The 144,179-nt window shown below is 32.9% G+C and overlaps 2 protein-coding genes and 1 long non-coding RNA gene across 4 annotated transcripts; 2 read left to right on the plus strand and 1 right to left on the minus strand.

Moving 5' to 3' along the window:
- Window positions 1-21,869: 21,869 nt before the first annotated feature.
- Window positions 21,870-26,623, plus strand: LOC126883857 (uncharacterized). The gene is made up of 2 exons (XR_007697719.1): window positions 21,870-22,295; window positions 22,587-26,623. It is a non-coding gene; the product is annotated as an uncharacterized LOC126883857 (long non-coding RNA).
- A 4,333-nt stretch (window positions 26,624-30,956) lies between these two features.
- Window positions 30,957-74,658, plus strand: LOC114330732 (general odorant-binding protein lush). 2 transcript variants are annotated; one of them, XM_028280147.2, is made up of 7 exons: window positions 30,957-31,123; window positions 36,355-36,430; window positions 53,986-54,038; window positions 63,916-63,951; window positions 65,100-65,211; window positions 74,467-74,507; window positions 74,569-74,658. In XM_028280147.2, exons 1-7 carry the CDS (start codon window positions 31,004-31,006, stop codon window positions 74,584-74,586), a joined length of 456 nt encoding a protein of 151 aa, XP_028135948.1. In that variant the 5' UTR covers window positions 30,957-31,003; the 3' UTR covers window positions 74,587-74,658. The 2 variants fall into 2 exon arrangements, with proteins under 2 accessions (XP_028135948.1, XP_028135946.1); XM_028280145.2 differs by having other exon boundaries at window positions 30,958-31,123; window positions 74,437-74,507.
- A 22,212-nt stretch (window positions 74,659-96,870) lies between these two features.
- LOC114330727 (general odorant-binding protein 19a-like) lies at window positions 96,871-137,791 on the minus strand. Its single transcript, XM_028280143.2, has 7 exons — window positions 137,711-137,791; window positions 137,574-137,649; window positions 130,945-130,997; window positions 127,140-127,175; window positions 124,409-124,520; window positions 97,022-97,092; window positions 96,871-96,961 (listed from the first exon to the last, which is right to left on the minus strand). The coding sequence occupies exons 1-7, from the start codon at window positions 137,768-137,770 to the stop codon at window positions 96,944-96,946; spliced, it is 426 nt and encodes a 141-aa protein (XP_028135944.2). The 5' UTR covers window positions 137,771-137,791; the 3' UTR covers window positions 96,871-96,943.
- Window positions 137,792-144,179: the final 6,388 nt, after the last annotated feature.

Here is a 144,179-nt window from a genome sequence, read left to right on the forward strand (position 1 = left end):
TTGTACCTCTAATAGGACGATATATTTTTTTCGGAAACCCCTTAATTAACTCTCCTGTCCTAAGAGTCCATATAATATGATAGGGGTATATTTATAGGGTACAAGGTTTATACCCATGTGATTTTCTGACGCGCTCGAGTAACTGCAAAATTCTCCGATTGGGCTCCACTACTATAAGTATGTTAAAATTAATTTAAAGTAATAGCTACGGACAAAATTTGGGATTACAATATATTATTTATCGATGTTACACAGGCATATGACTCCATAAACCGAAGGATGCTATATGAGGCCATGGGAACATTAGAAATACCATAAAAGCTTATAAGGCTAGTGGACATGATGCATATTAACACGAGAAATAGGATAGCGATGGTAGAACGGCAGTTCACATTTAATAGAGGTTTAAAACAAAAGGATCAAATAACATAGTATTAAAAAAAATTCTAAGAAGACCCAATATGTACACAAACAGGACTATTTTCAATCGAAAGGAACAGTAAATAGATTACGCTGTTGATATGGCGATAATAGTAGTATGTACATAGATTTATTACACTAGTCCTTTACATTCTCGGAACTATTCACCCAATAAAATCGTTCGCGAATTCTCTGAAGGGTTTTATTTTCACCAAAATGCTCTTCTGATAGAATCTCGTGTAACTGATGAAGTACTTCTGCTATTCTGCTCTTTGGAATCACCAACTGGTTTCTCTTCGCTGAAGCATCATCATTTTTCAGTACTAGTGTAACCCTTAACTACTGACGTGGATGTTTTAGGATGTATACACTGACATGCGGTATGTCTTACCGTTGCCTATTTTCCTTTGTTGTGAATCTGAATTTGTCTTATATAATATCACTGTATTTGTTTTTTACAGCAACTACGGAATGACTCTTCTCCAGTGGCGGTTCGTGGTAATTTAAAAAGGGTGTTCAATTAAGGAATGTAATTATAGAAACGGTGAATAAAAGCCGCGGGCAATTGCGGCACGGGCGAAAAATTTTTGTGGAAAAAAACCCAGCAGGACCTAAGCGGATTAGTGAAGCTATTATACTTTCCTGGTTCTCACCAAATTATATATTCACTTATTGCATAGACTTTCGTTAAAAAATTATCAGTAGTAGTGCTTCGCGTGTTTAAATGTGGAATATTAATCATTTTTTATTATTTATATATGGTAGGTATACATAATATCGGTAACTAATTTCGATTAAATAATGCATTCATTTCCACTCCACCATTGAGATAAAATTCAAGGTGCGTTTTTTCCTATACCCAGAATCTAATAATTGGCGAACATCAATATTGCCAATATCTGAGAGTTGCAATTCATTTTTTAAATGAATTTGGGAAGATCCGTGTTTTTTAATTTTTGTCGATAAATGAGATAAATTCCGAACACCCACTTTTGTCCACTGTGAAGAAATAGTTTCATTCTTTGAAAATACTAAACATGGAAAACAAAACAAAGAATGCAGTTTATCACATCCGCAAAACCACGCAGTTTTTTTATATTGTTCAACTTTAAAGCAACATATAAACTTCTTGTTTTTTATAGCACATTCTTGTACTTATCTCCGGCCGAAGTTGACCATTCGTTTTTATAAGGAGTCAATTTTTAAAACTATTTGTATTTTCTTTTATAAATTCCACTGAATAAGATTCCATCATAAAACTATTAATATTGTATTTAAGAATTAACCGTATTTAACTAAATCCCTCAACAGAAAATTCCAAACTGTGAACCGAAACGCTGCACTGGTCCCTGTGTGCACTGCACAAATCCTCACTGTTTTAGATAGGCGAAATGCTTTTTCACCGATTTTAAGATTTCTCTTTTAACACAGGGGTAATGGTTAGTACTGGCTGGTTCAGTTTGAATTCTGCACCAGAGCATAGTGTCTGTACTTTGCCACGTGCATGCAGCGGTGTAGAGCAAGTAAATGTAATTAACAAATAAAGTTAAATTTTAATGATTCTATGAGATTAACAAAATATTTTAATAATATTATATTATTTATGAGATTTAAAAAAAATTGTATTTTAATGAACTTTTAGTGTTCACTGCACAAGTGAACCAATGGAGAAACCGCCCCTGCTCTTCTCACTGCTGTAGAATAAAATACTGCTCCAAATAAAATAAACATAACTTTTTTAATGAAAATTATGAACGCATGCATAATATTAAAACAGTGAACTTTAGTACTGGTAACTAAAAGATAGCAAAAAAATGTTGACAGCAGTTGAAAATATAACAACTGGATAAACTTTCTGCCATATTAATAGCGAAAGAATACACTGGACACATTTTAGCTATAGAAACGTAAACACTGACAAGCAGTACGAGTACGTGATACCGCAAGATAGCTTTAAGTCAACGTAGCTCAAACACTAAATCATACTACAAATGCAGCAGTTGAGAGCAAGTTTAATTACACTGCAGGTTTTACAACAGAATTTATTTTCGGCGTGGTATGGCATACTGCATGCCAGTGGTTAAGGGTTAAGCAAGCTGTCCTCCATGATAAAGGAGTCCCACTAAGCCCAATACGTCTTAACTTCTGCGCACAGGCTTGATATCTCTTGCCATGATGGTCGACAATTTTTTTCTTTCCATTTTCGAATTTTCTGTAAAACTGGATCTTTTTCTTGTTCTTTCCTGATCTTAGTAGGCGTCAGCTCCTCGTTGATCACCGTTGTTCTTAGCACCGCTGCTTCCTTTGATTCTGTTTTGTTGCAGTGGGAACACTCCGCTGGGCACGATCTTCTAGAAAAAAATCAGCGTTCCGAACTGCGGCCCGATGCTCAATCTTGAAATCGTATTCATGGAGTCGTTCAATCCATCTAGCTATCTGCCACTTTGGATTCTTAAACTGCATAAACCACTTGAGCATGGTCTGTTCGGATTGGAAACTCCCTTCCATAGAGATATTGATAGAAGTTTTCTACTGATTTAACTACTGCTAGAAGCTCTGTTCTCGTGACGATGAATTCGCTGAATGATTTCGCTTAGGCTTTGAAAGCACTTTACTAAAATTTCCAAGGATTCGTTCCTGTCCTCCTTGTAACTTAATGAACCTCTGATAGTGGGTACATAGTCCCAGAAAACTACTGACTTGATGTTTGTCAGTCGGTTCTGGTCATTTCTTAATGGAATCGATTTTTTCTTTATCCACGACCACTCCTTCTTTGCTAACTATATAGCCTAATTAATTGAAAACTTTGAAACAGCTGACACTTCTTGGGGTTTAACATCAACTGGGAAGCTTTAAATCGACTAAAAACGTCTTCTAAATTCTTTTGATGGTCTTCAAAAGTCTCCCCTGGAGTACGTATAATTCAACAAGTGGTGCTGCCAAAACCACACATTAAAAGTGTGTTGCAAATACTTCATAGCAGCCTGTCTGGACGACATTTTGGAGTAAAAAGAACACTGGCCAGAGTTCGAGACAGAATTTACTGGATTAGTTGTCGCCGAGATGTAGAAGAGTGGTGTGAAATAATCAGACTTATGTAACGGTACAAAAGGTCCTAGAACAAGAACTCGTGGTAAAATGGCACAATACCTTTCCGGAGAGCCTTTTGAACGACTTGCAGTGGATATTATCGGTCCATTTAACTTACGACGACAGAGACAGGTAACAAGTACGTAATGGTTGAAATGGATTAATTTTCGAAATGGCCTGAAATTCCACCCCTTCCTAAGAAACGACTACAGTAGCAGAAGCATTTATAACACACGTCGTATCAATACATGGAGACCCTTTAGAGTTGCATTCTAATCAAGGTCTAAATTTTGAATTAGTATTATGGCAATAATTAATGAAAATCTTGGGTATTAAGAAAACTCGAACTACGTCTCTCCATCCACAATCGGACGGAATGATCTAAAGACATAATAGAACCATTTGTTAATATCTTTCAATGTTTGTTGCTGATAATCAAAAAGGTTGGGATACCCTAACTTTTTTATTCCTGTTAGCCTACAGATGTTCCGAACATGGAGCAACCGGTTATTCTCCATCGATGATGATTACCAGAAGAGAAATTAAGCTTCCTCAAGATCTTATTTTCGGAAGATTGCCTCCCTACTAAGAAGAATCCTCATCCTTTACATACGTCGAAAACGTATAAAAACATTGTGTTTAACTAATGGTACCACAATAATAATTTAATTGAAATATACACAAAAGTTTGGGGTGGTTTAAGGGAACAAAACCCCCAAAAATTTTTATGGGGGTGCACAAATTTCACTTTTGCACATTTTTTTAAGATGTTCTTGGCATACTAATGGCACATGTCCATTTAAAAAAAAACTGTCTAATAGTTTTGGATATATTAAAAAAAATCGATTTTTATTTTGTAACTTGCAGATAGTGAATACCCCTTTTGGAAGGCCACGAGAAAAATCAAACACCCGAAACAACAAATACCACCAATATGGAACCAAGACGGAAACTGGTGTAGAAATAATAAGGAAAAAGCCAAAGCATTTGCAAATCACCTCACTAATGTATTCCAGCCACATCCAATGGAAGATGGTGACACAGAGGAAGAAATAAATGACTTCCTGGAATCGCCCTACCAGGTGGGTTTACCTATACAAAAAATCACCACTAAAGAAGTTGGAAATATTATCCAGCATGAAATCAGTCCGAAAAAGCTCCAGAATATGATCTGATCAACGGAAAAGTACTGCAGCAATTGACATGCAAAGATCTAAAAATGATAATGCAAGTATTTAATGCAATATTTAGGCTAGGTTACTACCCGGAACAATGGAAAGTTGCTCAAATTATTCTCATGATTCAAAATAAAACTCTAGTTGGAACGAAATAAGTCGATGGACTACCCAGCTAATTAAAATAATATTCGAAAAGATTACCTCAATCATCCAAGATAGCCATCGCTACAACCTTAGCCTAGCTCAATCTTTCAGGGTGTGTGTGTTCGTCTTGTTCTAATTTTAGAAATGAACTATGAAAATTCTGAATGGAAGCAAACAAAACAATATTTTTAACCAATCATATTTATTGTTTATAAAAATATAACTAACTTATAATTATAATATAAACTTAAGTGACTTCTTAAGTGCATTAACAAATATATTCAAATTCTTGCAAAAAACTAACAATTTCTGGATTCTACTTATGGCTTTTGGTGTTGGTTCGATGGTTACTTCTTGATGTCGAATGGTACTGCTGTTTCTGCAACTGTCGCTGTGGTTCTAAATGCTGTATTCCACCAGGCCTACGGATGTTGGTCGTTGCAGTCTTGGTGATGTGGTTGCAGTTCGAATGACAGGGTCCTCGTTGTTGTATCGCCAGCGATTTGAGGATCCTTGAAGCTCCCGGAGGGAGAAAAGTGGGTTTGTTCCCAAATACTATAAGAAAAAGACACATATAAATCATCAAGAAAAAGAACCAAAAAGAGCCTTTGCCAAATAATCATAAAAAGTAGTTATTGGCAAAGGTAAATTAAATGGAATTAAGATTGATACTACTAGTTAAAATTTGATTTACACGTGCATATATGAAAATTAGAAAGAAATGGGTATTTAAAACTGACCATGTGGTCGTAGACATGGGAGGTTAGGAATATGAAGAAATATTAGAAAAACTGTTAGATGTAAAAATGTAATTAAAATATGATTATATGTATTCTTATCCCAAGAGAGAATATGAAAGTCTGGAAATAAAATGTTTTAATTTTGAAGCTTCTTTGCCTTTTATGACATTACCACCACTATTTTGAGAATTGAAATGACAGCGTGAACTGTTGGAAATTAGGCATGTTCCGTATTAAAACAGATACTCACAGAGTAAGAATATACGGGGTGCGTTCAATATGATGATTAGATTTTAGATGAAAAGAGATATAGTAAATAAAAGATAATAGAAGAGGATAATAAAAGAGGGCGCCAACGAGTTTTTGACGAAGAAAACGGGTAAAACAAATAGAAGAAAATTATTACTAATTAAATATTAAAAAAAATAAAGTAAAATAATTATTTAAAAGTAAAATATCAAAGATGTGACGTTTATAAAGTTACAAGGTGACTTCATACAGTCAGGCCTTCGACAAGGTATGGCATGCTGGTACGCTCTTTGAACTAAAGAAAAACCTTATCCATCCTTTTAATCAAATCCTAAAAAGCTATATTTCTAACTGACATTTCCTAGTCAAGCAGCATAATGAATACACAAGCCTAAGACCAATAAAAGCTGGAGTACCACAAGGAAGTGTCTTGGGACCGATATTGTACTTGATCTACACTGCTGACCTAACCACAAGTAACAGAACAACGTGTGCAACTTTTGCTGATGACACTGCTCTGTACTAGCCTCTCTTCAAGGAATGGAAGATAAAGGCGAATGAGAGTAAATCAACCCATATAACATTCACCATGAAAAGGCAAACATGTCCATCTGTAACAGTAAATGAAACGCAACTCCCACAAACCCATACTGTCAAGTACCTAGCAATCCATCCTGATAGGAGATTAACTTGGCAAAAGCACATTTTTACAAATAGAAAACAACTAGGAATGAAATTCCGAGAAATGTACTGGATCATTGGTCGTAAATCTCAACTATCTCTTAAAATCAAACTGCGATATATAAAACTATATTAAAACCAGTGTGGACCTATAGTATGCAACTTTGGGGGACAGAGATTCCAGAAAAAAGTCCTTAGAACAATGCTGAATGCCCCTTGGTACGTGCCAAATTATGGTATAGAACAATATCTCAATGTGCCATCCATAAAAACAGTAATAACAAAATATTACAAAAAATATTCCCAAGAGACTAGAATCTCATCCAAACGAGTTAGCCAGCAACCTCACTGATGACCACAATGATGTACGACGCCTGAAGAGATTCAAAGTAGTGGACCTAGCAAGAAGATTCGAATAATCTGTGATAACTAAACTTATTTTAATTTAATTTATGTAAAGAGGGTGATCAATGGATCTCCCTCTACGGGTCAAATTTTCAAATTTTGTCAAATAATTTACCTATTGTTCTTAGTTAAGGAAAGTTTGTAAATATTACAACATTAAAAAAAATTTGTAACTTCAATGGACTGTAACTTTTTTTATGTGCACTTTTTTACTAAGGTAAGTTAGGTTCAATCGAACTATTTTTGGTCCCAGAATATGTGATTTAATTTATGACGTGCCGTTTTGTAACATCCTGTATATGTTTATTGCTTAAATTAAGAACCGTGAAATGGGGTGAGATTGATCAATTTTAACTTTATTTGATTTATATTTTAAACGTTTTTGTGTATGTTCTATATTTAAACAATTCACGTGTTATATTAATATCTAAAGAGTAGTGATTTAACACTAGTTTTGTTTTAATTATTAAGAAAATCCACTTATCTTATAAAAAAAAGGGTGATCAATCTTAGACCCGTGACTGGGGTGAGATTGATCATGACGATTTAATAACATGAAACAGTAGTGCTTTTAAATAGAATATGATCAATCTTAACCCTGACTAATTCGGTCAGATCGTTTTTCGAATTTTTACAAAGGGGTGAGATTGATCATGCGGGGTGAGAATGATCACACTATTTTTATTGTACTATTCTTTATTTATAAAAAAAAAACATTTTAATAACTAAAAATGTAATTCTGAACAATTTATAGAAAAAGAAAATTTGATTTAACATTCTTTTACATTAATTTCTCCGCGAAAATGATATTTTTGTATCCTACCAGAAATCGTCTCAAGTGTCGGATCTGGTAGTAAAGGAACTACTTTCTTGAAGGGAACAGTGGATATGCCATTTTCAATTATTTTGAAAACCTTCGTCGATCCTGCTGATTTAAGGCCTTGAACTTCGATTTCTTCTCCTTCTAAAACTCCTTTTACCTGACAGAAATAGCGAAATTCCGTCTTTTTCCGAGAACCAGACAAAAATCTTACTAACAGGAATTTTTCTTTCGTGATGTTTTCTAATGAAGGACAGTATTTAACCTCCTCTTCATCTTGGCTAATATCAACATCACTGTTGCTGTCATTTAATTCCAGGTTTTCATTTGAATCATCGTCACTGGACTCCTCTGATGGTTTAGGTGCTGTAACACTTTGACCAGGTTCAGTTGCTAACAGTTTTCTTTTACGTCTAGGTTTTTCAGAGCCGGAATTGTTTAAGTCTTTCAAAAAGTTAGGAAGAGAGCATCTAAGCTCGACTTGATCAATAGCGTCTTGTGGTAGCTTTTCCAAAACTCGATTGGGGTTGAATGATGCAATGCCACATGCTTCCAAACCAGAAAGTAAGTTTCTTTTTACAGCACTTTTCTCTCCGTCTGGATTTATAGGTGGTACTTTATACATGATTTCAAGTGTTTGCTTTAACAGCTTAGAAAATTCATTATTCGGAATGCCAGAGGTTTTAAAATTTTGCATTTTCCATGCAACAAGCTATTTACCCAGTCAAGTCCAGGAATATTCTCCTTAAATCTAGATACACTTCTACCAGTTTTGTCCAAGAAATTTTGACGAACATTCTCAAATCCATTGCACTTAGAGGATATCCACAATCTGCACATGTTAAAACGCTATTAATAATGGCTACTTCTTCATATGTGAATAAAGATTGTCCACCTGTTTTCTTAATCTTCCTTCCATGGTACTTGTTATGTAAAGTTCCGTAGGACAGTTTGTATTTTTTTGCGGCTTTTCTTAGAGATAATCCATTTTCCAATACATCGTGCAACGCCTGATTAACTTGTTCTTCATTAAAATTGCCATACGTTATATGCCTAATTGTCTTTTGTACGTTCTTCCTATTTTGATTGATGTTCTTAAATCTGTAACAAAAATTATAAATTAATTTCTGCAACGTACGTAACTTGAAGTTAGACTGATCACTTGATCAATGTCACCCCATTCAATATTATCCGCCATCTTAAAAAAGCTAGCGTTAGTTAAAATGCTAGATACTTAAAATTATTATTACAGAACCATAAAAAATAATTTTATAACACTAGAAATAGCGAACTTACCTCCGTTCTTTCTCTACCATCAAAAGTCCACAAACTATAAAAATAGGCCAAAAACTATGGTTAATTTCAAAGCAACAGAACTTCTTCCCAATGCCAATTGCAAACTAACAACGACGTGAACTAATCATAGACAAGATCCAGGAAATGAATTGTGCCACGCCCAGAAACAATTTTACATTGTTGCCGGTTGTATCTACATATATGTGATATAATGACAAATGATCAATGTCACCCCGGGAGATCAATCTCACCCCATTCTACGGAAATTATTTTGTGAAAAAATTTACAAATTTTTCAATCTGTTAAAGTGTTTACAACTTAATAGATCCCCATTTTAGAGGCGAGTTTTATATTACATAATGTGCCACGTATATTTGTGAGAAATATTAGCGAGACGAGAAATTATTCCGTATCCTCAAGTCCCAACAAAATTGTTTTGTGGTTATATCGCTTTTCCTCAAAACAGCGAAATGTCCTCAGAGATTTCATTAAATATTTATCAAAACAAGCTCTGAAGTTCTATCGCAGTTTAGTCAACATCTGCTACATAAACCCGACTCAATATGTGAAATAAATAAAATCCTATAAGAATCTTTACTTGCGGAGTGACATCACATGTTTTTGACGCTAAGAAGCTTTCTGAGGAATATAGCTTTTCTAACGACGCCAGTAATTTACTGTCATATTTCTTTGTCTTGGTTTTTTTTTATTTTTCATTTCGTTGAGTCTGCGTTTTTGTACAAAGATGTACTTTGTAATAAAAAGAATCTTCTGTACATGTATTTAATAATACATGTAATACATGTATTTAATAAGACCAGTGAAATATAGACTATAGACAAGCAATGATTTTCCCAAACAGTGTTTATAATACAGGTATCCAACAACTGTTTTTTGATGGTGATAAGCGTAGGTAATAACAAAATAGTATAAAAAAGATTTTTATTTTCATGTCGGTCTTGACGGTCCAGTTAGCTGGGGCTCAGTCGATCGACAAGTTTAGTGGATTTGCGATTTGCGGTCGCTGGTTCGAGCCTCAGCTAGGTCATGAAATTTATAAAAGGCCAACGCCGTAGTATAAAACTCAATAGAGTCTACGGCTTGGTCTGGAATAAACTGGCGTCTGATCGACCTATGGAGGAGCGGTACGGGAAGGGATAAGGGCTTCCGGCTTGGTGATACTCCTCCATAGATCCCTACCGAAGGGCGTTGACGCCTAAGAACGGTGTATACATACATTTTCATTAACCCTAGAAAGATGGACATTACGTACTGGCAGTTTAGGTGGACTTTCGTCATTTTTACGACTACTTCTTTTTCTAGTGCTGACTCCACTAATGAAAGTTGGCTATAACCAAAGTCCGGTTTATAAGCATTTTGCTTTTTTTTTGCTTTTTTTGCTTTTTTTGCTTATTATTAGGATTTTTAGTAAAAATGCTTATTTTAAAGATATATTGCTTTCTTTATTTATTTTACTTCTTATGATAAACTATAGTTAAATTTCATATATTACTTAATGTCAAATTTCTATAAGTATACAGAGCTATAAAACCCTAATAATTCAATAAACCATAAGCATTTTAATCCCTTAGGCCAGCGATTGTCAACCTGTGGGGCGCGCCTCCCTAGGGGGCACGCTTTTAGTAATGGGGAGGCGTGAGCATATAAAAAACACACCAACATCAAACTAATTTACTAAAATCAAAGAAAAACAAAATTCGGAGATAAACGGAAAAACCCATCGTTATACCTGCCATGTAATAAACTAATATTTGTCTGCAGAAAGCCCAAATTTATTATTTTGTTGTAAAATACTTTTCGGTAGTATCGGTACATTTGTCTAAATTTAAATACGCACCAATCGCATCTGCAAATGTTGAAAGAACTTTTTCTACGTATAAATAATGTATCTACAGATAGAAGACATAGCGTTTTACAACAAAATTTTTAAAAACATATTATTGTTAATTGTTTTTATGCTAATGTCCATGCGTAAAAAATATATTAATATGTTGTTAATTTTTAGATTTTTTTTATTATATTACCAGAGAACGGCAGTTCTCGCCAGTGGCGCACACCAACACCCCCCTAAACGCGACACTATTATATACACGAAATTTTCGATTTTCTAAATCTGACTGAGTTGAAAGATGGGCCTAGTCCCTTCTTAAAGTTCAGGAAAAGACTCACCCATTCATATGTCAGCCATCTATTTTGGTCCAAGGGTGTGGATTTTACGGCCCTTTCTATTTAGGGTCTGTTTTTCGTTCTCGTCCCCAAAACTCCCAAAAACTTAAAAAATTTAAGTCCGACCTTTGCAGCTTCTAATAGTACTGATTAATACCTTTCCAACGCATGTCTAATTTTGAAACTCGGTTATACCATTCAAAAGTTACCGAGCTCAGAAACATGACTCAATATTTATTTAAAAAAGGGAAAATGTTTGTGGATATTATGTATGTATGTGTGTTTAAAAGTTAAACCGATTTGAATTTTTTTTTTCTGCGTTTTAAGAGGGGGTCTGGGCCGATTCAGAACCGGTGTAGTTTGTGACTTTTGACCACCCATAAGCAAGCTAGAGGACTTGGTAGGTACAAAACGGCATATTTTTTGGAAGTACCTATATATCTTCAGATCAAGAAGAGATAGGAGGACCGCGAATACACCAAATCAATAGTGTTGAGTTAAGCTTTCAAATGGTGTCAGGATCAGATATACACACGGCTCAGTATAGCCAAAAAACTGAAAAACTATACTTTGAAAATTTTGATTTTTCGACAATTACTCAAAGTTTCAACCTACGAATTGCGCCAATAACTGAGCGTTTGTAGAAGGACTCTAGACGAATCTAACGGTGTATACGTCATATCCGGGAAAATTCGAATTTTTAAGTTATAGGCTTCATAAATATGATCAAATCTATTTCCTACGGGAAAAACGGTTTCTCAAGCTCAATAATTCCTATAATAGCTTCAGTTATCAAACTTGACCTTAGATCCATCAGATACTACTGGTAAATACGTTTCAAACTCATGTTTACTGATCAAAATCGGTTAAGCCTTTTAGAAGTTATTAATCTACAAATGTATAATTCAATGAACGATTATTCCCGAAATGTTTTATGTAGTTGTAGTGATTACGACGCTAAATTTGATGTAGCAACGGACAATCCGACTTCATTTACCGGTCATCTCAATATTTTTTTTCAATCTATTTCGAATAGAAAAAAATCTAGTGTACATTACACTAGATCATTTGAGAGATAGTGCAACAAAGGTGACCATTTATAAAGCTTAACGAGTAATAGAGGAACATTGCATTCAACTTCATACATTTAATTTATAAATAACTTTGAAAAACTCCTGATACCAGAATAAAAAACCGCTAAACGCCTTAAAAATGAGTGGCGCATACAATATTCCAGCTACAAAAGATCTGATATGAATATTACTTGGCGCGAAAATGTATTTTCATTTTGATGTAAAACAAAATTCTAGTTTTATTTTAAAAGATTTTTCCATAGTATTTGCTAAATTTGAAGTAAACGCGCCACAAGAGTTTAAAAATTCAAACTGTATCAAAGTTACTCTTTTGTGGCGCGTTTACTTCAAATTTAGCAAATACCTACATATGAAAAAATCTTTTAAGATAAAACTAGAATTTAGTTTTACATCAAAATGAAAATACATTTTCGCGCTTCGTAATATTCATATCAGATCTTTTGTAGCTGGAATATTGTAGGCGCCACTCATTTTTAAGGCGTTTAGCGGTTTTTTATTCTGGTTATAGTTTAACACTTTTGTAATTTTTCATTTGTTGTTAATAATACGATAATTAAAAATAAATGTAATTTAATGCCAATGTCCTTTATTTATATTTATATTTTTATATCCATGTTTACTTACAGGTTTTTTTTTCTTGAACCTTGCTTATTTCATTAAAACTGCTTATTTTTGCTACATTTTTTACTTATATAAGTACTTATTTTGACATTTCTGTCATACTTATAATCTGGGCTTTAGCTATAACCATTGCAAATTCATCTCTATCTTCTATTTTTCGGAAAAGCGTCTGTATGTTTAAACCTGTCCAGTCCTGAATGTTATTCAGCCAGGATATTTGTGGTCTACAAGGACCGCTTTTTCCTTCGATTTTACCCTTCTTAATAATCTGTAATAACTCGTACTTATCATTGCCAAGTATTTGCCCCAAATATTATGTTTTTCTCTTTTTAATGGTGGTCAAATTTATCTGTCTCTTCCCATTCTTTGTAACACCATTTCGTTCGTAAGATGATCGGTCCAGGGTATTTTCAAAATTCTCTTAAAAGCCACATCTCAAAAGCTTCCAGTTTTCTGATTAAGTCAATATTAATAGTCCAAGCTTCGACACCATAAAGAAGAATACTGATATAGATAGAAATAAATAGAAAATACAGATGTAGATATAAAATTTTATCATGTGTTTTGTTCATGAATTTTTGTTTACTCAGAAATTTCCACATCATCAAAAATGCCCTTCTCGATTGCTCTATTCTTAATCGAATTATTTCATTTTGTCCACTTGTTCTATAAATTATTTTTTTGTCGGGATCCTTGTTACGAATTGCCCCACTTACTGATCACCATTTTTTTTTATTTACATTAACGTGCTCGGCAACTATGGCCACTCGCATGGGACGACTACAAACAAGATTACAAGAGGTATAATTAAAGAGCATTAACAAGTTATGTCATAAAAAAAATTAAAGTTTATGATACAATAATATTTTTTTTAAAAACTGAAGAACTCTGTCTAACTGGTTGGTATCACTTAGAATGTCACATAGCTGCGGTTTGAGTTTGAGCTGTTGTCTTACTACACTGAACTGATGACATTCGGTAATAATGTGGTTCACGGTAAGTTGGCACTGGCATGTTAGACAGATAGACCGGATATCTGATGACATCACCATTGTTTTTGTTTTCTGTTTGTTTATTGTTAAACCAAATTGTTCCCCAGTATCACAGATTGTGCTTAGTAGCGTCTAGCAAAAGACTTTTTCTTCTTAAAGTGACGTCTCCTCAATGGCGGTTGGCGACTACAATTGCAAACTCTTCTCTGTCTTCAGCTGTTCTTATTAGCTGTTTAAAATTTAGCCTTGTCCATTGTCGGAGTTTCTGAGCCACGATAGTCTTTTCCTCCCTAGTCCTCTCCTTCCTTCGATTTTTCCTTTTACTATAAGTTGAGCATATTAGTACTTATTATTTCTCAGTATGTGGCCTAGGTATGATGTTTTTCTAACTCTCGTTGTGTGATTGGGACCGTGCAAGTTCGGCAAAGCGACACCTATTTCTACGCTCTGCAACTTTATTCGCACTTATAATTATATTGGCCAATTATATTAGTCTGGTTACTAGATAATTGTCAAGTACATAGCCCAAAAAAATAATAAAAAAAAATAAGATTCAGGTTTTCTTATTAAAACGTAAACAATTGTATGCAGTAAATAAAATTAGTTATTAAAATGCAGTACTGCAAGCAAAATACAATGAATTAAATTTACCTTTATATAATAATGGCATATCATATCAATATTGTGGAGCAACATAATTTTTCTTCTTCAATGACAATAGATATGAAATGTACGTCAATTTGACAATTTCAATTGACAATATGAATTATTTAAGAAAGTTTAATATTTCTCCGCTATTCGCGCACGATGGTTTCATGTATCCCTTCCAAGTACTTGCACACCGCGAATAGAATAGAAATATGCTTTATGGTCATGAAAAATTGTACAATTTTTTAGACTTACAAAAATCAAGAAAACAAAACAATAACAATTAAATTTACTAAAATTTCATAAATCGTAAATTTAAATTAAAATAATAATAATAATAATGAAGTTAAACAGTTAATCAATTGCAAAATTTAAAAATTTAAATAAATTGCAAATTGCATAGTCTACCTAGCAATTAAGTTTAAAAGTTAAGCTGCTGCATATGACACCCAAATACAGATGAAAAATAACAATAAAAATACTACTTGTGCAAAGGGTACTCTAATTTCTTAGTTATTGATTAAGTAAATCTTCTACTGCATAATATGGTCTTTCGGATAGGTAGGCTTCTGTCAGTTTACGGAATTTGCGGAAAGATGCTGCAGATTTAAGTTGTAGAGGGAGATGGTTGTAAAGTTTTTTGGGGAATATAATATAGATTTCTTTACTACCTCAGATGACGAGGTCGGTAAATAGACGTTAAAGGTAGAATTTCTCGTGAAGTAGTCATGATTAGGTCTTGGTGGAAAGACATGTAGATGTTTACGAATTAAGCAAACAGTTTCTAAAATATATAAAGGTGGAAGGGTTAAAATTCTGTGATCTTTGAAGTAACTTCTACAATGTGTTGTTCTTCTGAGGCCAAACAGACATCTTATTGCTCTTTTTTGTAATTTGAAAATAACACCGAATTGGGCAGCTGTACCAGAACTCCAAAAAGGAAGACCATACCGAAGGTGTGACTCGAACAAAGAAAAATATATTATTTTGGAAGATGCTAAATTGAGTTCATTCGAAACAGATCTTATAGCATAGCAAGCTGAAGATAGTTTCTTCCTTAACAAATTAATATGGAGGGACCATTTAAGGTTGCTGTCTAAAAAAATACCAAGAAATTTTACAGAATCAACAGTACTGATCTGGCTGTTATTAAGAGGTAAGGGTTGGAGAGCTCTTTTATAAGATAATGCTACTGTTTTATCTACGTTAAACGAGAGTAAATTAGAGTCAGAACAGGTTTTTATTGTAAGTAGATCAGAAGTTATAGTAGCATGAAGAGTTGCAATATTTGATTTGCTCCAAGTGATACTGGTATCATGAACAAAAAGAAAGATTTTTCCATCGATTTTTCAACTAGTGATGTCATTAAGAAAGATAAAGAAAAGTAGAGGAGCCAATACTGATCCTTGAGGTACCCCACATACAATATTTTTGAGACTAGAGTCTGTATCATTTGCTCTAACCAGTTATTTCCTATCATCCGAGTAAGATTGGAACCCATTCAAAGAAATACTTCTAATTCCGTAGAAATTTAGTTTTTTTATCAAAATGTTGTGATTTACACAATTAAAAGCTTTGGCGTAGTCACAAAAAACGGTGGCAGTGTGAAGATTTTCAGTGCTTGATAAACCCCATGTGGTACAGAAAACATGGCATCAGTGGTGCATTTATTATTTAAAAAGCCGAACTGCTTTTGTGATAAAAGGTTGTTTTCAACGAAAAATGACATAAGTCGGGATTTTATGAGTCTCTCAATAATTTTGGAGAGTACCGGTAGTAGTGCAGTAGGTCTATAATTGCAGGTATTAGATATTTGACCACCCTTACGGAGAGGAATAATGATGGCAGTTTTTAGGCACTCTGGAAATTTGTCTTTCTCAAAAGAATCATTAATCAGTGAGATGAGGACTTCCAACACATTTTTTGGGAGATTATAAAAAAATTTTATCGATAGACCATCGTCCAGTACTACAGGAAGATTTACTTTTGATACTATTGATTGTTTGGATCAGCTCAGATTTATCGACTCGTTTTATAAAGAATGAATTTGAGACCTTTCTTGAATTAGGGAGATAGGAAATGGGATCTTTTTGTTGCAAAATAGTTGATGTAATATTTTTACTCACATTAACAAAGTATTCATTTAGATTTTCATGGTCTGGAAGGGAAAATTTTTGAGCAGTGTGGGTTTTATTTCGAAGACCGTTTATTATGGACCAAGTTTCTTTTGCAAACACTTTTAGAGCTTCCCAGACGGATTTGGTAGTAGACTTTTTTAGCTGATTTTATAAGTTTAAGATAGGTTGCCCTGTACTTGGTGATATATTCAGTGATAGAGACGTTGGTAGTAAATTTCTTGATGTAGAGTAGAGAACGCATATTCTTGGAAGATATTCGGATACTTTTAGTAGTCCAGGGTTTGCGATGTTTTGGCTTAATTGGAATTAAAGAAATGCTTTATTGAACATGCAGACAAGCTTATCCAAAAAATCACTGAAATTATTATCCACGTCCATAGCAGGAAAGTGCCACTCAGAAGTTAAGCATAAATTTTGGAAATTACGAAAGTTGCAGGTAGAAAAAAATCCTGCTTAGACGTCGGGTTTTCGAGGAGGGTTTGCTAAAGATATTAAACTTCGTATAAGCTGCATCATGATCAGATAGTCTAGCATTAATAATTGTAGAGTGGACATCAAGGGGTGAGAAATCTGAGAGAGTATAATCAATTTAAAAGTTCTCTGCATATTCTATGCAGCACTTCTTCGTTTGAGGTATGCGATGTCCATGAACTTTTGAGGATTCTCCGGTAGATCCACATTTCAAAGGCCTCCAACTTATTTACGGTTGATGTTTTAAGAGTCCATATCTCAACTACATAGAGAAGAGTCCACCAGACGTAGCATTTGGATGAACGTAGTCGAATTTCGAGATTTATTCGAGAATCACAAAGCAGTTTTTTAATTTTTTCAAAATATTTTCTGGCCTGTTCTATTCTCGATCTTATTTCTACATAAGGATTTAGGCTGCTATCGATTTAACATCCCAAGTACTTAAATCTGTCTATTACGCCAGTCAATGGGGGCAAGAATAGGATATTTTATTACCTCCGAATTCTATCCTACTGCATGGATTTTAATGAATATTGATATGCCGATGTGTGCTTTAATCTTGGTGGTGGTTACCACCCCTTTTCGCGGGTGGAAAATTTGGTTAAAATATTCACGGAAGCGGCTTTAGAACCTAATTATAAGCAAAAACTGTTCTACATTTTTTTAAACTCAATATTTTTGAGTTATTCTTGGTTGAAAATTTGCCATTTTCATTAAAAAATGACACATTTTAAAACGTTTTTAAGACGTTAAAAACTATGTATCTCACTAAAACAACTATATAAAACATTTTGTAGCTTATTATAAGAAAACAACGAGTTTCTTTTTTTTTGGTGCATGCTCAAATCGGTCACAAACCAAGATTCATGAACAAAAAACATGATAAAATTTTATATCTACATCTGTATTTTCTATTTATTTATATCTATATCAGTATTCTTCTTTATGGTGTCGAAGCTTGGCTTATTAATATTGACTTAATGAGAAAGCTGGAAGCTTTTGAAATGTGGCTTTTAGGAGAATTTTGAAAATACCCTGGACCGATCATCTTACGAGCGAAATGGTGTCACAAAGTTTTTATGAAATAAGCAAGGTTCAAGAAAAAAAACCTGTAAGTAAACATGGATATAAAAATATAAATATGAATAAAGGACATTGACATTAAATTACATTTATTTTTAATTATCGTATTATTAACAATAAATGAAAAATTACAAAATTGTTAAACTATAACAAGAATAAAAAACCGCTAAACGCCTTAAAAATGAGTGGCGCCTACAATATTCCAGCTACAAAAGATCTGATATGAATATTACGTAGCGCGAAAATGTATTTTCAGTTTGATGTAAAACCAAATTCTTGAAATCTTAAAAGATTTTTTCATATGTATTTGCTAAATTTGAAGTAAACGCGCCACAAAAGAATAACTTTGATAAAGTTTGAATTTTTAAACTCTGTTGTGGCGCGTTTACTTCAAATTTAGCAAATATTATGGAAAAATCTTTTAAAATAAAACTAGAATTTTGTTTTACATCAAAATGAAAATACATTTTCGCGCCACGTAATATTCATATCAGATCTTCTGTAGCTGGAATATTGTATGCGCCACTCATTTTTAAGGCGTTTAGCGGTTTTTTATTCTGGTATCAGGAGTTTTTCAAAGTTATTTATAAATTAAATGTATGAAGTTGAATGCAATGTTCCTCTATTACTCGTTAAGCTTTATAAATGGTCACTTTTGTTGCATTATCTCCCAAATGATCTAGTGTAATTTTCACTAGATTTTTTTCTATTCGAAATAGATTGAAAAAAATATATTGAGATGACCGGTAAATGAAGTCGGATTGCCCGTTGCTAGATCAAATTTAGCGTCTTAATCACTACAACTACATAAAAGATTTCGGGAATAATCGTTAATTGGATTATACATTTGTAGATTAATAACTTTTAAAAGGCTCAACCGATTTTGATCAGTAAACATGAGTTTGAAACGTATTTACCAGTAGTATCTGATGGATTTAAGGTCAAGTGTGATAACTGAAGCTATTATAGGAATTATTGAGCTTGGGAAACCGTTTTCCCCGTAGGAAATAGATTTGATCATATTTATGAAGCCTATAACTTAAAAATTCGAATTTTCCCGGATATGACGTATACACCGTTTAATTCGTCTAGAGCCCTTCTACAAATGCTCAGTTATTGGCGCAATTCGAAGGTTGAAACTTTGAGCAATTGTCGAAAAATCAAAATTTTCAAAGTATAGTTTTTCAGTTTTTCGGCTATACTGAGCCGTGTGTATATCTGATCCTGACACCATTTGAAAGCTTAACACAACACTATTGATTTGGTGTATTTGCGGTTCTCCTGTCTCCTCTCGATCTGAAGATAATATATACTTCCAAAAAATATGCCGTTTTGTACCTACCAAGTTCTCTAGCTGGCTTATGGGTGGTCAAAAGTTACAAACTACACCGGTTCTGAATCGGTCCAAAACCCCTCTTCAAACGCAGAAAAAAAAATCAAATCGGTTTAGCTTTTGAACACACATACATACATATTATCCACAAACATTTTCCCCTTTTTAAATAAAAATTGACTCATATTTCTGAGCTCGTTAACTTTTGAATGGTATAACTGAGTTTCAAAATTAGACATGCGTTGGAAAGGCAATGATCAGTACTATTAGAAGCCGCAAAGGTCTGACTTAAATTTTTGAAGTTTTTGGGAGTTTTGGGGACGAGAACGAAAAACAGACCCTAAATAGAAAGGGCCATAAAATCCACACCCTTGGACCAAAATAGATGGTTGACATATGAATAGGTGGGTCTTTCCTGAACTTTAAGATTGGACTTGGCCCATCTTTCAAATCAGTCAGATTTAGAAAATCGAAAATTTCATGTATATAATAATGTCGCGTCGGGAGGGGGGTGTTGGTGTGCGCCACTGGCGAGAACTGCCGTTGTCTGGTAATATAATAAAAAAATCGAAAAATTAACAACATATTAATATATTTTTGACGCATACGCATTATAGGTCTGGATCTTGCGTATGAAAAAAAAGTTGATTAATAGCAAGCTGAAAATTTGTTAATACCTTAAGGGTGTCTAGTCGGAAAAACTTTGATATATGGGAACACTGGAACAGGGGCAGTTTTAATTGTGGAACAGTTTAAAAATTTGGATCGGTCAGACCACGAAAACGGCATTTGTGCGACAGAACAGACTTAAACTCTCCGAACAGAGATTAAACTCTCATGCAAAAATCAGACTGCTATTTATCACCAAATGGGCGTTTTAATGAGTCGAACATGTAGAATATGTCAAATGACAGGAATTATGACAGGTGACAAAATAGCAGTCTGATTTTTGCATGAGAGTTGAATCTCTGTTCGGAGAGTTTAAGTCTATTCTGTCGGACAAAATAAATGTGCCGTTTTCGTGGTCTGACCGTTCCAAATTTTTTAACCTGCTCCACAATTAAAACTGCCCCTGTTCCAGTGTTCCCATATATCAAAGTTTATCCGACTAAACACCCTTAAGCTATTAACAAATTTTCAGCTTGCTATTAATTAACTTTTTTTTCATACGCGGGATCCAGACCTATTACGTTTTAAATCCAGAAATTTCCAGTGAAAAGGTCACAAACAAAATTGTTTTGATTGAAGAACTAATATATTTATCATTGGAGCCACAATTAAAAATTGAAGCAAAGTGAATTTAACTGCATTCAAAGTATGCCAATACGGGTACTAGCGGAATCAAAGTTAAAGGGGGCTAAACAAAACATTAAAAAATATATAAATATGGGATATTTTCAAATGTTTTATTGCGATATATTTTTTTTTATCATTTTATTAGGTGCAAATTTACAGTCTACTCTAATAATTACAACACAGAGTGTTTAGCAAATAGTAGCAAACAGTCTTGAATCCTGACATGCTTTGTGCACCATCCATCGATGGTCCTCCAATACACCTAATCAGTTAGGGCCTCTGGCTATGTCCTTTTCAGTCTTCGTCCCACAAGTGGCGGCTGGTAGAGTTGTTGAATAGTTTGACTTTCATGGGCGAAATTTATTTCTTGGGCTTTGTTTGCGTGTAGTTTAATAATATCTTCGATGAATGGTATCCCAAGGTCATTATGGATGGGTATATTGGAAACGTACCATGGTGCATTCGCTATCATGCGCAGCATCTTTGATTGGAAAGTTTGCAGGATGCAAGTGTTGCTCAGTTTGCTGCACCCCATAACTCTATACTTTATACCATAAGTCCATATTGGCTTTAGTATAATTTTCTATATTAATACTTTGTTTTCTAATGATAACTGGGATCTTTTACCTAGCAGCCAATACATTTGTCTAACTTTTAAGTTTAGTTGTGTCTTCTTGGTTATGATATGGTTCTTCCATGTCAGCTTTCGGTCTAAATGGAGTCCCAGGTACTTGACAACTGATTTTAAGGGGATAGGAATGTTATTACTGTGGGCAGTCGATTCTTCTTGTTGTGAACGTAATTTGTGAAGACTTTTCACCTAATCTTCCATTTTGTTAACCAAGTTTGAAGTGAATTTAAATAGTTTTGCAATTTGTTAGAATCTCTATCTGGGTTTTCGTCTAATGTAAGGATTCCTGTATCGTCGGCAAATGTGGCCATAGTAATGTCATCATCAGCAGGTATGTCAGTAGTGTTGTAACGTTACAAACGTCACATCTTTGATATTTTATTTTTAAAGAATTATTTTACCATATTTCCTTTAATATTTCATTAATAATTATCTTCTTCTAATTGGTTTACCCATTTTACCCTTTAAAAATCGGTTGGCGCTCTCTTTTATTACCTTCTTTTATTATCTTCTATTTAATATATCTCTTTCATTTAAATCATCATACTGAACATACCTCGTATATTCATACTCTCCAAATATCTGTATTTTCAATACGGAACATGCCGCTACTTCATAGTACTTGGTTGTCATTTTAAATGTCGTTTTCAATGACAGTGTCACTTCATCGACTTGACCCCCTACTCCCTGACATACACTGGAAGGAAAAAATTAATCCTTAAAAAGGCATGTAATTCGAAAAATAAATCATTTCCATTTCATCAAATCATCTCTTGGGGTAAGGATAACATTATATTGTGATTATATTTCTCCGTCTAACAGTTTTTCTAATTGTTTTTTATCTAACCTAACTTCCAATGTCAGACCATGTGTTCTGATATTTTAGTTTCAAATATAATTATCTTTTAATTTACATGTATGCACGTTTAGTAATCATAATTTTAACTATTCTCATCTAAATTTCATTTGATTTATTCTTGTCATCTGCTACCCTTTCTGACGATTAGAACGGCAGATGGCACACGTTGGTTTTTCTTCTCGATGATTGATATGTGTCTCTATTTTATAGTTTTTTGGAAAGAAACCACTTTTCTCCCTCCGGGAGTTTCAACAACCCTCAAATCGCCGGCGATACAACAACGAGGACCATGTCATCAGGGCTGCAACCACATAACCAAGACTGCAACGACCAACATCCGTAGGCCTGGTGGAATACAACACCTACAACCCCACAGCCCGTTGCAGAACCAGCAGCAGTACCATACGACGTCAAGAGGATACCATCAGCTACCAAAAGCCATAAGTATAATCCAGAATTGTTAGTTTTTGGCAAGAATTTAAATACATTTGTTAAAGCAATTTACTAAGTCATTTTATTTATTATATCTTTATGAACAATAAACATGATTGGTTAAAATATATTGTTTTGTTTGCTTCCATTCCAATTTTGTTAGTTCATATCTGAGGTTAGGACAAGACGAACACACACCTGAGTGACTGAGCTAAGCTAAGGGTGTGACGATGGCTATCTTGGTTAGTTGAGGTAATATTTTCGAATATTATTTCAATTAGCTGGGTAGTCTATCGCTTTTTCGTTACACTGGCGCACCAACGCACTTGTCTTATCCGAAGAATCGAGCTGTGAGTGTGTGGTTTGGTAGCAGACAACAAGCATTAATAAATACTATTTTCTTATATTTCATTTTTATATTCAATTTTTGCAGTAAATCTATATATATTATCTATTTTGGTACTTTTTGACTACCTTTTTGACTAATTTTTATATATTTTCACATGTTATGGGTCAAAAAGTATTACCAGTTTCAATAATTTAATTATATATTTCAGCATAATTGATTTAAAATACATTTACAGTTGCAAATATTGGTATTTTTAACATTTTGATACTTTTTACCTACTTTTTTTGGCTAATTTTTATGTTAGAACCTTGATAGTAATGTCCACATGGCATTTTTTTTCTGTTTTTTCAATTTAACCAGTTTTTTTTGGTAGTTCTTCTTTAATTACTCTTATTTTATTGTAACTTTCCAAAACCCAAGAGAATTTTTCCATTTATCGTCATATTTTCTGTACTTTTTATACGTACTATTTCTTCTGCGTTCTTTTCATAGGTACTTCTGTGTACTCTAAAGTGCATTTAAATCTTGTTTTATTACTTATTTTCAATTACTTTTTACTTATTCTTATATTTCCTAGTTGTTTTCATATATTTATTACCAATTTTGTACAACTACCAAAAATTTTGTTGTTTCCGTCGAACTTTCTGTTCGGATGGTATATACTACTTTACTTGTATAGTAAAGACTAGGACAATTTTCAAGTTCTTTTCTTTCATTAAGGTATTTTATTCTTATTCTTCTTCTTTACGTATTCAGAATATTAATTTAAATCATTCTTCTTCTTCTTCTTGTGTTGGATCTCAAAAAAATTTTTGTTCGTAAAGCATGATATTTTACATTTTTCAATTTTTTGCATTAGTGCACTTATATTAATTATGATAAACATCATATTTAACATCTTTTTTATTTAACAATGCCCTATTTATCTATACATTATTGTTTTATTATTTTATTCTGGGTGTTGTACTGATTTTTGATACAGATTAGCACGAAAGCCTCATCCGGCACTTATAAGTTGTGTATGGCTTATATATAGCTGCATAGACACCTAGTGTTCTTTTTTTTTCCTAGGGTACATATAAGTTATCCATAGGGTTGGGCCAGATCTACTGAGTCTGAGTTCCGTTTTTTTGGTCTTAATGACTGTTGATATACAGTTTAATGCTGTATATTATTTTTAGGATGATGTCTTTTATAAATTTTCTCTTTTGAAGTTAAAATAATTCTATGCATCTCTACTCTTCATGAGCCTCTGGTGTAGAATTATGGCTCTTTGAAGTATGATTGTAGTTTAGCTACTAGCATTTGTTATTTTACATCTTTGCAAATCATATTTATGCATTTTTATACATATATTTTGTTCTCTAGTGTAGATCCCTGGTATGCATTTGATGGAAGTAGCATCTGCATTATGTATCATTATCTCTCTCTCTATTTACTAACTTATTGGTTAAGTCTTTTATGACTAGTTTTATGCAGTTTTTTCAAACCCTTTGGTGTAGAACTTTGTCTTATTTGGCTTTCCATATAGTTAGTACTTATTTTTTTTAATGGTTTATCTATAGTTGCACTTGCATTTCTTTTTATTATATTATATTATCTTTATCTACTTATATGCTTTTACTCACCTTATCATATTGATTATTATATTATTACCTTACTTTAGGTACTTGTTATCCGAGTACTTGTTATTTTGTTCGAGATTCAGTTGTTGTTAGTAGCTCCAATAGCTATTTATTTATTTTATATAGGATGTGATATCCCTTATATTTACTTAAATTTGGTTATATGCTTTTTTTTTATGTAAATACCAGAATATTTGCAATGCAATTCATTTTTAATATGTCTACATTATTTGACTATGGTTACTTACTTACTTTTGGATTTTTAGTTTAATTTGATTAATACTTACACTTTATATTATAAGTCTTTATAATTTTAAATTAATTACATATTTTTTTAAAGTACATTTATTTTTTTCCCAGAGATAGATATTCTCTGATGTCATTTATTTATAATAAATAAATATTTTATAGTGTGATGAATACTACAATTCATTGGGTAATATTTTATTTTTTTTATTTTCCCCAGAGTAACATCTGAAAATAATTTTGGTACTTTAAAAATTTTTATGATTAATAATTTATATTAACTATATACATTGACTTAATGATTACTTTATTATCAGTATTTATTTTTGATTTGTTTTGAACGATTACTACTGCATATATTTATTTCTGGTTAGAACTTTGATTTCTTGTTTTCCTTGAGAAAAATTTCTCACCTGTGTTCGAAATTTTTCTGATGAGTGGAGGGAGTGTGTAACATTCCTGTTTTCTTTGAGAAAAATTTCTCACTTGTTCAAAATTTTTCTGATGGGTGAGAGGAGTGTGTAACGTTACAAACGTCACATCTTTGATATTTTATTTTTAAAGAATTATTTTACCATATTTCCTTTAATATTTCATTAATAATTATCTACTTCTAATTGGTTTACCCATTTTCCCCTTTAAAAATCGGTTGGCGCTCTCTTTTATTACCTTCTTTTATTATCTTCTATTTAATATATCTCTTTCATTTAAATCATCATACTGAACATACCTCGTATATTCATACTCTCCAAATATCTGTATTTTCAATACGGAACATGCCGCTACTTCATAGTACTTGGTTGTCATTTTAAATGTCGTTTTCAATGACAGTGTCACTTCATCGACTTGACCCCCTACTCCCTGACATACACTGGAAGGAAAAAATTAATCCTTAAAAAGGCATGTAATTCGAAAAATAAATCATTTCCATTTCATCAAATCATCTCTTGGGGTAAGGATAACATTATATTGTGATTATATTTCTCCGTCTAACAGTTTTTCTAATTGTTTTTTATCTAACCTAACTTCCAATGTCAGACCATGTGTTCTGATATTTTAGTTTCAAATATAATTATCTTTTAATTTACATGTGTGCACGTTTAGTAATCATAATTTTAACTATTCTCATCTAAATTTCATTTGATTTATTCTTGTCATCTGCTACCCTTTCTGACGATTAGAACGGCAGATGGCACACGTTGGTTTTTCTTCTTGATGATTGATATGTGTCTCTATTTTATAGTTTTTTGGAAAGAAACCACTTTTCTCCCTCCGGGAGTTTCAACAACCCTCAAATCGCCGGCGATACAACAACGAGGACCATGTCATCAGGGCTGCAACTACATAACCAAGACTGCAACGACCAACATCCGTAGGCCTGGTGGAATACAACACCTACAACCCCAGAGCCCGTTGCAGAACCAGCAGCAGTACCATACGACGTCAAGAGGATACCATCAGCTACCAAAAGCCATAAGTATAATCCAGAATTGTTAGTTTTTGGCAAGAATTTAAATACATTTGTTAATGCAATTTACTAAGTCATTTTATTTATTATATCTTTATGAACAATAAACATGATTGGTTAAAATATATTGTTTTGTTTGCTTCCATTCCAATTTTGTTAGTTCATATCTGAGGTTAGGACAAGACGAACACACACCTGAGTGACTGAGCTAAGCTAAGGGTGTGACGATGGCTATCTTGGTTAGTTGAGGTAATATTTTCGAATATTATTTCAATTAGCTGGGTAGTCTATCGCTTTTTCGTTACAGTGTGAGATATTTACTTTGATTTGGAAAAATCGCTCGCTCAGATATGATTTTAATATCAGGTATATTTCATTAGGCATATTCTTTTTCACTTTATACACCAGGCCTTTATGCCACACCTTATCAAATGCCTTTTCCACATCAAGGAATACTGCTGCACACATTTTCTTTCCCTCTAAAGTTTCTTTTATATAATTTAAAATCTGATGGCACTGCTGAATTGTTGAGGAGTTCTGTCGAAAGTAAAGTTGATGGTCAGGTATTATGCTATTTATGTTTATTCTTTAGAAAATTCGGATTAAGAGAAGTCTTTCGAAAATTTTTGACAGTGTTGGTAGAATGCTTATAGGACGATAGGGGGAGGGTCCTGTAGGCGGTTTGCCCGGTTTCGCAATCATAATCATTTGTGCTTATTTCCATTGAATAAGAAAGTGACACAGTCTTATCATGCTGTTATATACAATAGTTAGCAGGACTATCGCTTTCCTAGGCAAATGCTTTAGTACATCACCATTAATTAAGTCATAACCTAGAGCCTTATGAGGGTTTATTTTATTTATCGCCTTCCAGATCTCTGTTGGTGTACATGGATTCAGTGGTAACGATAATTGACATGGAGCGTCGAGAAATTTGTATACTCCTTCATCTTCAGCATTGACTTCTGTATGAAGACTAAATACCTGGGCGAAGTGTTGTGCCAATGTATTTGGTTTTTCTTCATCAGTTTTTTCACAGCTTAGATCCGATTTTTTAATTGGTGGAATAGATGCTATTGGTCTCTTGAATTTTTTGGTCGCTTGCCATAATGAATGGTCATTAGGTGTTAGGTTGGAGATGTAATATTTAAAAGTCTCATTACGGACCTGGATTAAAGCTGTACACAGTTGATGTGTTAACCGATTTAATTGCGTTTGATCCAGGGGATTCCTTGACCGCTGCCATTTGGCCTAACTCTTTTTTTTTTTCATTTAAAATTTCTTTAATTTGTACAGGAATGTTATGATCATGGGTGGTAATTTTTTTATCATCTGGAGTTGACTTCCATGCAGCACCTTGTATTACTTCTGTTAAATGTTGCACTGCTTTTTCTATTTCATGGTTCATGGGGTTCTTTATCGATGTTTTAAGTTTATATTTGTGTTAATTACAGCTTGTAATTGTTCCCAGCTGGTTCTTTAATTGCAGAGTTTTACCATATGTTCCTTCCATATTATAGTTGTACTTATTGTTATGATTATTGCAGTGTGATCTGAACATAAATCAAGACTGGGCTCTATTTTGTAATGTATATTTGAGATACCTTTGATAACAGCAAAGTCTAGCAGGTCAGGAATCCTGTTTACGTTGACTGACCTGTTGAAAGGAAGTTTAAATTATTTCTCTGCGAGCACGCCAATAAATTCCGACCCTTTGGTGTTATAAGCCTCGATGTCCATACGGTGTGTTTGGCATTCCAGTCTCCAGCTGCTATAAATCGGGGTCCTAGTTCTTGAAAGAAGGTCTCGTATTCTTCAATTGATATGGAGTGTCTAGGAGGACAGTAAATTGCTGCAATGGCAATAGGCCATGTACATGTTTCTATTTTTCAACGTGGGATGAAATAAACACTTCTGTTGTATGTAGGCATATACGAATTTATTAAAAAAAAATAAATTCGTATATGCCTACATAAAACAGAAGTGTTTACTTCATCCCACGTTATTATATTGAAGGTATACAGCCAACTACAGGGTTTACTCCCTTTTTAAAGTTTCTATTTTTAGTATGGTTCCTTGTATTTTAGGTGCGGCGTAATTTTGTAAGAAATAGTGTTTAGTAGAAGATTTAATAATAATTGCTGTTCCTGCGTGAGCAGTCCCATCAGGATGATGAGTAAGGTACGTTGTGTATAAAAGGATTTTTACTACTGTGCTTTCGGTTGATTGTGATTCTGAGATAAGAAGAACATCTAATTTATTTATTTTTAAAAATGCTATGATTTCCTCTACATGGTTTGGTAGCCCGTCGGCGTTCCAGGCGGCTATTCTAACCGATGGAGCCATTAATTCGTTATTTTACTAATTACTGTTGTTAGCATGTTCAGGATCATGCTATTTTGGTTCAATAGTTGATTAAATAGATTTTTGAATTTATTTAAGAGACTTGTCATCATGTGTGTTAAATATTCACCATTATTTGGTCTGTTGATGTTTCCTGAGGTTACTTGAGCACAATTGATTCCATTTTGCGCATATTGTTGAGTCATTTGATGCAGTGCTGGATTGGGATTTATGTGTCCTTGTGTGTTTCTAGGTCCAGTTATGTCGTTATTCCTGTTCTTTGCTTTTAATAATCGATAAACAGTGCAGCCTTTATAGTTCGCTGGGTGGTTGCACTTGCAAAGAGTACATGTTGCAGGTGTGTCTTTCGGTTTTGTGCAACTTTTGGTGTCGTGTGGTCCTCCATATTTAACACATTTATAAGGTTTAAAACAGTACGATTTGGAGTGTCCGTATGTCTGACATCTAGTGCATTGCACAATGGTGTTCTTGTGTTTCGGAGTTTCTACTCTAATTCTGGTATTGTATATAAATTCCACATTAAAAACTTTATTATTGTTGTTTTTTGGTTCGAAATCGAAGAAAAATAATGGTAGGGGCTCTATTGTTGCTCTGTGCCGGATGTTTAAATCATTTCTGACTGTGTGGCCTTGCTTTAAGAGCAAACAGTAGTGATCAACAGGTAGCAACAAAAGTGTTCCAAGATTGCGGCTCTAATTTTGATTAATTTGTCGAGATATTGGGCACACATATTCGTAATATAATAAAGAATGGCGGTACAGAGCCCAATTTCAGAAATATGTTAGTATGTGGAAATTCCTCTATAACTAAATATAATATTGAAAAAAGGAGCCTGTACCGCCATTAAGAAAGACAAAAAAATACACTTTCTCCAAATAAACTTGTTTATCCCGTGCCTAGATTTTGTGTCACATTGGAACTACTAAAAATCGATTTTTTTATAACAACAAATGGAACGTCATTGACTTGGCAACATTTCGCGCCTATGTGTATAAACATTATTGTTTTTGATAGTATTAACGTCACTGTCAGTGTCGAATTACCGACGCACTGTGGTCTCACTTTTGAAAGTTCGCAGAACTTTCGCAATCTTGGACCGCGTTTGTTGTTACCTGTTGATCGCTACTGTGTGCTCTTAATAATTCAGCTTTTATTTCCTAAAAGGGTATATAATGGTGTAAACCTCTTAGGACGACCCTATATGCTCTTTCTTGTTTGAGTTGATAGCTATGGTGTACTATTTTTTCTTCTCTTATGTAATTTATTATTTTCCTATAAGAATCATGTGTTTTAGCATTTATTTTAACAACATTTTCAGGAAGAGTGGTAGTATAATAAGTTTCATCTTCAGTAACTTGCGCTATAGAGTCAGTCGTTGCTTTGTAGTCTATTACTCCTTATTGCTATATATAGTATATTTAATAATAAACAGCAATTAAAAATTTGGAAACATCACCTGTTTTTATATTTTTAATCATTAAGAGATCCCGCCGCTTTACTTGCTTTTAAGCTTTATTGTCGTACTTCCTCTTCAACATCTCCGTAACTGGTTATACAGTCCAACCCTCTTATTGGAATAGCCTTCCTGTCGAGCAAAAGTATTCCTATAACCACGATACTCTAATAAACGATTATTTCTGGCTAGTAGAAACGTTTCGGGACCTCAAATTTCTATTCCTTAAACCGGGGTATTCCTATAACCGGTATTCTAATAAGTGGGTTCGACTGTATCTAGTTATAATTCCCAGATATCTAAACCTTGTTTCCTGCTTTATTATTTTCCCTTCAATTTCGATTTTACATCGTAGTGGGTACTTCACTGAGAGTAAATATATAAAACAAAATATTTAATTAGTTTATATTTATCATATCATCAATACATAAACTATTTTTCAAATACGTATTTCAACTGTATCATCTCCTACAAAAAACTGTATTAAAGTGGTCATTATAAACTCGTGATATTAATTAAAATCTGTTAATTTTCGTTGTCAAGCAGTAATTATCAAAATAAGTACCCTCTATTATTGTTTACATTCCTAATAATACCCTTGTCTTCCTTGACAACTTGTTAATTAAATACACAGAAATTAACAATTAATTGTTATTGATGTGTCGTTGGGGCCTCTATCGGGACTGAAAAATGGTAAAAGAAACATCGATTGAAGATATTCATTCATTTGTAACTCGTTCATTGATAAAAATGTGTAAAATGAAATGTGTGTGGGTCATATTAGCGTGCTCTATTATTATGACTACAGGGGTAAGTTGGAAATGTGTATTATAGGGGAGTCAATGCAGATAAAAAATTTGCATTTTTTCGGAAAAAATCAAACAAGTTTATATTTTTCTAAAACAATTTTTGTTAGTTTATACAGGGTGAGTCATGAGGAACTGTACATACTCCTACCTCGTATAGAGGCTCCTATGGGGAATAACAAATGACCATTAAAAAGTGTCTGCTCCCATTGTTTAATAATATACAGGGCGAGTTTCGCATTTTGACAGAAAATTTTATTCGTCATAATTTTTGAACGGTCAGATCGATGTGTCTCTTATTTTGGCCAATCGTTACACTATTACCACCCAATCAACTAATTTATTCAACCTAGAAAAAAATCAGGTCCAACTTTAAAAAAATTAGTTCGTTTGGGTCTTAGAAAAAATTTCACCCTGTATACGCTTTTTGAAAACTCTAATATGAATTTTACAAATTAGACAAATAGGCAGTTAAAATGGCATATTTTTTTTTCCGCACACGATTACTTCATTTTTTATAAAAAAAATTAAATTTCACTCTGAATTAAAAGTTTGGTAAAGTGAACCATAGATTTAAAAAAAATAACTTTTATTATAAAAATTAATTTTTTTTGCACAAATAAGTAATTCATGTTACCATCCAATCAACTGATTTATTCAAACTAGAGAAAAATCAGGTCCGGATTTAAAAATTAGTTCGTTTGGGTCTTAGAAAAAATTTCACCCTGTATACGCTTTTTGAAAACTCTAATAAGAATTTTACAAATTAGACAAATAGGCAATTAAAATGGCATATTTAGTTTTTTTCCGCACACGGTTACTTCATTTTTTATAAAAAAAATCAAATTTCACGATGAATTAAAAGTTTGGTCAAGTGAACCATAGATTAAAAAAAATAACTTTTATTACAAAAATTAATTTTTTTGCACAAACAAGTAATTTATGTTACCATCCAGTCAACTGATTTATTCAAACTAGAGAAAAATCAGGTCCGGATTTAAAAAATTAGTTCGTTTTGGTCTTAGAAAAAATTTCACCCTGTATACGCTTTTTGAAAACTCTAATAAGAATTTTACAAATAAGACAAATACGCAATTAAAATGGCATATTTAATTTTTCCCCACACGATTACTTATTTTTTTATTAAAAAATAAAATTGGTCAAAATCGGAATTTTAACCTAAAAATGAAAAAAAAAATGAACTCACGGTTTAACTCGGTACAACTCTGTTCCATTTTAATATTTTTTTTTCTGAAATTTTTACAGCACATACCTCTTACCATTGTGAAGACTATGAAAATTGTTGTAGACTTTCAGTCTTCTTCTTGTAAAAGTTGCAAACTTGTAAATCGCAAAAATTAGGTGGAAAAATTTAAAATTTATCAATTTGAACACGTCTGTTAAACTATAGAGTCCAAAAGAAGTGTTATGGGAAATTTTAGATCTAGACGTGTTATAGAAAAAAAAATGGTAAAACTTTTAATTTTAAGAAAAACATTGTTTTTGTAAATTAATTTTTGTAAAAAAAGTTAATTTTTTTAAATTATGCAAAAACTTTGCCAAACTTTTTATGCATAGTCAATTTGATTTTTTAATAAAAAAATAAGTAATCGTGTGGGGAAAAAATATATATGCCATTTCAATTGCCTATTTCTCTTATTTGTAAAATTCATATTAGAGTTTTCAAAAAACGTATACAAGGTGAAATTTTTTCTAAGACCCAAACAAACAAATTTTTTTAAATCCGGGCCTGATTTTTTTCTAGTTTGAATAAATCAGTTGATTGGGTGATAACATAAATTAAATATTTGTTCAAAAAAAATTCATTTTTGTAATAAAAGTTATTTTTTTTAATCTATGGTTCACTTTACCAAACTTTTAATTATTCATAGTCAAATTTGGTTTTTTTTTATAAAAAAATAAGTAATCGTGTGGGGAAAAAATAAATATGCCATTTTAATTGCCTATTTATCTAATCTGTAAAAATCATATTAGAGTTTTCAAAAAGCTTATACAAGGTGAAATGTTTTCTAAGAGCCAAACGAATTTATTTTTTAAATCCGGGCCTGATTTTTTTCTTGTTTGAATAAATCAGTTGATTGGTGGTAACATAAATTAAATATTTGTTAAAAAAAATTAATTTTGGTAATAAAAGTTAATTTTGTTAAATCTATGGTTCACTTTACCAAACTTTTAATTCATAATCAACTTTGATTTTTTTATGAAAAATTAAGCAATCGTGTGCGGAGAAAAATAAATATGTTATTTTAATTACCTATTTATCTAATTTGTAAAATTCATATTAGAGTTTTCAAAAAGCTTATACAGGGTGAAATTTTGTCTAAGACCCAAACGAACTAATTTTTTTAAAGCCGGACCTGATTTTTTTCTAGTTTGAATAAATAAGTTGATTAGGTGGCAATAGTGTAACGATTGACCAAAATAAGAGACACATCGATCTGACCGTTCAAAAATTATGACGAATACAAATTTCTGTCAAAATGCGAAACTCGTCCTGTATATTATTAAACAATGGGAGCAGACACTTTTTAATGGTCATTTGTTATTCCCCATAGGGGCCTCTATACGAGGTAGGAGTATGTACAGTTCCTCATGACTCACCCTGTATACATGTTAAAGTAAGAAGTTCTACTCACAGATCTAGCCGCTCATTGTTTATTAATTTTTTAAACAATAACAGTTTTTTTTGTATAAATAATTTTAAAAATATCATTTTACTTCGATCAAATATATTTCTATTTTCTTTTTGATCATGCTGAATCCGAATATACGAGAAGCATTACAATTTAAAAATTCAAACATTTTGAGTTCTTATACAGTATGTCTGTGTAACTAAGAACCATATTATGGGAATTTTTTTATTATCAATTTTACGAAAAAAATGTATTCTTCATAAAATGCTCTTCATAGTCTAAAATCTAAAACACAACCATCAGATATCAAATTTTATCAATTTTATACGAGGTATATCAAAAACATGAATTTCGTTAAAGAGTAAAATACCCTTATATTTCAGAATATCCAAAATTGTTAAGTATTATGAAAAGTTGTTTGGAATAATTAACAAGTGTGTTTTAATATCGTCGGTCTAATAAGCAAATTTCCTAAGTCACAAATTGAAAATTTAACAGGAGAAGCAAAAAACTTTGGAACAAAAGTAAAAAAGAGAAAATTGCCTAACTCCATGCAATACAAAAATTAATTAAACAAAATATTTACAAAAACTTTCTACTTATAATACTATATCCATGTTAATAATAATAATCAAAATATATTTATTTATTTACATTTTCTAACGTTTTCAATCACAACAACTTCATAAACACTGACATAGGCAATATTCGTATGAATAAGAAAGAACGTTTGGACTTCAGCAAAATTCGTTTAGCGAAATTGGGGCGAAATAAAATAATAATGGCGCTTGTCGGAATTGTCAGGCGGTAGCTTTTACCATCTACTACTAGATTACACCAAAAAATAATTTTCGCAAAAAATGGACTTAGTCAATTTGTTTATTAGACCGACGATATGTAATTACATCCTTCTAATTGAAAAATAAATTGCGAATTTTTCTCAAATTACGGATACCCAACATATTTTATTACAATTATGATAACTATTTTATTATCAATTTTATGAAAAAAAGTTATTCTTCATAAAATGCTCTGCCTGGTCTAAAATCTAAGATTTAGCCATCAGATATCATACTTTTTCATTTGTATACGAGGTATATAAAAAAATATGAATTTTGCTTAACTGAATTAAGTACCTTTTAGTTCACAATATTTTAATGAGAAGGATGTAATTGAATACTGAGACAAATTTTTTAATTCCATACAACTTTTCTTAATCACAATTTTCGATATTGTGAAATATAATGATACTTTACACTCTTGAGCGAAATTCATGTTTTTTACATACCTCGTATAAAACTAATAAAATTTGATATTTGATGGTTGTGTCTTAGATTTTATACGATAGAAAGCATTTTGTAAAAAATAGCTGTTTTTCTAAAAAGTGATAATAAAAAAAGTTATCAATATAAGAGCTCAAAATTTTTTTTTAACATTTATTATTTTTTAAGCTTGTTATTAAATGTATTTTAGGTAAGTTGCAAAGAAATAAATTTTGATAACTTTGTCGAAAAATTTTTTTAACTAATATTTTTCTGTTTTTGTATTAAATTTTTTATCTTCCTTAATTTTCTAAAAAAGTAGTTGTTTATTGTATGTATAAAGTAAAAATATATTTAATATAGTACATTTCAAAGATTACATCTTAAGCACTAAACAAAATCTATAAAATTGTAATATATTTGTTTAAATTTGAGTAATACCCTCTTAAAGTAGTAGTAATTCTATAAACTACAAAGTTTTTAAAAATTACATTTTTTGAGACGTCGTATAATTTGAATAAAATTTTTGAAATTCTTTGTGAATGAAACATCATTTAGTAAGATGTGTGAAAGGTATGTTGTACAAATTGGAGAAGTATATAGGTAAAATCGTATTGGTCACACATTTTTAAATCATTTTTAAACAAAATTCATGTAAGTCTCATTTTCCGCCCACACATACTTATGCCCATGTATTTTATTTGCTTTTGTTATAACTATAAGATAGATTAGTTGTTCTTCTTTCACGTCCAATTTGTAAAATTTCATTTAATCCCTTAGTTAAAGAATTATACTAAAATAGCTCAACCGTGCGCTTCGCCGAACTCTAGTATATAGTGCGCCAATGTTTGTGAGAAGGGTGACTTTAGCGTTATAAATAAAACATTATACAGTCGGAAAAATTAAAGAATGCCCATCAGTCACTTATTTTGTATTAATAACAAGCGTTTGTTACAGAAAAAAACAGCAAATAAAAAATAAGTGATTGATGTGATCGTTCATGGGTATTCTTTCATTTTTCCGACTGTAGAAGCTATAAATTAAACTTTATAAAAATCTTTATATAAGGTCTTTCGTGTAAAATTTTCTGAGTTTCTCTATGGTCCAGTCAGTTTTTTTCTAGGACTTATATTTTCATAGGTGTTTAAAAAAACAACTAATCTCGCAGTTCATTTGTTTAATAAAAAAGTTTTGTAATAGAACTTTTCGATAAATATGTTTTTTATTTCTTAACGAAAATATAAAAAGTTCTATCTTGTTTGATTTTTTTCCGTAAGTAAAAACTCAATGGACTCCATGTAAAAACACAATATTTTTAGTTAAACGAGAAACAAATGGAAGCCGCTAAAAAGGTTGTTACAAATGTATGTACCCAAAAAACAAAAGCAACTTTAGGTAAGTATTACAGAAAATTAACACGTAATAAATATGATTTACTGCCATAATTTATCCCCTGTGTTTATATTCTAACAGGACAAAGCGGGTTTTGTAAAGGGTAAGGGTACACGGGAAGGAATTCTGAACCTGAGACAACTCATTGTCACAGTTATTAAAAATCTGTACCAGTCCAATATAGCAACAGTACGACTAGATCAGAAGTTCTCAAACCAATTCAAGACCAAGACACAAGGATGCGTGTTGTCACCTGACTTATTCAACATTTATGGTAAACATGTCGTGAGGATGGCTTTAGAAGGATGGGCCGGTGGAGTAACAATAGCTGGTAGGAAAATCTCCAATTTAAGATTTGCTTATGACACTACACTTATAGCAGCAAATAAGCAAGAAATGTTTGATGTCCTGTGAAGAGTTGAGTACGAAAGCAATAAAGTTGGCCTGAAAATCAATAAATCAAAGAAAAAAATAATGCTGGTCGAGAGATTCCACACTATTCAACTGACTAAGAACATATTACAGAAATACCAGATAGTAAACAGCTTTGTCTATCTCGGCTCTTGTCTAGTATAACTAATAGTCCGTTCTTTAACGGTAAAATATTGCAAAATCTCTAAATTTTAAAGAACCGCTTGGATTGACATGAAATTTGGCATACACATAGCTAACAAGTCAAAGAAAAAAAGTGATATTGTACCGATATGTGCTTTTGCCCTGGGGGTGGTTTTCACCCCCTCTTGTGGGTGAAAAAATATTCGTCCAAAGAAAGTCAGGAAATGGATAAACTGGCTAATTTTAAGTAACTTTTGTTCTATAGAGTTTTTTCACTAAGTCAATACTTTTCGAGTTATTTGGCAGTGAATATGTTCATTTTAGCAACAAAATAACCACGCTTTTAGACGGTTTTTCGCAAATAACTCAAATAGTAAGTATTTTGTCGAAAAAACATTCTTAACAAAAATATAGCCTGTAAAATTTTTTAAAAAATGGTGTATATTTATCACTTTCCTACACCTAGTAGAAGCAGAGTTATAGCTAATAAAATTAGGTTCATATTCGTCAAATTCCAAATGGAATATTTTAACGTGAAATAACCAAAAATGAAGCACATTTCGGGGAAAACTCATTACAACTTTTTTAAAGTGTTTAAAAAAGCTTTATTTTTGTTTTATAAAAAAAATTTCTAGCATCAAAATTAAACAAGTTACGCTCAAAAAAAAGTTAGTCCCTTTTGGTTTTGGTAAAAAAATCGCGAAAATCACCCCCTAACTAGTATCTTAAATGATCTTAATCGTTACGACTTCACAAGTTTCTTGACTCGTGTATATATTGTTTATATGATCTGTAAGTTTCATCGGTACAGAGTCCTTATTATTGAAATGGCTGTTAAAATGGGTTGAACGAGTCACTGATCACGAATGTATGCAAATTTAGAAACACCAAATCTTAATCAATTTTTGTCTAACAGAAAAACAAAAAAATACATGATATTCAGAAAAGCAAATCTGACTTTTTTTGTTTTTCGAGATTTTTGGTATCTCTAACAATTTTTAAGTTATTTTGAAAAAAAGCATATTTTTCAAAATTAAAATTTTTAAAAATTTTATTTTGAAACCAAATTTTTTCAAAAATAAACACTTTGAATCGATGAAACTTACAGACCATATAAACACAACATAAGTAAAATAATTTTTGGAGCAGTAACGAATAATTTCATTTAAGTTGCTAATTAGAGGGTGGTCTTCCCGATTTTTTTTTTGAAAAAACAAAAGGGACCAACTTTATTTTGAGCGTAACTTGCTTAACTTTACTGATAGAAACTTTTTGTAAAAACAGAAATAAAGATTTTTTAAACACTTTAAAAAAGTTATAATGGGTTTTCCCCAAAAAGTGCTTAATTTTTTGGATATTTCACGTCGAAATATTCTATTTGAAATTTGGTAAATATGAATCTATTTTTCATTGGCTATAACTCCGGTTCTACGAGATCCAGAGACCTAACGCGTACACCATTTTTTTTACTTTTTTATAAGCTATATTTTTGCTAAGAAAGTTTTTTCGACAAAATACTTACTTTTTGAGTTATGTGCGAAAAAGCGTCTAAAAATATAGTTATTTTGTTGGAAAATGAACATATTCACTCGCAAATAACTCGAAAAGTGTTGACTTGGCGAAAAAGCTCTATAGAACAAAAGTTACTTAAAATTAGTCAGTTTACCCATTTCCGGACTTATTTTGGAGATATATTTTTTCACCCCCAATAGGGGGTGAAAGTCACCCCCAGGACAAAAGCACACATCGGCACAATATCACTTTTTTTCTTTGACATGTAAGCTATACGTATGCCAAATTTCATGTCAATCCCAGCGGTTCTTTAAAATTTAGAGCAAAAAACCGTGAAAGAATGGACTATAACGATGGTAACTGTGAAGCAGAAGTTCGGAGACGTATTGATATGGCAAAAAATGCGATGAGTCGCCTAACTTAAGTTTGGAAAGACAGATCTATCCCTAAAAATATCAGATGAGACTGGTGAATGTTCTTGTATTCTCAATATTTCTAAACGGGACAGAGACTTTGATACTTCGCGCACGCGAGCGCCAAAGAATTGATGCCTTTGAGATGTGGTGTTGGAGAAGAATGCTGCGCATACCTTAAACAGCTCATATGACAAACGATTCTGCAATTCTTCGGTCACGTGGTTCGCAGAGGTGACGGTAGTTTGGAGAGATTATTTGTTTCTGTAAAAATTCCGGGTAGGAGATCAAGAGGACGATCACCAAATTGATGGTCTGACCAAATTAAGAATTTAGTTGAAAACACATTCTGCGAATCTCTCAGAGCAGCTGAAGCTAGAGACCAATGAAAAAAAAATGTTAGGAATCTTGGAAGATATCAAGATCCTTAGTAATGGGGAAACGACAAGAGAGATAGTTATATTCTACATACTATCCATGTCTGTTTCCAAAATTTTCCTTTAACCCTTAAGTATATAATTTAGCTACTTCGCCCTAGAAGGCCTTGGTTTGGTTTACTATTTTTTTTTCATTCCTTCCTGTTTGATGCTTTATTTGTCCCCTTTTGAAACCTTAGGTCCTCCTACGTCTTTTATACATAATATTTCCAACTTTTTTCCAAATTTTTTTTGTTTATGGTCTAGTTTCCTTTTTATTTTCTCCTAATTCTCCCGTTAGTAGTCTTTTGGGTTGTTTCGTGAGAATCCTTTGTATGTTCCAATGATCTCAGTCTTTGTTATTTTATGCTCACCTACGACATTAGATCCTCAATATAACTTCTCTATTTCTTTATTTGGTATTTCTGTCCACGTTCCATTCGAAACGTTTCCTCCAAATATTTTCCTGAACACTTTTATTCTTCGTCCATGTTTCACTGGCATATTATAATGCTATGAGTCTCATACAGACGAAGAATCCATGTTAGACGAGAAGAACACCGAAATGCCATCAAAAGGAGAGAAACGGCATCTCTTGTACAACATACCACAAATAGAGGACATCCAATAAACCTGAACCAAAGGACGATGCTAGGCTAACAGAAATAAAAAAAAAACGTCAATCAGAGAATCGATATAAATAGAAAAAAAATCCCAACGATCTTAACCAAAAAATAATGCTAAAAGGCTTCTTAAAATATGACCGTATCGGAAAAGTTTCAGTTTACTTCAAACCACAGCGAGGTCTACACGGAGGTTTTTATCAAGAATAACTTTTGTTCGTAAAGTTAATAATAAAAGAATTATCATTTATTATAAAAAAAGATGTTGTTTATCCAAGTATTCATAATTTGAGAAAAATTGCAATTTTTTTTTAATTAGAAGGTTGTAATTGCATATTTATATAGTCCTCTCGCCAGTGGGGGTACAACGGCCTTCTTAATTCAGATGGACTTACCCAAGTTCTTTTTATGTACTTTGACCCGTAGAACACGAATTTTTTGGGTAACAGTTCATCAGGATGTCGAAAAGATGGTTATAAACAAAGAACTTGAGGATTCACATAACAGCGCTTTTTCGCAAAACAAAACATTTTTGTATTTTTTGGGTCATTCTAAGCAAAAAATGTTCTTACAAGTTTTTTCGTAGGATGCATAGTTTTCGACATAAACGCGGTTGAACTTTCAAAAAATCGAAAAATTGCAATTTTTGAACCCGAATAACTTTTGATTGAAGAATAAAATATAGCAATTCTGCTTACCGCATTTGAAAGTTCAAGTCAAATTCTATCGGTTTTGATTATTTTCATTGCTAAAAATTAATCTTTTTATTGTTAGACAAAGCTATAAACACATAGTCCTTGAATGATGTTTTGAATACATTTCTCATTATAAATCGAACGAGTAGGCGCGCATACAGACAATTTCTTCTTAGATTACGTACATTAAAACGCATGCATTGGGCACGGGAAACACTATTGGTAGGGGAGCCCAAGCGGGGATTTTTGCAGTTACTCGAGCGCGTCAGATTATCATATGGGGAGAGACCTGGTACCCTGCAGATGTACCTCTACCATATATTGGCTCTTAATACAGGGGAGTTCGTTAAGGGGGGGCCGAAAAAAAAAAAAATTTTCGGGCTTTTTTTTTCGTCTTTAAAGTCGGGAGACTTTTTTTTCGTCTTTAAAGAGGGGGGTTCTGGAATCTTCAAAAGACACCTCAGTCCAGAACGCCGCCTGACTGACCTTAGTGCAGGATTCATTCTTCGTAGTACCAGCGATAGTTCCCGAGGTGCTTTAAAACGCTCTCTCGTCACCGAGGCTACGCCGAATGCCTACCTGCTAAACCAGACCCTCCTCTGTCATCCAGCGCTCCGAAAGCGGAATGGCCGCTGCAAGGTCGACATCGCTTCCGAAGCACTTTACCTTCATTTATCCACAGACTGTAAGCAAGGAGGCCCTTCATTTTCCCCGTTCCCCCCTTTTTTTGGTCCCAAGATTGGGCTTTTTTTTTATTAGAGCTTCTTTCCCACAGTCTGTCTCATACAATATATCTCACTTATTCGCCTCTCGTCAAAACTTATTCCTTCTGCCTTCTACTCACAATATATTTCCCTCTCACCCCTATCCTTGGTATAGCTGTTTTTCCTCCTCTTCTTTCTTCTTGATCATTACACGGATATAGTTGTGTATGCTAATCCAACCAGTTTTATTTTCAATCATTCTCTCGATCATTTCTCGCACAGTCACAAAATTCACACCTGTCTCTCTTTCCATTCTATTTCTTTCTACTATCCATCTGTTGCACTCTAGCATCGTATGTGTAACATTGTCCGGGTGTCTGCAGTATAGACATTCATCAGTGGTCAGCTTTTCCAAACCTCGAGAGGTAGGCTCTAAAACACCCGTGCCCTGTGAGTACCTGCGTCAGGAAATAGTCCAGTCGCCTCTGACCACAGTCCATCCAATCTTTCAAGTTAGGAAGCAACATCTTTTTCCACTGTGCCACATGCTCCATGTTGTTCCATTCTTGCTGCCATCTTTCAATTGACCTTTCTCTTTCCTGTCTTCTCTCGGCCATAGTAATCTCAAGGTCTCTTCTCTCATACAGTTCTTTTCTTTCTACTACCAACACATGCAGCGGACCACATCCAGTGATGGCCCACAAGGCTGCGGCAGACACAGTCCTATAGGCGCATGCTACTCGCAGCAGACTTGTTCTGTCCACTCGTGTAATGAGCCCCCTGTAGGCCCGTATCCCTACCGCCTCACTCCAAACTGGTGCCACATAGGGGACGATCGACTGCACAACACCGTGCAAAGCCCTCCTCCTTTCGGATTTGGGCCCTCCAATGTTGGGCATCACCTTCCCCAACGCAGCCGCACTGTTTGCAACCTTCCGGGTCACCAGCTGCACGTGCTCCCCCATTTTCCATTCTGGTGCAACGTCACTCCTAGGTACTTTACGTGTTTCTTGGGTGTTAGACACGCTCCTGCACATTGTAGCTCCACACTTTGCCTGTTCCTTTTCCCCTTCACAATGATGGCCTCGGTCTTCTCTGCCGCGATTTTCAGTTCGTGCTGTGTCATCCATTTCTTCACGACGCCTCCTGCTTTCCGTACCCGGTATTTAAGATCTGGCTCGTCCCGCGCCACTACCAGCACAGCGAGATCGTCTGCGAATGCGAAGGGAGACGTAACCTCTCCATATTCACAGTTCAGAATCCCGTCACATGGTAGATTCCATAGCGTCGGGCCCAAGACAGATCCCTGGGGAACATCTGCCGTCACATCCACGATCGTACCTTTCTCCACCATAATTCTTCTTGCAGACAGATATTCCGCTACCACGCTCATCAGGTATCCAGGACATTCTCTCTCCTCCATTGCCTTCTTACATTGTTCCACTGCAGCGTATTGAATGCATTCCTAACATCGAACAACAACAGGGGGGGCCCAACGGTGTTCATCCCCTCTATTGCGCAATGCGTCGAATACACTCACGATTGCATCAATCGTGCTTCTCCCTTTACAGAAACCAGACTGCCTCGGGGACAAACCTCCCGACCTCTCAATCATGCCATCGATACGTCCCCGCAGCATTCTTTCATACAGCTTACCGACGCACGGAACAAAGCAGATGGGTTGATACTTTTCCCCAGCTTTGGGAAGCAGTACCAACTTCGATGTCCTCCAAGGCTCAGGAAAGGTCTGTGCTTCCAGCAGTGCATTCATGTGCTCCAGAAGCCACGCGGGCTCCGCCCGTCCTAGACACCTCACCGCCTCAGGTGATATCTGATCCAAACCGGGGGACCTGCGCGTCCTGAGTGCGCCCAATGCCTCGACAAGTTCATATCCATGGTAAAGGGTACAGCCCGCTCAGCTTCCTCGTCTCTCTGTACACCATGCCACCTGCCCGCGGGAAAGAGCTCTCGTGTTACCTCGAGCTTCTTATCCATAGGCATTTCATACGAGGGGTACGCATGGAACTTTTTCATGGCGATTCTGTATCCCTGACCCCAGACGTCCTTATCCAGTTTTTCACACAGTTCTCTCCAGTGCCTTCTTTTTTCTGTACGAATTTTCCTGTAGAGTTCCATCTTCCGTAGGCGGTACTCCTCCTCGATCTCCTCGATGACATCAGGATCGACTCCTGCTCTGCCCCTTGCTCTCGTTAGCCTTCTTCTCATGACTATACATTCATTTCTTTGTGTCTCGATGTCAGCGTTCCACCAGTAGGGCATCTTGTTTACATCTCGGCGACCCCTCCTGCTTCCCTCCATTGCTTTAATTACCCTCTCCAGGTTTTCGACTGTCGGTGATTGACCCTGCATCATGCTAACTCTCCATTTGATCAGCTCCTCATATACTTTCCAGTCATTTCCATCACCGCATCCGCCTCCCGACGTACCAAACGCGCGGACTGCGTTAGTAGTTCCCGCCCCGACTATCGAGAATCCGATGTACTGATGCTCCGTTCCGGTGTAGTCTGGTAAAACCTTCCAGCCTCTTGCTTTCGCCGCTATCCCTTGTGTCGCCATAGTCGATGTACGTACCAGTACCTCTCCTAACAAATGTAGGCGCCAGACCTGTGTTCAGTACTACCAGATCCAGAGTACCCACCCAGTCGGTCAGTATCCTGCCGCGAGTGTCGGTGATAGGAGATCCCCACTCCGCTGCTTTTGCATTAAAGTGTCCCAGCACTACGCATTCTCCTTCTGTGTGCTTAACTTCCTGCATGATCTCGTCCATCTTCCTCTCATACTCACCCACTGTTATCAGTGATCGTATAAACGTATTTATTTATTTATTAATTACCCATCGTTAAGAAACAAAACAAATAACAATTAATACCTAATACTGTGAAAAAGTTAAACACAATAATCGGTATGACTATTTTAATCAGTGGGGTAACTTAATAAATTAGGTGAATAAATTATTAAACCAAAAATGTATCAAAATACGAATATAGGGGAAATGACACCATATATACAAATGCAACCCATCCCAAACATTTACGGCACGCAAAATGTTCAGTATCCAACTGCATTTGATGCAAATCAATCCATCTCAATGGTACCACAAAATTATGCGGCTCATAATAACTACGAACAGGGGATGTTTCTCACTCAACAACAAATACAATGTACACCATTCACGATGTCAACACAGGCCATTCCCGATCAAAGCCACCAAAATAAAGTTCAGCAGAAGATACATTATTATTATGATGCAGTAAAGCCAACTACAAGTAATCAAAACCAAATAAGAAATGTCTCACTGTCAGAAAACGAAAAAATGGAGCAAGAAAATTCAGATAATGAAGTATTTCATCCAAATGAGTTCCAAAAAATTGAATATAAGGAGCGAAGAAGAAGTAGCAACAGCCCACAAATGAAAAAGAAATCCTTAAAGGTAAGTGAAGTTGAAAATTCTATTAGCACACAAAATCGTTTTTCTTCACTATCAAATGAAGATGATACAGAGCAAAGAAATAATAACAAAAAGGAAATAGATAAAGTTCCTCCTTTTATACTATATGGAGTCTCAAATTTACCAGGTCTTCTAACATTAATTCGCTCATCTACGTCAGATTTTGCTTACAAATTGTTATCAGAAAACAAAATAAAAATCCAGACAACTACTATCGACAATTACAAAACAATCAAAAAACTGCTGGACGACAATAAAATCGTCAGGCATACCTATAAACTACCAGAAGAAAAATCGTACAGAGTAGTTTTACGTAACATACACCACAGCACAGACACAAAAGACATAACAGCAGCATTCGCCGAAGAAGGTCATAAGGTAAAACAAATAATGAATGTCCATGACAAACAAACAAAATCACCCAAAAACTTGTTCTTTATTGACATTGAGAGAAATCGAAATAACGGTGATATCTTTAAAATCTCAAAACTGTTAAATGCAGTTGTTAGATTCGAAACACCCCACAAAAAGCAAACTATAGTGCAATGTAAACGATGCCAAGGTTATGGACACACAAGAAACCAATGCACTCAACAATTTCGCTGCGTGAAATGTGCTGAGTATCACGACTACCGTACCTGCAAAAAGAAAAAAGAGGATGGCAATCCAGCAAAATGTGCATTATGTGGAGGAGCACATCCTGCAAATTATAAAGGTTGTCAGGTATACCTTGAAATTTTAAATAGAAGATATCCCTCCAGTAATGGTGTGGCTGTACAAAATCAAGTGACAAGACCAAAAGTACAAGAAAAAGAATCACAAAACACTATAAGCAGCTCACACGCTCCAGCAGAGGTAAAAACATATGCACAAGCAGCTTCAAATCAAAATCAAGTTCAAAATATAAACAAGGTAGAGTTATTACCGCAGTCAACAAACAATCAATTCACCACGTTTCTTCAACAACAAAATAATTATCTCTTGCAACAAAACGTTCAACTTCAACAACAAATAGAAAAGCAACAGCAAGCAATCCTTGAACTAACCAAGGAAATAAGACATTTGAGAGATCTAGTACAGCAAAACACTAAATCCAACAATTAACGGCTCAAATATTTAAAATAGCTTTATGGAACGCCAATGGGGTCATAAATCGGAAGAATGAAATTGAGGCATTTTTAAAATTTCACAATCTAGATATAGTTCTAATATCTGAATCTCACAACATCAGAAAATAGTTTTAGAATATCCAACTATTTAATGTACAATGCTGCCCATCCAGACGCAGCAAGAAGAGCCAGTGCTGGAGCAGCTATAATCATTAGAAAGGGTATAAAACACCATATTTTACACAAGATTGAACAACCAGATCTACAAGCAGTCTCCATTGAAATAGAAGATTGGATCGGACCAATCTCGATAGCTGCTGTATACTGCCCACCAAATTATAGAGCTAACAAAAATTCTTTAAGTAATCTCTTTAACCAACTTGGTAACCGTTTCCTGGCAGGTGGAGACTATAACGCCAAACATAATAGTTGGGGTTCAAGACTGTGCGCTCCTGGAAGAGGCAGGGTACTACATCAAATCATATCAGAACAACACTTGGACCATTTGTCTACGTATCAACCTACATACTGGCCATCAGACCCGCAGAATGTTCCCGACTGTTTAGATTTCTTTGTTACAAAAGGGTTCTCAAGTGAATATCTAAGTATCGAATCAAATTTTGATATAGAGTCTGATCATACTCCTGTAGTAGCAACTGTACATTCAGGAATTAAAGAAAAAGAGCCTCTGCCCAAGTTGCACAATTACAAAACCAACTGGCAAGCTTTCAGAGAAAAGGTTGAAGCAAATATTGAACTAAACGTATCACTAAAGTCACCAGAAGAACTAGAAAAAGAAATCCAAAATTACACAACAACGATTCAGGAAGCTGCATGGAAATCAACACCTCCACCAACAAAAGCAAAACAAAAAATGAATTGTCCAATAAATGTCAGAGAAAAATAATTGAAAAAAGGTATCTGAGTAGAACTTGGAAGCAAACTAGACATCCAGATGACAAGTTAAGGCTCAATAGAGCAGCACGACAATTAAAGGAACTACTAAAACAACTAAAAAATAACAGCGTTCAAGAATACCTAGAAAATTTAACGCCGTCAGATGCCAGCGATTATGCGCTATGGAAGGCTACAAAAAAATTAAAACAGCAACATCGTCATATCCCACCAATTAGAAAATCCAACGGAACATGGGCCAGAACAAACAATGAAAAGGCAGAAACTTTCGGCGAATACCTAGAAGAAGTTTTCAAACCTATACCAGCTGCTGCAACAAATAACGATCAAGAAATCTTCAACTTCCTACAGAACCAAACCCCGACAGGAGAAAACACACTACACGCTTCACCCAAAAAAGTTCAAAACATAATCAACAATAATCTAATAAAAAAGAAAGCACCTGGCTGACTTAATCACAGGTGAGGTAATTAAAAATCCACCTACCAAAGCAATTAAAATGCTGACTCAATTGTGTAATGCGGTACTAAGGCTAAAACACTTCCCAATGCAATGGAAAATTGCGGAAATTATCCTTATACAAAAATCAGGAAAACCTCCAAATGAGCCCACTTCATATCGACCAATTAGTTTAATGCCAGTTATGTCTAAGATAGTGGAAAAAATAATAGAAAAAAGACTTCTACAAATACTAACAGACAGAAATATGATACCCGACAACCAATTTGGCTTTAGGAAAGAGCATGGCACCGTTGAACAAGTTCACAGAGTGGTCAACGTTATAAATAAAACATTTGAAGAAAAAAGTTACTGTTCAGCAGCATTCCTCGATGTTAGCCAGGCTTTTGATAAAGTTTGGCATCAAGGACTGTTGTATAAACTGAAAAAGAACGTACCAGAGGAACTATATACACTCCTTAAGTCGTATTTATCAGAAAGATACTTTCGAGTGAAGTTTGAGTCAGCCTATACAAAACTATATCCCATCAGATCAGGGATACCGCAAGGAAGTGTTCTGGGACCACAACTGTATCTGATTTACACAGCCGACTTACCCACAAATCGTGATATAACGACCACCACCTTTGCAGGCGATACTGCAATCCTAGCAGTACACAAAAATCCCGTCGAAGCTGCTGCAAAACTCCAGAGAGTATTAAATCAAATAAATACATGGGCACAAAATTGGAGAATTAAATTGAATGAACAAAAATCAAACCATATTGTTTTTACAAAATGTCACGGTGAATCACCTACAGTAACAATAAATAATAAGGTAATTCCCTCAGTTACCTCTGTAAAATATCTGGGCATGCACTTGGACAGGGGATTAACCTGGAGAACCCATATATGGAACAAACGGAAACAACTGGGCATAAAATTTAGTAAGCATTATTGGCTTCTAGGGCGTAAGTCTAAGCTCACGATAAGAAATAAACTGCTAGTCTACAACACAATATTCAAATCAGTCTGGGCATATGGTCTGCAGCTCTGGGGAACAGCATCCAAGTCGAATGTATCCATAATTGAGAGATTCCAGTCCAAGGTGTTACGTTCAATAATCGATGCTCCGTGGTTTGTTACTAACTGGGATATTTACAATGATCTGGAAACCAAAACCGTCAGTGAAGTGATAGTGGAGCTAAGTGCAAAATACATCGTACATCTTGAAAGCCACGCGAATGTGCTTGCAATTAATTTGTTAGACAACAGTCAGGAAACAAAACGGTTAAAGAGACAAACACCATTAGGTTTACCGCACAGACATTAATATTGTTACAGTAGCTAAGTTATTATATGTAATAGAGTAATTTAATATTATCTCTATAGAGATGTGTGGCGTTGGTCACAATCCCTACATGTCATTATTTCTCAGATAAAATGTGCCTATTGTTATATGTTATAACAGATTGCCTAATAAACATTAAAAAAAAAACTGTTATGTTTGGAGTAACATAACAGCAGACCAGCTGCATCTTCTCCATCCGGACGATCACGTATTCTTCTTTCGGTTTAATTTCATACACTCGCAGCTTTCTATTGTAGATTCGTACAGCGGCCCTTCCAGTCGTATCCACGAACCATCCTCTTTTCGTAGCCTCTGTTGGGTTTGGCTCCGCCGTCACCAGCACGTCGATATTCTTTTCTACGGCGACAGCCTCAGCGAGATCATGTGCTAATCTTGCCGTTCCCACGTTCGTTTGAAGTACTCTCAGCTGTCGGATCTTGAAAATGGTTGAAAAATTTTTTAAAGCATTCATTTTCAAGACCTATGAAATACGCATTTTAAGTATTTTTTAAAATTAGAATATAATAAACAATTTCTGAGAAATATTAATTTGTTTATAACAATTTTTTTTAAACATTTAAAGATTATGCAAAAAAATGAAAAATTTATATTTTGTCGACAAAATATTAAATATGCATCACACCTTTATAATCTTTCTAAGTTTGATCAATGTCTCATGATTATTTTGGTTTTTATTGCGACTGTAAATTGTTAATTAACAATTGAATTGTTGCTAAAATATTCATTTCATTTTCACCGGCTTCTGACTTTATAATCTATACTAAGAAAGCTTTTATTTCACCAAGCTATATAATTATTAATAGATAATTACTGGCCCAAAAAATTTATTTGAAAATTCCAGATTTTGTTGGGAAAACCCACATTCTTCAAGGAAAATTTTCGTCGGAGCAAATCGGGAAAAACATGTCTCTATGTAGAATTAAATTGGGGTGAATTTTTATTTGAGTGTTTTTGGTGTAAAGTTAAAATCTTCGGAGTTATAGAGCAATAATTGAAAAAAATACGATTTGTCGGCGCCATTTTGTTTATAAAAAAAGTAGCACACTATCTTCCGACTTTGCATACCTATATTAATAATACATAGGATCTTATAATTCGATTCCAGCAATAAAATTGCTGGTAAATAACTTTTCTTTGTACTTTACTAATTAGACCAACGTATTACAAACATTTTTTTTCAAAATTTAAAGATTATGCAAAAAAAAAGAAAAATTTTTATTTTGTCAATAAAATATTAAATAAGCATCTCATCTTTATAATCTTTATAAGTTTGATGAATGTATCATGATTATTTTGGTTATTATTGCGATCGTAAATTGTTAATTAACAATTGAATTGTTGCTAAAATATTCGTTTAATTTTCACCGGCTTCTAGAATTACAATCTATATCAAGAAAGCTTTGATGTCACTAAGTTATTTAATTATTAATTAATAATTACTTACCTACACTTTATTTGAAAATTAAAGTTTTTGTTAGGAAAACCCGCATTTTCCGAGGAAAATTTTCGTCGGAGCAAATCGTGAAAAACATATCTCTATGCAGAATTTAATTGCGGTGAATTTTTATTTGGATGTTTTTGTTGTAAAGTTAAAATCTTCGGAGTTATAGAGCAATAATTGAAAAAAATACGATTTGTCGGCGCCATTTTGTTTATAAAAAAAGTAGCACACTATCTGCGGACTTTGCATACCTATATTATTAATATACAGGATCTTTTAATTCGATTCCAGCAATAAAATTGCTGGTAAATAACTTTTCCATGAATTTTGCTAATTAGCCCAGAGTATGTGTCCAAAGGCTAGGCATCTCAATCATCTTGGTATTTCTGTCCTTGCTTCTATGACCCGACAGGAGGTATACTCTACCCTAATTCGTCTCATTCTTGGGATCTTTTCGGCCGCGTCTTCGTCCACATCCATCACGGCACTCATCATCCCTCTTTCTCCACCCCGTGTCTCGGTCCAGGTTTTTACTATGTCACATGCCCGCTCTTTACCTGCTGCTTCCTCTGTGGCCTTTTGGATCACATCCTCCGTTGTGTTGGGTGGGATTTCTTGCATCAAGATTCTTCTCTTCTTTTGCCACTGCTCTCGACACACATGTGCTACCAGAGAGGAGTTTCTTTACTTCCTCCGCCATTTCCCTTCCTCCTCCTAGTTCCAGTGATATTCCTTGATTTCTCCTCTGTCTGATCCTTTTTATGTCGATGGATTTTCTTCCCGTGAGGTTACTTTTCACTTCTGTCATAAGGTCCGCAAATGATTTTTCCTTATTTTTGCTGATAAGTACTACTCCACATTGTTCTCTGGGCTTGGTGTTAATGTTTGCCCACCCTCTTCTGGATTTTTTGCCTAGGAGCGTGATCGTCACACCCCTTCCTCTTGCTGCCCACTCGAGGATTCTCCTCGATGTCTCAACTCCTAGTAATGTTGGCGTGTGGATTCCCACTCTTTCTCTTCCTAGCTCCTCCATCTTCTGTACCAGTTTCCTGCATGTCTTGAGGAACTTCACCGTTCTTCCTTCTTGTTTGGGAGAAGTTTGAATCCATATTTCTCCTTGTCAATCCATGTTCCATCTACATGATCAGACATCGTGACTATCACAGTTCCCAGGCCTCCATCCTCATCCACCTCCGCTGGAACACCTGTTAGGTCAGGAAACATACCTTTCACCGTTTCCATGGCTTTTTTGTCCTCGTCGTTGTTGGTAACAAATACTGCCACGTCTGCTGCTATATCAGAGATGTCCCCCTCTTTCACTTCAGTTCTTTGGAAGACTTCCTCCGGCCAGTCCTCATTTAAGAACTCTGTTATTTCCTCGTACTCGCATATTGCCATTTTTTCCGTGATGGCGTCCACCCTCCTTTTAATGGCTTCTGGGTTCTCTAGATCCACTTGAACACCCATTGTCGCCATTTTCTTGACTTTCAAGGGCTCCATGTTCGTCTGCACACCTCTGGATGTCGTGCAAACGGTCTTCCTTGGAACCTCTTCTTTCTTCTTGCTTTCCTCCAGTTCCTCGGTATAATCGAACAACCGGTTTCTCAGGTTGTCGACCTCCTGCTTTATGGCAACCCTTGTATTTGGCACCTCAACCATGAGTTTTTCAAGGGCCGCTACCCTATCCTGGAGACGTTCCAACTTTGTTCTTGCATTACAGTTGGGTGTTTGCTCCTCTTCCTCCGATTAATCATCGGAACTGCTGTCAGAGCTGCTCGCTTCCCCTTCTTTTTCCCTTGCGTTTTCTTTTCTTTGACTCTTCGCTTTATTTTTTTCGTCTCTCTGTCTGTTCTCTTCTCCCTCTTTTTCTCTTCCTATTCTCTTTCTTTCTTCTTCTCTCTTGGTTTGCAGTTCCTCTCTTACTTCCCTTGTTTCCCTCTTATCTTCTCTTTCTTTTCCCTTGCTTCTGTTTGCGCTGGTTCTAGATCCGGGGTCTTCCTTTTCTTCCACTTCTCTTCTCCATCTTTTCTTCCCTTGATTCTCGTCCCTTTCTTTTTCCCCGCCTCTTCTGTTTTCTTTTTCGCCCCCGCTGCTCTCTCTTCCGCCTTTTTTGTTTTTCTTTTTTTGTCCCATCTTCCTTCCCACGAGTTGGGTCGTGTTGATCTGTCCAGTGAGGCAGTGCGCCCTTGCCCCGCCAAGGCTGTTTTCCCCTCGGGTTCGCCATCTCCCTTAGGCATCGCTTGTAGCCCACTATGTTACCCTGGGCCATGCACCCCTTCGGCACGATGGTGTTACACCTTGAGGTTGGGGTGGCGGTATACTAGGATGGTGCATAGCCGCAATCCCTATGCATATCCGTTTGTTTTCAGTGGTTTCCTCCACTGGTGTCAGGACGTGTTTGATGGTAGGGGTGGGTGTCATATGATAGTTGGGGGGTAATAACTATCACACAGGGACAGGTTAGGAGCTGGGTTGAAGGATAGCGGTCAGCTGCTCCAATTTGTCGCCTTTTACGATGAGCAGGGGAAGCTGTGGAAGTATTCTACTTGAGCGGCCCGCCTTCACACGGGGGGACGATTTGAGACTGGCGTAAGGAAATCGGGGAGTCCCAAAATTTCACAAGAAAAAAGCGAATATTTCGCGAAATGAATGACACATCGAAAAACTAAAAAATATGTGCTCAATATTTTTTAAAAATCTATCGGATGATACCAAATATGACTTCCCACGGATACGGGTGGGGGGTAAATTTAATATTTTAAATACGAATCCCGCGATATTTCGCGAAATGAACATCAGATCGAAAAACTGTAAAATACAATTATTCAATATTTTTGAAAATCTATCAAATGGCACTAAACACGACCCCCCACGGAGGTGGGGTGGGGGGTTACTTTAAAATCTTAAATAGGAGCCCCCATTTTTATTGCAGATTTGGATTCCTTACGTAAAAATAAGTAACTTTTATTCGAAACATTTTTTCGAATTATGGATAGATGGCGTTATAATCGGAAAAACGATTGTTGGAAATGGAAAATTATATTAAAAAATGGCAAGCGCCCACTAAAATGGAAAACTTTACTTAAATTTTTTTGGTTTTAGGACCTACTCTTCACAACCCAATAGGTCCCCATAACGCTCGAGTGACTGCACATTTAGCATACTTTGCTCCCCTACCATATGTGTTTATAGCTTTGTTTAAAAATAATAAAAAATAATGTTTAGCAATGTAAATAATCAAAACCGATAGAACTTGACTTGAAATTTTAAATGCATTAAGCAGAATTGCTATTTTTTTTTAATCAAAAGTTATTCGCGTTCAAAAATTGCACTTTTTTGATTTTTTGAAAGTTCAACCGCGTTTATCTCGAAAACTATGAATCCTACGGAAAAACTTGTAAGAACATTTTTTGCTGAGAATCACCCAAAAAATATTAAAAAAAGTTTTGTTTTGAGAAAAATCGCTGTTATGTAATTCCTCAAGTTCTTTGTTTATAACAATCTTATCGACATCCGGATCAACTGTTACCCAAAAAATTCGTGTTCTACGGGTCAAAATACATAAAAAAACTTAGGTACGTCCATCTGAATTAAGGAGGTCGTTGTACCTCCCCCCCCCCGATGGCGACAGGACTATATTGTCATAGTTTTTAATTCAAAATAAAAGTAGTTTACGATTGAGGCAAATTAATAATTTTTGACATATAATTGATAAGATTTGATATCTGGTGGTTGAATCTTTCTTTCGAAAAATTAATAATAAAAAAGTTTTCCATATATATATAACTTAAGTAGCCACGCTGTATATTATATTATGTATATATTATTATGTTATATTATTTTGAAGGTTTTAGGGGTCTGAGAAGATCTGACAAAAAACTGTTTTTTTATTTCAGAGGAAATCGACAAAATGCATCATGGCGATTGGGAGATAGATCATTCTGCCATGGTAAATATCATAATTAAATGTTTTACAAGAATTATATAATAAAAATCCACAAGGAAAAAGTTTTCCTGTAGTTGGCTGTATACCATGTAATACAGAAAACAGTAAAATCGTTTATAAAAGGTATATATTTATTTAAGGTATTTAAATATATACCTTTTATAAAGGATTTTACTGTTTTTATTAATTATATAATACTTTTTTTATATACCCTGCCCAGGTCAACGTATCTTAATGTAGTCGGTTCGATGTTGTTTAGGGCCACTTTGTCACTAATGGTTTCATTTATTTTAGTTTATATTGCGATGCACTCAGTCCATATGTTGTGTCAATCACTAAATACTAAATACTTTAGATTTGATTTCAGATTTCTTCTTCTTATTGCGTAGAAATGACTGTCTGTTTATCAATGTGGCTCCAGTAAGTTGTGATACCACCGTTTTCGGGGTGTTCCCACTAATCGTTTCCCTATTTACACCAGGGAAATAAGGCAAAAATATACCATGTTCGGGACACTTGAGCAGCCAGGTTTCATTCAAATGGGTTTTTTGGGTACTATATACCTAATACATTATAAATACAAAAATGCCCGTCACAGTTTGGACGAGAAATTTAGTTATTAACAAATAAGGGTCAAAATGGGAGTTTTTTCGTTTAAATCGCTACAGGTAAAAATAGGGTGTTTAAATATCTTATTTATAATATTCTTCTTTTAGTAGATGAGCCAAGGTTTAAAATAGCGCTTTTTGAATTTTCGTCCGATCATTTGTTGCTTCGAATATTGCAAAATAAAACTAAAATTTCGAAAAAAAAAATGCTATAACTTTTGTGAAAATAAATTTAAGACTTTTGTATTGCACGAAAAGTTGAGACAAACAGTCCGCACAATGCACAAAAAATTTGAAGACGATTTGTCAATTGTTTAAATTTTATTCAATTTATTTATCGCAAAGAGCTTTTTTTCGCAATGTTATTGTTCAGAAAATGATAATGATATAGCAATTCTGTGAAAACAATATGAAAGAACAATAGTCATATTTTCAAGACATTTAAAAAAATCATTAAAAAGTTATTTTTATCACCCAGAAAATATTTTACTAAAATAGATTCATTTTTGGCTTATAAACAATTTGAATAACTTTGTTAATATTGACCGTAGGCTAAAACTACACTGCGATTTGAAAAACTGGTATTTTTATACGAATTTTCAAAGAAAAATTTTTCGCCTAGGTTAATTAAGGTCAAAGTTAGCCATTTTTTTATTTAATTGACGGCTACTTTGATTATAACAATTAAGCAACCTAACTCGAGCTATTTTGAAGTTGAAGATATATAGTTTATGTGTAAAAGTTTGAGTAAATTTTGATGTGTGTGTGTGTGTGTGTGTGTGTGTGTGTTTAGATTTATGACCTTGGTTTGAACCCATTGGCCAGCTCAAATTTTTTTTATTTTCATAGACACAATTTCCTAATTTTAACTGATATACATTATATTTTAATTACAAACATATATTACATACATTATAATTACATTAAAAATACATACTAATATTAAACACTATTACTTTATTAAATACTTATACTAAACCACTAATTGATATTAAAAAATTTTTTTCTCAGCGCTAAGACCTAAACCCGATTCAACCTCGCGGAGGTTTAGGCCTTCTTTGTGATTTTTTTTTGCTTTTTTTATTTTGATTTTTTTATTGTTTTTTAATATTTATTTCTTTTTTTTATTTTTTTTCTTTTTTTTGTTTTTTTTATATATATATTTTTTTGTGAATTTTTTTTATATATTTTTTTTAAATATCAATTTTCATATTTTTTAAGTGGTTATAAACAATTTTATACAAATTTATATTTCGTGTACATAAAATGGAATTTAAATTGGTGGGGAGAGTAACTCCTACTGTTTGTAGATTCTTATATAACTGTTGATTCATCATCTGGAAGTTTGCGCAATCGAAAATCACATGCTCTAATGTACCCAACTCCCCGCAAGTGCAGTTTTGAGAAGTGGCCAACCCTAGTTTATTTTTGTGAACTGGATATAAACCATGTTTGTTCCTTGCTCTATTTAAGGTTTTAATGAATTGCCGATTTGTAATGTCGTTAAACCACGGTTTTCTATAAATTTTTGGTTGGATATCATGAAATCGTATACCTTTAAGAGAGATATCATATTCCAGTTGCCATTGCTCCATTTGTTTTTTCTTAAACCATTGTCTTAGATCAGTGACTGGCATTAATGGTTCTTCTATCGTTTCCCCTGTTGTAGTAGCATCCTTGGCAAGTCTATCCACTATTTCATTTCCGTTAATTCCATAATGACCCCTAATCCAAACCAAAAAAATTTGTTTACCTGTATTCGTAAGTAACTGGATTGTTTCTAAAATTTTTATAATTACTACTGATGAAGTGCTTGATAATTTAGTTTGTACTATTGTGTCTACCGAACTTTTGCTATCTGTTAATATAATAAACTTATTCTTGTGATGGATATTAATATACCTCAAAGCTTGAAGAAATGCGATGAGCTCAGGCTCATGGTAAAAGGCGCATCCAGTAGACTCAGCGAATTTGGATCCATCTGTATAAATACAATCGGACTCCGGCCATCTTTTCAGAATTGTTTGCTCAACAAACGTATTTATGTTAAATTGATTAACATGTGGTTCAATATTAAGATAATAATAAGGAATTTGTAGTTCTAATAGGTTATAATCACAATTATAAAAGGGAAGGATGTCATTTCTGTAAACCTCGCTATTAAATTGGATTAATAGCTGATAACTGCTTATTACTTTGGGATGATTTTTACGTCGCCAGAAGGGACTATCTATTTTTGAATTGAGGTTTTGTATTTTCTCAGATCTATTCTGTGCTAGGAGTTTTGATATAAAAACATCAGACAAAAATTGCCGTCTAAGATGCAAAGGAGGCTCTGCTGCTTCGATTTCTAAAATATGTGTTGGTGTGCTTTGTATACATACAAGACAAAGTCGTAAACACTTATTTTTTATTTTTTCCAATATCGCCAATTGAGTTAAATTTGCATTTCCATATAAAATACAAACATAGTCAATCACTGAACGTATTAGTGCTCTATAGAAGAATAATGATATATTTGGATCGGCTCCCCACTTTGTGTGGCTAAAAGCGCTTAGTACATTTATTGCGTTTTCACATTTTTTTGACAAATGATGAATATGTCCTTTCCAAGAGAGCTTTTGATTTAAAATTATGCCAAGGTATTTAACAGATGTTTTATATGGGAATGTGAAAGGTCCTATATTAATTTGGTTTGGTGCTTGATAACGTCTTCTCGTAAATGAACACATGACTGATTTATCTTCAGAGATGCTGAATCCATTTCTTTGTGACCATTCGGCAATTCTTTCTGTGGCGTTTTCTAATGAATTGATTGAAGCTTCGATCGACTTCTTTTCCGTATAAATGCAAAAGTCGTCTGCGTACTGAAGTATTCTAGTTTCTTCGGTAATAGAACTAGTAACATCAGCAGTGTACAGAATAAATAATAATGGACTTGAAATACTTCCTTGAGGCAATCCAATTGGTGTTGATTTGGGCGTACCTATCACTCCATTTATATTTAAATACACTTTTCTATCACGGTATAACTTCATTAAGTTCGCAATAACCCCTTCTGGAATTCCTATAGCGTATAATTTATCTGTCAATATGTCTAGATTAACTACATCGTATGCTCTCTTGATGTGTAAAAATAGGCAGGAGATTGAGTTGTTACGAGTAAATGCTAATTGTACATCAGTAACAAATGATGTTGTAACTTCTTGAGTTGAACGTCCTCTTCTAAATGCGTATTGGACTGCTGATAATAACTGATTTTTCTCCAGCCAGTGTTCTAACGTGTTTTTAATAAGTCGTTCGTACGTTTTCATTATACAAGACCCCAATGCAATAGGTCTGTAGGAGTCTGCATAATCTCTAGGTTTATTAGGTTTAAGAATAGGTACTATTAAATATTTTTTCCAATCGTCTGGTATGTTCGACTTGTTTGTATATATATACTGTTAAAAATGCCTAATAAGCGCTGCTTAGTTATAACTGGAATCTCAGCAATCATTGGGTAATGGATGTTGTCTATTCCGGGAGACGTATTATTTCTTTTCTTACAAGCTTGTTGTAATTTGTTCATTGTGAAAGGTTTATTTAGCATGTGATCATTTTTGTATAATAATTTTTGAACTCTCTTGGTTTTTCGTTAACCCAATTCGGACAGATTTTACTATGAAAATATTCTGTCCAGTCTCCCCACTCTATTTGATGTCTATTTGCTTGTTTCCTGTTTTTGAATCTGTTTAATTTAGCCCAAACATCTTTCATTGGAGTATTTTTGTTCAAACTTTCACAATTTGATTTTTGCTTCATTTGTAATTCAAACTAGCTCTTTTTGCTTCATTTGTAATTCCTTTAAGGATCGCATCTTGATTTTAATACTTATTAAGATTATCCAAATTTGGATTCTCTTTATATTTATTAAATAACTGCTTGCGTTTCGGTACTGCATCTTGGCAGTCATTATTCCACCATGGTTTGCATTTTTCCCAAGTATTTCGTTTATTTGCACTCTTTTTGGTATAGCTACGGTAGCTGCTTCGTTCATATCTTCTAATAATTTGTCATAACTATCGTCAATAACATTCAATGATTTTTCATATAACAAAGTGCTAAATTTTCTCCAGTCTGCCTTGTTAATTTTCCATATTTTATGACTTTTTGTTGGTGGTGGCGTTCCTCTAAGTTGACATCTCATGAGTATTGGCAAATGGTTAGGGCCATGGGGATCTTGAAGTACCTCCCACTGAAATAATTGACTGATATTTTGAGAGCATATAGTAATATCAATAGCACATTTTCTTTGGCCTGGTCTAGTAACAAGGGTTCGTTCCCCTGTGTTTAAAAATACAAGATTTAATGAGTTTATTGCTTCTAACAAGTTTCTTCCTTCAAAATTTTCTAGATCTGATCCAAAAGCCGAATGATGGGAAATAAAATCCCCACCAATTATACATGGTTTTGGTATGCTATTAAAAAAATTAAGAAATTGTTTCAGTGAAACTCTACTCAACGGTTTTATGTAAACTGAAACAAGATAAACTTCCATTGACCAATCAGAACACATACACACCTAGCCATAATCTTTTCCATTTGAGGTAAATCTATTTCAGAAAAACTAATTTCATCCTTAATTAAAATTGCTACACCAGCTTTTCCATCTTCTCTATCTAAACGCGAACAATTATAACCTACGAAATTATAATAAATATTTGGTTTAAATCAAGTCTCCGAAAGAAGACCTATATTGATTTTATATTCATGAAGTAAATACTCCAAATTACATTTATTTGAAACTGCCTATCGGCAGTTCCATTGTGTAATAGAAAACGTTTTGTTCATGTCTGCGAGCTTAATCCCTCTTTATTGAGTCTGTCCTTAATAATATTAACACTTCAAACTGTTGAACATTTAAAATATTATCCCTATTTAAAGACTTTAATATATCCATAACTAATTCAAATACTAATGTTATCGTTTCTGTTTCTGACATTTCATTCGTTTTAATAATATTCTCTCGGTAAGATTCTTGACTTAAAATACCCCCTTGTAACCTAGCGATTTCAATGGTTTAGTTATTTTGATTGCTTCATTAATACAAGGATCAGGTGTTTGAGGCCTGGCCCTTTTCGTGTTTGAGGCCTGGCCCTTTTCGTTGGATTTCTATATAGTGTATTTATGGGAATTTATGGGGCTAGACTACCAAAAACCTGAAGAATATGGAAGAGCAGCTTGATTGGAAAGGATTGGAAAAGCTTTTTGAGACGCTAATTCTATGGGAAATTGAGGATTTAATGTTTTATTATCACTAGTAGTTGCATTTGCATATGTTCTATTGGGGATTAATTTAATTGCGTCATTGTATGTTAAATTTTTTTGAGACATAATATCTTTAATAGTTTTTTGCCTGAGATACTCAGGACACAGCTGAAAATTTGTAATTAAATGATCTCCTTTGCACTGAAGGCATTTATTGTTTGGGTTTTCCGTGCATTTGGAGGATAAATGTTCACCGTGCCATTTGAAACATCTAGACTTACCACGACACTGTCCACCTACGTGTCCGTAATGATGGCAATTAAAACACAAAATTACTTTCTGTACAAATAGTTCGACCGTAATTAATACCTTATTAATAACTACATACTTAGGTAAACTTTGTGCCCTAAAAGTCACAATAATACTTTTAGTTGGAACATATACCGTAGTATTATTCTCAACAATTTTCCTTTTTAATCTTTTGACTTCTACTACTGTAAATTTACAGTGGTAGTCATAGGCTTTAATTTTATTTTTTAACTCCTCATCTGAAATGTCTTTATCAATATCCCTTAAAATACCCTGACGATGAATCATAAATTTAGGTACATAAGCCTCAAGTTTATTTTCAGTAAAATTTTTTGATTTATTTTGATCTACTAAAAAATTGGCCCATTTTGACTCTCCAAAATCTACTTTTACTCGATGTTTTGCTGCCAAATCAATTCTTTTTATTTTATTATCCAGTTCCGGCCAATTTTTTAATATTATGTCACCAACCCTAATCGCATTTAAACGTAAATCACTTTTATTTTCAATTATTACTTCAAAAGGACCTGTGTCAGTTTGTAAATATTTATAGGTAGTTCTAATGTCATTTGTATTTAATTGGGACGAGTTTGACGAAATATGAAGTTGATTTTTACTTACGTTTGAGCTGCTATTGACATTTTTATTAATAGTATCGATACCTGAAACCGCTGTTATTTCCATATTATTATTCTGTTTTCTTCTCTAAACTTGTAAAATTCGTCCTCTCCGGGATCGGGAGGGTCACCGTCACCGTGTCCGCTCATGAAGATTTAATCGCTTCGAACGCTAAAACTGACTTATATTTATATAAAACTTAAACTATAACTAAATTAACGAAACTAAAAAAGAAAATTTAACGGATTTAACTAATAAAAACTGCTAATAAATTTAAATTTTCGAGAGGAACTTTGAAATGCGTCTTTACACTTTGACAGTAGTTTGACGTTTTTGAGTAAATTTTGAACCTCAACAGAGTGGTTAATAAAGTTTTAAAAATGGCTCCGAACGGAATTAATTCGTGGTCGTTGGAGGGGAATTAATAAAATCCGTGCACTCAAAAATTAAACTGATTATGCAAACATATGCTGCGATTAATATCGCCGGAGCTTGTTGATAAATTTTGATCATAATTTTTTTAATTTGTATGTACTCGTAGAGAACAATAAAAATCGTAAATAGAACAGTATTTGAGAACCAGAGTTTAAGATCAGTGTATCCTCCCTATACTTACGTATGGTTCACAGACGTGGACACTCACCCAGGCTAATATGGATAAAATAGTAAAGGCACAGATAGCGATTGAAAGATCAATGCTCGGTGTGAGGCTCATAGACAAAAAAACAAATACATGGATTAGAAGCAAAACCAAAGTAAAAGACGCAGGAGAACATGCTGCCAAATTAAAATGGAGCTTCGCAGGACACAATGCCCGACTGAAGGATAGAAGGTGGAATCACGAAATACAACAATGGAGAGCGTGGTTAGGAAGAAGAAGTAGAGGAAGGCCACAAATGAGATGGGCCGATGACATAAAGAAGTTCAAAGGACACAACTGGAAACAGGTGGCGCAAAATAGTCAACACTGGATTGAATTGGGGGAGGCCTATGTCCAAAGTTGGATTACTGAAGGCTGAAGAAGAAGAAGGAGATGTACTCGTAGTCTTATAGGGTACGTTATGTACACACATCCCCACCTAACATTACAAAATGTTAGGGGAACTCCCCTTATCACTCAGCGATATGAAAAATAGATTACGACCGATTCTAAGACATACCGAATATACATATATAATTTCATAAAAATCAGTCAAGCGGTCTCGGAGTAGTATGGAAACTAACACTGTGACAGGAGAATTTTATAGATATAAATATATAGATGGCTATTAACAAATATGTGTTGGTGATAAAAGAGTGAAAATTAAGGATTGAATGTATGTTTTAATTCTACATCATATAAAATTAAGGTCAATAATTTTGTCCAAAAAAATAAAAAAAAAATGTCAGGGGCAGCCGCCCTTATAACTTGCGGGTATAAAAAATAGGTTAAAACCTCTTCTCCTTCCTATAGGATATACGTGTAAAATTTCATAAAAATCGGCCAAGCCGTTTCGGAGTAGTATGGTAACTAACACTATTACAGGATAATTTGATGTATATAGAAGTAACTGCGAATTAAATAATAAAAGTGGCTAACCTTGAGCCTAGTTAACCTAGGCAAAAAGTTTTTTCTGAAAATTCGTGTAAAAATACCAGCTTTTGAAATCCTAAAGTAGATTTACTCTATAGTGAATATTAACAAAGCTATTCAAATTACTTATAAGCCAAAAATGACTCTATTTTCCTAAACTTTTTTCGGAGTGATAATAACGAATTATTAATGATTTTTTTCAAAACTTTGAAAACATAACTATTTTTCTTGCATGTGGTTTCCACAGAATTGCTTTGTCATTATTATTTTTTGAACAATAATATTGCAAAAAAAGCTCTTTGCTAAACAAATTGAATAAAATTTAAACGAATTGACGAATCGTCTTAAAATTTTTTGTGAATTATATGGAATGTCTGACTCAACTTTTCGTGCAATATGAAAGTCTTAAGATCATTTTTGCAAAAGTTATAGAACATTTTTTATTATTGAAATTTAAGTTTTATATTGCAATTTCCGAAGCAAAAAATGATCGGACCAAAATTCAAAAAGTACCATTTTAAACCTTGGCTGATCTACTAAAATACAAATACTCTAAATAATATACATAATTACCCTGTTTGTACCTGTAGCGATTTAAACGAAAAAACTACCATTTTTGACCCTTATTTGTTAATAACTAAGTTTCTCGCCCGAACTGTGACGGGCATTTTTGTATTTATAATGTATTAGGTATATAGTACCCAAAAAATCCATTTGCAACCTGGCTGCGCAAGTGTCCCGACAAAAAACTTATTTCTCTGGACTAATTGGGAATCGTCTCTCGTCGTTTTTAGTACTCTATTTGTTGCCACTAATAGTTCTGATCGTTCGATTCTACTCTTCTCTCCTGGATGTTCGCCACCTTGCACCTACGGCATATCATCATCATAATCATCATCAACTGCTATTCCATCCATCGTAGGATGTAAGCCTCCCTTAGGTGTGTCCATTCATATCTGTTGTTCCCACGGCATATATCTCTACTTATAGCTCTGTCCCATAGTCTTACCATTATTCTTTTCTAGTGATTTTCATCTCTGCTGTTTCTAGCATTCTTTTTGCTCTGTCTGTGTCAGGTCGTTCTTCTGCCGAGTATGTCATTATAATAGTTCTGATAACTGTTTTGAATATTATGCCTTTCATTTCTTTCACGATATATTTATTTCTTCGTACTGATTTAGGCAACCTGCCGGCTCTGTTTGCTCTATTCACTTGATCTTCCACTTCTGACGCGAGCTTCCCGTAGGTAGATAGTCTGATGCCTAGATGTTTAAACTCCATCCTGCATATAATGTGATGTTTTATAATTTTAACTTTTTTATTTTTTATTTAACTTTTTTGGTGTGTCAATATTTATTAATTTTTCTATCTTTTATATATGTTTTAAATTATTTTTTTGAACTTAACTAGAATTTTGGTAGTTATGAACATATTTTATTGCTAAAATAAAAAATATAGTGTTATTTTTATGTAGAAATACAAAATAATTTTAATTTTGTCTCATTTTTATTTTCCTTTTTAGTGCTACATGTGGTGTGCTTTTAATATGTACAAATTGGTAAGTATTTTACGATTTTTCTCAATTTATTTTTATATATACAGGGTGTAACAAAACGCAGGTCATAAATTAAACCACATATTCTGAGACCAAAAATAGTTCGACTGAACCCAACTTACCTTAGTACAAATATGTACACAAAAAAAGTTACAGCCCTATGAAGTTACAAAATGAAAATCAATTTTTTCCAATATATCGAAAACTATTAGAGATTTAAAGATTAGAGATTTAAAGATTAGAGATTAAAAAAATAATAACAGTGAAATTTGTACACCCTATAAAAATTTTATGGGGTTTTTTTCCCTGAAACCCCCCCAGACTTTTGTGTACGTTTCAATTAAATTATTACTGCGGTACCGTTAGTTAAACACAATGGTTTTAAATCTGTTCTGCCTCTTACTATTTTTTCGATAAAGCAGTTTTTATCGAGATGCAGCTTCTTTTTAATATGTTTACATACAAATTTTATGAGGGTTTTGTTCCCTTAAACGCCTCAAATGTTTGTGTACGTTCCAATTAAATTATTATTGTGGTACCATTAGTTAAACACTACGTGTTTAAAACTTTTTTGCCTCTTAGTACTTTTTCGATAAACGATTTTTTATCGAGATATTAATATACCTAAATATACCTAAAAAATTTAAATTCACAGTAAGTTTGTAAATCTGGTAATACAATGTTCCAAATATCTCGATAAAAACTGACTTATCGAAAAATTACAAAGAGATAAAAAAATTTTAAAAACATTTTGTTTAACTAATGGTACCACAATCATAATTTAACTGGAACGTCCACAAATATTTGTGAGGGGTTTTAAGGGAACAAAATCCCCATAAAATTTTAATGGGTGCACAAATCTCACTTTTATTTATTTTTTTAAAGATGTTTCTGCGATAATAATGCCACATGTCCATATTCAACAAAAATATCTAATAGTTTTCAATACATTGGAAAAAATCGATTTTTATTTTCTAACTTCAAGGGGCTATAACTTTTTTATGTGCATATTTGTACTAATTTGTATTAGGTTCAATCGAACTATTTTTGGTCCCAGCATATGTGATTGAATTTATGACCTGTATTTTTGTTACACCCTGTATATGTATGATATATAAAAAATCAGGACATTTAAACTTTACATGTTTTAGATGCACAAAAACAACACACTTAACTATGCTTCAGCTACGACTCAACTGAATCAGTTACCAGAATCTTTTTACGAATCTGCAAAAATGTCTATAGAAAAATGCAAAGACGAAGGTAAATATTACCTAATAATTTGATCGTTACTTCATGGCAATTCATTTTATCTAATAACAAAATACTAAACAATTTTGCTATCAATAACTCCACAATATTTGTTATAAATTAAGGTCACTGCAGCTGTTTCGACAGTCTTTCTGAAGGGATGTGTTCTTACTATGCGTCTACAGTTTAAAGTCTCTAACTGAATAGGTTGAGGAGTGGTGAAATGTTTGTCACTAGTTGATCATTCAGAATTATATCTGTATATTTTTTAAAGTATTAATTTCCATAGATTTTAATAAAGATATATTAAGGCTTTTATTTTGTATATGAAGAATTTGACACTTATGTTCTAGAAGGTGAAGTGTCCTTCTTTTGTGTTCTGCTATGTGTTTGTCAACGGTTCTGCTAGTTTGACCGATGTAAGTTTTTGGACAGTCACATATCAGTTTGTACACACCACTCTGTACTTGATTTTGCGTTTAGCCCTTATTTTTGTTAATGTATTTGCCTAATTTTTTAGTTCTGAAAGCTGATGTTATTCCTTTCTTTTGCATGTGCTTGGTAATTTTTGTTGATATCTTGTTTGTATTAGTCTTCCCACTACCTTCTACTATCTTGTCTGTATTAGTTACACTTAATTGTAATCAATTTCATTCAAACCAATGATAATACAATAATAATTAAACTCAATGACAACATTAAACTTCAAAATCTGAATTACAACTGTTATGTTAAAATGTCAAACATATATGTTTATATAGATTTTGCACTTACTTCATCACTGTCAATTAGTACAGACGTTTGAAAGTAGCTCAGTGTTATATTTCAATTTTAGTTTTGTATGAACTGCCTTTTGAACTTAAAGTGTGATATTAGTGTAAATTACAGTATAAAGTGAAAATAAGAATCAAAAATTACAAGCGGAAGAGGCTGTAAGTAAAAAATTTTGAAAATTAAATTATATTAAAAACTGACAACCTATAATATTTAACAACTGTCAAATAAAAACATTTGGCTAGAGATAGGAGTAAACATTTTGGAACTGTATAGGTGGGCGTTAGTCCTTACGGTATAATAATAAAATAATAGCTGATAAAACTAAAATGCAAGTCAATATTCCGCCAGAACCACCTTACAGGGGAAAAGATTCTATGATGTCAACAAATGAAAATGATAAGGTCATAAAAATCTGTACACAAATAATGATAACGGACCTTTTTACGTATATATCAAAAATAAAAACGGTAATTGTGGAAAATTGCACCGAATCGGGACAGCCAGAATAACATTAAATACAGTACCGGAGGTACAAAATAATATTACATTAATAACAGTAAATGGTAGGAATAAAGTAAAAGTCGAACTTAATTTTTTTAATGTGCAAATAAATTAATAATTTCCGAAAAGTTAGCAGCAAAGGAGTATAATGTTTACTTACCAACATTCCTTATACAAAAAAGGTGAGTAATTAAGTTAGTTGATAAAGAACTGGATGAGAAATAATTAATTAATATAATTCAACCTAGATATGGATATAAATTTGAGGTAGTTAATGTAAAAAGAATTAATAGAAGAGTTGAGAATTCAGATGGAAATATAAAGTATATCCCTACATCTACCATAATAGTATCTTTTAAGGATCAAACGATACCTCAGCAGGTAATTATAGAAAAAATGATATATGAAGTCGAAGCATATATCCCCAGATTAGTTCAGTGTTTGAAATGTTTGAGATTTGGACATGTAAGTTCCCAGTGTAGAGGAAAAGATAGATGCAAATATTGTAGTGAAGAACATGAGAGTAATAATTGTACCGACAAAAAAGATATAAAATGTGCACTTTGTAGCGGTAATCATATGGCAACAGATATGACGGCACGTTCTCCAGAGAGGGAAAAGCAAAAAGATATTAAAAATATAATGAACTCAGAAAAACTATCTTACTATGAAGCCAACGTCAAATACAAAAAAACTTTTCTACAGTGGTTAAAAACAATCCAGCAACTACCTCGAGTTATTATACAATAGCAAAACGGAAGAGGACTGGAAGTATTAGTTCAAATACGAAAGATACGGCAACAATGGAGCAACGTAAACAAATATTACGTTATCCTAACGTACAGTCACAACCGGTTTTATCAAACTACCATAATATACCTGATTATCACAATAGTGATAATTTACAAATGGACAGTAAAAATGTTTGTGAAAATATATTAGATTTTATAAAAACTAAATTATATCAAGTTATACTATGGACGTAGAAACATTAGCAGCTTTAAAAAATAATATAGAGAAAGTAATAAATAACACTAATGGCTAATATTAATATGTTGCAATGGAACGGTAGGTCTGTTTTAGCAAATAAAGGTAGTTTAGAAAGGTATCTTTTTGATAAAAATATTTCTATTTGTTTTTTATCGGAAACTTGGTTTAAAAGAAATATGAATATTCACTTTTCAGGATATAATATATATAGAGAAGACAGACATGATGGATATGGAGGAGTGGCCTTGCTGCTTCAAAGCAGTTTGGCTGTTTCTCCAACTCCATTATATCATAAAATAAATAATGTAATGACTATAAGCATAGCTGTCCGATTACCTTCAGGAAAAACAATAAACTTATAATCAATATATGTTAAACCTGGATTAAGTATTTCACAGAATGATTGGAAAAATTTTTTTGGTAGTTTGAAAAAACCACTTTTGGTAGGTGGTGATTTTAATTGTCATAACGTTGCTTGGGGTTGTAGTACTACGGATCGTTTGGGGAAAAATTTATTAGAGATCATTGATGAATGTAATTTAATATATTTAAATAATGGTAAAGGAACTATTTTGTCTAGACTGGGAAGTATTAGTAAGTCGGCAATAGATATTACTATTTCTACAGCCGATGTTGCTCATTTATTTGACTGGGACGTGGATGATACGACATTAGGTTCAAATCATTATGTAATTTTAATGAAGATAAATTTGAATTATAGCGTTAATAATATTAATTATACTAGAAAAAAATGGAATATAGAGAATGCAGATTGGACGCTTTTTTCTTCTCTTATGGTTCAATATGCTGAAATTAATCAAAATAATAATGACTACTATACCGTTATTGAAGAATTTAAAAAATGTATTAAAATTACTGTTCCAGAGAAGAAAAAACCGTTTCACGCAAAATTTAATAAGAATTGGTGGAATCCAGAGTGTAGTAGGGCAATAAAGCAACAACAGTTAGCACTTAAACAGTATAAAAAACAAGGAACGATTGAAAATTACATTAACTACAACAAATGCACAGCTATTACTAAAAAAATAATAAAACAAAGTAAAAGAAAAGCATGGAGATAATTTTGTGTCTCTTTAAATAGAAACACAAATATTAAAACCATTTGGAGTCAAATACGAATGTTAAATAATGCCTATAAACCACCCATAAGTTCAGTTATGGAAGGAGATTGGCTGACAAATTTTTATAAAATTTGTCAACCGGGTCCTGCTCAAAATATCATATATTCGACTAATGTAGAAGAACATTATTTAGTAAAATCATTTACTATGAATGAATTAGAAGCGGGTATAAAAATAAACAAAAACACAGCTACAGGACTTGATGATGTTCAATATATCATGATAAGTAAATTGGGAGAAGAGGCTAAGAATATGCTACTTGCAATTTACAATAAAATATGGAATACCGAATGTTATCCATCAAGTTGGAGAGAGTTTATAGTTTTACCCTTCCTAAAACCATACAAAAATCCAGAAATGCAAGAATCATATCGAGAAATCTCGTTAGGATCTTGTATTAATAAAAAATTTGAAAGAATGGTAAAGTGGAGATTGGAGAAATGGTTAAAATCTAATGAAAAAATACCGGCTTCACAATTCGGATTTAGAAGAGTATATTCTACCACAAAAAACATAGGTCATCTAGTAACAGATATTAATCTTAGTTTTATGGAAAATAAGTCTGTTACAGCTTTATTTATGGACATAGAAGGAGCATACGATAATGTCAATCTTAGTATTCTATATAACAAATGTCACTAATTGGTCTTCCGGAAAGTTTTAATAAAAAAATAATTAAGATGTATTCCAATAGAAAAATATCCCTAAACATTAACAATAACCTGTTAGGACCTCAAATTGCTAGAGATGGATTACCACAAGGAAGCATATTAAGTCCAGTATTGTACCTTATATATACACATAATTTAGAAAAAACAGCAAAATTTTCAAAAATTATACAATTTGCAGACCATGTGGTAATTTATCAAGATCAAACTAATATTAATCAAGGAATCAAAAATATCAATGATAACTACATAAAAATTAGTAACTGGGCATTTAAAAATGGACTTACATTATCTAAAGATAAAACTCAAGCCTGTATACTTACTAGACAAAGGAAAAATGTCCCAGTAGAAATAAAATTAAATAATATAAATTTTCCGGTACAAAAATCTGTAAAACACCTCGGTGTCATTTTGGATCAAAAACTTCTATGGAAAGAACAAATAGAAAATATAATTAGGAAAACAGAAAAAGGAGTAAATATCTTACGAGTAGTTTCACATTTCACATGGGGAGCAGATCCCAATCTCTCTCTTTTGATCTATAGAGCTTATATAAAAGCAATAATAGATTATGGATCAGTATTTTATGCGGACGCAGCCAACTGTTATCTACAAAAAATTGAAGTCGTTGTGAACAAATGTTTAAGACTGTGTTTAGGCGCTCTAAAGTCTACTCCAATAAATAATTTATTTATAGTGTTCTGAAATGCCTATGACAACAAAAAGATGCAAACTAGGCAGTCAATTTTTAATTAAATTACTTTATAAAGAATAAAATATAATTGAGAAAATTCTTCGATTGTCAATACAAGATTTAATGAATAAATACTGGGAAAAAAAGAAATCACCTTGTATTGCAGAATGCTATAGACAATTGGCTAAGTACAAGGAAAATATTCACACTACATCAATAAACCTAAGCTATACCTATAGATTCGAAGAAACGATGAAAATAGATATAAATTTCCTTCGAGATTATTCGATATATCCAAATCAAATAAGAAATCTAATGTTTGAAAGAGATATAAAAGAATGAGTACCAAATTCATATCAAATTTACACCGACACATCAATAAACAAGGAGGGAACAGCCTGTGCAATATATGATCCACAAGTTAAGTATAAAAAAATGGTAAAATTAAATATAAACACAAAGATATATTCGGCGGAGTTAATAGGTATACTAGAAGCCTTGAAGTATTGCCAACATATTATCACAAATTCAGAAATTGTTATAAGTGACAGTAAAAGCGCTTTGTCAAAAATAAAGCACCTGAAGATAACTTCCAAAGCAAATTATATTATTTTGAAACTAATCAAAAATATTAACAAATTAAATACAGATTTAAAAAACATACGGTTATTGTGGGTCAAAGGACACAGCGGAATTATGGGTAATGAACTCGTGGATGTCTTAGCTAAGCAGGCTCTAAAAGAAGGACATATATTGACTATAAATGAACACCTGAAGAAATTAAAAATATTAGCACTAATATATATTATATAATAATCTGGAGCAAAGAATTTGAGGAAATTAAAAAAGGTATGTACTATAAAGAAATTCAATGTACAATACCATCAAGACCATGGTTTGCAATGTCAACTCTTCCAAAATACGCAGTGAGACAAATATGACGTTTAAGATTTAATCATGCATTGATTCCAACATATCTACATAAAATTCATTTAAGAGACAATTGTCAATATGGAGAAATAGGTGATGCTGAACATATGCTTTTAAATTGCCCTCAAATACAAATAAATATAAATATGTTTATAAGTAAATTATACAGTTGTAAAAATATAACACACCCAATAAATTTAAGATATATATTATCACAAATTAATAATACAAAATTAATGCAATTATTTATAAAACATATTAAAAATATAAAAATCAAATTATAAACTAACTAACGTAAAGACCGAAATAAAAATCTATTATAATATATAAGTAAACCTGTGTTTTTGCCTGATGTGGTAATCCCACTGACCAGTGGTCATTCCTTATAAAGTATGTAGAATAAGTAGGATAGAAAATGTTAAGTAGATAGGTATAGGTATAGGAAAATATATTGTAAAATAAATGAGCAAAATTGGTGAATCGGCGAATGAGCCTTGAAGGGCCCGTAGTCATACAACTCCAAAGAAAAAAAAAATAAATAGATTTTCTGACGTTATAGACGTTATAGACAAGTATGTTTGAATCTGGAAAGATTCACAATACGATCAAGGAAATGCGAAGGTTAAATATAAATATCTTAGGTATAAGCGAGATGACGTGGCCGGGTTCTGGCCATATGACGATAGATAATTATGAAATTTACTACTCTGGTGAAGAAGGTCCGCAACATAGAAATGGTGTGGCATTTATTTTAGAACAAAATGTCGCAAAATCAGTAAAAAATATCGTGCTATACTCAGATAGATTAATAATGTTACAATAAAAACAAATCGTACAGATTTAAACGTCATTCAGGTATATGCACCTACACAACAATATGACGATGAAGTTATCGAGAGCTTTTATTCAGATCTAGACTATTTATTACCACTCACAAGAAGCACAGATATAAACATTTTATTGGGGATTTCAATGTCAAGGTTGGAAGAGTTAGTGAAGAAGATGTCGTTGGCAAGTTTGATTTAGGAACGAGAAACGACCGTGGAGATAGAATGATTATATTTTGCGTAGAAAAACAATTAGTAATATCCAACACTTTTTTTGACTTGCCTAAGCGACGACTTTACACCTGGAAATCTCCTATGGACACTTGTGGAAGAATAGTAAGAAATCAAATTGATTATATCTGTATATCAAATGATATAGAAATGCTATCTCATCCTCCAAAACATATCCAGGAGCGGATGTACCCTCCAACCACAACTTACTAGCAGCTAAAGTATTACTTAAGTTTAAAAAGATTAAAAAACCCAAAATATTTCCTAGGATCAGCAAAGATAAACTTTCAAATGCGGAAGTGAAAGAAGTAGTAACCGATAAATTAGAAGATCAGTTTCAGAAATTTGGAAATAAAAATTCAGAACAACAATTATGGGAGTCATGCAAAGAAATATTGGAAAAAGTCCAAGAAGACAATCTAATGGAAAATCAGCGTAGCAATAAGCAACAGTGGATGACAAAAGAGATATTGAATTTAATGGATGCAAGAAGAAAATATAAGAATGCTAATCTGACAGAATACAAAAAGCTCAACAGTATGATTCTAAGAAAAATAAGATCAGCTAAATCAGAGTGGTATAAATAACAATGTAAAAAAATTGAGAACTACGAGCGTATCTATGACGCATTCAATATGCACAAAAAACTGAAAGAAGTTGCAGGACTGAATATAAAATGTAATCCTCCACTAAGAGAAGATAAAAACGAAAAAATTATAATCGATATCGAAGGTCAATTAATACGATGGACTGAATATATAAAGGAATTATTCGATGATGAAAGAAGCGAACTAGAAACGCTAAATGACATAAGCGCTCCTCCAATAACTAAGGAAGAAGTGCAATACGCTATAAAGATAAAGAACGCAAAAAATGGCAAGGCGATCGGACCAGTTAGGATTTACGTAGAAACACTAAAGCTCTTAGGTACCGAGGGCATTAAGATACTTACGAAATTATTCAACTTAATCTACGAAAGCGGAAAAATTCCTAAAGATTTGCTTAAATCATCATTTGTTGTACTACCAAAAAAACACAGAGCCACAAAATGCAGCGACTATCGCACCATCAGCCTAGTGAGTCATGTATTGAAAACTTTTCTCAGAATAATTCATCAAAGAACATATAGAAAAAATGAGGAAAGAATCTCAAGTACTCAATTCGGTTTTCGCTGTGGCCTTGGAACGCGTGATGCACTATTCGCAACCCAAGTTTTAATTCAAAGATGCAGAGATGTAATGCTGTTTAATCTTTACGCTGAAACAATCTTAAATGAAGTGTTGGAAAACGCAAAAGAAAAATACTCATTAATGGTATGCTTATGAACAATATCAGATACATAGATGACACCTTGTTAGTGACAGGAACAATTGAACATCTTCAAGCGTTATTGAACCGAATGGTGGCATTCCGCGCGATATATGAACTCAAACTCAACACAAGAAAAACAAAGTTTATGGTTATTAGTAAACAGACAGCCGTAAATAATAATAACTATAACGTAACAATCGTAATAACTCAATTGAACGAGTAAATAATCTTGTATATCTGGGTACTCATATTAATGAAAGCTGGAACCATAGTACAGAAATAAAAAGTAGAATTGCCAAAGCAAGAACAAGTTTTATGAAATTTAAGAAAATCCTCTGCAGTCATGATCTAAATTTGGAACTTCGCGTAAGAATGGTTCGATGTTATATATTCCCAGTACTACTTTACGGGGTTAAAGCCTTGACCCAGACAGAATCGCTTTTAAAAAACCTAGAAGCATTTGAGATGTGGGTCTACCGCTGTATTCTGAAGATCAGTTGGGTAGAAAGAGTCACAAACGAAAGGGTTTTGCAACGTTTGAATAAAAGTTGCGAAGTAGTCAGCACGGTCAAAAGGCGCAAACTGGAATACTTTGGTCATATAATGCGTCACCCAGAAAAATATGACATACTTCACCTTGTCATGCAAGGTAAAATAATGGGAAAAAGAAGTGTGGGCCACCGTACAACTTCTTGGCTTAAAAACCTACGCCAATGGTTTGGGAAAACTAGCACAGCTGTAAATAAGACAGTGATTGTTAATATGCTGGGAAACATAAGAGCCAACGATCGACAAGCGGTCTCGGCACCTTAAGAAGAAGATTTAAACGGGCCTGTCCAAAGTGCACCTGCGCGCTCTTAAATATTAGGATTATTCGGACACGGACTCGCCTTTCTGACTCGGAAGCCAACCTGCACTATGAACGCGTCCTTAGATTGGTTGTTACACTATTCCAATGGAGTTGAAATGGGCGAGATAGAATGTAAAATAGACCGTCATTCCAGTCAGTTGGACTGGATTGACATTGGAATTCTTCATATCATTCCAGAGCAGGTTCACATTATTCTAGTGTCATTCCACCACTCCACTGGAAAGCTAGACTGAAATATTGTGAACCGGACATTAATATTACATTCACGTTCATAATATATGATTATTTCTTTTAGCCAAGACCTTAAACGATAAATGTGTTGCAGCTTACGAGATTGCCAAATGTATGTACTTTGCTAATCCTGATGTAAGTTTTTAAAATGCTACAAAACTTATACTGTTTTAACTATTTATTATTTTTGTTGCAGAAGTATTTCCTTCCCTAAAGTTTACTGCATACGTGGTCACAGTGTTTAGTATAAATTTAGAACAAAAAAATAAATAGTCTGTAACAATTACCCAAGTGTTTCATTAATCACAGGAATTCATTAATCCTAGATATTAATCTAGGAATCATATACAAGGGATCTACCAGAAAATCACATTTGAATAGAGTTGCAAACAATCCGAAATGCTGCTGTAAGGATAACCTTAGGAGCTTACTACTATCCGATAAGAGAGTGATGATGGGTTGCGCGTAGAGCAAATTGAGAAGTGGGACTGATCATTTTTATTGCTGTCAGCTAGAAGTTCACATCGTAGTGAATAATATCTACTAATGTAATTCTCAGATCCCAACTAAATTTTTGATACGGCAACCACGCATTTGTCACACCCGCTATTAAGATCACCCGCCAGCTCTCGCTTGTCGGATTGTACGTTTAACAGGAGAAACCCTTCTGGAATTAAAAATACTATATTTTAGCCTAGCATACGCCACAAAGGCTATAGCGGGATAAGATGGTCAAAAATGCCCCCGCACCGATCAGCCCCGCTACTTATGTTTTTGATAAAGGATATAAACAGGATTATGCCCTCATGCAAATTTTTAGCTTCCCAGAGGTCCTAAAACGTCTCAAATCGAGAAAACAAGAATTTTTATTTTTTTGTGAGCGCAATTTTACTTTCAAAAATCTGAAAAAATTCAAGAGATTGTATCCTTTGAATACAAAACAACCTAATTTTTTTCAGATTTTTGCAATGAAAAATGAGCCCAGGAAAAATTATTGAAATTTTTAAAGAATTTTTAGGTTATGATAATATGATTTGGCCAACTTTTAAATAGTATTTTTTTGTGTACTTTTTGCCGTTCTTTTAAATAGCAGAGGCGAAATTTTTAATATCTGAGCGGAAAGAACGAAAAAATCGAGAAAACCGTTTTTGGCTGTTTCGAGATGCATCTCGGGACAGCCAATTTTAGGATTTAGGATCCTGACTACAACAACTGAAAAAAAAAACTAAAATTGTGAATTTTACCATAAAATTTGGTATGTGGGGTTATAATAATATTTGGAACAACTTTTCCAAATAACTTTTATCGATATCGGTAGCGCGAAGCAAATCGAATCGCATATCGAAAATTCACCCTGTTTGTGGATTCGCAGTAGGCCGCGTTTAAAATTTAAAGTTCAGTGGACTATTTTAAAAATTGTGAACCATCAACCTGTATGACTGTGCAAAATTTCAAATCTGTATATATTTTCACAGCCGAAACTTAGGGGTGTCTTCATCTTAAATGCGACACACTGTATCTTATCAATTCGATAATTTATTACAACTAATATAGTCGTATTTTTTATAGATTCAAAATATACAATGAGAATACTGACTAATTCACTAATTTTATCATAAAAAGTTCAAATTGATTGCATTGAAATATTGAACCAATTAATACGTATTAATATAATATTATTATAATAATTATTATATTTATAATAGCGTGAGTTTTATGTATAAAAACCCTCAAGTATCTCGGAAACGACTTGCACGTTTTTCGTAGGTTTTGGTGGGTAGGGGTTTTTTAATGCAGCCGATATTACAGTGATAATTACATTGTTGTCAGATTTTCGGTTTTTCTGGAAATCTAATGAAATTTCTTATTTCAAATAGAGCACCCTGTATATTTTTTGCGTTTCAAAGTCCTTAAGATATACTGATTATTTTTTATGTTATATTCTCTATACCTAAATGCCATAGTTTCGGAGTTATTGCTACATTTATTAAAAAAAAATAAAAGAAATTATAAAAATCAATTTTTTTGACCCGTGTACACATTATTTTACGTTCTTTGGATCTTTGGGAACAAAAAAAGGTCTTTTGTAATTTTTCTCTAAAGTTATCGTTTTCGAGTTACAAACAATTTAAAACTGAAAAAAATCGAATAATGACGATTTTCAAGTTTTAAAAACAAAAATAAAAAAACATTATTTTTGAAACTGCGGAGTACCTAAAACCCTTCTTCCAGGGGCTCGCTATAAAATTTTTTGGCACGTTTTATTCTAAAACATTGATTTTTAAATGTTAATGAAGCGCATATGAGAAGACGGACGGCATTAACAAATAAAAAACAATATTTTAGAATAAAACTAGCTCAAATAATTACTTATTGGTAACTGATAAAATAAGGCTTTAGCTTAAATTTCTATACTTGGCAGTTTCAAAAATAATATTTTTGATTTGTGTTATTTAACCTTGAAAATCGTAATTATTCGATTTCTTTTCAGTTTTAAATTATTTATAACTCGAAAACGATTAACTTTATCGAAAAATTACAAGAGAACTTTTTTGTTCCCAATGGTCCAAAGAACGTAAAGTAATGTCTACGCAGGCCGAAAAGATTGATTTTTATAGTTTGTTTAAAAAGTTTTTTTAAATAAATGTAGCAATAACTCCGAAATTATGGCCTTTAGGTATAGGGAATGTAACATGGAAAATAATCAGTATTTCTTAAGGACTTCAAAACGCAAAAAATATACAGGGTGTTCTATTTGAAATAAGAAAGTTAATTAGATTTTCAGAAAAACGGAAGATCTGACAACAATGTAAGCATTACTATAATATCGGCCACATTAGAAAACCCCAACCCACCAAAATCCATAAAAATCGTGCAAGCCATTTCCGAGATAATTGAGGGTTTTCATACATAAAACTCACTCAGTATATTATATTATACTGCCGTCCGTTAGCTAAAACATCACTAAGCCACAGAGACCGATTTTGAGATATGAGCAAAAAAGAGGGGGAAATTTTCAAGACATTGCTACTTTAAAACTATTTATCGTAGAAGTATGTATGTTACTTCGAAAGGAACGTGTTTTAATTCTCTTCCAATTAAATAGAGTTTCAAACAAAATTTACTCATTTTATGGTATAAAAAACAATAGAAGTGGTTTTAGCTGTGTCATTTATTATTTATTACATATGAAAACCTTTACTAAAACATCGCTAACCGTACTTTAATGACGTTATAGTTTAGTATTTTGGAACAAATGTTTGATACAATTTTTACATAACTAAATTATTAATAATTCCGACACTATAATATCGCTACGGTATTTAATGACGTTATAGTTAAGGTTTTGATTTAATTTTTAAAACAAAACCTTGTCTAAAACATCACTAAAGGTGTTTAATTGTTTATTGGCTAAAATAGTTTACTCCAGTAGCCATTTTTTATATTATATGATTAACTAAAACATCACTTATTTGATAACCTTTCCTTAATAGCGATGTTTTAGCTTAGTAATAATGCCTTAGATTTGAAGCAGTACAGCAAAATGTCGTTAACCAACAAAATAAAACGGCAAACTTTGGACAAGAAACATTTATTATTATTAAAGAAATGAAAAAGGTATAAAAACAAAGTAGCACTCATAGGCCAAATAAAAAATCGAACAAAAAATAAAACTTATCAAATTTTTAGACGAAAAGAATGTAATTATTTATGTACTTAATTTCGTAGACTGGTCTAAGAAAAATAACAAAACACATAAGGGACGGGCGCGCAGGATATATTGAGTGGATATGATGGATAAGATTTTGATGAGACATACAGTAGGAAAAATGAAAGAATACGCATGAACAAACATATAAAACACGCTGTATTTTCCTGTCACCGTGTCACACAAAAAAAAATTTGTGTGACACGGTGACAGGAAAATACAGCGTGTTTTATATGTTCGTTCATGGGTATTCTTTCATTTTTCCTACTGTATTTCGCGTGAATCCGAAAGCACTAATAATAGTACTAATATGGCGAATGGATTTAGTGTCCGCAGTCATATAAACCCAAATAAACAACAAATAGTACTAATACTTGTTTCATGAATCAGGAACAAGGTTTAATTTTTAATGTCGTATTTTAAAACATTGTTATCCGTCCTGTCCGCCCGTCTTCCAATCATAGAAATTGTTTCTCTTTTAATATTGTAATTAACAATATTTAAAAGTTATCAACGTTAACATAAATCTAGTTTCATTCCCCTCCTCGTCATCAGTTTTTGTTGGTAATGTTTTCCAAAATGTCAATTTATGTGGCGGTACTATAGGCGTTAATTTGTCAATTGACGTAGTTTTTCGGTTAAGTTCAACGCTTTTTGGAGAAGTGCGAAATGTGAGAATCATACAACTTGGATTTTTTAAATATCTGTCAGTCATAAATTGCAGATATATAAAATCTTCATTAAAATTATTTGTATATAGTAACCCAAATGAATTTCGTTTAAAACAAACATGTTTCATATTTTATAAGTAACCTCCTGGGTTACTTTTTTGTATACGCCTCTCACTTATCAAATTTGGAACATTAACAAAATTTTGTGGTGAAATAGATTTGACTATCACTTTTTAGTTATTTATCGAAGCAACTGCGTCTTCGAAATCGGTAAAGTCATACAGATTACCCTTCTTCTTCATTGCAAGTTCTACCTGATGGTGAACTTGATAAGCGCTCATAGCGCACTTGAGCACTTGAGCACTTGAGCACTTGAGCGCTCATAAACGTATGATCAGGTTAAAAATAAAATAAGAAAATTTTTTCTGTAGATATTAAGTCACTGTTTACCATATGAACTTATTTAGATAAAAGTAGCCAATTCTTATTTTGCGCTGTACAATTATCTAACCATATATTAATGTTCTGGATATCACGATTTTGCATTAAACATACATAGAAGGCGCTCATTATATCTTCTTGTTTCCGTCCAGCTATGCCATCATGCCACAAAACGGTTAACGGTTTTTGATTAGATGTTATTGTTCCCAGTGGAGCAAAAGTTTGATTGTAAATAATTAAACGTGGGCAAAAGATTATACTTTTAAAGGTTTCTAATCTTGGTAGCATTATGATCTTTTCTAAATCTGAAGATATATAAATTACATTGTCACTTTGAGCCAGATTTTTATGCTTAGTATACAACTCCCTGGCTTGTGTATACTTAAGGCGATGTTTTCGAAATTCGACACAAGGATTGCAATCTACTACAGTATTACAATCATGTGATGTTTGCTGTTTATGTAAATTAAAAGACTCACACATTTCGCACTCCTCGTTACCAAGTCGAATTAATGAAATATTCAAAGTTTTGAGTTGTTTGCGATAAACCTCATAGGACATATTTTATTTTCTTCTGGATATTTTGAACAGAAATCTTTGTACATAGAAGTTATATTGATATCGCTCGGTAAATATCGTCTCAATGACGCGTGCTCGCGTCTGTAGTGCGCTATGCAGGATTGAATGATTGTATGTGGTTCTTAATTAACTGGCGATCTATACGAAGCGTTTTCTGGTGTTTTCCACGCATGTCGGAATGAATGGGATTTGTAGCATCAAGTGACCTCAATATCGCGTCGTTATTTTTTTTATAACCCAAGGTAGTCAAAAAAAATATTTTACACACGTCAATAACAGATCCACTTCTTTTCTTCTTAAACGCAAAACATCTTTTCGGCTTTCTTTTAGGTTCACTTGTGTATTTTCTTTTCGGAACTGCTACAGCCACTTGAGACATAACAAAAACTCTTCGCTGTTCAAAAGACAAACTCCAAAAATCAGAGTTTAACTGTGGTCTATCTTGCTCAGTAAATTGCTCAGTATTCTAGTTGCTTTTTAGCTCTCTTCTCTTTAATCCTTTCACCTAGGCCAGTGTCATACTTCTTTCGTTTATGTGGTTGGACATCACTTCTCCCCGTACCAGTGCTTTTCGTTTGCATAGTGTTACTATTTTTATTTTTATTAGACCAATCTACAGTGTGTCTTCTTGGCTCTTTTTTTTTCCCATTTTCAATGAAGCTTAGTTCTCGAAAATCTGTCGTAACACGCCTTTTTTTATGTTTATTTGACGACAGTGAATTACGGAATGTATGAGATGGTGAAGATTTGGTGAGTGTAGCTGCATAAGTAGAAGGCTCGGTTAAATTTGTAGGAAAAGTTCGTAATTGACTATTCTTTGGCAATTTTCGGTGCGAAGGAATGTTTTCTGGCAAATTTAAATCGTCTGAATCTTCGCTTGAATCCGGAATATAATCTTCGTCAAGAACTGAGTCGTCTGAATTAAAATCTAATAGATTAGGGCATAATGATGGTGTTGTATTATTATCAGGGAGAAAAGAATTATGTTGAATAGAATCAGGTACATTATCAGAAGAAAAATCATCTGCTGGCATTTCTTCATTACAAAACATATCAGTGTTTTCTAATGATACGCTGGGAGAGGCTTTGTTTAGCATAGTAATTTCATTTATCAAATTTCGGGATTGGTAAGATTTTAAACTATTTTGAGTCTCACTAAATTTGTTGAAAACTGCCGACGTCATGGAATATGGTCGAGCATACAAATTGTTTACAAATTCTGTTTCCTGTTCGCATCTTAAAGTAATCCGAACTTGGTATTTTTGACGTTACCATATCTAATATGTGTTGAGATCTCCGGGAAATTTTAGAACTGCAAAAAAACGAAAAATTACATTTACTAGGAATAATAATAGGTATTATTGGAACAGGATTAGAAAACAAGTAAATATTTCTTAAACAACATAAACTGTCATACATACAAATACACTATCATGGAAACATACAAAATATACAATCTTTCGTCTTGTACAGTACAAGTCGTAATTAAGATTCCATTAACTTTTAAGCGCATTTGTTAAAAATTTTAGTTATAATAACAAGGAGGAACTTACCAAGAAATTTCCTTAGCAATATTAATGATTTGGCGTGAAATATCCTGTTCACCAAAAGCGCGTGACGTACTTCCTCCGACCAACAATAGAACAATACTGACAGACTGACACTGACCATATACGATATGACATATGACCGCAGTGTAGGACAGGTGAGACAGTGAGTGGGAGGTCGCCTAGTGATGTTTTAGCGTAGTTAAAGGTGTTTTAAAGGCGTTACTTAAAGGTGTTTTAGTTATGGAACTTCTAGGAGATGATTTATCGCAAAACACGCTAAGGGCGGTTAGTGATGTTTAAGTTTAACATCGTACAGCAATATTTTAAATGTTACTTGCTTTAATATCGTTAAGAAATTTTATCGATATTTTAGTGTAGTAGTTGTGTATAACGGGTTTTTAGTTAAGTATTGTTTCGCGATGTAGTGAAATAAACCTAGACTAAAAAAAAGTTAAAGTATGTTAACGGTCTTATAGTTGTATAACTTTGGGCAACGTGGTTTTAGTTAGAAACAAAGTTAAATGAAAATTTAAACAAAATACTATTATTGAAGGCGGTTCCTGAATTCCTGATGTTTTAGTTGAGTAATGTGGATAAACGTAGTTTAAGCTGTGTAAAGTTAAAATTTTGTTGTAGATAACGATGTTTTTGCTTATGCTATCTTTGAAACTAGAAAACTTAGAAATACGAATCCAGGACAGCTCGATAGAGAATTTTTTTTATATAGTGTGGCATCTATAACTCAAAATCGGCCTATGGTGGCTTAGCGATGTTTTAGCTAACGGACGGCAGTATATTATTACACATAATTTTATAAACATTATTTTTTATTAATACACATTAATAATTGGTTCAATACTTCAATGCAATCAATTTGAATTTTTTATGATAAAATTAGTGAATTAGTCAGTACCTTGATTGTATATTTTGAATATATAAATAATACGACTATATTAGTTGCAATAAATTATCAAATTGATAAGATACAGTGTGTCGCATTTAAGATGAAGACACCTCTATGTTTCGGCTATAAAAATATATACAGATTTGAAATTTTGCGCAGTCATACAGGGTGATGGTTCACAATTTTTAAAATAGTCAACTGAACTTTAAATTTTAAACGCGACCTACTACAAACAGGGTGAATTTTCGATATGCGATTAGATTTGCTTCGCGTTACAGATATCGATAAAAGTTATTTGGAAAAGTTATTCCAAATATTATTATAACCCCACATACCAAATTTTATGACAAAATTCACAATTTTAGTTTTTTTTCAGTTGTTGTGGTTAAAAGTTGGCCAAATCATATTATCATAACCTAAAAATTATTTGAAAATTTCAAAAAATTTTTCTGGGCACATTTTTCATTAGAAAAATCTGAAAAAGATTAGCTTGTTTTGTATTCGAAAGAGACAACTTCTTGAATTTTTTCAGATTTTTTAAGGTAAAATTGCGCTCACAAAAAAATAAAAACTAAAAATTCTTCTTTTCTTGATTTAAGACGTTTTAGGACCTCTGGGAAGCTAAAAATTTGCATGAGGGCATAATTTTATATCCTTTATCGAAAAAATAAGTAGCGAAGCTGATCGGTGCGGGGGCATTTTTGACCATCTTATCCCGCTATTAGCCTTTCACCAAGTCAGTAGTGAAAATTTAATCAAGCACAATACTTTTGCTTCTCGCTTTCAAGCATATCTTCAAAAGAAAATATCTGAACCCGGTTTCTATGAGAGGATATAGATACAGGACCAATAATAATATTGTCTTTCCTAAATTATATTAAACCAACCTTTTAATAACATAATAGCAGACAACCTTAAATACCCTAACAACCTTAACGACCTCCAAAAGCTAATGAACAAGATAGTTGAGTATGGAGAAGAATATGGATTATCAATAAACATCAAGAAAACTAAATTTATGAGGATATCAAAAACCCAAAATAATGATGAAAGCCTGACAAGTAAAGGTAAAACTTTAGAACAAGTAGAAAACTACAACTCTCTTGGCACGATAATTAATCACACAAACGATTACTCCAAAGAAATCAAACTTCGAATAGAGAAAGCAAGAACAAACTTCAATAAAATGAGAAAGGTACTTTGTGCAAGAGAACTGAAATTAGACTTGAGAGTTAGGCTGTCAAGGTGTTACATTTTCTCGACTCTGCTTTACGGAATAGAAGCATGGACTCTTAACGCATCGACTACTAAAAAGTTGGAAGCATTCGAACTGTGAGTGTATAGAAAAATCCTGAAGATATCATGGACCGAGCATATAACAAACAACGAAGTCATGAGAAGAGTCAACAAAAGACTGAAAATATTGAAAACCCTCAAGACACGAAAGCTGCAGTACCTGGGGCATGTTATGCGTAATGAGAGATACAATATACTTCAGTTGTTGATTATACAGGGGAAAATCCAGGGCAAGAGGAGTGTAGGAAGGAGACGAATCTCGTGGTTGCGTAACTTGAGGGAATGGTACGGATGCACATCAACCGAACTATTTAGAGCAGCAGCATCTAAGATCAGAATAGCCATGATGATTGCCAACCTCCGTCGCGGAGATGGCACGTGAAGAAGAAGAACCTCTTAACAACCTAATAACACACTCTGAGGTAATAAAAGCCATAAAATCATCAAAATTCTTTTAAATAATAAAAGCTCTAACTTCGTTTTTAAATACCATTAACAAGTATACTAGCGGAAACTTACCTAATATTTGGTTCAATTCATTCTTCATAGCTCTACCTAAGAAGACAACAGCAAAAACCTGTGCTGATTATAGAACCATCAGTTTGTTAAATCATTTATTGAACATTTTCTGAAGGTAATACATGGCCGTATATTAGGGATGGCGCTTGTTGATAAAAGACCGGTTTTGGGTATACCGGTTTTTTTACTTACGGTTTAATCAGGCGGTTATAACCGGTTATTCCACAAACCGGTTTTTGGTTTTTTAATCAATATCAGATACCACCGGATAATAGGTTACAACGTTACAGTCGATATAATATAAACGGCATCGAACTGGAAGTTCGAACTAGAAAATTGGGATCGAAAATAGAAATCAGTCATCAGTGCTGTCAAAACGGTTTCGGTTTTGGTCAGCTTAAAATTTCTATTTACACTAGGCCGAAAAATTTTCCCATTTTTTCTAGTGATGGGGTTTTCGAATACCGAGAATCGACTAGTACTAGTATCTACTCGATTCTTGAAAATTCTCGAGATGTCTCGAGAAATTGAAACCGAAGTATTCGAATACCAGCTGGCGAAGCCTCTAGTTTATATAAGGTTTAGCTAATAAAAACAAAATCCGTAACAAAATAAAAAATGAGAGATATCTCGACCCAAGTAGCCAAACTTAAATGGAAGTTCTCAGGATATACCCTGGCAAAAGGATGAAAGATTAACTAAAATAGATGGATTATATATTGGAGACCGTGGAACCACAAATCAAAGAGGGGAAGGTCACAAATGCGATGGTCAGATGACATGAAGAAACAAGCCGGTTCAAAATGGATGCAAAATGTCCAAGATAGAGAGGCATGAAAGAAGGAAGAGGAGGCCTATTATATCCAAGGATGGGTGTTTAGAGCTGACTAGATAGTTAGAGACTAGCTAAGGTACTTGGTCTCGGTACTCGGATGTCAGCAGCAATTTTTTAAAGCGGATGCCGGATTCCAATATAAGCGGAGAAGTTAGTTTTATAAACAAATATTTTTAGAGGTCAAGGAATATCATAAAATACATACATATATGTTTATACAAAATCTTAAATTTTAGCACGGTATACACAGGAGAACTATTCGCAATCTACAAAGCATTAGAATTTGCCCTAAATTTTAACTTACACAGAGTCCTAATAATAACAGATCCCTTAAGTTCTATGAGTAGTTTACGTACCATTAATTCAACTCACCCTTTGTTGGAATTGAAAAAGAACCATTTGTACCAACTTCAGCAAAATAATATCATAGTAAAATTTATGTCGATATCGTAAGATTCTGCTAAAGTCGATCTTGCTGCAAAATCTTCAGTTAACAACGAAGAGTTTTATATGTCAAAATAATAATATTTACACAAATTAATAAGAAATGAAAGAGTAAAAGAAACTAATGAAATAATTGAAATAAATCTTAATTTTTAGCATTTATAGGACAAAGTATTCTGGGTAAAGGAGTTGTGCATTGTAATAATAATTTATCTATCAACTTTACTATGTTCACGATATGAGATATATATAAAAAGCAAAAAATAAAATTACCATACTCCGCTTACCGTATCTTTAGTGTTACCGATACGAGTCAATTACTCTTCGTTCATTTAAAAAGTCCCCCATTTTCAGGATTGCATTTCCGCTCAAAGATCGGAATGATAAAACGCCTTAAAAGAAGCCAAACAGAATTACGACTGTAAAACCAACGTCTAACTTATTCTAGTCTGTTAAGGACACATCACGCTAAATCCTTAACTGTCTCAACGCGTTTCAGGACGCTGTTACGCTTTAAGAAGAAGGACAAGGATTACAGACGTCAAGCAACGAGATAGGCCTCGCCTCTAACGACCCTTATGAACTCTCGAGATATTACGGGCTCTTAAAGTATATGCATGAATTAATGTTTGTAGTTTCCAAAGACAAACAACGTTGCCTTTAGGTTGTATATGGGTAAACAACAAAATTCAGGCAACAACTTATGATCTTGTGTCACTTTAGAGATAAAAGTTGTATCGCTAGCTAGAAATACAAAGTAAAATCACAAGTAATATTATACAGGGTGTAACAACAAATAGGTTATAAATTAAATTGCTTATTCTGGGACCAAAAATAGTTCGATTTAGTCTACTTACGTACAAATGTGCACATATAAAAAGTTAAAGCTCTTTGACGTTACATCATGAAAATTAATTTTTTAACAAAATAAACTGTTTTATATTATAACTGTTATGTAAAATAAAACTGATATATAAACTGACGAAATAAAGAACGCATTGAGGAAAATGAAAAGAAATAAAGCTCCGGGAGAAGACAGTATCGTTATAGAAGCCGTAGAGATTGGGGGAGACAGACTTTTAAAGAACATAAAAGAACTGTTCAATTTATTTCGTCTGTTCCAAAGTGAAACACCTACAAAATGGTACAGTGCACTTACCATCTTATTACACAAAAAGGGAGATCCAACAGACTTCGAAAATTACCAACCCATAAGCCGATTAAAGCACCTCTACAAGTTATTCACAAGAATAATAACAAATAGACTGGAAACAAAATTAGATTTTTACCAACCTAGAGAACAGGCAGGTTTTTGGGAGGAACTTTGGCACTAACGACCACCTCCACTGAATAAAAGGGATTATAGAAAAATCCATTAAACACAACTGACCATTGGTTCTGGCTTTCGTAGACTTTCGCAAAGAATTTGTTGTGATAGAAATTAACAGCATAATGAGAGCGTTGGAGGAAAGCCGTATAGATTATCTTCTTTTTCCTTTTGTAGTGCCTATCCGTTTCGGATGTTGGCGACCGTCATGGCAACCTGTACTTTACACACTGCTGCTCTAAAAAGACTTGTGGTTGTTGTGTTGAACCATGTGCGTAGATTCTTCAACCAGGTAATCCTTCGCCTTCCTGGTCCTCGTTTTCCCCCCACTTTTCCTTGCAAGATTAGTTGCAGTAATCCATATCTTTCGCTTTTCTCATGATGTGACCGAGGTATTCCATTTTGGCTGCTTTTATTGTGGTTAACAGCTCTTTTTCTTTTTGAATTCTCAGCAAAAGACCCTCATTAGTAACGTGGTCGGTATAGGATACCTTCAGGATTCGACGATAAAGCCACATCTCAAAAGCCTCAATTTTCTTGCAGGTGGCTTCTGTGAGAGTCCACTTCTCAACTCCGTACAACAGTATAGGAAAGATATAATATCGCAGTAACCTGACTTTTATGGACAATGATAAATCATGACATTTGAATAACTTAGCCATTTTTTGAAATTCAGATCTTGCTTTCTCTATACTCTATTTAATTTCTAAGGAATGGTCCCAGTTTTCATTGACGTTCGTACCAAGGTAGGTGTATGTTTTTACTCTTTCTATTTGTTGACTGTTCACACTGATTTGCACAAATTGCTTTTCCTTCTTAGAGATCACCATACCTTTTGTTTTCTTAGTGTTTAGTGAAAGTCCGTATCTCTGGCTGACTTCTGTGATTCTGTTCATTAACTCCTGGAGGGCTTCATAACTGTCAGCAAATACCACCATATCGTCTGCGTACCTTATATTATTGATATATTCTCTGTTAATTCTAATTCCGGCTTCAACATCATCCACTGCTTCTTGAAATATTTGCTCAGAGTAGATGTTAAACAGCAGTGGTGATAATATACATCCCGGACGAGCCCCACGTTTGATTTTGATATCGTCTGATTCTCCTGCCTCTGTCCGGATAGTTGATGTTTGATTCCAGTACAGATTGCCATAACAGGTGTTTATTTCAATATTGGTTAGTATCTCCATCAGCTTGTCGTGCTTTACTGTATCGAACGTTTTATGGTAATCAATAAGGCATGCATAAATATCGCAATTTACATCTCTACATCGTTAAAATAGCACTTGTATACTAAAGAGAGCCTCTCTCGTACCCAATGCATACCGAAAACTAAACTGTGTACGGCTGATTATCTCTTCGCACAGTCTATATATCCTTTGATGTATAATTTTTAGAAGTAATTTTAAAATATGGCTAATTAAGCTGATGGTTCGCAAATCACTGCAGGATATGGATTTTGTTTTCTTTGGTAAAGCAATAAACGTCGATTTCAGCCATGTACTTATTACTCCGCTTATATTTATATGTCATCAAATATTTTTGTTAGGCGTTGAGTACCGTCGGTATTAAATAGTTTTATGAGTTCAGCATATGCATTGTCAGGTCCAGGAGCTCTGCCATCTTTCAGTTGTAATATTGCTTTTTCCATTTTATCTGATGTGATTGGTAAGTGGTCATCACATAATATGTAGGATGGAGGTTGTTCGGATCTAGTATCATCAAAAGAGTTCTTGTATGTATTTTGTACATTCTCCTTTGGAGTCGTCCAAAGAAAAATGGAACGGTCTCGGTCCTCGGTTAGAAACGAGGAAGATAGAAGAAGGACAGGCGGCACAGATGTTATAGAGCGAATAACAAGGCTGAAATGGAATTGGGCTAGCGATGTAGCCAGAATGAAGTAGGGGAGTGGATATTATAACGCAATTATAATCTTTAAGTTGTCTACTGTCTAATGAACACATATCAAGTCTTCTCCAAATATTCGTATTGATTTCATATTTTTCTGTATCAAAGTGTTGTAAGGTAGTTCACCCTTAATTATTACACACAAAAATACTTACAATAGATTAGAAATAATTTATATTTAATATAAATGTTTATTTATTATAGTCGGAGAGATAGAAGCGGATTTTGTGCGTGATAAGTAATATCGAAAAACTATACGGGGATATGTTGAATTAGTTGTGTACATGACTTTCACCAACGGCCGGAAACCAGAGTTGGGGCCGAGGGTAGTTATAAGGGGTCAAAATCGCGGATTTTATTATTTTTTATGACGCTCATGATCGAGATAGTGCACCAAAATTTGGGAATAAGTAGGTCATGACGTAACTAAGTAAAATCTCTAGGGGCGAAACGCTGCGTGGCCGACAAAGGGGTGGGGGTAGGGGTGAATATAAAAAATATAAAGTGTTTTTTGCGACGTTCGTGATTGAGATAGTGGACCAAAATTTGGGAATAAGTAGGTCATGACGTAACTAAGTAAAATCTCCAGGGGTGGCACTCTGCGTGGCCGACAACGGGGTGGGGCAGGGGTGAATACAAAAAATATAAGGGGTTTTTTGCGACGTTCGTGATTGACAGAGTGCACCAAAATTTGGGAATAAGTAGACCATGACATAACTAAGTAAAATCCTAGTTGGGCATGAGGGTAGTTATAAGGGGTCAAAATCGCCGTCTTTATTATTTTTTTTGTGACGCTCATGATCGAGATAGTGCACCAAAATTTGGGAATAAGTAGGTCATGAGGTAACTAAGTACAATCTCCAGGGGTGGAACGCTGCGTGGCCGATAAAGAGGTGGGGGTAGGTGTGAATATAAAAAATATAAGGGGCTTTTTGCGACGTGCTAGATTGAGTGCACCAAAATTTGGGAATAAGTAGACTATGACTTAGCTAAGTAAAATCCCCAGAGCCGGAAACCAGAGTTGGGGATAAGGGTAGTTTTAAGGGGTCAAAGTCGCAGTGTGTATTATATTTTTTTTGACCCGGCACAACATTTGTCCCCCACGCAGCGTTCCGCCCCTGGAGATTTTACTTAGTAATGTCATGATCTACTCATTCCCAAGTTTTGGTGCACTATCTCGATCACGAACGGCAAAAAACCCCCATATATTTTTATACTCACCCCTGCCTACCACCCCTTTGTACCCCAAGCAGCGTTCCGCCCCTGAAGATTTTACTTAGTTACATCATAACCTACTTACTCCCAAATTTTGGTGCACTATCTCCTTCATGAGCGCCACAAAAAAAATAATAAAAACCGCGACTTTTACCCCTTATAACTACCCTCGTCCGCCACTCTGGTTTCCGCCTCTGGGGATATAACTTAGTTATGTCATGGTCTACTTACTTCCAAATTTTGGTGCACTATCTCAATCACGAACGTCGCAAAAAACCCCTTATATTTTTTTATATTCACCCCTGACCCACCCCTTTGTCGACCACGCAGCGTTCCACTCCTGGATAAATTACTTAGTTACGTCATGACCTACTTATTCCCAAATTTTGGCGCACTATCTCGATCATGATCGTCACAAAAAAAATAATAAAAAACGGAATTTGACCCTTTATAACTACCTTCCTTCCCCACTCTGGTTTGCGGCTCTGGGGATTTTAATTATCTATATCATGGTCTACTTATACCCAAATTTTGGTGCACTATCTCAATCACGAACGTCGCAAAAAACCCGTTATATTTTTTATATTCACCCCTACCCCCACCCCTTTGTGGGCCACGCAGCGTTGAGCCCCTAGAGATTTTACTTAGGTACGTGATGACCTACTTATTCCCAAATTTTGGTACACTATCTCGATCATGAGCGTCATAAAAAAATAATAAAATCCGCGACTTTGACCCCTTATATCTACCCTCGGCCCCAACTCTGGTTTCCGGCCGTTGGTGAAAGTCATGTACACAACTAATTCAACATATCCCCGTATAGTTTTTCCATATTACTTATCACGCACAAAATCCGCTCCCAGCTCTTAGACTATTCTTCTTCTTTAAGTACCGTGCCCAAATTTTTAGGCGTGGGTAGCTTCCATAACAATTTGCCGATATCGTTCTCCATCTTGTGCGGCATGTAACAATTGATCTGCTGATAAGCCAGTCCATTGACGAAGGTTTCGGAGCCATGAATATTTCTTTCGACCAATTCCTCTTTTTCCGTCGATCTTTCCATTGAGTATTAACTGCAGCATCCTGTATCTGCTACCTCTCATTATATGCCCCAGATATTCAAGTTTTCTCTTTTTTATCATCTTCATTAAGTCACCTTCGCCTTGACCTACTCTGTTTAAGACTTCTCTGTTTGAAATGCGTTGAACCCAAGATATTCTGAGCATTCTACGATACGACCACATCTCAATGGCTTCTAATTTGTTCATCATGTTAACCTTCATGATCCAGGTTTCACATCCATATAGTAATACAGGATACACATAACATTTTAGGAACTTGATTCTTAGTTGTAAGTTCAGCTGAGAGTTGCTCAGAATAGATCTAAGTTTCATAAATGCTCCTCTTGCAATTACTATACGAGTTTTAATTTCTTCATCCGGATTTAGTGTCTCGCTTATCCAACATCCCAGGTATTTAAAATGGTTAACTTTTGTTATTGATTCATCATTGACAATTAGTTGCATAGGGCCGACGTCTTGTTTACTAACCACAAGTAACTTTGTCTTTGTTGCATTTATGTTAAGTCCGTTATTGGAGCATTCTCTAGTGACTCGATCTATAAGGAATTGAAGATCTTCGATATTTTCAGCCATGATCGCGGTGTCGTCTGCATATCTGATGTTGTTAATAGTTTCTCCCCCGATTCGAACTCCACATTGTCCTTCCAAGGCTTCATTAAAAATTATTTCTGAGTATACGTGAAACAAAGTTGGGGATAACACACAACCCTGTTTGACACCTCTTTGAATGCAAATTTTGTCTGTTTCTTTGCCTTCTACCAGAATAGAAGCTTCTTGATACCAATATAGATGTTGTAAAAGTCTCAGATCTTTATCGTCTATTCCAATCATTTCTAGATATTCAAACAACCTATTATGTTGAACTCTATCAAACGCCTTCTCAAAATCTATAAAGCAGACGTAAATTGGTTTCTGTACTTGAAATGATCGTTGAAGTAATGTTAACATTGAGAACAAAGCTTCCCTTGTTCCCAATCCTTCTCTGAAACCGAATTGTTTGTTTCCTATTGTCTCTTCACATTTCTGCTTGATTCTATTAAGAATTATCTTAAGAAGTAGCTTGAGTGAGTGGCTCATGAGACTAATTAGTCTAAAGTCTTTACATGATGATGTATTAGGCTTTTTTGGGAGTTAAATAAATGTAGACTCTAACCATATCTGTGGCATCATGCCAGTCTCGTATATATGGTTATAAATGTTTGTTAGTTGTGAGACATTGTCGTCATCAAGAAGTTTGAGCCAGTCTGATGGTATTTGGTCAGGGCCTGGAGATTTCCCATTTTTGCTCTGTTTGATGGCTTTCTCTACTTCCGCTTTTAAAATACTAGGACCAGTATTCGTATACTTTGTGGTGTTAAGTGGTGGCCTCGTATCCAGGAAGAGCTCTTTTATATAGTTAGTCCATTCTTCCTTTTTTTCATCCAAGTCGAGAATTATATTACCTTTGGAGTTTCTCATAAAGTGAGGAGTTCTTTTTCTCTGAGTGTAGGTAATTTCTTTAAGCTTTTTATGTATATTAAACTCGTCATGTTTTCTTTGTAGTTCTTCCATTTCACGACATCTTTGCTCCATCCAGTCCTCTTTTGCTCGCTTAACCTGGTATCTTATTTGTCGATATATCTGTCTATACCGAATCTCGTCTTTGTTTTTCCAATTTCTTCTTTGTTGAATAAGGTCTAGTATTTTATCGGTCATCCAATCCTTTTTCTTTATTAGGTCTTTTTCTGGTTTCAAAACTTCGTTTGCCATGGTGACCATGGCGGAATTCATGATATCTAGATTTTAACCGATATTTTCTTGTCCAGATCTTTCTAACTGTTTTTAATCTCACGATTTATCTTATTTCCGAACTCATCTGATATTACGGCATTTCTTAGGAGTCGAGTATTAGGTTTCTTCTGCGTTGTGGGGGCTTTTATTCTTTTTAGTTTTAGTTTGAATCCAGCACAGAGCAGATTATGGTTAGTTGCTGCGTCTGCACTTGGGTATGTTTTGCAGATGTAATACTGTTTCTAAACCTTCTATTAATGATAATGTAGTCAATTTGATTTCTGACTATTATAAATATTATATTAATGTTTAACCATGAATAAGATCTACTCAGTTAAACTTCTATCGCCGTGTAGACAGTGAAACAGCAAATTTAACATGATATTTTAAGGTTTATTTAAATCGACACGTTTAACCCGGAAAATTTACAAAGTATAAATAGGATAGTAACAAGCTCTTACTGTTAATAATAATAAAGAATGATCAATTAGTTACAATAGAAACATACTGCAGATATCATAGAACTTATCCAGAAATACAAAACTGAAAATATACAGAGTTGCAATCAGACCAGTAGTTACGTACGCGCTGAGATAATGTGCCTTACGGAAAAAGATGAAAAAAAATTGAGAATATTCGAAAGGAAAATTCTCAGACGGATTATGGGCCGATAAGAATGGACAACGGAGAAATGAGAAGAATGAACCATGAGCTAAAAGGCATATTGAAGAGAGTAGATATACAGTTGAGTCCGCGAGTCTTTACCTGTGCGTCATCATTTAAAGCATACGAAATAAGTCGATGATCAGTCGGAAATTGAAATTTACTAAACGCAACAGCAAGTGACTTACTGTCACTTTTAGTAAATGTTGCGTTTAGTAAATTTCAATTTACGACTTATCATCGACTTATTTCGTATGCTGTAAATGATGACGCACGGGTAAAGACTCGCAGACTCAACTCTAGTTAGACTTATTAAAGCACAGAGGCTGCGATGGCTGGGATACATAGAGAGAAGGAAAATGACCTACTGATTAAGAAGACCACCAGATGGAAACCTGAAACTTAAAGACCAAGGGGAAACCCAGAGAGAGATGGGATATCAAGATTTTGGAAGTGAGAAACTGGAGGGAACTATACACATATCGAAATGAGAGGAAGAAAATTGTAACGAAAGCCAAGTCATACCACAAACTTTGACAACATACAAGTCGAATGCGGAGAGATTTACCGCAATAACTGCATCAGAGAGCTCTTAGACCGGCAAAGCCGCTTTTCATTCCATCCGGAATGAAAAGCCCTGATGATAATGATGATAATAAATGTTTAGCTGCTGTAATGTAATTTAGTTGTAATATACATAAGTGAGACCCTTGGACAGTGGCTGTTGTACATAAATACAAAACATAAGCTGACATTAGGAGGTCACGAGTATTTGATAATGAATAAATATAAACACCAGTACCTTAATAGGAGGGGAATCATTGTAGTATTATTGTACGTCTAAGTGAGCTATGAATGACATTTTGAGGTCTCAGTTAATGGATCCAATGAGAGAAGCATAGTAGTCAATAAAAGAATCCTGGTCCTAGTAGAAAACAGAACATATTGGAAATACAAGAACTTTCTCACAGATGGTCTGCCCTTGACTGCCCCTTGGTTTATCTCAAATCAGGTCATTTACAGTGATTTAATAATTCCTACAGAGAATCAAGTGATGGCGAAGTGTAAGACAAATATCTAAGGTGTCTTAAAGTGCACTCCAAAAATCTTGTAATCGGTCTCCTAGGTCCTAGATAACAGTTTACCAAATGATAGACTAAAAATTCGTAGTCTTGGGTTTACCCTATAGACAATAGATAACATTTAGAATAACTTTAGATTAGTAGTGAAGTAAATAGATATAAAAAAATGAATAACTATTTTCAATTTCGTTGCAAAACGAAAACACAGCCGAACCATATTCTAGCCCAATCAGAGAGTGCTGCAAGCACCCCTACCGGTTTCGAAACTTATTAGTCTCTCATCAGGAGGCACATATGCTGCTCTCCCCGATCCAACCAAAACAAACCCCAGCGTGCAGTCCCGGATTGCAACGAACGAAATGGCATAGATGCCCTAGCGGCAACTGCTAGCAAAAAGACTAATTTTTCACTCTAATGGCATATAAAACAACATAATGCTATTCTACATCCCACCAGAATGAAAACAATGGGAACCTTCTCTGGTTACACCTCCGAGGCTTCTACAATTTGCAAGCCATACGGATGCTGAGACTAAGGAAGACGAGGGAATTCTACAATTTACAATTCACGTCCGATCTGCTCAGCGCGGTAAAGTTCCAACGAGAATGGTTCCCTTCATACTCCACACAGAGTAAATGTAAATCAAAAATGAATAACCATTTTCAATTTCGTTGCAAAACGAAAACACAGCCGAACCATATTCTAGTCCAATCAGAGAGTGCTGCAAGCACCCCTACCGGTTTCAAAACTTATTAGTCTCTCATCAGGAGGCACATATGCTGCTCTCCCCGATCCAACCAAAACAAACCCCAGCGTGCAGTCCCGGATTGCAACGAACGAAATGGCATAGATGCCCTAGCGGCAACTGCTAGCAAAAAGACTAAGTTTTCACTCTAATGGCATATAAAACAACATAATGCTGTTCTACATCCCACCAGAATGAAAACAATGGGAACCTTCTCTGGTTACACCTCCGAGGCTTCTACAATTTGCAAGCCATACGGATGCTGAGACTAAGGAAGATGAGGGAATTCTACAGTTTACAATTCACGTCCCATTTCGTTCGTTGCAATCCGGGACTGCACGCTGGGGTTTGTTTTGGTTGGATCGGGGAGAGCAGCATATGTGCCTCCTGATGAGAGACTAATAAGTTTCGAAACCGGTAGGGGTGCTTGCAGCACTCTGTGATTGGACTAGAATATGGTTCGGCTGTGTTTTCGTTTTGCAACGAAATTGAAAATGGTTATTCATTTTTGATTTACATTTACTCTGTGTGGAGTATGAATGGAACCATTCTCGTTGGAACTTTACCGCGCTGAGCAGATGGGACGTGAATTGTAAATTGTAGAATTCCCTCATCTTCCTTAGTCTCAGCATCCGTATGGCTTGCAAATTGTAAAAGCCTCGGAGGTGTAACCAGAGAAGGTTCCCATTGTTTTCATTCTGGTGGTATGTAGAATAGCATTAAGTTGTTTTATATGCCATTAGAGTGAAAACTTAGTATTTTTGCTAGCAGTTGACGCTAGGGCATCTATGCCATTTCGTTCGTTGCAATCCGGGACTGCACGCTGGGGTTTATTTTGGTTGGATCGGAGAGAGCAGCATATGTGCCTCCTGATGAGAGACTAATAAGTTTCGAAACCGGTAGGGGTGCTTGCAGCACTCTCTGATTGGACTAGAATATGGTTCGGCTGTGTTTTCGTTTTGCAACGAAATTGAAAATGGTTATTCATTTTTATTTACATTTACTCTGTCTGGAGTATGAAGGGAACCATTCTCGTTGGAACTTTACCGTGCTGAGCAGATGGGACGTGAATTGTAAATTGTAGAATTCCCTCATCTTCCTTAGTCTCAGCATCCGTATGGCTTGCAAATTGTAGAAGCCTCGGAGGTGTAACCAGAGAAGGTTCCCATTGTTTTCATTCTGGTGGGATGTAGAATAGCATTATTTTGTTTTATATGCCATTAGAGTGAACACTTAGTCTTTTTTTAAATAGATATAAGTCGTACCAGGGTTCACCCCGTTCGAAAACTAAACAACTAATAGAGTTATAGCCATTGGGCGATCACTCGATGTTAAAATTCTGTTCAACAAAAATGATTACTGAATAAACAAATGGCGTTTGAAAAAAAAAATAAAAAAAGTCGCACCGTTCTGAATACCTAACGGTAGAAGAAGAAAATGGTATCCTAAGCCCAAGAGATAAATATGTATGTGTAAATCCATCAGTTTTCTCGTTGTTCGGGATGTTGTCAATATAGTAAATTTATTTTCAATTCAAAAATAGTTTTGTGTAAATTTATAGATTTTTTAATAATTTATCATAGGTTGTTTTTATTCAGTGATGATTTTATAGCAGTCGAAATTTTGTGCACACTGTTTCAAAATAGGTACATACTTATTTTCTTATTAGAACAGTAAATTAGTAGCTGAATAATAATTTTAATATTGGTAAAATTTGTTATAAAAAAATTGTGCAATAGAGGATCAATTAAACACTTTTTGGTTACAGACTATTTATTTTTTCGTTCTAAATTTATACTAAACACTGTGACCACGTATCCAGTAAATTTTAGGGAAGGAAATACTTCTGCAACAAAAATGATAAATTATTAAAAAGTACAAGATTTGTAGCATTTTCAAAACTTACCTCAGGATTGCAGAAGTACATACATTTGGAAAGTTCAAAAGTGGCAACGCATTTATCGTTTAAGGTCTTAGCTAGAAAAATAAATAAAATAACATATTCGTCCATTTAAACGGGTTTATAAATGTGATGAAAAAGTATTAGGTAGCAGAGGATCAGATCTACACCGATCTATTTAACCCTTATCCGGGCAAGATGGGTCCAACGGGCCCGAAACACCAATAATTGTATCATAAACTGATAAAAAAAAATATTGAATTTTATGCATCACTTATGCATCACATTTTTGAAATTATTGCGTCGAAAGAATTTTGTCACGTAAAGGGCAACACGGGCCCGCCGGACCCTGTTTGTATTTATTCCTAAAGTCTAAATCTTTGTTACAGAAGTTACTCTGGCAGTCAGGTAATGTTTTTGTTGATTATATAAACGACTTTTATGATTCCGGAAATCCAATAATAAAGTCTAAACTTGTCGCAAACAATGTAAACATCTCTTTGATATGAACATCAAAGAGATGCTTACAATAGGTGTTATATCTATTTTAAATGAATTTTAAAAACTGATAATCATTGTAAGAATGCAATAATATTGTTAGGTAGGTACCTGTACATATTTTGAAATAAATAATGCATCTGCTATCAGTCGTTTGATATGGATGTTGGTGTCGACAACTAAGCTCCTAAAATTATATTGAATTACAGTGAAAGTAGATAGTGCGAATAAAATGTCCCGAAAGCAAATCCATGGTTTTTTTATTTTTATTGTTTTTTAACCTAATACTTAATAATAATTTAATTTGTCATATCAATTTGCTATTCTACTTGGGAATAAGCTAATCTTGTGGCTTGGTTCCAACTAAAATAGTAAATTGATATGACAAAGTATTAATTTGTAAAAGTAAAATAATAATATTTTTCTGACTTATCCGTTTTATTCATTTTGTAAAGATTGTTTTGTCGGTACTTTATACATGAGCTGCTAATTACCATAATATTTTCTCAGAAGGGTTTTCACACAATAATAGAGAGTTATCAAGTAACCCTACGAGAATACGGTAACGCTATTTTACTGTATACTTTACATGTTATTTATAACGTTACCGTATTCTCATAGAGTTACTTGATAACTCTCGAATGAAAGGCAACAACACCGTAATCTTTGTTCAGGGTATGCGTAAACATCAACCCCTCTTTTCGAATAAAATGGCCTGGTAGATTTAGAAAAGTTTTTATTTATTAATTGTCTTTATCTGGCTTCAAATGTTTATTACTTGTGAATAAATATTTTTTCTACAAAAGTTTTCTTGCATTTCATTATTTTGTGCAAATCCTTCAGTTAGATCGCACCCTCAAGGTAGACCGAATACTATAATAGCACCTTCTTTAATCTAGACAATTTAAATTTAACTTTAATAAAAAATCAAAAAAAAATATTAGAAATATATGGGTAAATATGAATAGTACATTCAAGAACAGTGGTGGGCCCAACGGACCCGAGTTGCCCGGTTACGTAAGTAAAATGTGTTGCCCGGATAAGGGTTAATGGATAAAAATTATTGAATATATGTAATTTCGTATGCTAACAATTTTAAATAGACTTAAACAAATCTGCAAATTGCATATTTTACATATTATGCATAAAATATGCAAACATGTAAAATTTTGCATATTTTTTATAAAAGTGTGCATAATAAAGTGCTGATAATTTAAAATTTAGGTTGTAACTATTTATATTTTTGTAACAAATAGCTTGGAAATCCCAATATTTTGTTTTATAATCTCATGGTATTCAAATTTTTGGTATCGAAAGTAGTAACTAATAAAAGATAGCGGCTTCTAGTTTTGTCCTTGAGTGTAAGGGTTCCAAAATCTGCCAGATTATATCTCTAGCTAAAAATTTTTATTTAACGGCCAATTTTACTTTTGTTGTTGAAGTCGAAAGCCCCGTAAACACGTGTCTTTGTAATTGTGAACAATTTTACTTTGAAAATGCCGAAAATAAACTGTGATAAAATTTGAAAGTGCTTCAGCTATTATAAAACCTCACTAAGAAATATCTATGAATATTTGTGGATATTTATGGATATGGGTATTTATGGATAAAGTATATTGCTCATTTTGTGGCAAAACCGTAAGTTTCTACGTATTATTTGTTATTTTATTTTAAATATTTACACGGTGGTACAAGCAAACATTTTAAAAACTGAGAATATTTTTAATAAGTCCGAAAACAAGGCTGGTTCGCAAGAAATCGATGTATTTTTTCTTTTTTCAAGCATTTTGTACATTTCTTTAGATGAAAAAATATTCAAAATACAAATAATTCAATAGTCTACTAAAAGGTCGCTATTACTTATTTCTTCAACAACTTTTATTGGCTACTGCACCAATTTTTTTCGATATTTTTAATTTAAATTTATATTTAATATTGTATTTATATTTATGATAAATATTGTAGTTGTTATGCAACTAAAAGTTACAATATTTTGATAATCCCTATATTTCTACATCGATTTTTATTTAATATTTTTAAAAGAATTTGCTGCAAAACGAAAATGAGAGACATCTTACATTTCAGTTCAGAGAGGACCATAAACGCCCTTAGGTACGTTTCACCCTTATTAAGGATCGTCGGAGGGGTACATATGGTTCCCTGTGTAAGGTATGTAGCCCTCAAAAAAAGCATTTAATAATTTGTTGTTACGACAATTCGAAATATTATAAATATATATTTATAATATATTTATTTGTTAAAATAATTAGACTTAAATATTTAATTACATAAACTTAGTTTGTAAGATACATAGGTAAATGTTAATTAATATTTTATTACATGCATATTTTATAGATAAACATGCGTATTTTTGAGTAAAGTACTGCAAATTTATGCGCAGATTTCATACCTTTTTATTTGAATATTTGCTAAGTCTAATTATAAAAAACAATCTATCAATCTAATTTTATTCTGACCAGAATTAATTAATAAACCAGCAGATATTATTTTAGATATCTGGATCATTCTAAACAAAAAAGGTCTTGGGTAATTTTTCTCTTAAGCTGATCGTTTTAGAGATATAAATAATTTAAAACTAAAAAAATATAGATGACGATTTTCAAAGTTCACAAACACAAGTAAAAAATATTATTTCTATAATCATCAAAAACCAAAATTCAAGCTCAAACCTTCTTATATCAGGTCCCGCGTGGCCCGTTAAAATGGCCCGGTCAAAACAGCCCCGTCAAAAAAGCTCCGTCAAAATAGCACAGATTCAAAATAGCCTGGTCAAAATAGCCCGTTAACAAATTAGCCCCGACAAAATAGATCGCACACAAAATAGCCCCGGCCAAGACAGCCTCGGCGAAAATACCCCCAATAAAATATTTTACCTTTTAACGAAGTACCATTTATTTTATCATCAGAATTTAATACATTCTCGACAAAAAAATGATTACAAAATATTCCAAAAATGGTAAAACTAAATAATAATTAAATAATAATAAACTACTTTTAATGGGAAAGAAGCCACAATTTTATTAAAAAATTGATTTTATTAACGTTCCGATGCCCAAGTCGTGTGTCGTTGTCAAAATACCAAATAATACTAACAAACAAAAATGTTGTTGCTTAGTAAAAAATTCTTCTAATAATTTATTTAATCTGACACATTTATATTGGCAATTCAGACATGTAATATACATTTTAAAGTAGAATACTTTAAAATGATATTGCCAATATTGATGAGTTGCGTTCCTGTAACGACTTTACTAAAAGATAGTTCATTTGATTACATGAAATCAACTCAACTCAAGAATATCCGCCGACAAAGAATCATAGGATGTGATTTGTCTTTAAAAAGACAATCAAATGCAACGGTGTGCAATTTTTCCACTTATTGTCAAAATTTTCATAAATTATTGATATTTCTGATTTTCTTTATATTGAATACAGGGTGAGTCAAAACGCAAGTACATTATTTTCTCAGTAATTTTAAATGAAACACTTTGTACTTTATATCATTATCGAAAAGAACTTTTTTTTTTTTTATTTTACAAAATAGTCGCATCAACCTCGGAGGTTATTAGCGACATATACATATACATAAGGTAATTTATTTACAAATGTTAGATTTTCTTAAATACATTGATATCTTTAAGGAATTTTACCAAGTGTTCAATTTTACAATTTTCTCCTAAGATTTCACTTGTTGATCCGATGATGTGGTTGTTCTGTCTCTGCAACTGGTATTTTGGACACTCTGCAAGTACATGCTTAACACTTAGTGGGATATTACAGTTTTCACATAAAGTGGGATTAGTGTGACCAATTATGTGTCCGTGGGTAAGTCGGGTATGTCCTAGACGAAGGCGAGTAACAATGACATGGTGAGTTCTGTTGTGAATTTGAGATTTCCACGGTTTTACAAACGTTTTCACTTCGCGAAGTTTTGAAGTTGAACTGTCCCACTGGTTTTGCCACAGATTTTTGACTTTCACTTTAATAAATGATTTTAAATCATTAAGAACTACATCTCTCACTTCACTCGCGGTTTCACTGTCTCTGGCTTGTTGGGCTGTCCGATCCGCCGCTTCATTTCCTTGGAGGCCAATGTGTGAAGGAACCCATAGGAATTGTACAATATGGTTGTTGTTTTGAATGGTAGCTAGTTCTTTTTTAATTAGGAGAGCAATTGGATGCTTCGTGTACAGTTGTTTAATGGTATGGATGGAACTGAGGGAATCGGTAATTATAAGAGCATTGGATATATTACTGGAGTTAATATGAACGAGAGATTGATAGATGGCGTATAGCTCGCCAGTATGTATACAGCTTAAGGATGGTAGTTTATACTCAAGTGTACTATTTGGAGTAATGACAGCTGCCCCAACTCCAGTAGATGTTTTAGAAGCGTCTGTATATATATGATAGGATTTAGAAAATTTTGTTAGTTTGTTGATGAAAGTATTTTTTATTAAAGAGTGTGGAGTATCGTTCTTTCTAAAGATATTTAAGGATGTATCGGATTGAGGAATGCTTAATGTCCAAGGAGGAGGAATTTCTATGAAGTTGGAATAGGTATTTGGTATCGGAATTTGTAAAGTCCTAAGGGTTTGCCTAACTCTTTCGTAGAATGGCGGTCTCATGTTCTTATTTTCAGTATATAGGTTTTTAAAACGATCAGTGAATATGTTATTTCTAGATGGATTGTTTGGATTAGAATTAGCAGCAAATGCGTATGTAAGAGTTAAGTGCATCCTTCTATATTCAAGTGATGGCTCTCCAGTTTCTGCTCGTAAACTTTCTATTGGGCTGGTCCGAAATGCTCCTGTAGCTATTCTTAATGCCGTATTTTGGATTACGTCAAGGTGGTGTAATAAGGATTCTTTCGCAGATGCATATACTATGGAACCGTAATCTATTTTAGATCTAATTAGGGTTTTATAAATATGGATTAGGCAGTTATAGTCAGCTCCATAGTTTTTATTAGAGAGAGTTTTCATAAGATTAATTCCATTTTGGCATGTTTTTTTTATTTGTAGAATGTGTTTTTTCCATGTGAGTTTCGTATCAAATATCATCCCTAAAAACCTAATGTCATCGGCATAATTCAGGATTTGGTTACATAATTTTAGTTGCGGTTTATTCGGATCACGTTTCTTTGAAAATAACAAACACTTCGATTTGCTGAGTGAAAACTGAAATCCTGTTTTCTTCGACCAGTTTTCGAGTTCATGAAGTGAGGTTTGTAAGTGACGCTGTACTGATGAGATGTTTTTTCCTGAAGATACTAATACCAGATCATCCGCATATAATCTGCCATGAACTAAGCTGGAGTTTGATGCTATAATATTATTAATGGCACTTAAAAATAACGTTGCGCTTATTACAGACCCCTGAGGGGTGCCATTTGCTTGAAGTCTTATTGAAGATGTGCAGTGATTGACTCTTACTTGAAAATTGCGTTGTTTAAGGAAATTTGAAATGAAATTAATGATATTACCTCTAATATTCCAAGTGTGTAATGATCTGATAATATCGTAACGCCATGCTGTGTCAAATGCTTTTGTAATGTCTATGAATACTGCAATAGTTTCCTGTTTGTTTGCGAAAGATTCAAGAATTTCAGATTCTAAATCAATGAGGTTATCAGTAGTAGTTCGATTTTGTCGAAATCCACTTTGCTCGTTAACCAGGAGGTGATTTTCTTCTAATATCCATAGCAATCTTTTATTAACTATTTTTTCCATGACTTTGCACATTACATTGGTGAGAGAGATGGGTCTATATGAGGAAATTTTAGTTCGTGCATTGTTAGGTTTGAGAATAGGTATAATTATTGAATCACTCCAGGAGGTTGGAAAGACATTATTTAACCATATTCGATTGAAAATTTTTAGAAGAGTACACTTTGCATTGTCTGGCAGTTTTTCCAAGAATACTAAAGGTATATTATCGGGTCCAGGAGCAGAGTTTTTTGTAGTATTAAGGGCAAAGTTAAGTTCATCTAAGGTTAAAGGGATATTGAAGGAACTGTTATCTCTATCTTCACAATCGAGCTGTTGTTTTTCTGTGATGATTTTGTGTTGTATAAACTCTTCGGAATAGTTGCTATTGCTGGAGTTTTTTTCGAAGTATGTAGCAAAAGCATCAGCTATTTCATTAGGTTTTGTTATTATGTTAGTATTATGAGTAATAAAAGGCACTTGGTAAAATTTGTTTTTTCCTGATATTTTACGAATATTGGCCCAGACTGTAGATAAAGGTGTTGTACTGTTTATATTTGAGACAAATTTCCTCCAGTTGGTTTTTCGAGCATTTTTTGTTATATATCGAGCATGTGCTCTCTGTTTTTTGTATTCAGTTGTGTTAGTTGTGTTACTATGTTTTTTCATTCTATTAAAAGATGCTTTATATTGCTTGATTGCATTTTGACATTCCGTATTCCACCATGGTAGAGGTCTGTGTTTCCTTAATATTTTAGTTTTTCCTATATGTGTTTCTGCCGCGTATGTAATAATATTCGTAAAAATGTTGAGAGTTTCATTTATATCAGTGTTTTCAAAACTAGATTCTTGTGATTCTATGCCTGTTTCTATGGCATCAGCATACTTGTACCAATTAGCGTTTTTCAGGTTCCATTTTCGGACTGGTTGGTATTCAGAGATATTGTCATCAGAAAATACAGACATTTTTATTGGGTAATGGTCGCTCCCATACAAAAAGGGTAGGGGATCCCAATTAAGAGCAGTTGAAAGAGTTGGGTCACAAATCGATAGATCGATTGCCGATGTTGTACCAGTATGTACATTAAATCTGGTTGGTCTTCCATCATTGAGAATGTTTAAATTTTCTTCAGTTAACAAGTCTTCGATTAGTCTGCCTTTGATATTAAAATTTGTTGAGCCCCACATTGGGTTGTGACTATTGAAATCTCCTACTATTAGTCTGGGCATAGGTATTTGTGAAATGAGTGCTTTTAAGTCGGTTAAGGTGATAAGTGTGTTTGGGGGAGTATAGATGCAACATATATTAATGCATTGGGAAGCTTTAACTGAGACGGCTACAGCTTCGATGTCTGTTTTTAGTGGAATCGTTTGTGCTTCAAGAGTATTTTTAACATAAATGGCCACTCCACCACTTGCTTTTTCCTGGTTGTTTCTATTTTTATAAAATGTTGAAAAATTTTTAAATGTGTGGCAATATTGGTCTTTGAAATTTGTTTCTTGGAGACAAATGATAGCGGGGGTAATATCATTAATTAAAAGTTTTAGCATTTCATAATGGGTATAAAACCCATTTATATTCCATTGTAATAAATTGAATGTTATAGTTATAATTATTGAATGTTCAGCTCCTGGGATAATTCAGTCGATGTATCCGTGTCAGGTTCTTCATCCTCGTAGTTGTCTTTTGTGAGCTGTCTCGTAATTTTTTTGTTAAGCTTTGTACATTTCAATTTTAATGAGCGTTCGGATGTATATGAATGAATTTTGGTTATGAGTTTTTTAAATCCTAGAATGTCTACTGTATATTTATTTATAACGCTGATAACATCTTTTGTTCCATGAGCGTTTTCAAATAAATCAACTGTTTCCTCAAAAGTTAATATTTGCTTTTCGGAATTGAATAATTCTTTAATTGGTTGCATTAGCGTTTCTAATGGTATTGTTGATATTTTTGTTTTTATTCTTTTTTGTTTCTGAGTTGGCTTTGAAAATACATCGTCACTAGCTGATGTCTCAATCGGGGGTGATATTGCTTCAGATACAGTTCGTTTGGAGGATGATTTAGATGTGTTTTCTTCGTTGGATACGCTAAAATCTTTTGGTGCTGGATTCTCTTTATTTTCATTAACCGAGCAAGAATTATTGCTTAGACTGGAAGATGAAGGCTGGTTAGTTATGACTATGTGAGGTGAGGGGGCTGATGAGGTGGATATATTTGGTTTGGATATCACTGGCATTGTATTATCTGTAGTTGATGTATCAAGAGGTGTTAGGTTGGTTGTAGATAATATTGTTGTTAGTGGCGTTGAATTATTTGATATGTTTGTAGAAGTGCATGTTGTTGAAGGTGTAATAGCAGTCGTTTCTGTTGAAGTTACTGTACTAGGTTCGTTTCTGTTTGAAAGTGTAGCAGTTGGGACAGCTGTTTCTGAGTGATTTACATTTACTGAGCAACTACTGGAAATATGGCCATGTTGTTTGCAAATGAAACATAAGTTGTCTAATGTCAAAAAAATTCGATTTGTAGTATCTTCATGAGTTATTAAAATGGTATCGGGAATTGGACCTGTGGGTGGAGATACGTAAATATGTCGACGGAAACTGAGTACATGTTTGTATTCAGGATTGTTGGTTCCTATTCGCAAAAATGACATTGATGAAGTTGGTTTTAGCCCTAAGAGCAGTAGTTCGTTTTCTATTACCTTATGCGGGATAGTGGGAGAAACATTGGATATTAGGAGTCTTTCACTTGGAGTAATTAGTCTACGGACTTGAATTTGTGTATTGTTTACAGTGATGAAACCTCTACTGATTGAAAAAAATTCATCTACGACTTGTTTGGTTGAGAAATAGATACAGATACGATTGTTGGTGATTCTTGATGAAAAAATAATGTGTTTTGGACTAACTAAAGCTCCTACCGCTAACAAGTATTCTTCTAATTTAACATCGTTGAGAGAATTAAAAACTACTGCTTGTAGCTTTGATGGATAGATTGTTTCTTTTTGTCTACTAGCTGCAGCAGAGTAAGATAAAGGTTTTTGTGATGTGGATTGCGATAATGATTCATCGCTATTATTAGTGACGTCGAATTCCATTTCTCAACACCATTTGATTTTCCTAAGTACGGACCTGTTCCGCTTCGGATTTTGGTAATTGTCTTTAAAGACAAAAAATTGGTATCGATCAATGACTGGCGTTGTTTATTGACGGTTTTATGAAATTCTTTGGTTATGAAATACTTATTAATAGAAAAATATGTACTCACAGAAAATGTTTTTCTATACACACTTAACTAACACTATTATACTTGATGTTAACGTAGTGTAAGAATACTATGATTGGTTTTTGTAAGTTAAATTTACTATTTGTCAGGATCGATCAAAAAGCATGTGTGCTTATTCGATATCAGTGCCGGACTCCTCGAAAAGAACTATTACCGTAGCTTAATAATTTATATATAACATTCCCTATGTCTACATTTATTAGTTTTTGAGATATTTTCATTTTTCAGAGCAAATTATTAATCTAAAATTAGTCTAAATTATTAGACTTTATTAGTCTAAATCTTTCCAAGTTTTAGGTAAACCATGACTGAATTATCTAAAACTGACAATTTACGATTACTGATTATCAATCTCTAATCAAAGTTGGCTACAATCTTTGTCATTAACTTTTATTGCTATCTATTACTATAACGGATCTACGAAGCTTTTTACCACTAATCAATCACCCTGAATGGATAAATCAATTTTTTTTTTTTTTTTTTTGACTGATATCGAATAAGCACACATGCTTTTTGATCGATCCTGACAAATAGTAAATTTAACTTACAAAAACCAATCATAGTATTCTTACACTACGTTAACATAAAGTATAATAGTGTTAGTTAAGTGTGTATAGAAAAACATTTTCTGTGAGTACATATTTTTCTATTAATAAGTATTTCATAACCAAAGAATTTTATAAAACCGTCAATAAACAACACCAGTCATTAATCGACACCAATTTTTTGTCTTTAAAGACAATTACCAAAATCCGAAGCGGAACAGGTCCGTACTTAGGAAAATCAAATGTTGTTGAGAAATGGAATTCGACGTCACTAATAATAGCGATGAATCATTATCGCAATCCACATCACAAAAACCTTTATCTTACTCTGCTGCAGCTAGTAGACAAAAAGAAACAATCTATCCATCCAAGCTACAAGCAGTAGTTTTTAATTCTCTCAACGATGTTAAATTAGAGGAATACTTGTTAGCGGTAGGAGCTTTAGTTAGTCCAAAACACATTATTTTTTCGTCAAGAATCACCAACAATCGTATCTGTATCTATTTCTCAACCAAACAAGTCGTAGATGAATTTTTTTCAAACAGTAGAGGTTTCATCACTGTAAACAATACACAAATTCAAGTCCGTAGACTAATTACTCCAAGTGAAAGACTCCTAATATCCAATGTTTCTCCCACTATCCCGCATAAGGTAACAGAAAACGAACTACTGCTCTTAGGGCTAAAACCAACTTCATCAATGTCATTTTTGCGAATAGGAACCAACAATCCTAAATACAAACATGTACTCAGTTTCCGTCGACATATTTACGTATCTCCACCCACAGGTCCAATTCCCGATACCATTTTAATAACTCATGAAGATACTACAAATCGAATTTTTTTGACATTAGACAACTTATGTTTCATTTGCAAACAACATGGCCATATTTCCAGTAGTTGCTCAGTAAATGTAAATCACTCAGAAACAGCTGTCCCAACTGCTACACTTTCAAACAGAAACGAACCTAGTACAGTAACTTCAACAGAAACGACTGCTTTTACACCTTCAACAACATGCACTTCTACAAACATATCAAATAATTCAACGCCACTAACAAAAATATTATCTACAACCAACCTAACACCTCTTGATACATCAACTACAGATAATACAATGCCAGTGATATCTAAACCAAATATATCCACCTCATCAGCCCCCTCACCTCACATAGTCATAACTAACCAGCCTTCATCTTCCAGTCTAAGCAATAATTCTTGCTCGGTTAATGAAAATAAAGAGAATCCAGCACTAAAAGAATTTAGCGTATCCAACGAAGAAAATACATCTAAATCATCCTCCAAACGAACTGTATCTGAAGCAATATCACCCCCGATTGAGACATCAGCTAGTGACGATGTATTTTCAAAGCCAACTCAGAAACAAAAAAGAATAAAAACAAAAATATCAACAATACCATTAGAAACGCTAATGCAACCAATTAAAGAATTATTCAATTCCGAAAAGCAAATATTAACTTTTGAGGAAACAGTTGATTTATTTGAAAACGCTCATGGAACAAAAGATGTTATCAGCGTTGTAAATAAATATACAGTAGACATTCTAGGATTTAAAAAACTCATAACCAAAATTCATTCATATACATCCGAACGCTCATTAAAATTGAAATGTACAAAGCTTAACAAAAAAATTACGAGACAGCTCACAAAAGACAACTACGAGGATGAAGAACCTGACACGGATACATCGACTGAATTATCCCAGGAGCTGAACATTCAATAATTATAACTATAACATTCAACAAACTAACAAATTTTCTAAATCCTATCATATATATACAGACGCTTCTAAAACATCTACTGGAGTTGGGGCAGCTGTCATTACTCCAAATAGTACACTTGAGTATAAACTACCATCCTTAAGCTGTATACATACTGGCGAGCTATACGCCATCTATCAATCTCTCGTTCATATTAACTCCAGTAATATATCCAATGTTCTTATAATTACCGATTCCCTCAGTTCCATCCATACCATTAACCAACTGTACACGAAGCATCCAATTGCTTTCCTAATTAAAAAAGAACTAGCTACCATTCAAAACAACAACCATATTGTACAATTCCTATGGGTTCCTTCACACATTGGCCTCCAAGGAAATGAAGCGGCGGATCGGACAGCCCAACAAGCCAGGGACAGTGAAACCGCGAGTGAAGTGAGAGATGTAGTTCTTAATGATTTAAAATCATTTATTAAAGTGAAAGTCAAAAATCTGTGGCAAAACCAGTGGGACAGTTCAACTTCAAAACTTCGCGAAGTGAAAACGTTTGAAAAACCGTGGAAATCTCAAATTCACAACAGAACTCACCATGACATTGTTACTCGCCTTCGTTTAGGACATACCCGACTTACCCACGGATACATAATTGATCACACTAATCCCACTTTATGTGAAAACTGTAATATCCCACTAAGTGTTAAGCATGTACTTGCAGAGTGTCCAAAATACCAGTTGCAGAGACAGAACAACCACATCATCGGATCAACAAGTGAAATCTTAGGAGAAAATTGTAAAATTGAACACTTGGTAAAATTCCTTAAAGATATCAATGTATTTAACAAAATCTAACATCTGTAAATAAATTACCTTATGTATATGTATATGTCGCTAATAACCTCCGAGGTTGATGCGACTATTTTGTAAAATAAAAAAAAAAAAATTTTTTTTTTTTTATTTCAAACTATTCTAAAAATGTGGTTAATGCAATGATATTTTAAAGTACGTTAATAAATCGATATCTACAAATTGATGGTGGGTCAGTGGCATTAGACTGCAGACCGAGAGTTCCCTACTTCGAACACGGCTGTTGCGTATCTTTCTTTAATTTTTTTTTTAATAAATAATTAAATGTTGATTTACTTAAAATTCGTATTTTATAAGTTAATTATTATACAGGGTGTTTCATTGGGAAACGGAAATACTTTAATGGTGAATAGAGGTCACCGAGCCGGTTCTAGATTTAGTAAATTTTTTGCCCTACCGACTTTTATAACCGAGTTACAGGGTGTTTTATCGATTTTGCCCATTTGCTTCCTAAGCCATAACTTTAGAACCACCCTGTATATTTTTTTTTGATATTTGGTACACATATGTCCCATTCAAAACCCAAACGACCGACATACTAACCATAAGAAAAATCCAGGTCCGGATTAACAAAAAATTATAAAGTAATTGTGACCTTAAAACAACACCCTGTATATTGAAATTTTGAAAATCTTTTTGCCTATTTGAAAAGAGCACAAAAAATAAAGTTTGATAGTTCGCTTCAATTTTTCGGCCAGACAATTTTATGACTTTCATTTTGAAATTATATTGAATTTTTTAAGAACTTTGACATTAAAAAGCAGATATTATTAACTTTTAGTTATAAATTATTAAAGTTAATGAGTAAATACTCATTCTAAAAATAATCAATACTTATTTACCACACTGGAACGACCAAATTACTAATGACAAGAAAAATCCAGGTCCGGATTAAGAAAAAAATACAAAGTAATTTTGACCTTGAGCCAACACCCTGTATATTGGAATTTTAAAAACTTGTCTGCGCATTTTAAAAGAGCATGAAAAACTGTGATTAAAGGCTTATTTTAATTTTTCGCCGTTGATTTAATTACATCAATTTTGAAATTATATTGAAATTTTAAAGAACTGAGATTAAAAACCAGGTATTGTTACCTTTTAATAATAATTTAATGTTAATGAATCAATATTTATTTTAAAAATGCTTAATACTTATTTACTACGCTGGCTTCATAGATTCTCTGGATTTGTAGCTATATGCACATCATTAAAAATTAGAATTGCGAGAATTGGGATATTTTAATGATTTAGTAAAGAATTAAAAAAATTGCTATATCTAATAAAACAAAGATTCGTTTAAACCATTCAACAATTTAACATAAATTAAAAATATTTGAACTATAACAGTTGCTCAAAATGTCCGCCATTTTGATCAATGCATTGCTTTGCTCGTTTTAAAATATTTCGAATCGATTTTCTAAGTACATTGGGATTGTTCTTCATTTTTCTGGTAGCTTCTTGTGACCTTAACAGAATTAATCAATATGATTTCAAAATTGCCGTAATTAAATTATTTGCGCAAAAATTTGACATGCACCTTTTAACGCAGTTTTTTATGCTCTTTTAAAATACACAAACAAATTTTCAAAATTTCAATATACAGGGTGTTGTTTCAAGGTCACAATTACTTTATATTTTTTTCTTAATCCGAACCTGGATTTTTCTTGTCATTAGTAATTGGGTCGTTCCAATGTGGTAAATAAGTATTGATTATTATTAAAATTAGTATTTATTCATTAACTTTAATAATTTATAACTAAAAGTTAATAATATCTAAAAAAACTCTAACAAGAAGTAAAACCACTTCTATGTAAATTGGTATATTTATTAAAACTTAAAAATCCCAATGGATTGAATAAAATATGTCCAATTCAGAACGTTTTCAGACCTACCGGTCCATCATCAGTGAATCTACAATAAAATAAGTAATCCCACCATTAGAATCGAAAGATCGTTGAAATTTTTAAAAAGCTAAAAATGTGGTTAGATTACTTACGTGCATACTTGCTAAATAGCCCCAGAACCAAACAATGGTTGAATTTAAAATTCGATTTACATTATTTAAAAATAATATTCAACAGGCTAAACGCCGATGTTACAGGATATTGCCTATGGGAACATGGTGAAACCCTACCAAAACCTCAATCAGCCATCTTAGGCCAACTTTGACTATAAAGTGACACTAGTGTGTATGGAACTGTTTGAAGTGACATTGACAGTAGAGAAAAAGGTAGTTGATTTTAAAGTTAATTAACCAATAGGTCATGACCCACAACAAATGATAAAAATTTTAATATCTGAAAATGTCTAACATTTCAAATCTATTGGTTATTGAAAAGAACTTGTGATATACAAAATTAATTTAGAATATAAGATTATTTATATTGACTGTATACCATAACATTAGATTGATCAAATTGATAGAAAGAAAGTTGAGCTGCTGTCAATAATGATAAAAAGATAAAAATAGATGAAGGTGAGAGAAGAGAAAGAATCAGTATTAGTTGGATTGTTATTGTACAAAATGAATAAATTGGTAGGCAATTTAATCTAGTCTATATTGTATTGGTGGTTGTATATGTAAAAGGAAAATATTGTTATTTAAAAAATAAATGTAAATTTTTGTAAATAATGGATTTGAGTTAGGAAACAGTCAAATAATTAAAAGTGTGTAATATGTGAATGAAAAAGAATTGTAATTATTATGAGATGTTTAATTTTTAATTTTATTTCAAAAGTTTTGAGAGAATTCTTGTGACAAAGTGAGGGTATGTGAAGTTAGAGATAAAGAAAAGTATGATTATAGCTGTTAAGTCCAGTTGATACACGAATGAAATTAAAATGAAAATAATATTGAAAGTGTACTGAATAAAATAAAACCAAAGTAAGAAAAAGAATATTGATATAATTTAATTGTAATGATAATGGATCTGAATGTCAGAACTGAAATTAAGTGATGTGATGTTAGTTGGAGAGGTAAAAATTTTCTTGGAAAAGTCAAAGACAAAAAGTAGAGGGCTGTGGTGTAGGGTATAAAGACAAGAATTTTAAGGGAAAGAGAGGGATAAAGAAAAGATAAGGTGTGGAATTAAACTGAACGAAGTAATGAAATGAAAAAGAAGTAAAAAGATAGTAGGGTGAATTAATGAGGTGATGGTTAATAGGGTTCAGTAGTTAATAATGTTAGTCGGGTAAAGGAGTTTGAAACAGTGAAGGATAGAGGAAATTTTGAAAAAGAAGGGAGAGAAAGTTGAAAGAGAAAGAATAGGATAAAAAGAGGAAGTTGAAAAATAGGAATTATGAGAATAATTGGCGGTGAATGGGGACAAAGTTGCGGTTAAGGGATGTTTGTCTATTGACACAGTTGGGACTCTTCTTCATGTCCTTGCCAATCTCCAAATCTTCGTATAATTCTAAACGGAGTGTATTGTTTTGTTGAATATTGTGTATCAACTGGACACCTTCAGGAATCTTAAGTTCATGTTTATTGACTTTTAAATGGTGTGAAAAGGCAGAAGTGGTATCTCTCTTGCTGTGTTCAGCAGATCGGGTAGAAAGGGATCTGTAAGTTCTGCCGATGTAGGTGGCATCACAATCTGAACAAGAGAGTCTGTATACCCCACTCCGGTTCATATAATGGATAGGATCTTTGGTATTAGTTAAACTTTTGCTGAGAGTGTTATTAACTTTGAAAGATATTTTTATGTTGTCACAAGAATTGGAAATGATATGTTTGACTCTTTCAGATAATTTGGAGTTATTGAATGGTAAGGAGGCATAGATGGGAGTAGTTGTGGATGATGTAGAGAAAGCGGATTGTTGTAGTAATTTGAGTTCTCTTTTTTGTTGAAGTTTAGTGATGATGTCTGGGTCATAACCATTGTTGACTGCAATCTGTTTGATAATATTCAACTCATTGTTGAATTCAGTTACGGATAAAGCAATAGAGTTTAATCTATGTATAAAACTGCGAAAAGCTGAGAGTTTATATGATAAAGGGTGATTAGAAGTAGAATGGATAACATGATCTGTCTGTGCTGGTTTACGGTAGATACCAAAGTTGAAGTGGTCATGTAGTCTAGTAATAGATAAATCCAGAAAGTTAATGGAGTTAGAAGATTCTAGTTCCATGGTAAAGGTGATATTAGGATGGATTTGATTAATTTTGTGAAGTAAGTTGTGAGCTGAACCAGAGTTACCACAAATGAGGACTAAAATGTCATCAACATAACGGAACCAGTGTAAGATCTCTGGATTTTTTATGATATAGTTGGATTCTAAGTGATCCATAAAAACATCAGCTAAGAAAGGGGATAAGCAACTACCCATTGCTAAACCGTCAGGTTGTTGATAAAAGTTGTTATTAAAAACAAAGTAATCTTGAGATAGACAAATTTTGAGAATGTTTATAATAGACGAAGTGGTGGTGGAAGTGACAGAATTATTTAAGAGGAGTGAATTAACCAGACTAATCGATTCATTTTTTGGTACTGAAGTAAATAAATTGCTAACATCAAAAGAAAACATAACAATATTTGGATTAAGATTGACAAGTTGAAGTTTTTCAACTAATTGGCGAGAATTCAAAACAGTAAACTGTGGGGTAAAATTGATAAAGTTTTTAATGGTGTTAAGAATGAATTTAGATAAAATAGAAACTGGAGTGTTAATGAAGCTGACAACGGGACGAATAGGAATGTCAACTTTGTGTATCTTTGGTAAACCGTATAACCTGGGGGTGAGTGGATTTGATGGAATTTTAGTATATGGTGCTTTAAATTCAGAAAAGAATTCAGTAAATTGCTTTAAGTTGGTTTTCATCTTCGAAACAAAAGATTTAGAGGGATCAACGGGAAGAGAAGTAAATTTATTGTTGTCTAGGAAAGAGATGACTTTGTCAATGTATAATTGTTGGTCTAAAATAACAAGGCAGTTACCCTTATCTGCTTTGCTGAAGATGAGATGGTGGTTTTGGATCTTATTTTTGATAGATTTGAGTGTGGAGAGAAGGGATTTGGACTTATTATATGAGAAATTGGGAAAAGAGAGAGATGAAGAAGTTTGTGTAGAAGTAGAAGGGAAACTGATGTTGGTAAGAGAAGAGTTATTGTTGGAAAGAAGTTTCGTTTTGACAACGTTTCTTACCAACATCAGTTCCCCTTCTACTTCTACACAAACTTCTTCATCTCTCTCTTTTCCCAATTTCTCATATAATAAATCTAAATCCCTTCTCTCCACACTCAAATCTATCAAAAATAAGATCCAAAACCACCACCTCATCTTCAGCAAAGCAGATAAGGGTAACTGCCTTGTTATTTTAGACCAACAATTATACATTGACAAAGTCACCTCTTTCCTAGACAACAATAACTTTACTTCTCTTCCCGTTGATCCCTCTAAATCTTTTGTTTCGAAGATGAAAACCAACTTAAAGCAATTTACTGAATTCTTTTCTGAATTTGAAACACCATATACTAAAATTCCATCAAATCCACTCACCCCCAGGTTATACGGTTTACCAAAGATACACAAAGTTGACATTCCTAGTCGTCCCGTTGTCAGCTTCATTAACACTCCAGTCTCTATTTTATCTAAATTCATTCTTAACACCATTAAAAACTTTATCAACTTTACCCCACAGTTTACTGTTTTGAATTCTCGCCAATTAGTTGAAAAACTTCAACTTGTCAATCTTAATCCAAATATTGTTATGCTTTCTTTTGATGTTAGCAATTTATTTACTTCAGTACCAAAAAATGAATCGATTAGTCTGGTTAATTCACTCCTCTTAAATAATTCTGTCACTTCCACCACCACTTCGTCTATTATAAACATTCTCAAAATTTGTCTATCTCAAGATTACTTTGTTTTTAATAACAACTTTTATCAACAACCTGACGGTTTAGCAATGGGTAGTTGCTTATCCCCTTTCTTAGCTGATGTTTTTATGGATCACTTAGAATCCAACTATATCATAAAAAATCCAGAGATCTTACACTGGTTCCGTTATGTTGATGATATTTTAGTCCCCATTTGTGGTAACTCTGATTCAGCTCACAACTTACTTCACAAAATTAATCAAATCCATCCTAATATCACCTTTACCATGGAACTAGAATCTTCTAACTCCATTAACTTTCTGGATTTATCTATTACCAGACTACATGACCACTTCAACTTTGGTATCTACCGTAAACCAACACAGACAGATCATGTTATCCATTCTACTTCTAATCACCCTTTATCATATAAACTCTCAGCTTTTCGCAATTTTATACATAGATTAAACTCTATTCCTTTATCCGTAACTGAATTCAACAATGAGTTGAATATTATCAAACAGATTGCAGTCAACAATGGTTATGACCCAGACATCATCACTAAACTTCAACAAAAAAGAGAACTCAAATTACTACAACAATCCGCTTTCTCTACATCATCCACAACTACTCCCATCTATGCCTCCTTACCATTCAATAACTCCAAATTATCTGAAAGAGTCAAACATATCATTTCCAATTCTTGTGACAACATAAAAATATCTTTCAAAGTTAATAACACTCTCAGCAAAAGTTTAACTAATACCAAAGATCCTATCCATTATATGAACCGGAGTGGGGTATACAGACTCTCTTGTTCAGATTGTGATGCCACCTACATCGGCAGAACTTACAGATCCCTTTCTTCCCGATCTGCTGAACACAGCAAGAGAGATACCACTTCTGCCTTTTCACACCATTTAAAAGTCAATAAACATGAACTTAAGATTCCTGAAGGTGTCCAGTTGATACACAATATTCAACAAAACAATACACTCCGTTTAGACTTATACGAAGATTTGGAGATTGGCAAGGACATGAAGAAGAGTCCCAACTGTGTCAATAGACAAACATCCCTTAACCGCAACTTTGTCCCCATTCACCGCCAATTATTCTCATAATTCCTATTTTTCAACTTCCTCTTTTTATCCTATTCTTTCTCTTTCAACTTTCTCTCCCTTCTTTTTCAAAATTTCCTCTATCCTTCACTGTTTCAAACTCCTTTACCCGACTAACATTATTAACAACTGAACCCTATTAACCATCACCTCATTAATTCACCCTACTATCTTTTTACTTCTTTCTCATTTCATTACTTCGTTCAGTTTAATTCCACACCTTATCTTTTCTTTTTCCCTCTGTTTCCCTTAAAATTCTTTTCTTTATACCCTACACCACAGCCCTCTACTTTTTGTCTTTGACTTTTCCAAGAAAATTTTTACCTCTCCAACTAACATCACATCACTTAATTTCAGTTCTGACATTCAGATCCATTATAATTACAATTAAATTATATCAATATTCTTTTTCTTACTTTGGTTTTATTTTATTCAGTACACTTTCAATATTATTTTCATTTTAATTTCATTCGTGTATCAACTGGACTTAACAGCTATAATCATACTTTTCTTTATCTCTAACTTCACATACCCTCACTTTGTCACAAGAATTCTCTCAAAACTTTTGAAATAAAATTAAAAATAAAACATCTCATAATAATTACAATTCTTTTTCATTCACATATTACACACTTTTAATTATTTGACTGTTTCCTAACTCAAATCCATTATTTACAAAAATTTACATTTATTTTTTAAATAACAATATTTTCCTTTTACATATACAACCACCAATACAATATAGACTAGATTAAATTGCCTACCAATTTATTCATTTTGTACAATAACAATCCAACTAATACTGATTCTTTCTCTTCTCTCACCTTCATCTATTTTTACCTTTTTATCATTATTGACAGCAGCTCAACTTTCTTTCTATCAATTTGATCAATCTAATGTTATGGTATACAGTCAATATAAATAATCTTATATTCTAAATTAATTTTGTATATCACAAGTTCTTTTCAATAACCAATAGATTTGAAATGTTAGACATTTTCAGATATTAAAATTTTTATCATTTGTTGTGGGTCATGACCTATTGGTTAATTAACTTTAAAATCAACTACCTTTTTCTCTACTGTCAATGTCACTTCAAACAGTTCCATACACACTAGTGTCACTTTATAGTCAAAGTTGGCCTAAGATGGTTGATTGAGGTTTTGGTAGGGTTTCACCATGTTCCCATAGGCAATATCCTGTAACATCGGCGTTTAGCCTGTTGAATATTATTTTTAAATAATGTAAATCGAATTTTAAATTCAACCATTGTTTGGTTCTGGGGCTATTTAGCAAGTATGCACGTAAGTAATCTAACCACATTTTTAGCTTTTTAAAAATTTCAACCATCTTTCAATTCTAATGGTGGGATTACTTATTTTATTGTAGATTCACTGATGATGGACCGATAGGTCTTAAAACGTTCTGAATTGGATATATTTTATTCAATCCATTGGGATTTTTAAGTTTTAATAAATATACCAATTTACATAGAAGTGGTTTTACTTCTTGTTAGAGTTTTTTAACTATATGGTATACAGCCAACCTAGGGAACTTCCCTTTTAGTTAATAATATCTGCTTTTTAATGTCAAAGTTCTTAAAAAATTCAATATAATTTCAAAATGAAAGTCATAAAATTGTCTGGCCGAAAAATTGAAGCAAACCATTAAACTTACTTTTTTGTGCTCTTTTCAAATATGCAAACAGATTTTCAAAATTTCAATATACAGGGTGTTGTTTTAAGGTCACAATTACTTTATAATTTTTTGTTAATCCGGACCTGGATTTTTCTTATGGTTAGTATGTCGGTCGTTTGGGTTTTGAATGAGACATATGTGTACCAAATATCAAAAAAATATACAGGGTCGTCATAAAGTTATGGCTTAGGAAAGAAATGGGCAAAATAGATAAAACACCCTGTAACTCGGTTATAAAATTCCGTAGGGCAAAAAATGTACTATATCTAGAACCGGCTCGGTGACCTCTATTCACCATTAAAGTATTTACGTTTCCCAATGAAACACCCTGTATATAAATATTATATTTACCATTTTAAACAACCGTGGTTTTATAAAAAGTACTTTTTATACTGGTGTAATTTTTGGAATTACAATTTTAACAGTTAATACACCTACTAAAAATTCATATTTTATTCTTTCGAAACATGTTGTGTCCTATATATTATAACAAAACCGTGTTTTTATAAAAAGTACTTTTTTATTAAAGTGTAATTTTTGGTAAGCATTTTATATCGTCAAATTATTGTATATTCTCTCCTATAAATAATAAAAACGTTTTATTATAAAAAAGTTCTTTTTTTATAGAAGCGTAATTCTTTAATTTAATTTTCCATTTCCAACATTGGTTTTTTCCGATTATAGCGCCATCTGTCCATAATTCGAAAATATGTTTCGAATAAAATTTCCTTATTTTTATGCAAAGAATCCAAATCAGCAATATAAAATGTGGGCTCCTATTTAATATTTTAGAGTAACCCGCCACCCCACCACCGTGGAGAGTCGTGTTTCATACCATTCGATAAATTTTTCAAAAATATTATTGCAGTTTTTCGATCGGATGTTTATTTCGCGAAATATCGCGGGTTTGGAATAAATTTTAAATTTACCACCCACCCTTTTCTTTGGGGGTCATGTTTGGTATCTTTCGATAGATTTTTGAAAAATATTGAACACGTAGATTTTAGTTTTTCGATCTGACGTTCATTTCGCGAAATATTCGCCTTTTTTGTGAAATTTTTGATTCACCCATTTCCGTACGGCCCGCTCAAATCTTCAGATTTTTGAAATATACACTCTTCTGCATGTACTTAACTTACCTTATCTTAATCTGACAATTTCGAGTATTTTTAAGGATAGATTTTCTTTCGGGTCCCCCTAACGAACTCCCCTGTGTTAAAAGCCAATATATGGTAGAGGTACATCTGCAGGGTACCACGTTTTTCCCCATATGATAATCTGACGCGCTCGAGTAACTGCAAAAATCCCCGCTTGGGCTCCCCTACCATAAATTAAATATCCAATAATTTTTATCCATTAAACAGATCGGTGCAGATCGGCCTTATATCGTACCTTATAGGGGAGTGCATTTAGATTTTCACTTCGGAAAAAATCAAACAAGATAAAACTTTTTGTAATTTCATTAAGAAATGTTTAATAAACAACATATCAAAAAGTTCTACTCGAGAAGTGGGTGCTTCATTTTTTATTAAACAAATGAACAGCGAAGTAAGATGTTTTTTATAACTCCGAAAATATAATTTTTAGAAAAAAACTGACTTGACCATTAAAAAATTCAGAAAATTTTACAAAAAAAACTTATATAAAGATTTTTCTAAAATTAAATCTCTAGCTTCTGTAATTTTTTATTTATAACGCTAAAGTCACCCTTCTCACACACATTGGCGCAATGTAAACTAGCATTAGAAGAAGTGCACGGTTGAGTTTTTTTTGTGTAATTCTTTAACTAATGGATCAAAAGAAATTTTACAAATTGGACATGAAAGAAGATAAAATAAGCTACCTTATGGTTGTAATAAAAAGAAACAAAATTTATGAACATAAGTACGGTGTGGGCGGAAAGTGAGACTTACATGAATTTTGTTTAAAAATGATTTAAAAATGTGTAACTAATACAATTTTACTTACAAAGCTCTCAAATTTGCGCAACTTACCTCTCAATCATCTTACTAAACGATGTTTTATTCAAAAAAAAAATCTCAAAAATTTAATTCAAATAATACGCTGTCTCAAAAAATGTAATTTTTGAAAACTTCGTAGTTCCACAGAATTCCCACCAATTCAAGACGGTATTACTCATGTTTGAATAAATCTAATACAATTTTTTTAATATTTTTTTAAAGCCTAGGATGCAATCTTTAAAAAACACTGAATTATTTTAGATTAAATATGAAATAAACAATTTCTTTGTGAGAAAACTTAGAAAGATAACAAAAATGTAATACAAAAACCGAAAATTACCAGCTGAAAAAATGTATATACAGAGTGATCAAAACTTTTTTTCTGTAAAACTTACCTAAAATTAATTTAATAATAAGCGTAAAAAATAATAAATGTTCAACAAAAAAATTTTTTTTAGCTCTTATACAGTATGTCTGCGTAACTTGGAACCTATTGATAACTTTTTTAATATCAGTTTTACGAAAAAAAGTTATTCTTTATAAAATACTCTGCATCGTATATAACATAAGATGCAACCATCAAATATCAAATTTTGTTAATTTTGTACGAGGTATGTCAAAAAATATGAATTTCACTCAAGAGTAAAGTACCTTTATATTTCACAATATCGAAAATTTTTATAAAGAAAAGTTGTTTGGAATTAAAAGCTATGTTCCAATATGTAATTATATCCTTCTAATCGAAAATTTGTTTTTTTTTTAATATTGTTTCAAATTAATTATACCAAACATCATTAAATTTTCACTTATTATTTATGATAACTGATTAATTATTAATTTTATGAAGAAAGTTATCCGTCATAAATAGCTGTGCATGGTCTAACACTTAATATGCAAATATAAAATATTATATTTTATCAATATTATACCAGGTATTATGTAAAAAAATTGCATAAAAGTGTAATTGCACATTGACACATCGTTTTTAATTCTGAACAACTTTCAATAATAACAATTTTCAGTATTATGAAAAATATAGGTATTTTACTCCTAATTGAAATTTTTATTTATTGACATATCTTGTACAAAATTGATAAAAATTGATATTTTATGATTGCATTTAAAGTTTTAGAATATGCAGAGCTTTTTACTAAGAATAACTTTTTATTTATGATTCCATTGCAACAATTTTTTGAATATTGAATATTTTTGTGAAAATTATTTGTTTATCTTTTTTTTTAAGAATGAAATTCCATATTTGTTTGATTGGATTCTACTTGTTTTTCATTTAAATATCCGCCATTTTGGATCCGCCATTTTGAAATTTAAATTTTTAATCTTTAATTCAGATTCAACAACCTGTTAAAATAAAGACAATAAATGTTTTAGAAAAATGTTCTTTTTTATGTTCTTTTTAGAAAATCCGCATTTTGGATCTGCCATTTTATAATTTATAATGTTAACATTTAAGTTAGGTTTATCAAAGCTCTCAAAAATAAATATATGTAGACATAAATACATTTTGTAAAGAAATTATGATTTTACAACTATTTTTTAAGTTATCCGCCATTTTGGATCTGCCATTTTATAATTTAAATTATCAAAATTTGATTCAGGTTCAGCAACCTCTCAAAAATATCCACATATATGTAAACAAACACGTTTTTTAAAAAAATTCGGATTTCACAACTGCTTTTTAAGGAATTTTAGGAAAAAATCCGCCATTTTGAATCCGCCATTTTGAATTTGTAAATTGTGATGTCAGATTCGGGTTCAGCATAATCAAAACTAAAATAAAAACATTTTTTATCAAAATAAAATGTTGAATTCACCCATATTCTTAACATCATTGATACAAAAAAATTGTTATTGTTTAAAATTAATAAACAATTAGCGGCGAAATTTGTAAGTAGAACTTTTTATTTTAACATATTTATAAACTAATAAAAAAGTTTTAGGAAAATATAACCTTGTTCGATTTTTTCCGAAACATTGTATCTTCTCATTCTAATTGCACTCCCCTATTAGACTATAAATAGTTATAAGTAATGTTAAATTTTTTATATAAGGGATATTTATGGATTTAGCGAGTACTTTTAGAAATTAATGTTCAGCAATAAAATAAAAAAGATCAAAGCTAAGAAACATCACTATACACGTTAATAATAAGACCATAGAACGAGTTCAGAATTATAACTATTTAGGGACAAACATTAATGAAACAAACGATTATACCAAAGAAACTTCAGAGTTAGAATAGAAAAGGTTAGAACTGCATTCAATAATAAGAAATATATATTATGTAGTAGAGACCTCAGCCCAAATCTTAGAAAACAAGTACTACATTGTTTTGTATTTTCTGTTCTTTTTTATGGTGTGAAGACATGGATCCCTAAGAAACAATGTCTCAATAGATTGGAAGCATTTTAAATGTGGACATATTGAAGAATGCTGAGAATCTCCTGGACAGGGAGAACAACCAATTAAGAAGTACTAAGAAGAAAAGAGATTAGCAGGAAGATACTGGATTCCATCAAAATAACAATAATCAAAATAACAATAATAATAACAAAAATTACAATATTTGGGTCATATTATAACACGTGGTAGGGATAGCGGTTTTTGACAAAACACCGGTTTTAGGTTATACTGGTTTTTTGCTTACGGTTTAACCTGGCGGTTGTAACCGGCCAAAAAACCGGTTTTTGGAAAAACTGGTTTTCGGTTTTTTTAATCCAATAGGTTAAAAAGTTACATTTATAATACACTTTAGTTTGCGGTACTCCATTCGACTCGATATCAATATGATCAAAATTAGTACTATCGAAAGATTACTTTTAAGACGTTTGTGTATTTGTAGAATATTTAAAATTTATTTTAAAAAAATTTTAAATTAGAAATTTACATTTTAACTCATTTAATACTTCCTGTATGAGTGTATCGTTTTGAAAACGTGGCGAAATTCTTGGAGATTCGTATTCGTAATCAGTAATTTGATATTCATAGTCAGAGCATCATTTTTGGTAATAAGAAAAAGTCCTTCACCCACTTTCAATGTCAAGAGTTAAGTGTGAAAAATAGATAATGTTTGCGCAGATCACTTCCTATGTAAATATTATGATTACAAATATCTTTTCAATGAAATATTATAATAAAACTTAATAATTGTTTCTGGCTGATGTGAGATATACACTTTCAGTTTGCTTCTATATTTTATAAAATAAAATAAAATTTGAATTATTGTTTTGTTTGGAGTAATTACTTGAGAATAATAATTATGATTGGGATCCAAAATAATACCTAACCTAATCCTAATCACCGTAAAAACCTAATAACCGGTTTTTACTTTAAAAAGAAAAAACCGGTTATAACCGGGACAAAAAAACAACCGGTAAAACCGGTTATTGCGAAGTAAAAAAACCGGTTTTAGATTTAAACCGGTAGGTTTTTCCCATCACTAACACGTGGTGACAGATATGATCTCCTAAAATTAATAATGCAGGTAAATATTCAAGGAAGGCGCAGCAAAGGTAAAAGAAAAATATGGTGGTTGAGAAACATCAGAGAATGGTTTGGATGCAGCTCAACTGAACTCTTTCAGTCTGTAGTATCAAAAGTTAGAATAGGAATAATGATGGGCAACCTTCGTCGTGGAGATAGCACGTAAAAGAGCAGAAGAATAAAATACGCCACACAAATACAAAGCAACTAAATAAAATTGCTAAGAAAAAATTATTCTAAAAGAAAATAAGAGAAGAAAATAGATTCTTAACGATGGCTATGGTTTTAATCCAGATAGTCATGCTGCTGAACGGAGTATTATTCAACACAATTTCTAAAAGGTTAAGTCCATACGTGATCGTATAAATAAAAAACTAAAAGCAAGAATAGATGATAGTTTGGGTATAGAAACGGACTAAGAACCAGAGATGAGTTATTTGCTTTTATTGTCAGAGTTCAAAGGTGCATGGGTATGAATGTACATAGATCTGCATGTTTATTACGCTGATTTTAAAAAAAGCATTTGACAAAGTAAGATTAGAAAGACATAAAAAATTAGTCCAAAGTATAAAGAATGTAGACCAAAGAACTTTTAACTGCTTTATTAATAATTAAATTTTTAATATTTACCTTCATCTTTGCATTTTTCCGTACACAATACTGCAGATGGGTAATAACTGTCTGGTAACTGAGTCAGTTGTTGCACAGCTGAAGCATAGTTAAGTGTGTTGTTTTTGTGCATCTGAAATATATACAAAGTTTAAATGTGATTTTGTGTGAAAACTATAAAAGAAGATTAAATATTATACCGTAAGATGATTTTTTAAAATGTTGGTGTTCATATAATATAGTATATAGGATGATGAATCGTAAAACGGGCCAAAGGAAATTCAATGGGAAATTTTAAACTGTTGAATTTCTGCTTCCCGTCAAAAGTTATGATGTATTTTTTTGCAGACGACTGAAATCTGCATTGAAAATAAATTTGTTTACGAATTTAAGACATTCCAAAATTTTCCAACAGTACCACACGTATTGCAGAATGTGTATAAAGTGTTGCATTTGCTCAAAATAAAGTTAGGTATTAAAAATATTTGATCTGTCAATATTGTTGTTTTATAATTTACAGTTAAAAACAATAGAGTTGATACTCAGTAGGTACTCAGATACATGTACATACCTATCCAGTTGAGAAAAAAGTAGCCATAACAAAATTGTTTTATTCAGGCAAAAGTGAATTCACTGTTAGTTCTTTATTTGGCAAATATTATTTCAATAAACTAATTGCAAGTTCTTAAACAATAATTTAAGTTTAATCAGTTTTATGAGTCATACACACACTTAAAATACTTTTACGTGTTATACAAAACCGAGTATTAATTATGTGCGAAAATAGAATGGGTAATAAGCAATTTGGATTTAGAAATAATGGTCTAGGAACTAGAGAGGCACTATTTGTATGCGCGTTCTCTTACAAAAAAGTTGTAAGTCCTGAAAGAACGTTTATGTTTGTTTCATTGACTTCGAGCAGGCATTCGACCGAGTACAACATGATACTTACACTTTTAGATTGCCTGCAGGCGTCAGGACTTGACCACTACGATATAAGACTGCTGAAAAACTTATATTACAATCAAGTAGCCTCTATCCAAATTGAAGACAGTCGTACTAAAAACTACCCATTAAACGTGGAGTACGACAAGGTTGTGTTTTATCACCCACCCTTTTTAATCTGAACTCTGAAGAAATTTTAGGGAGGTTTTGGATGACAGACAAGAGGGAGTAAGGCTAGGCGGAGAAGTAATCAACACTATTGGATCCGCTGACGATACAGCCATACTTGCAGAAAATTTGCAAGATCTTCAAACACTACTAAATCTAGTCAGTGAAGCAAGTTATCGAATAGGCCTTAAAATTAACATTTCAAAGACGGATTAACATCCAAAGTGGATGGAAGTTGGAAGGATCAATATAGATCAAGGTCTGCTTCCTCTTGATGGGGGAGAGATAGCACGGGTAAATCATTTCAAGTACCTTGGCAGCTGGTTAAATGTAAATTGTGACTCTGATGAAGAGATAATAACTAGAAATGAAATATCACGGAAGGCTTTTATGACCTGGAAACTATTTTTATGTAACAGAAACCTGTCGATGAATATTCGATAGCAGGTCCTGAAATGTTATGTGTGGTCTATTCTATTGTATGGTTGTGAGACATGGACGTTAAAAACCACAATGCTAAACAAATTAGAAGCATTCGAATTGTGGTGCTATCAAATCCTAAAGATATCGTGGGTTTCGCACACTTCCAATGAAGATGTTATTCAAATGATGAATTCAGAACGTCTGCTCATAAGCATCATAAACAAGAGAAAAGCAGAATATTTCGGCCATATAATTTGAGGACCTAAATACCATCTGCTTCGCCGTATAATACAAGGAAAAGTGGAGGGAAAGAGATGGATTGAAAGCCATTATTACATTATTGAAAGCCAGGATTACGCAGCCATGAAAGAAACTTTCATAGCTGCGTAATATTAGACAATGGTGTGGCTGCACAGTAGAAAAATTATTTTGCGCAGCAGCCGACAGAGAGAGGTTTCAGGAAAATTGTAAACATGATGACGGCCAACGTCTGAATAGAGGCACGGCACCTAAGGAAGAAGAAACAATAACTAAAAAGATTTTAAAAAAGTTTGAAAATATCATGATTCCCAATTCTACCTGTAGAAAAAAATATTGCTAAGGTAACAAGAATTTTTATTGAAAAAACGAATAGTATTTACAACAATAGTTGAAAATCCTATGATGAGTTCACCGAGCAATTTTCATTCATAATTTTATATTTTAATGTTGTAAAATGAGTGAAAACAATTTCGTTTAGAAATATTATACAGTAACCGTCACGCTACTAGACACACGTGAACATTGAGCTATTACAATCCTGGACCCTTCTTATTACAAAATTTATTTTTATGTCTAGTGACGTTTAGAACGTCACAAAATGTATAGAAACCGAAAACTGTAAATATTAATATAGGAAGTTGACAATTAATAGAACAGCTGTATTTGAAGTTTATAGTTGTTATTTTGTTAAAGTTGTAAAAGTTTTAAAGTATTGTATTGTTTTTGGTGTTAAAGTTATTGCAGAGTAACAATACTACTATTAATTAATGTATTTTTTGTATGCAAAAACAATTATTTTGAATAGTTTCTTGACAGTAATATGACAGAGATGAAAGTCACATCTGAGAACGGACCGGATTAGCTCATAAGCATAGCAATTAGGTACCTACCCACATGTCTAGTAGCGTGGCGCTTACTGTATAGTTAAAATAATAAAAAATTGTAAAATACTTACCAATTTGTACATGTTAAAAGCACACCACATGTAGCACTAAAAATAAAAATAGAAATAAGACAAAATTAAAATTATTAAAATTTTGATTTCTACTTTAAATATATAGGATTCACAGTATCTAGCTAGGGAAAGTCTGAAACAGAAGTAAAAGATCAAGCGAATAGAGCAAACAGAGCCACAGGTTGCGTAAATGAAACAATATTAATATATGGAGAAATAAATCTGACCAATAATAACATGCTCGGAATAAACACGACCTGACATAGAGAGGACAAAGATAATGATATAAATAGCATTGAAAATTCTTAGAAACATCGATGGTAAGACACTGTGAGAGAGAACTAGAAGTACAAAAATATTTGACATAGGTGCAAGGTGAAGAATATCAAGGACTGTGTAAGAAGTAGAAGAGTAGGATGAAACGATCATATAAGGCAAGTGACAACAAATAGAGTAGCAAAGACGATGAGCTGCGGTTTCCCAATAGGAAAACAATCAGTGGAAGGACCATAAAAACAGTGAATAGACAACTTACTGGGGGCACATTGAAAAACAGACAGTCATGGCTACACAAAAAAAAGAAGAAGAAGACGAAGAATAAGAATAAATCTGAAATAAAATTTCTAATTATAAAGTATTTAGTGCGGGTCAAAATATGTGTAATGCATCACAACATAAAGTATGGTTTAATTTCTGATCTCACAAACTCCTCAAAGTGAATGGAGTATTTATCAACAACATAATTACGATATGCTGATGATGGTGCCTTAATTTGTGACAATCACTCTTCATTAGACGATCCTAAACAACTTGTCCCTATAATCATACAATACAGTAAACGAATGGGATTAAAGATTGAATCATAAAGACCAAATTTAGGATCACCTCCAAATACTTGGATGCACTTTAAAACTCTGAACACTGAATACCAAGTCCATTGAAAGAGTGAGCAAATTTAAATACCTGGGAACGTGGCTTTTTGAAGACTGGGCATCTGACAAGTAAATCAAATGTCGCGCTGAGCAAGCTGGACGAGCTTTCGTAAAATTCAGGAAGCTACTGACCCGTTTAGAGTTCGATCTTCAACTGAAACTAAGGGTACGAACATGCCGAAGATACATGGATGTGCGCGGTGTAGGTCGCGATCTCGGTCGCTACATCGATGTCAAAACAAACCTTCATTTTCTTATGAGATAGCAGATACCAAGGATGTGTCACCTGTTCACACTCGCGACCTATCATCGCGGTTTAGAGCGATGTCGATGCCAAAACAAGATAGTTTGTTTTACATCACGATAGAGCTGCTGATCGCGTGGTAAATTAAAGTTTATTGGTGGTTTTGAAACCACGTGATATTCGGCGGAGATACGGCTAGTGTACTTATTTATTTCTTGTTGTAATCACGTTGCGACAAGTTTTGGTTATATGGAAACCGCAAAGAACACTGAAAGGAAGGTATCTTCGGTATTTTCTGCCCGTCATCGATGTAAACCTTGACCGCGATCGCGACCAACACCACGCTCATCCATGTATCTTCGACATATTCGTTCCCCAAGGGTTTAATAAGTGCTACGTGTGGTCAGTGCTGCTATATGGCGTAGAGGGTGGACACTCAAAACTAGGGATATAAACAGATTAGAAGCCTTCGAAACGTGGTTTTATCGCCGTATCCTAAAGATTGCGGCTGTGACAGTTACTTAATCCGTAAACCATTAAGCAAAAATTGTCAAACAACTCTTACCATGAAGCATATAAAATAAAATCAGTGTAAACTATATTAAGCTGTAAAAAAAGAAACATCATATCATTTAAGTGAATATAATAAGAAGAACTAAGAGAAAACATGTATGTTAAAAATACAATCGGTTATTAGTCCAGGGCGCATCTGTTTTGAGATGGACGTTGAGAGGTGGCTCAAATTTTTTTGCAGAAATTGCTTGAAAATAATTTAAATTATAATATTTCAGTTATCCTCCCTCTCAAAAGGCCCGGAACATTGTTTAAATAATCAAAATGGCAAAAAATGAAGGAAAAATTCGATTTTATTCTTCGTTTTTTGATTATAACTTTAAAAGTATTCTCTTCCGACAAAAGTTGTACTAACATAAAAGTTGCGTAATTAAATTTACTACAATATTGAATTGGTTAAAAATTCAAAAAAATTGTCACCCTAGTTGCAAAATAGCAATAATTGCGAAAAAAACATACAAAATCAAGTATTGGCATTTTACGTTTTTCAACCATTTATGCTACACTTCGGACTATTCATGTTTCACCCAGAAAAACTTTATGATACACTAAAACAATACTGTAAATTTCATTAAGATCGGTTTAATAGATTTTGCAAAATAAATTTCGCAATCCAGCTTTCGCAAAAAAAAATCATTTTTTCAAAATGTTACAGGACCGAAAATAAAGCAGATAGCAAATTGAAATTTGTTTTGCTTATAAAAGTGTACTGTACCTTTCATTTGCAATTTGCAAAATTAAAATCGATTAATTACCACGGCGTCAGGAAATTTTTTAAATAAACATTAATTTTTGGTGCTACGCGTAGGACAGCGGTGTTCGATTCACACAAGTTGATTTCCGCCAAAATTTCTTCCAATCTTTATCTAATATATTATTTTCTTACTTTATATTTTGTTGTATTTTAATATTTTAATTCCACAAAAATCAAACTAATTTTATTATTGTTTGTGAAATATTGTTATAAAATTCCATATATTTAAAAATATTAAACTTTTATTCTCTAAGTTAAAATATATGAACAAAGAAAGTTTTTGCTAATAAAAGTGTTATTTCAAAGGATAGAGTATGTGTTTTTATTTTGCAATAAACAAATTTATTTATTTACATCGAAATGTAATAAAAATTAAAATGTATCAATAATTATCAAAGGTCATTGGAATGACCAATCAGAGCAAACTATCCGCTGTCCTGCGCGTAGCACCAATAATTAATGTTTATTTAAAAAAATTTCTGACGCCGAGGTGTTAATCGATTTTAATTCTGCAAAATTGCAAATGAAAGGTACAGTACATTTCTATAAGCAAAAAAAATTCAACTTGCTATCTGCTTTATTTTCAGCCCTGTAACATTTTTAAAAAATGAATTTTTTTTGCGAAAGCTGGATTGCGAAATTTATTTTGCAAAATCTATTGAACCGATCTTAATGAAATTTACCGTATTATTTTACTGTATCATAAAGTTTTTCTGGGTGAAATATGCAGGTCCTAAGTGTAGCATAAATGGTTTAAAAACGTAAAATCCGAATACTTGTTTTTGTATGGTTTTTTTCGCAATTATTGCTATTTTGTAACAAGGGTGACTATTTTTTAAATTTTTAACCAATTCTATATTGTAGGAAATTTATATACGCAACTTTTATGTCAGTGCAACTTTTCTCGGAAATGAATACTTTTAAAGTTATAATCAAAAAACGAAGAAAAAAATCGAATTTTTCCTTAATTTTTTGACATTTTGATTATTTAAACAATGTTCCGGACTTTTTGAGAGGGAGGATAACTCAAATATTATTATTATTTGATTTATTTTCAAGCAATTTCTGCAAAAAAATTTGAGTCACCTCTCAACGTCCAAATGTACTAATATTTTTACAGATGCGCCCTGGTCTATATCTAAAATACGTTTTTGATAAGTTATGGTAACATTACTTGTATTATATTTTATGCACCCCTGTGGTTGCAGCGAAAAGATCAATAAATAAAAAAATATGTTAAGCTACGTCTACCTAGCTAACAGTATTCTAAAAGCTTATAAAATATGTAATTTTGATATTTACCATGGCAGAATGATCCACTTCCCAATCTCCATGGTGCATTTTCTCGATTTCCTCTAAAATAAAAAAGCTATTTTTTGTCAGACCTTCTCAAATACTTTCAAAATAATATAATATTTATCTACACGTGTTTTTCGAGTTTTTCCATTCCTATCGGGAACACTTGAGGTTAATTAGAACTGATAAAGAAATATTAAGCAGCTCATACCAGTTTTCAGAAAACAACGAAAAAAGTACAAAGCAACTAAACGTATTAGACTACCGGCAGAAGAAGAACAAATTAAATATGAAAGAATAGTCACTAGAAAACTAGATAGTATTGCAGTAAAATTAAATATTAAACAAACGTGAAAGCAAATAAAAGTATTAGGCGTGAATCCCGCGTACCAAAAACGGTATCTAGTCGGACAAACTTTGATGTACGGGAACACTGGAACAGGGGAGGTTTTAATTATTGTGGAACAATTTAAAAATGTGGAACGTCAGATTACGAAAACGTCTCATGTATTTTGTCGGAGAGAACTTCCAGTTATTGATTTGTTACCCTTTCATTAAACTCTCATTCAAAAATCAGACTGCTATTACTAACCAACACGATTTCTGTCATTTGACATATTCTTCGTGTTCTAATCATTAAAATGCCCAGTTGGTGGTAAACACCAGTCTGGTTTTTGCATGAGAGAGCAACGAAATGGTAGCAAATCAATTGGAACTTCTGTCGAACAGAATACATGAGACGTTTTCGTAGTATGACGTTCCAAATTTTTAACCTGTTCCACTATTAAAACTACTATGTTCCAGTGTTTCCATGCATCAAAGTTTGTCCAACTAGACAACGTTAAGCTATAACAAATTTTCAGCTTGCTATTAATCAACTTTTTTTTGTACGCGGGATCCAGGTCTATATGTATGACCAACGCAGCACAAGTCAGCACTAGAAATATAACAGATGAATACAAAGAATGGTTCGATGAGGAATGATAAAAAGAACTAAATGAACAATATAAATTAATATTATATTCAAAATAATGCAAGAAAAAAAACCAAAGATAGAGAGAATATACAACGAACATAATTGTGGTGAGACCGCTCCCGTCTGAAAAAATTTCTGATTCGGTTTCTTTGTGGATTCCTATTCAAAAATGTCCCCTTTAAAGAAATCTGAAGGGTGCCGGGCGGAATTTTTGGGCAGAAATTGTTTAAACAAATTTTTTTAACAAATACAAAAGATCACGTGTCATTCTAAACAACAAAGGTATCCTGTAAATTTTCTCAAAAATTAATAGTTTTCGAGTTATAGGCGATTAAAAATCTAAGAAATGCGAAAATACGCATTTTCAAGGCCTAAAAACTAATATTTAAATTAGTATTTTTGAGGTTGACAGATACTTAAATTGAAGTTTGAACATTCAGCTTCAAGATTCTGAAGAGTGATTGCGTCTAACCTTAATTTAAACCGCTGTTTTTTAATTGTTAAATATGCATGTCCATCCCATTTTTTTGCCGGTGCGGCGCGCTCTATTTCAAAAATCTCCAATTTTCCGCCAAAGAATATTTTTTTTAGATTCTTTGGGATATTCTAAATAAAATAAGTTTCAAGACATTTTTCTCAAAAGTTAACAGTTTTAAAGTTATAAGCGATTTAAAATCCAAAAATGCGTTTTTTGTCATTTTTCTGATTTTAATCGCTTATAACTTTAAAAATAATAACTTTTGAGAAAAATTTCAAGAAAGTTACTTTATTTATAATATCCCAAAGAATCAAAAAAAATATTTTTCGGAGGAAAATAGGAGATTTTTGAAATAGAACGCGCTGCACCGGCAAAAAAATCGGATAAACATGCATATTTAACAATTAAAAAACAACGGTATAAATTTAGCTTAGACGCGATCAATCTTCAGAATCTTGAAGTCGAATGTTTAATCTTCAATTTAAGTATCTGAGAACCTCAAAAATACTAATTTAAATATGAGTTTTTATCCTCGAAAATGCGTATTTTCGCATTTTTCAGATGTTAAATCAAGATACCTTTCTGGTTTAGAATGATCCAAAAAACCTAAAAATATATGCTCCAAAGGAAAAAGCGTGATCGTTTGTATTTGTTTAAACAATTTCTGCCCAAAAATTCCGCCCGGTACCCTTCAGATTTGTTTAAAGCAGACATTTTTGAATAGGAATCCACAAAGAAACCGAATCAGAATTTTTTCAGACGGGAGCGGTCTCACCACATGTACTAATAGAAAACGAGTAAAAAATAATCATAAGATCAGATAAAGAACATACAGTGGCTTTAAAAATAAAGATATTAGAAACATATGGGGGGCAAATAATGAGAAAAGGGGTTACTCAGAAAAACATGTACACTAGAAAAGCAAAAATAGAAGGAATTTATTAATTTTTATGAGAGTTCCAGTTCTTACAAATTTCGAAATAATTTCAAAATTGAAGTCATTAAATTTTCTGTCCAAAAAGTTGAAGTGAATTTATAAACTTAGTATTTTGTACTCTTTTCAAATATGCAAACGGATATCGAAAATTTCAATATCCGTTTCAAGTTGTGTCAAGGTCATAATTACTTTATATTGTTTTGTTAATCTGGGTCTAAATTTTTCTTGTGATTAGTGAATGGGTCGTTCCAATGTAGTAAATAAGTATTGATTATTTTTAAAATTAGTATTTATTAATTAACATAATTAATTGGTTATTAAAAGTTAATAATACCTACTTTTTAATACTCACAGTTCTTAATAATTTCAAAATATGTATGTATCTAATTTCAAAATTAAAGTCATTAAATAATATTCTGCGCCAAAAATTGAAGCGCTTTTGAAAATTTCAATATACAGGTTGTAGTTTCAAGGTCACCATTACTTTATATTTTTTTTTTGTTAATCCGGACCTGGATTTTTCTTGTGATTACTAAATGAGTCATTCAAATGTAGTAAATATGTATTAATTATTTTTAAACTGAGTATTTATTAAATAACTTGAATAATTTATTATCAAAAGGTCAATTATACATGTAGGCCAGGGTAATAAGACAAAAATATACCCTGTTCGTGACACTCGAGCAGCCAGGGTACTGAAGCGTTTTTTCGAAAAGTAATACCTATAGGAACAAATTTTAACTATTTCCTGCGTAGGATCTGGCGGCCATTTTTATTTATAAACAATTAACTGTCAAAAAATGGCATTTTTCCCTTTTTTTTTCAAATCAATGGAAAACAGTGAAATTTATGGTTTTTTTTAGTACAAATATCTTTGACATTATGGAGCAAGCTTTAAAATGACATATTACAGAGTTTGATATACTCATTTATTGTTAATATAATTGCGAAAAAAGGTCGGAATTGCAAAAAAAAATATTTTCGCAATAACTGCTGTAAAAATTAGTGTAAAGGTTTGAAATTTTTGTCAAATGAGGGTTCTTTGTTGCTTAATATGTGATAAAAATTTCAAAGCGATTCATTCAATTGTTTAAATTTTATTCGAATTGTTTACCTCAGTGAGCATTTTTTTTGCACTAACATAAGTCAGAAAAAATGACGTTAGAACCATTCCACAGGTGTCAAATGGAAAAGCATGAACTATATTTTCAACTTGGTTTAAAAAAAGCGAATAAAAAATGCATTTATTAGCAATAAATAATTATGCAAAAGTATCGTAAATCTTTCCTTATAAACTTTTTGAATAACTTTTTCCAAAAAAATTAACTTTTGTACCCTGTTTTAAGTGCACAACTACCAAGTAATGTTATTTATATCATAATTGATAAAAAATTGTAATAAATATATATAATTTCTTATATAACAAAATAAAAAGTTTATAAGGAAATATTTACGATACTTTTGCATGATTATTTATTACTACTAAATGCATTTTTTATTCGCTTTTTTTAAACCAAGTTGAAAATATGGCTCATGCTCTTTCATTTGACACCTGTGGAATGGTTCTAACTTCATTTTTTTCTGACTTATGTTATTGTAAAAAAAATGCTCTCTGGGATAAACAATTTGAATAAAATTTAAACAATTGAATGAATCGCTTTGAAATTTTTATCACGTATTAAGCACCAAGGAACCCTTATATGACAAAAATTTCAAAGCTATACACTAATTTTTACAATAGATATTGCGAAATTAATTTTTTTTTGCAATTCCGACCTTTTTTCGCAATTATATTAACAATAAATGAGTATATCAAACTTTTTAATACGTCATTATAAAGCTTTTTAGATAACCTCAAAGATATTTGTACTAAAAAAAAACCATAAGTTTCACTGTTTTTCATTGATTTGAAAAAAAGGGAAAAATGCCATTTTTTGACACTTAATTGTTTATAAATAAAAATGGCCGCCAGATCCGACGCAGGAAATAGTTAATTTGCTCTTACAGGTATTACCTGTCGATAAAACGCTTCAGTACCCTGGCTGCTCGAGTGTCATGGAAAAAACCTTATTACCCTGGACTAATGCTTTATAATCACACAGTTCTTAAAAATTTGAATATGTAACTTCAAAATAAAGGCATTAAATTGTCTGGCAAAAAAATTGAAGCGAAATATTAAATTTAATTTTTAGTGCCCTTTTTAAATATGCAAACGGATTTCGAAAATTTCAATATACAGGGTGTTGTTTCAAGGTCACCCTGACTTTATAGTTTATTGGTAATCCGCACCTAGATTTTGTTTGTGATTAGTAGTTGGACGGTTTGGGTTCTAAATGGGTCATATGTGTCAAATATCAAAGAAATATACAAGGCGGCTCTTAAGTTATGGATTCAGAAACAAATGGAGAAAATCAATAAAACACCCTATAATTCGGTTATACAAATCGGTGGGGCAATAAATGTAGTATAACCAGAACCGGCTTAGTAACCTCTTTTCACCATTCATGTATTTCCGTTTTCCAATGAAACACCCTGTAAGATGGTGATAAGTGATAAGACGTGCCAGTGGAACATGGACAATTAATTTATCCGAAAAAGTCATGCCCCAAGTGTGGGAAAAAAAGAAGTCAGGAAAATATTTGGAGGAAACCTTTCGAACAAAATGTGGATAAATGTACAAAATAATGAAAAAGGAGAACCGAATATCGTAGCTTATCATAAAATTATAAATACTGAGATAGTTGGGACATATCTAAGAGACTACCCAAAATAATTCTAACGGGAGAAATAGGAGGAAAAAAGAAGAAGCGTAGCTTAAAACCAGTTGGAAGAAGGATGTTCAAAAATAACTTAAAATTCCAAATGGGAAAAAGGAAAGCAGCAAACAGGAAATAATGGAAAAACTTCGTAATCCAAGCCATCGGCCTTCTAGGTCGGAAGAGCTAAGTTATATACTTTAAAAAGTTATAGGAAAAAAAAAGGTTAAAAATTTAATACAGACAAGGAAAATTTTGAAAAATAGACATAAATAGTAATTATAATATAAACACAAAGAACAAAATCATACCTAATAGAAATAAAATATTTTTAGTTATTATTAGAGAGCGGAATATATGCAACACAACATTACCAAAATATGCGCATATATATGCATTACTTTTACTACAAATATGCAGGTATTTTTTCTAAATTTGTCTAAATATGCAAATGCTTATTAAAAATACTCAAAAATAAAACAATATATTAAGTCGTAAGATCTTCAGAAAAGTTGCATTCAAAACTACGTACAACTTTCCTCAAACAATCGAAACCCTCATTTTTTTCCAAAAGATTTTTTAATTTATTTCTACAATGAGCAGAAAAAGTGTTAACAAGAGTAACCGAATCACTTAATTGTATATTCCTTTGTTCTAATGACTTCATTAGATCTGGTAAAAAACTAAAATGAACTTTTATGAACATAAGTTCTTTAGCAATTTGTACGTTACTTAAAGAACAAAGTACGTTACTTAAGCTGAAGAACCAAAGCGGAATTGTCTAAAATTTGATGGATTTTTGTATTTTATGCTTCTCTCCATGTCCGTCTTTATAGAAGTAAAAGCGAATTTGTCGAATAAAAACACTCTTTCCAGAAACATTTCTTTTGTGGGACATGATGCTTTTGTTTGTCAGTTCCTCATTTAAAAAATGAAATATGAATATGAATGTAACTTACGATTTTGGAACAGGCATTCGAAAATACTTTGTCTCCACTTAGCTTTAACTCGGGAAAACACTTTATCCAAGCACTTTTTTGAATGGTAGACATATTTAAATTTAATATATACCAATCACTTCAAAAACACTAAATACGATACAACGTTTACTTTAAACAAATGTTGGCCGGAAACTGACAAAATAATTATTAGACCCTTAAAAGCAGGTAGGTACCTACGACTTGCTACGCTACTAAAATAGTATTTTTCTGGGAACACCCATAATTGTTAAATTCAGGTAGTAATGGGAAAGTTCAGGTGAGCGATAGATAGATAAATAACGAGCTCGTTCATATCAAAGTTATAAAATTCCAACTAAGAGAGGAAAATATAACTTTTATATAATTTATTTTTAAAATATGCAAAATAAATCGTGTTTAGCTTAAATATGCAATGTTGTGTTTGTTGTCTGAAAATATGCAATATATGCATCTATATGCACTTTGCATATATTCCGCTCTCTGGTTATTATTTTTGTTTATCACTTACCTAAAGTTGCTTTTGCTTTTTGGGAACATACATTTGTAACAACTTTTATAGCAGCTTGCATTTGTTTTTCATTTAACTAAAAATATTGAATTTTTTTATATTGAACCTATTACACGCAATATACGTTTCCAACTTACCCCTGTAGTCATAATAATAGAGCACGCTAGTATGACCCACATGCATTTCATTTTACACATTTTGATTAATGAATGAGTTACAAAAAATGAATGAATATCTTCAATCGACGTGTCTTTTATGATTTTTCTGTCACGGTAAACGCCCCAAAGACGCATAGATAACTATTAGTTGTTAATGTGTGTGTCTTTAATTAACAAGTTGTAAAGGAAGATAAGCGTATCATTAGGCATGTAAACAATAATTGAGGGTCCTTATTTTGAGAATTACTGCTTAACAAAGGAAATTAAGAGATTTTAATTAGTATCGAGAGTTTGTAATTACAGTTCTAGTATAAGTTTTTGTAGAAGATGGTACATTTGAAATAAGTATCTGAAAAACATTGTATGTATTAATGATATGGTACTTCATTCATTCATTAATTCATTCATTCGTTAAACACTACAATCCCTAGTGATTATAGTTAACGCAATGGTGGATTACTCATCTGTCCTTTATAGCTTGCTGTGTGTATTTGCTGTTCTCGTGACTCTTTTCCATTTCTTCCTGTCCTTGCACTGAACTTTCCAATCTTTCACATTCATTGATCTTATATCTCCTTCTAAATTTAATCATCGAGCCATCGTCTTCTAGGTCTTTCTCTACACTTAGGCTATAGTGGTGTCCAGTTTGTTATCCTTCTCAACATAATATCTGAATGTGGGCGTCTGTGTATATGTCCTATCCAATCTAAGCGAAGAGATTTTATGTATCTGACTCTAGACATAAACATAGAGTCTGTTTATATTTGTGCCCTAGTATTGTTCTCATTATTTTTCATTCAAATTGTAGAAGGCTATCTTCCTCTTTCTAGATAATTCCATATGACGTTGTTCCGTCCGTCGTTGTATCCATCCCATATGTAACAACAGGTCTGATTAGGGCCTTATATAGGTTCATCCCATATTACAGTATAGAGTATAAATATATACAGTATGTCCCTGTAAGTTGGAACCATATGAAAAACTTTTTTATTGTTAATTTTACGAAAAAAATTTATTCTTCATAAAAAGCTCTGCATAGTCTAAAACCTATTCAACCATCAGATATCAAATTTTATGAATATTATACAAGGTATTTAAAAAAATTTGAATTTCATCAAAAGTAACGTAGGTTTTTTTTGCAATATTGAAAATTGTTATTATGAAAAGTTGTTTGGAATTAAAAACAATATTCTAATATGCAATTTCATCCTTCCAATTGAAAACAAAAATTTTGAAAATTTTGGATAACCAACATTATTTTCATTTATTTCAATTATGTTAACTCTTTTATTATTAATTTTACGAAAAAAAAAAATTATTTTTAATTAAAAGTTCTGCACGGTCTAAAACTTTAAAAAACAACCATCTTGTATCAAATTTGATTAAATTTATACGAGGTATGTCAAAAAAGATTAAGTTCGATCAAGAATGAAGTACCTTTATAGTTCAAAATATTTCAATAAAAAGGATGTAATTACATATTGGAACATGGTTTTTAGTTCTAAACAACTTTACATAATCACAGTTTTCGATATTCTCGTTCAAACGATAAAATTCTCGTCCGAACGATAAAATTTTCGTCCGAACTCTGACGGGCATTTTTGTATTTATAATGTATTATATAGATAGTACCCAAAAAACCCATTTGCAACCTGGCTGCTCAAGTGTCCCGACAAAAACCTTATTTTTCTGGACTATAGTTAATTGAAGTACTATTTCAATTTTCTGTGGTAGTTTATCGCTACAAGAATAGCACCCAACGTCTTTACAGGTGAGACGCTATTCGTCACAAGTATTATAGCCCAGGAACCCGAAGCTTTCACCTCGCAATTTTTAGAGAATGAATCGATTTGCTTGAAAATTTGAAAATAAGTAGTGGATACTCCAAGGATCTATATAATGCCGAAAGGCGCTTTTACCATGGGGGGGATGGTTGCCACCCCATCTCGGGGTGGAATTTTTTTATTTTATTTTGGCTACAAACTTGATAAAAAAGTTCATTCTAAGCAAAAAATGTTCTATACATTTTTTTGATAAAATTAATAGTTTTCGATCGCTATCGAAAGTGTTAGTTTTATACAGTGATCCAGTGATGAGCGCGCTAATAACCGGCAAAATAGTGCAAAAAATGGAAAACATAATAAATTGTGAGATAAAACGAGATGAACCTAGTGGAGGTGTTAAATTTAGCGATAATAACTTATATATTGACATTATATTGATTGTTTTCCACCTTTAGCCGAATCAGAGGAGTATGTCAACTAAAACTGTCACTGTGACAGTGGCATTTCTCAAACTCGTCCGATACGTCTAAAGGTGGGGAACAATCAATATAATGTAATTTACTATCGCTAAATTTAACACCTTCACTAGTTTCGTCTTGTTTATCTCACAACTTAATATGTTTTCCATCTTTTACGCTGTTTTGCCGGTTATTAGTGCGCTCATCACTGAATAGAAAAAATCAATGTTATACCAATTGTAAACATTTTCGATTCACTCAATTTTTGCAGTAGAAAAAATTTTTTCAAATCAAGTTCTTGGGAATTAAACAACCTACAATTTCATATTTAAACATTTTTTCGTATCTCTGATGCTCATCTTACTATTCTGAAGAAAATGGCATTTTCTACCAAAATACAAAAATTCGTTATTCGCTTTTAACTCTAGTTTTTTAAAAACTGATCATTTTAGCCACTCAAATTTCTACAATCTATTAATAATACATAAATAAATAAGAATAAATAAGACTCAATCACTAAAAACACCGCTAACTTACATTATTAAATTATTATGCTTCCAATTGGATTTCTCCTTTTTTTTTTTCAAAAAAATATATTGATTTTTTAACCGTAACCTTTTTATTTTATATATTAGAAAGTTAGGTGAAAAAATTTTTGTAGGTTTTGATAATATCTATAAGCGTATTATTATTAAATCTTTTAAAACTCCTCAGTCGCAAAAACAGGTGACTTTGAAAGGGTTGGTAAAGATGGTTTTGCATGTTATTACAAGTTTTAATTGTCAATAGTTCACTGAATTTTAACCGTAAAAAATTTTTGCAAACTAGCATCTTGGAAATTAAATTATTAAAGCTACAATTTTATTATTAAACATTTTTTGTATCTCTGATGCTAATCTATCTATTCTGAAGAAAAGCCATTTTTTCCAAACCACAAATTTCGTTATTCGCTTTTAACTCCATTTTTTTAAAAACCAATCCCTCTAGGCCGGTCAAACGTCTAGAACCTATTAACAATACATAAATAAAAAAGACCAAATAAGGTTAATGACTAATTTGAATTAGGTCGGTGATTAGGGCGGTTGCTTCCGATCAGTTTTTCGCTGAAAAAAAGAGGAACTGACATGCTTTTCATTATGTCACTTAATTTTTGAACTAAAGACTTTTTTCTATTTCTTTAGATAGATATTTTTAAATGCTTTAAATTATTTTGAACAAGTTGCCCTTGAAGAATGCATAGATTTCCCATCTTTTGACTTTGAAACTAAAATATTTAGCATTTGACGAAGAAGAGCTAACATATATAATAAAGTATAGCTCGATTACTATTGGTCTTAGAAAATAAAAAAAAACGATTTTGTTTATTTTTTCCAAATGTATATTTTTGTTAAGTAAAGTAGTTTTGATAAAACGAACACTTTTTTAGTTATTAACAGAAAACTTATTAAAAACATTGATTTTTTCGATATGAAACTAACACTTTCGATAGCGAATAAATCGAAAACTATTAATTTAATCACAAAAATATATAGAACGTTTTTTGCTTAGAATGTTTTTGCCAATGAATGTTTTTACCAACTTTTGTGGTCAAAATATAATAAAAAATTTCCAACCCCCCAGATGGGGTAGCAACCACCCCCACGGTAAAAGCGCCTTTCGGCATCATATAGATTTTGGTCCTTGGACTATCCACTACTTATTCTCAAGTTTTCAAACAAATCGATCCATTCTGTAAAAATTGCGAGGTTTTGTCCTATTTTAAGCTTCATTATTTGGACTATTAAAAAAATTAGAGTTTAGTAATACTAATCAAAACTGAAAAATAGTAACTTGCTCCACATTGTGCATCATTAAATTGAAGCTTAGCTTGAAGCTTAAAATCAATAAGTTACCGTAATGCACTATCGAACTATTGACGGAACATGTAGAGAAAATACTGCCCTTAGGCACGAAGTGGCAATTGCCCTTACTCCTACCCGCACACATATTCCGAAAACGGCGTTATAATTCTCTCCCGCAAATCGTCCAATAGCACTAGCCATTGTCCGGGGAAATGTCCCGTTATCTATTATGTATTAGAGTCACGGTGCTTTCAAGATGTTTTACATCCCTATGTAGCACGGTCAACACCCTGGAGTACGTATTTGTCAAAGTCAATAATAGACTCTCCAAGTCTTGTTATCTCTTGTGTAATGGAACCGATATTGGAATTTTCATTATTAACATATAAACGAACATTTTGCTTACGGGATCTGAATACCAAAGGGATGAAACGCGGACTTGAAACAAGTTTGCAACAAAGTAAATAATGGTTGTAATTATGACTAATAGCTTTAGTTGAAATTCTTATGATTATTAGGTATATAGAATGAAATGAATTATCAGACAATTCCTTTATATCAAAATAAGTCAGTTCATAATTAGTCCAGAGAAATAAGGTTTTTGTCGGGACACTTAAGCAGCCAGGTTGCAAATAAGTTAGTTTGGGTACTATATACCTAATATATTATAAATATAAAAATACCCGTTACAGTTCGGACGAGAAATTTAGTTATTAACAAATAAGGGTCAAAAATAGCAGTTTTTTCGTTTAAATCGCTACAGGTAAAAATAGGGTGATTAAATTACTTATTTAGAGTATTCCTCTTTTAGTAGATGAGCAAAGGTGTAAAATGGCACTTTTTGAATTTTGGCCGATCATTTGTTGCTTCGCTTATTGCAAAAAAAAGACTAAAATTTCGAAAATAAAAAATTTGCTATAACTTTTGCGAAAATGAACTTAAGACCTCGATACTGCACGAAAAGTTGAGTCAACTAGAACATATAAATGCCCTAAAATTTCAAGATTATTCGGCGATTAGTTTAAATTTTATTCAATTTGTTTATAACAAAGAGTTTTTTTTTGCAATGTTATTGTTCAGAAAATATTAACGATACAGCAATTACGTTGAAACCTCTTGAAATAAGAATACCTATATTTTCAAAGTGTTTAAAAAAATCAATAAAAAGTCATTTTTATCATTCCGAAAACATTTTACTGAAGTAGAATCATTTTTAGCTTCTAAACAATTTGAATAGCTTTGTTAATATATACTGTAGAGTAAATCTGCTTTGTGATTTCAAAAGCTAGTATTTTTACACGAATTTAAAAAAAAATTTGCGTAGGTTAATTACGGTCACAGTTAGCCATTTTTATTATTTAATCCACAGTTACTTTTGTGTACATAAAATTCTCCTGTAACAGTGGTAGTTACCATACTCCTCCGAAACGGCTTGACCGATTTTTATGAAATTTTACACATATATCCTGTAGGACTAAGAATAGGTTTTAACCTATTTTTCATACCCATAAGTTGTAAGGGAGGTTGCCTAACCCCGAGATTTTTTTTATTTTTTTGGACAAAATTGTCTATCGTAATTTTATATTATGTAGTATTAAAAAATGCATACAAGCCTCAATTTTTACTCTTCTATCCCCAACCACTATATTTTAATAGCCATCTATATATTTACATCTATAAAATTCTCCTGTCGCTGTGTTTGTTGCCTTACTTCTCCGAGAGTGCTTGACCGACTTTTATGAAATTAGATATGTATATTCGGTAGGTCTTAGAATCGGTCGTAATCGATTTTTCATATCGCTGAGTGATAAGGGGGCCCCCCTAAGATTTTGTAATGATTGATAGGGGTATGTATACATAACGTACTCTAAAGGACTACGAGTACATGCAAATTAAAAAAATTATGATCAAAATCCATCAACAACCTCCGGAGATATTAACCTTCGGATGACCAAGCGGGGGAAATTGTGACCCCAGCGTATGTTTTTCTTTAATAAATTCGGAAGTATTTTTAATTTTTAACTCATTATTTTTTTATTTGACGTTAATATCATTCTAGATATCCTCATATTTTTAAATAAAAAAAATTCCCTATATTCTACGAATCCAAAATATATTCAGAAGTTGATGTTTAGTAAAATAGCGTCTATTATGTATAATTGCAAGTAGTTTTACGCTAATGACGTCGACTTTGCAAAGTAACAAGACACTTACTCAACGTACACACTACACATGACACTAATACTGATTTTGTAATAGACATTTTGTAACTGGCTGAATGACATACAGTCCATGCCAAAAAAAATTAAAAATTAAAAAAAAACTTTATTTTTTTGTTAATTGTCATTTTTGACATTTTTGACCT

The sequence above is a fragment of the Diabrotica virgifera genome, chromosome 4 (genome assembly GCF_917563875.1).
Source record: "Diabrotica virgifera virgifera chromosome 4, PGI_DIABVI_V3a".
NCBI lineage: Eukaryota > Metazoa > Arthropoda > Insecta > Coleoptera > Chrysomelidae > Diabrotica > Diabrotica virgifera.

Coding starts and splice junctions, on each gene's coding strand:
- LOC114330732 (XM_028280145.2), top strand. CDS start 31,004: ATGGTAAAAGAAACATCGATTGAAGATATTCATTCATTTGTAACTCGT. Junction 31,124..36,354: donor CTATTATTATGACTACAGGG/GTAAGTTGGAAA, acceptor CAATATTTTTAG/TTAAACGAGAAACAAATGGA. Junction 65,212..74,436: donor AGAAAAATGCAAAGACGAAG/GTAAATATTACC, acceptor TATTTCTTTTAG/CCAAGACCTTAAACGATAAA.
- LOC114330727 (XM_028280143.2), bottom strand. CDS start 137,770: ATGTGTAAAATGAAATGCATGTGGGTCATACTAGCGTGCTCTATTATT. Junction 130,998..137,573: donor AAAAGCAAAAGCAACTTTAG/GTAAGTGATAAA, acceptor TTTTTATTTTAG/AGGAAATCGAGAAAATGCAC. Junction 97,093..124,408: donor GGAAAAATGCAAAGATGAAG/GTAAATATTAAA, acceptor TTATTTTTCTAG/CTAAGACCTTAAACGATAAA.